The sequence below is a fragment of the Musca autumnalis genome, unplaced genomic scaffold (genome assembly GCF_047663935.1).
Source record: "Musca autumnalis isolate F117 unplaced genomic scaffold, ASM4766393v1 scaffold_4, whole genome shotgun sequence".
NCBI classification, from domain to species: Eukaryota; Metazoa; Arthropoda; class Insecta; order Diptera; family Muscidae; genus Musca; species Musca autumnalis.
The window spans coordinates 248,771,803-248,915,981 of NW_027411977.1; the positions used below are offsets into that span (position 1 = coordinate 248,771,803).

At 37.0% G+C, this 144,179-nt stretch overlaps 3 protein-coding genes across 9 annotated transcripts; 2 read left to right on the plus strand and 1 right to left on the minus strand.

The window, feature by feature from the left end:
• Positions 1 to 1,656: 1,656 nt before the first annotated feature.
• On the minus strand, positions 1,657 to 5,625 carry Glt (Glutactin). The gene is made up of 6 exons (XM_073986353.1): positions 3,834 to 5,625; positions 3,611 to 3,769; positions 3,231 to 3,548; positions 2,965 to 3,165; positions 2,545 to 2,892; positions 1,657 to 2,475 (listed from the first exon to the last, which is right to left on the minus strand). Exons 1-6 carry the CDS (start codon positions 5,358 to 5,360, stop codon positions 1,771 to 1,773), a joined length of 3,258 nt encoding a protein of 1,085 aa, XP_073842454.1. The 5' UTR covers positions 5,361 to 5,625; the 3' UTR covers positions 1,657 to 1,770.
• Positions 5,626 to 9,611: 3,986 nt separating this feature from the next.
• Positions 9,612 to 110,835, plus strand: Syn1 (Syntrophin-like 1). Of its 7 annotated transcripts, XM_073986355.1 has the most exons (12): positions 9,612 to 9,699; positions 9,837 to 10,093; positions 31,285 to 31,358; positions 32,349 to 32,761; positions 32,827 to 33,082; positions 36,981 to 37,215; positions 83,335 to 83,544; positions 99,161 to 99,459; positions 99,780 to 99,865; positions 109,619 to 109,727; positions 109,871 to 110,224; positions 110,372 to 110,835. In XM_073986355.1, exons 4-12 carry the CDS (start codon positions 32,529 to 32,531, stop codon positions 110,453 to 110,455), a joined length of 1,866 nt encoding a protein of 621 aa, XP_073842456.1. In that variant the 5' UTR covers positions 9,612 to 9,699; positions 9,837 to 10,093; positions 31,285 to 31,358; positions 32,349 to 32,528; the 3' UTR covers positions 110,456 to 110,835. The 7 variants fall into 7 exon arrangements, with proteins under 7 accessions (XP_073842456.1, XP_073842455.1, XP_073842458.1 ...); XM_073986354.1 differs by having other exon boundaries at positions 9,615 to 10,093; XM_073986357.1 differs by lacking the exon at positions 31,285 to 31,358 and having other exon boundaries at positions 9,615 to 10,072; positions 32,411 to 32,761.
• A 15,820-nt stretch (positions 110,836 to 126,655) lies between these two features.
• LOC141403637 (uncharacterized) lies at positions 126,656 to 127,368 on the plus strand. Its single transcript, XM_073986369.1, has one exon. It carries the CDS (start codon positions 126,795 to 126,797, stop codon positions 127,194 to 127,196), a length of 402 nt encoding a protein of 133 aa, XP_073842470.1. The 5' UTR covers positions 126,656 to 126,794; the 3' UTR covers positions 127,197 to 127,368.
• Positions 127,369 to 144,179: the final 16,811 nt, after the last annotated feature.

Below are 144,179 nucleotides of genomic sequence, written 5' to 3' on the forward strand. Positions count from 1 at the left end.
GGGTGCGTAGAAGCAACTTTTCTTTAAAAAAGGGTCATAGAAGTCCTTTTTTCAAAAAGGGTCCATAGAAGACCTTTTTTTCAAAAAGGGTCTATAGGAGCACCCTTTCTGAAAGAAAGGGTCCGTAGAAGCAACTTTTTTTTCAAAAAGGGTACATAGAAGACCTTTTTTTCAAAAAGGGTCTATAGGAGCACCCTTTCTGAAAGAAAGGGTCAATAGAACCACAATTTTATTTAGAAAGGGTCCACAGAAGCAGCTTTTCTACCAGAAAGGGTCCGTATAAGCACCTTTTCTTTCAAAAAGGGTACATAGAAGACCTTTTTTCAAAAAGGGTCCATAGAAGACCTTTTTCAAAAAGGGTCCATAGAAGCACCCTTTCTTTCGGAAAGGGTGCGTAGAAGCACCCTTTCTTTCGGAAAGGGTCCGTAGAAGCACCGTTTCTTTCAGAAAGTGTCCATAGGAGCACCCTTTCTTTTAGAAAGTGTCCATAGGAGCACCCTTTCTTTTAGAAAGGGTCTATAGGAGCACCCTTTCTGAAAGAAAGGGTCCATAGAAGACCTTTTTTCAAAAAGGGTCCATAGAAGACCTTTTTTCAAAAAGGGTCCATAGAAGCACCCTTTCTTTCGGAAAGGGTGCGTAGAAGCAACTTTTCTTTAAAAAAGGGTCATAGAAGTCCTTTTTTCAAAAAGGGTCCATAGAAGACCTTTTTTCAGAAAGGGTCTATAAAAGCACCATTCCTTTCAGAAAGTGTCCATAGGAACACCCTTTCTTTTAGAAAGGGTCTATAGAAGCACCCTTTCTTTCAGAAAGGGTCCATACAACCACCCTTTCTTTCAAAAAGGGTCTGTAGAAGCACCCTTTCTTTTAGAAACGGTCCATAGAAGCACCTTTTCTATCAGAAAGGGTCCGTAGAAGCACCTTTTTTTCAAAAAAAGGTCCATAAAAGCTCTCTTTCTTTCAGAAAGGGTCCATAGAAGCACCCTTTCTTTCGGAAAGGGTCCGTAGAAGCACCCTTTCTTTCAGAAAGTGTCCATAGGAGCACCCCTTCTTCCAGAAAGGGTCTATGGAAGCACCGTTTCCTCCAGAAAGGGTCTATGGGAGCACCGTTTTTTTCAGAAAGGGTCTGTGGAAGCACCTTTTCTTCCAGATATGGTCTATGGAAGCACCCTTTCTTCTAGAAAGGGTCTATGGAAGCAGCTTTTCTTCCAAAAATGGTCTGTGGAGCACCCTTTCCTCCAGAAAGGGTCTACGGAAGGACCCTTTCTTCCAGAAAGGATCTACGGAAGCACACTTTCTTTCAGAAAGGACCTATAGAAGCACATTTTCTCTCAGAAAGGGTCTATAGAAGCACCCTTTGTACAAACGTGATGAAAGTTTTTAGTTCTGGGACACAACCAAATATAAATTCCTAAATTTTGAACATTGTTTTACAAAAAATCTAATTTTATAGCGGAAATCGGCACCTGGAATACAGATTTCTAATATTTTGATATTATTTCAGCAAAAAATAAAGAACAACATAGTAATTATCTGAAATTTTATTAAGGAAGCGTTCAATACGATTCTAGTCGCACAGAGTGCTGAGTAGGTAAAACTGATAAGCAGCAAATGATTTTTATAGCACCCCAGCAGATGTAAAGACTGACACACTTGTTCTTGTTCTTCTTATTATTATTAAACAATATTTATTTCATAAATCAATTTTTCTAAATGTCTAATGCGGTCGATGTAACTATTTTTAGATGGCGGCGGGTGACCCCAGAAATCAGTTTATTTAATTAAGCGACGCTGTTGATGCATGGGATAATTGGAATAATGAGTATTGCTAGTGCTCTGATAAGGCTGTTGTTGTTGTTGCTGCTGTGGATTACGATAATTATATGGTCGACTATTGTAGCGATTGGCATATTGTTGATAATTTGGATACTGATAGTTGGTGGGATAGTTTGGAGGACGTTGTTGATAATTGTAAGGTTGATATGGACGTGGTGTGGTTGTTGTTGTTGTTGTGGTGGTAGTCGTAGTGGTTGTAGTTGTTGTTGTGGTTGTGAAAAATTCTGGATACTGATTGGGTACGGGTATACCATCACCAAAATGATAATCCAATTCCAAGTTTCCAGCTCGGGTATTGGTGAAACGCAAGAATGGTCCATATTCGGAACTTACATTTGGCCATATAGTTTGACTATAAACGGGCATACCATACTGGGCAAAGCTAACCCACATGCGTACCAGAGAACTTGATACCGATTTGTCCTGGGGATTAAGAATGCTCACTTCTTCGGGATAGGGGAACAGATAAATGTTGTCATCACTCAAAGTAGCATCAATTTCGAAGGGCAAAGGATTACGCAAATGTCCAAAACGATGATACTGGCCACGATAATCGAAGCAATACAAATAGGTGGAAACATTTTTCGAGGTATAACGAATACTGTCCACTACGGGGGCACGATACAAAATCAAGTTCACCAACTGGAAAGAAATTTAAGAAAGATGTGAGTTTAGTCATCACTTTTAATGAGTTCTGAATTTTCGACTTACCTCCAACAGTTTTTGTACCAATCCCTGAATCGTGGGATTGCGAACTTCTTCCGGTGTGAAAATGTGGGTTAGGGCCCAATTCTTCCATAATTGATAATGACGAGGCTGAACCGTGTGCTTTAATACCACATTAATGTAGTCGGAAATGTTACGGGATCGCAGTTCCACCAATTGATCATAGAAACGGGTCATAATAAAGGCACCAGCATCCTTTGCCACACCAACCAGAGTGGGATTGGTATTGTTTTTCACCATGGAGGCTGGATGTTGGGGCAGGTAACCCAATTTATCACCAACAATTAATTTGAATGCACTGACAAAGGCCAAGCCACGGGGTTCATTGCTCTCCTGGAAGTAAATAAAATTATCCATAATAAATAATAAAATAATTTCCGGTATACCTCCCCTTCCAAAACTTACAAAGTATCTCTTGAAATAGCTCAACAGATCGCTGGTCTTCATACTCTCAAAACAGGCAATATATCCTTCAGTATTGCGACTAGGTGGACAGCGAGCAAAATGGGCAAAGCTACGTAATGTGCTTGTGGGTTGTTCGTCCAGGAAGTAGGGATTCAAGGCAGTACCGGATTGCAAAATCAGTTTATGGAACAAGCCTTGGGCCTAAGGGCGAAAACAAAAACATCTCCTCAATAACTGTTATAATTTTTCAATTTCCCACAACCTACCTTTCCACTTAAGCTAAGGGCATGTATAAGCGTGGCTCCACCAGCTTGACCCATCAATGTAACCTGATCAGGATTACCATTAAAATAGCGTATGTGTTGTTGTACCCATTCCAGGGATTTTTGAATATCTGACAAAGCCACATTACCGGGCATATCTTCGGTCAGCGTTGACAAGTAACCGAAGGGAGCCAAGCGATAGTTAATGTTAACCAATACCACATCATGTTCCAAAAAGTAATCGGGTTGTCCTTCTTCAGCACTGCCATCGAACAACATCTCTCCATGAACAAATACCAATACGGGATATGAACCGGGTTTCTATGAAAATAGAACAAAAACTATAAAATCCGCAAAGCACAAAGAAAACATTTTGAACCTACAGCTGGGGTAAAGACATTCAGTGTCAGGCAATCATCAATATTTTCTCCACGGGCTTCCTTTTCGGTGATAATTGGCAAATCAGGAAATTGTGGACAATTTGCAGGCTCCTGGGTGGCATCAATGGTGGCATAGGGATTTATTTCCACAGGGCTGGCAGCCTATGTTCATAGGTAGATTATCAATAATACTGAAATATTTAACCTTTAGTAGATGCTAACATACCTGGAATCGGCCAATACCAGGTCTCACCGTGGCATACTTCAACCCCAAGTAGGCATTGATGGGTCTATTTTTGATGATTTTGAAATCACGAATACCTTGAACGGCACCTAAACGTGGCACATTTACAACGTGTGATTCTCTAACATTTGGCTGATAGGGAACGCGATCCTGAGTTGGAGCAACCGGTGGCTCAGCATTTGTTGGTGGTGGGTTATGGGGTTTCTGGCCGGTCGGTGGTAATGGACGGACTTGTTGATAAAACGGATATTGTGAATATTGAGGATATGTCCTGGGTGGTGGTGGGGGAGGGGGTGTAACAGTTCTAGGATCCACAGGACGTTGGTCATATGTTCTCGATGCTGGTGGTGCTGGATCCACGGCAAGTTGTTTTTCTTCTTCGTAATCCCTCGGGTCATAGTTATTTTCTTCTCTTGTCTGCATATTTCCATCATATGGCGATGGTATTGTTTGTACCGGCTCCTTATATTCGTCTCTCGTGTGCATATTTCCGTCGTGAGGTTGAGAAACATGGGGTTCCTGGCCGGCTGGTGATAAGGGGCGGACTTGGTGATAAAATGGATATTGTGGATATGTCCTGGGTGGTGGTGGGGGAGCGGGTGTTACAGTTTTAGGATCCACGGGACGTTGGTCATATGTCCGCGATGCTGGTGGTGCTGGTGTTATAATTCGAGGATCCACAGGAATCTCTTTTTCTTCTTCTTCGCCTTGCCTCGGATCATAGTTATTTTCTTGTCTCGTCTGCATATTTCCATCATATGACGATGGAATACGAGGGGGGATTGGTTGAACTGGCTCCGGATATTCGTCTCTCGTGTACATATTTCCATCGTGAGGTTGAGAAACATGTTGAGGTACTATAAATTCGCCACTCGAACGCATGTTGTCTTCTTTAGGGTGAGAAACATGGGGAGTCATGTGAGGAACTTGAGGATTTTCATCTCTCGATCTCATGTTTCCATCATGGGATTCCGAAACATGGGGAGTTATAAGACGTGGCTGAAGACCTTCTTCCTGTGGATTTGAATAACTTGTATCCAGATTTTCATCTCTCGTTGGCATGCTTCCATGTTGCATTGCGGAAACATGTGGAGTTATAAGTTTTGGTTCTGGATTCTCTGCTTCTCCTTCTCTCTCGTACATATTTCTAGTATCTGTGTTAGAAATGTGGGGAGTCATACTTTGAGGTTCGTGATTTTCTTCTCGACTGTGACCAACGCCAACATCGGGAACATCAGGGAGTGGTGGTGAAATTATGCGAGGTTCTGGATATTCATCTCTGGTATCATAAGGATCTTTTCCGCCTTGCGAATAGTCGTTACCATAACGATCAGGCTGAGAGTTAGGTGGGCGAAAACCAAAATTGACACGTGGATCCAAAGGATGATGATAATCGTATTTATCTTCGTCCTCATAGGCGGGAAAATCTTCATCATAGTCTTGGGCCAAAGAGCCAATAATTAGCCCCAGCATTAGTAACAGCTTATATTTTTCACTTTTCCGATACATGTTGCTTCTATCCGACGAAACAAATGAAACTAAATCCAAACTTACTGTGCCGCTGATTAGCAAAGCTAATCTTCACTTCACAGTTCAGTCGCCGTTCGTTGTACATCATCGATTCTGGGTTGCAATCGACGTTTAGCCGCATTACTGCTGTTGGACTTATCACTTAGTTTCCCCGTACAGGAAAGCAGCAGTGCTGCCACTACTGCTAGTGCAGCCCTTCTAAGGTTATCGCCTTTGTTCTGTTTAAGAATAATTGATATGACTGAAGTCATGATGCTTCGATGCCGATCATTAAATACTAAAAATGAAACTAGCATCGATATTTTTATCAATTGTTTCACATAGTGGAAGACAAGCAGAAGAATGAATACAGATTACCAAAGCAAATAGAATAATCTTCTTATGTTTGTTTGACATATCATCTAATATGTATATTTGAAAGCATACAGTTCCATGAAATTCATATAAAAACAAACAAACAGACAAACAATATGCAAGTACAAACAACAAAATTGAAATTGATTAGAATTCAAAAATGAAACATTACGGTGTTGAAAAGTTTGCAAGATTTTAGTAAAGAATAACAATTTTCCCATATGACTTCTAATGTTAGATTCCACATTTTACTTTATGAATGTTGGGTATTTTTTATAGAATGATAAACGATATTATTAACTTCACAAATCAATGTAATCTGCTCAGGTATACCATTAAAATAGTGTAGTTTTTATTGAACTCATTCCATGCAATGTTGACAAATTATCCGAAGTGAGCAAAATTATAGTTAATTCAATCAGGTTTATTTGAATTGTTCAAAAACCGAGGATCCTAATTGTGGTCTTTCTTAACATGATGTACATCTACTCGTACGCCACATATATAATCCAAGTCCATGACATCTAGGTCGTCATTACATTGGATACTGATTGTCAATGGCGAACTCCATTAATACCGTGTACTGTTCTGTGAAGCTATAACTACAATAAGAAACAGTGAAGACCTAAAGAAACATCCTTCAATAGTTAAACTCTAGCCATAATAGGCACGAATGATGCGCTGTTAAACTAATATTCCCAAATTCTATAAAATAAGTCACCTTCGTTGCTTCCTTAAATCGGAGGGACCTTATCTTATCAAACCGTTAGAAAGATGGGAAATAATACCATCAGACTAGAAGTACATGCTTTTCTAAGGATTTTAAATGACTGTTTTCATAATGGGATGTGACTAAGGAGCGCCTTGCGCTCAAAAGCCTATGGTAGCAAATCCCTTCAACCACATTTTCTGTGTATTTCACTTCTTCATAAATGGTGTCTTATCCTTTCGGATTAAATAAAAAATGAGCTAAAAATAGAATTGTCTCTCCTTGTCTCTTCGGAGATGATCGTGGCATCTAATCTTATTACATAAACTTGATTGGTGATTACTGAGTGGCTTACTGACAGATCAACGACCAAGCGAATTTGTTCGTTCGTGTATATTTTTACTTGTTTGGCTGTAGATTCTGTCAGATTCAAACATTTTGCAAACTGGACTAGTTGCGTCGGTATAATATAGAAGAAGCTAAAGAAGCAGGAGACAGGAAAGTGGGGTTAGCTGGGCAGTAAAACAAATGCAGCGTGTCCTGCGGCCACAATCCACAAACAGGACATGAATTCAAGCTCAGGTGAGAGAACAACTAGTGTTTGTCTTCGCAGCAGGTGCCCTTCTGCTGCGATGGATGGTGGGTTGTTTCCGAGTACGGCATTCACACTGTACCCTCTCACTTGTACCTTTGTACCCCTCGCTCTCTCTCTAAATCATGAATATCTCTCCTGTCGTACATGGGTGCGAGAAGCCTGTGCACCTGACTGTGGCAGGGATGCTATCGGCGGTAACACCCAAGCAGGTACTGCATCGACAACATCTTGTTGTGCTGATGCACCGGTAAAATTTTGGTCTCCTCCTGAAGATGGTCCACACTGGCGCCGCATAGCTTATCACAGACCGGCCTATTACTTTATAAGACGTCAACAAGATTTCTTTGTCAGCACCTAAAGTTCTACCGACCAGCGTCCAGAGAACTTTGTTCCTACTTCTGATCTTGTCGAAAATAGATGTGGCTTGCGCGGACTATTTAAACATGCAGTCGAACGTTACACCCAATGTCTTGGGGTAGTTATTGGTTGGATTCCAAGAATAAGTTACATATCTATTGGGTCTTCAACGAAGCTCATTACGGTTCTCTGCTGGAAAATTTGATCTAATTTTGGGTATTTGACTACCACGTACTTACATATGTAGCGAGCGTCTGCGGCTATGATGATGTCTCTGAGGGAATGGTCAGCTCTCTGAAGCGGAAATTGGTAAATTCTCTGAACGATTATAGAAAGATGGTCTGAGCCAAGGGAAGTGACGGGTTGCCAGGACAGGTAATTTATCATACCGATTGCCACAATGGTGATGTCTGGCGAGCTGCGGTAATCTCCTCTTATTCTCGTGGGTGCGTATTCGAGCACCATGCAAAGTGTGGAGCTATCAATTTGATCGGGCAGAGCTGTACCTCTATGGTCAATGTCTGGGACGTGATTCCCAAGCTCATGATGAGCGTTGAAGTCCCCTAGCGAACTAATATGAGATTTATAACGCTGGACACAACTATTCATCGGCGGTATATACTCATTAAGCAACTCTACCACGGCAGTCCCACACTTTACTGCTATCCCCAGTCAAGCTCAAGCGAAATAGGTCTGTACTGGGCAGACTGGTATATGAGGAAGGCAAATCCGCATCCTCCGCTTCTTGTACGATACTTTCGCAAAATGTTGTAACCATTGCAACTTTGCAAGCTACAAGTGAAGGCAAACTTTGTTTTCTGGATCACCGTGAACACGATGTTTCTCCGGCTCACAAAGTCTAAAATTTCGCTGACTTTGTTACAATTTAATTGCAGGAACGATTATGTATGAAGAGCTCGATAGATGTCCGTATAGTATAGGAGGAACTTTATAGAGGTTCGTGTAGTATATGAGGAACTCGTTAAAGGTCCGTATGCTATAGAAGGAGCTCGATGGAAGTCCCTATAGTATAGAAGAAGCTAGATGGAGGTCTGTATAGCATAGAAGGCGCTCGATGGAGGCCCGAATAATATAGAAGGAGCTCGAAAGAGGTGCTTATAGTATAGAAGGAGCTCGATAGAGGTCCATATTATGTATGAAGAGCTCGATAGAGGTTCGTATAGTATAGGAGAAACTTGGTAGAAGTTCGTGTAGTATATGAGGAACTCGTTAGAGGTCCGTATGCTATAGAAGGAGCTCGATGGAGGTCCGTATAGTATAGGGGGAACTCGAAAAAGGTGCGTATAGCATAGAAGGAGCTCGATAGAGTTCTGTATGGTATAGAAGGAGCTTTATAGAGGTCCGTATAGTATAGAAGGTGCTCGATGGAGATCCGAATAATAGAGAAGGAGCTCGATGGAGGTACGTATAGTATAAAAGGAACCCTATGGAGGTACGTATAGTATAGAAGGAGGTGATGGAGGTCCGTATAGTATTGAAGAAGCCCGATTGAGGTCTGTATAGTATATGAGGAGCTCGATGGAGGTTCGAATTGTATAGAAGGACTTCGATGGTGGTCCGTATAGTATAGGAAGAGCTATATAGCGGTCCGCATAGTGTAGGAGGAACGTCGTAGAGGGAGATAGAAGGAACTTGAGCTTACAAAAAAAAAAAAAAGAAATAATTCCAAGTGGTGAAAATCGACTTATCGGAATAAAAGGAGATCATAGTGAGTAAACGTAATTATATACACATTTTTAAACTATTCATTGTGTTTTATTTCTCATTCGTCCACTTAGATTAATGAGAAAATATTGGAAATTCAGCACCAGACTAATGAATAAGATTTTGTTTTGTACTACTTCTTCCAATTGGAATATTTTCCCACTTAATTAATTAACATTTATAGCTTTCTTAAAAATAACTTCAGTACTTACTTATGTGCCGATATTGCAGTAACAGTTGTCAAGTTACCGCAATATCACCAGAAATCTTGTAACGGTGGTGGAAATGTCCTTATTTTACAGATGTTTTGTTGAACTGTTTTATCGACCAAAACCTGCTTTGCAGAGATGTAAATTTTAGTATGTACCACCAATAGAAGCCAATCAAACAATTCCAAAGAGTATCCTGTCCACTCTCCCATGCATTTGCAAAAGAGAACGTAAAACAAAAACAACGAATCATTTAAAGGATATGACAAAGTCTGCGACTCTTCAGTTGCGAGTTTCATTTGGCTAAGAACGGTACGTTTTGCGGAATTTGTTGTTGATACCAAAAAAGAAATACAAATGAATTTTATGGTGAATAAAATGCAAATGGAATCAAATCAAAATCCAATGAAAAAGAAACGTAGCTAAATGTTTGGAAATGAAGAAAACGATAGCAAATTAGCGGGTTGTGTGAAAATTAATCTATGAAAGTGTTTTTAAAATCAAAGCATACGATTTCGGAAAAATCCATAACAAAAAGAAATACATAGTAATATTATTGGTGTTTGGTGCGGAGCGTTGTCTGGTCTTTTGCATATCCTGCAGTGCATGCAAGAAGAAAAAAAAAGAAGATGATTTTGTGCGCTAATCATAACTAAGGATACAATCAACTCTAATAAATATTAATAATAAATACAAAAATCTTTGTGGCATTTTGAGTGGTTTATTTCGGCAATTGCTGTGTGTGCGTTGAAAAATTAAGAAGGTAATTTATTTTATGATGGCATTTTTTAATGGATATTTTTCCTCTAAATACATTGATAAGCACCACAAATTGGACCTCTTACATCAACCCTTAATAGTAGTAGAATTTTCCCACAAACCACCCTCGGTCTGGCAAAAATCAAAAAACAAACTCTCTTGCCTAGCCGCTAGTGCTCTTACGTGTGGGGGTGTTTCTCTCTTGCTGCTTTTGGCGAAGAGCACACAAAATGGCATAGTATCCTGCTGGGAGCTTTTCATTCAAGACATTTTTTTGTTTGTTGCTTGTAAAGCTTTCTCTGTCAGTTGGGTTGCTTTAAGGGGGGTGTGCGTAATTTAGCGTGAAAGTATGCATTATTATACACTACACCATACAATTTCATGGCGGTACTTTTCGTTCTGCTTTCAGTGGTGGTGTCGGCAGCGTCAGAATGATTGTTGGTTGTTGGTGTACGAAGGGTTTTAGCTGCTGTTGCTGTTGCTGCTCCTTCTGTTCTCAATTGTAGTATAGTGTGGCATATTTGTTGTTGGTTTTGTGTTCTTTTTGAGGATTTGTGCATTCCGGTAGCCGGATTTTAAACACGCCATCATCGTTCATTCTGGTTTGTCTGATAGTTGCTCTGTCGTCGCCGTCGTTGTTGTTGTTGGGTGGTATACTACTATAAAGATATCAAGAACTAGTAATCTTTGTCAGTGTATGATGTGGTAGTAGATTAATGCAGACACACACAAACACACACACACCTAATAGCCAAGCCAACCTACCTATTTACCAATACTATTATAAATGTTGTGTAGTAATTTCATTTTTTACATTTTGTTGCTTTTTTGAATTCCTTTTAGAATTGGCATTAGTGTTAAGGAGGGATTGGTATTGGTAGCGGAGGGGTAACAGAGGAGGGGAAATGAAATACTAAATTACAAATTACATTCAGAGTAAAACATGAACAATCATTTTAATTTTCCACACAAAAATAAGAAAAAAAACAACCGAAAAAGTGGAAAATTTAATGTTTCGCATTATTCCAACGTTGCGGGTTTTGGATTATGATGATGGTAATGATGTAGACGGAGTTGTTTGCATGAGCTTGAGTCCTTGTGTTCGCAGCTAGCTATTTTAGCTCTGGTGGTAATGATTGTTATATTAATTCAGATAATTTGTTGTTGTTGTTTCGTATTAAAAAAAGTGTTTTAAAATTCATTTTCAGATGAAAAACGTTATTAAAGTTCGGTCATGACAGTGCTTGATTGTGCTTCTGCCTACGTACCCTACATCACTTCAATAGAAATAATATTGATCCCAGACTTTTCATCGTAGAATGATTTTTTAAAGTATTGGAGGATCTTGATAGAGTTCCGTATAACATAGGATAGAAGTCTGTATAGTATAGGTGGAACTTGATAGAGATCCGTATAGCATAGGAGGAGCACAATAAAGTTAAGTATATCATAGCAGCAGCTCGATAGAGGTCAGCATATTATAGAAAAATCCAATAGAGGTCGTATAATAGAGTTGGAGCTCGATAGACGTCCTTATAGTATAGAATGAGCTCTATAAAGGTCCGCACGGTATAAGAGAAGTTCGATAGAGGTACGTATGTTGCAGGAGAAGCTTGATAAAGGTGCGTATAGTATTGTGGAAGTTCGATAGTAATGTAGGAGACCGATAGAGGTCCGTATAGTATAGGAAAAAGTCGATAAAGATCCGCACATTACAGGAGAAGGTCGATTGAGGCACGTATAGTACACGAAGAACAGGATAGAGTTCCGCATATTATAGGAAAAGCCCAACAGAGGTTGCGTATGGTACTGGAGAAGCTCAATAGAAGTTATACAATAGAGTTGGAGCTCGATAGATGTCCGTATAGTATAGAAGAAGCTCGATAAACGTCCGCACACTACAGGAGAAGCTCGATTCAGGAAGTATAGTACACGAAGAATACGATATATTTCCGCATGTTATAGGAGAAGCTCGACAGAGGTGCGTATGGTATTGGAGAAACTCAATAGACGTCATACACTAGAGTAGGAGCACGATAGTGGTCCGTATAGTATAGGAGAAGTATGACAAAGTTCTGCACAGTACAGGAGAAGCTCGATTGAGGTACGTATAGTACACGAAGAAGAGGATAGAGTTTTGCATGTTTTAGGAGAACCTCGACAGAGGTGCGTAAGGTATTGGAGAAGCTCAATAGAGGTCATACAATAGAGTTGGAGCTTGATAGAGGTCCGTATAGCATAGGGGAAGTACGATAAAGGTCCCCACAGTACGGGAGAAGCTATATAAAGACCCGTTTTAAATAGAAGACGCTCGATAAAAGCCCGCATAGTACGCGAGACGCTCGATAGAAGCAGGATTGTATAGCAAGAGCTCGATAGAGGTCCGTATAGTCTATGATAAGCTCGATATAAGTCCGTATAGTACAGGATGAGCTAGACAGAAGTCCGTATAATATGAGTAAGATATATGTCCTTATAATATAAGATGAGCTAGATAGAGGTCCAAATATTATAACAAAGGTTCAATATAGGTCCACGTTGTTAGCAGCAGCTCACAGACGTCAATATGGTATATGTGAAGTGTGGTAGTGGTACGTTTAGAGAAGGAAAAATTCCCTAGAGGTGGGCGTAGTATAGGAGAAGCTCGATAAAGGTCCTCACACTGCAGGAGAAGCTCGATTGAGTATACAAAGAACAGGATAGAGTTCCGAATGTTATAGGAGAAGCTCAACAGAGGTGTGTATGGTATTGGAGATGCTCAATAGAGGTCATACAATAGAGGAATAGCTCGATAGATGTTCGTGTTGTATAAAAAGAACTCGAAAGAGGCCCTTATAGCATACGAATAGCTCGATAGAAGTCTGTATAGCATAGGAGGAACTCGATAGAGCTCTATATATTGTAGGAGGAGTTCGATAGAGGTCCATATGGCATAGGGAGAGATCGAGCTTGACGGAAGTCCATATAGTATAGGAAGAGCTCGAAAGAGTACATATAAGGGGAATTCATATGGTATAGGAGCAGCTCGATAGCAGCTCCGTATAGTATGGGAGGACCTCGAAATACGTCCGCATAGTGTAGGACAGCTGGACAGAGGTATATTTAGAATGGGACGAGCTCGATAGATTTGTGTATAGTATAGAAGGAGCTCGATTGAGGTCCGTGTAGTATACGAGCAGCTCGACAGAGGTCCGTTTAGTATAGAAGATTCTCGTTGGAGGCCCGTATATTGCAGGAGCATTTCGATAAGAGCTCGATAGAGGTCCGTACTGTATAGGAGGAGCTCTATAGAGTTCCCTATTGTATCGGAGGAGCTAGATAGAGGTCCCTATTGTATAGGAGGAGATCGTTAGAAGTCCTTATTGTATAGGAGGAGCTTTATAAAGCTCTGTATAATCCAGGAATAGCTCGAAAGTCGTTCGTATAGTGTAGGAGGAGATCGATAGAGGTCCGTATATTATAGGAGGAGCTCGATAGAGGTCCTTATAGTATAGGAGGAGCTCAATAGAGGTCCGTATATTATAGGAGGAGCTCAATAGAGGTCCGTATATTATAGGAGGAGCTCAATAGAGGTCCGTATATTATAGGAGGAGCTCAATAAAGGTCTGTATATTATAGGAGGAGCTCAATAGAGGTCCGTATACTATAGGAGGAGCTCGAAAGAGATCCGTATAGTACACGAGGAGCTTGATAAAGGTCCGTATAGTATAAGAGGAGCTCGATAGAGGTCCTTATAGTATAGGACGAGATCGAGCTTGACGAGAGGAGCTTGAAAGAAGTTCATATAGTATAGGAAGAGCTCGAAAGAGTACATATAAGGGGAATTCATATGGTATAGGAGCAGCTCGATATAGGAATGGGAAGGAGCTCGATAGATTTATGTATAGTATAAAAGGAGCTCGATATAATTCCGCATAGTAAAGAAAGTGCTCGATTGAGGTCCGTGTAGTATAGGAGCAGCTCGATAGAGGTCCGTTTAGTATAGAAGAAGCTCGTTGGAGGTCCGTATAGTATAAAAGGAGCTCGATGTGGATCCGTATAGTGCAGGAGGTGTTCGATAGAAGTCTTTATGGTATAGGAGGAGCTCAATAGAGGGCCGTACTGTAAAGGAGGAGCTCAATAGAGGGTCGTACTGTAAAGGAGGAGCTCGATAGAGGTCCGTACTGTAAAGGAGGAGCTCGATAGAGGTCCTTACTGTATAGGAGGAGCTCGATAGAGGTCCCTATTGTATCGGAGGAGCCAGATAGAGGTCCCTATTGTATAGGAGGAGCTCGATAGAGGTCCCTATTGTATAGGAGGAGCTTGATAAAGGTCTGTATAATCCAGGAATAGCTCGTAAGTCGTCCGTATAGTATAGGAGGAGATCGATGGAGGCCCGTATAGTATAGGAAAAGTTCGATACATGTACGGATTTTGTTGGAGAAGGTTGATAGTGATCCCTATAGAGTTCCACATATTATTGAAAAAGCTCGATAGAGGTCTTTATAGTACAAGAGGAACTCGATAAGACCTCTATCGTATCGTTTAGTATAAAATGAGCTTGATAGAGTTCCTTTTTAGTATTAGAAGAGGTCGATAGAAGTCCGCATGGCAGAAGAGGAGTTCGGTAGAGGTCTGTTCAGTATAGAAGCAACCCGTTAGAGCTTCGTATAGCATGGGAGGCGCTCGTTAGAGGTCTGTATGGTATATGAGGAGCTCCTTACAGGCTCGTAGATATCGCATGAAAGGCACTAGACCTTTAGTATAGAAGAAGCTCGAGAGAAATTTTTATATTATAGAAAAAACAAGTAAAAAAGTATCAGTCGGCTTTTCCGATAGAGATATACCCTCAGCTTGTCTGGATTGAAATACTTTTTCTCAAAAAAACTTATGTATTTAGGGGGGTTTTCAAAATTATGGGCGTATGAACCGACAAAAGCATGGATAGGATTAAAGCTCAAAAATTTTCGAGGAGGTCGATGGATAGAGCTTTTTTTTATCACATTAGCCTACGAAAAACATTATATCGCTGTAAACGGGGCCACTAGGAAAATCTTCGGTAAAAATGTCCAAAGGATCCTCGAACAGACCCTTAACTACACACAAATTTTGAACATTTGTGTTGGTGGTACCACAAGGATTGGACAGATAGGGCCCAAATTTAAATATAAACTAAGTTTCGACAATATTTAGAGATCCAAAGTTTGGACCTAATCGGTTGCTACGTCTATGAGAAATCGCGCTTACCACTTTAGCGAATGTTTTCGAACTTTTGTGGGGGACCTATAAGCACCACCTTCGAATTTCATTTAATATTCGAAGAAATATTACAATATCCAAAGTGTGGTCGAGTGCAGTATTCGATTTGAGCCCTCCAGCCACTACATATGGTACCATAGGAGTTTTTTACAACTTTCGGGCTGTTTTCTCAAGAAGTAAGGATGTGTAAAGTTTGGACCAAATCGGTCACTCCCATCAAGAGTTATCGTGCGCACAATTTTTCCGAACATTTTTTAACTTTCGTGGGGGAGGTAACTGAAGGAGTGGACCGATATGCCTTATCTTCGAACTTAAACTAAGGCCACATTTTGGACCGAATCGGCAGAGTTATCCGGCGCTCCAACCACTACACACGGTGTCATAGGGGGTTTTTGTACCTTTTAGGCTATTTTCTCAGGAAGTATGGACTTGCTCCCGATGAAACTTATACCGTCATATGGGGGGCAGTGAATACAAGTAGCCACAACAAAAATCAAAGCGATTAGAGAACAGGTCCTAAACTGAACCTTCCCGAAATTTTACCGATATAACCCATCTTCGAACTTAAACTAAGTTTGGACAAAATATTACGAAAACCATCTTGGACTGAATCAGTTGATCCGTTTGAGAGTTATCGTGCGCTTCAGCCAGCCAGACAGATAGACAGACGGACGGACATTGCTCAATTGACTCCAAATTGTCTGAAACCCATTTCGTCCAAACATACTTGTGGTCTAAAACCATTATTTCGGTGAGGCACATTTTACCCTTATGAAAGTGTATATACCCTCGTTAGCATAAATTCTGAGGGTATAACTAGGTAGCATGGATTGGATTCGTGGGTTCCTGTGCTACTTATGAGGTCTTTGTTATCACTTTGACGTTCGAAAGAGTTGTGAATTTTTGGGTCCTCATAGCAAAGATAAACTGATGTAGAGTATCATCTTTTTGCCCATGGTATATAAACATATATTTTTTGCCAGTTTTTTTGTTTAATATATTTAAGCTGCTGCATCAGAGATAGTGGAGCACTACTCCACAACTGACACATGGTATACATTTGTGTGATCCCCCTATACGATTTAAAGCTCTTCACATAAACTGATGCACTAGCTCAAACAGACACACACACACATGCACACATACATGCAAAATGTTAACATTCTGACATAACATACTAATTCCTTTACTAATCCCTGGGTATTATAAATTGCACTTCAAGTTTTTATGCCATAATAACAATTGCAACAACTATAACAATAACAACGTCAACCAACAAACAAACATTACAGAATACCACCACCAGCAGTCAGTAGTAGTCGGCACAACAACAAAAACCATGAAAAACAACAAACAATTCATAGCCGTGGTTATAAATTACACACTCAAAACTGTTACTGCTCACTGTCTGACTCTTTACACTTTGGCCCATATGATGAGTAAAGCATATAAAGCAACGTCGTCTGATGATAGCTTCCGACCGTCCGACCGCATCGTTTGTAGTTATATCAGCATTAGCTCTTGTTCTTCTTGTTTGGTTAGTTTTCTAATTTCTATTTTTGTTTGCTACGACGGCAGCATTGTACGTTTGTTTTTATGATTATGTACTTAAATTCTTTAAAGTTCCCCTCCCGTTGGCCATTTACTCCTCTCTTAATAACTCGGTACCCTCCATCATCATCACCATCGTTTAAACTCTGCTCCGCTACTTTTCGGTCTGTTTGTGTGTGTGTGTCTCGAGATTGGTGTGGTTTAGGTGACGGTGGTGTAGGTGTAGTTGTGTGGGATGATGTGTTGGCTAACAGATCCTATAAACTTAGAGGCGATTAAGTTTTATTTCCTTTTGCGGGATTTGCAACATATGGTTTCCTAAGGATTATTGAGGTTTTCGGGGTTGAAGATCTTTGGAAATGATGTCATTTTGGTTTAAGCCAGGCGAGGGTTATTTTAATCTGTCTCATGTATGCATTTATGAATTATTATTTCGCTTATGAATCTGTGCCTTTAATGGTATATAATGCCTTTATAGTATATAACGATGTGAGAAGAGGGTAGGAGAAGCACAAGAATATTTGGTTGAAAAGTCAATGTGCTTTTGGTGAACAACATAAGTTTACAAAATTTCAATATTCCTACCTCCTCTCAATTTCACGGCACAACAATTCAGGGTTCTACAAAGCAATGAGAATCCTGACCCTGCTAACCCTTTCCTTGAACATTTTGTTAACACTTTAATTTCCTCAAAGAATTTTGAACTGCGCAATACCTACCTATTTAAGGTAGAGAGAGCCGTGAATGAATTCATTCTTCAGTTTTTTTACTACAAATCATTCATACGCTTCATGGTACTCGAACTTTGGGTCTGTGAATTTCATCAGATTTGCTTCATCATTGAGGCAGTGCTTGCAGCAGACTTGCAAATTTCTCTTCACAAAAATTAAAAAAAAAACTGCGAAGAATGCAAAAAATTATGCAAAAACAACAAGAACAGAAATAAACGACAATAATCACAAAAAGCATTCCAAGCGTCCGTTTGTCTGATTGTTGGCTCTTCTACTTCCTTTTCTAGATAAATATTTTACACGATTGTTGTGACGGAAAAGGCAAAAAAAAACGAAAATAACTGAAGAAAATACAAATCTCACAGTGTGAAAGTGTGAGCGTGTGTGTGTCGTATTTTTTGTGAATGGATAGATGGATGCTTTTGCTGCTTTACTTTAATGCCTATGATAATGATGGAAGCAACAACAACAGCAGCAGCAAGTGCGATGAAGATGTTGATGGCGTTGCTGATAATGACTATGTGAATGGGAATATGGAACGATGCTGTTGATGATGACGGCAACGGCGTCGACGATGATGAAGGCGATGACTTTGTGTGTTCTTGCAATTACGCCGGTACAGTAGTCTCAAGTACTGCATTTGTGTGCTGCAAATAGCAGGAAGAAGAACAACAACAACTACAGCATCTGAAACAACAAAGCATTGCATTTTTTAAAATGCAATCACAAAAACAACAACAGAAGCAATATTTCTATAATAAATACTCATAAATTTGTCTATGTGTGCGTTTTCTGTCAAACAATGAACCAACTTTTCACAGACAGACAGACGTTCGTTTTATTGTTCCATTGCCAGGATAACATGGAAATCTTTTATCAGCTACAGCAAAAAATAACAACAACGTCAACTGCAAACCAAGCAAAAACCTAAAACGTCATTAAAACAGCTAAGAATGGTTACGGCATAACAGCAGCAACAACAAAAAAAACTGTCGTCTAACACTTGTCTGGTTAAAAGTAGATTTTCGACGAGGGTAGAATGAAAGTTTCGGAGGAATAAGGTAGCCTTTTTCTTTAGCCCTAAAATGGATCTCAGAAGAACAGTTCGCGTGAGTTTTATGTAGCATAGAAGGTGAATTCAGTAAAGATGGAGCTACATCCGTAAAGTACATGAGGAGCTCGAAAAAAGTGGTCCATGTAGTACACGAGAAGCCCGATAGGTTTGTAAGGTATAGGAGGTGCTCGATAGGGGTCCTTATCGCACACGAGTAGCTGGATAGAAGTTCGTATAGTATTGGAGGAACTCGATAAAGTATAGGGGGAGCTCGATAGAGGTCCATATGGTATAGGCGAAGCTCGATAGAGGCCTTATATTAAAGGAGGAGCTGGATACATATCCCTATAGGCCCCTATAATACACGAGGAGCTATATAGAGGGCTGCAAGGTACATGAGAAGCTTGATAGAGGTCTGTTTATTACAGGAGAAGCTCGATAGAGGTCCGTACAATACACGCTCGATATTGCACACGAGGAGCTTGATACAGGTCCGTGTAGTATAGAGGGAGCTCCACAGAGGTATATCCTTATAGCAAGAGATTCATAATTATTAGAAGACCTTTCCAAAGGTCCATCCATATAGGTAAAAAGAGTTCAGACACCAATATAATTATAAAAAGAGATTTATAGAGGTCTGCATAGTATAGGAGGAGCAGAATTGATGTCCTTATAGTATACAAGGAGCTCCATAAGGGCCCTTTGCGTACACGAGGAGCTCAATAGAGGTCCGTGTTGTACACGAGAAGGTATACGGTGTGCTCGATTGGGGTTCCTATCGCACCCAAGAAGCTCGATAGAGGACCGTATAATACACGAGTAAATCTCTAGTGGGCTGTATAGTACATGAGAAGTTTGATAGAGGACCGTTTACTACAGGAGAAGCTCGATAGAGGTCTGCAGGAAGGAGATATATATCGAGCTCCTCCTATGTAGGAGGAGCTCCAGTAAGTATTAGGAGGGCTTTTACGAAGTCCAATAGTTAAAAAGAGCTCAGACAGCAATATAGATATAGAAAGAGATTTAAGTACATGAGGAGCCAATATAAGTCCGTGTAGTACACGAAAATCTCGATAAAGGTCCGTGAGGTATACGAGAAGCTCGATAGAGGTCCGTATAGTATAGGAGAAGCTCAATAGAGGTCAGTATAGTAAAGGAGGAGATCAATAGATGTCCGTATAGTAAAGGAGGAGCTCGATAGAGGTCCGTATAGTACACAAGGAGCTTGGTAGAGGTCCGTATAGTATAGGAGGAGCTCGATAGAGGTCCGTATAGTATAGGAGGGGCTCGATAGAGGTCCGTATAGTATAGGAGGGGCTCGTTAGAGATCCTTATAGTACAGGAGGAGCTCGATAGAGGTCCGTATAGTATAGGAGGGGCTCGTTGGAGATCCTTATAGTATAGGAGGAGCTGGATGGAAGTCCTCAAAGTATAGGAGGAGATCGAATAGAGGTCCGTATAGTATAGGAGGAGCTTGGTAGAGGCCCGTATAGTATAAGAAAAACTCGATAGAGGTCCGTATAGTATAAGAGGTGTTCGATAGAGGTCAGTATAGTATAAGAGGAGCTCGATAGAGGTCCTTATAATATATGAGGAGCTCAATAGAGGTTCGTATGGTATAGGAGGGGCTCGTTAGAGATCCTTATAGTATAGGAGGAGCTCGATAGAAGTCCTCAAAGTATAGGAGGAGCTCGAATAGAGGTCCGTATAGTATAAGAGAAGCTCGGTAGAGGTCCTTATTGCATGGGAGGAGCTCGAATAGAGGTCCGTATTGTATAGGAGGGGCTCGATAGAGGTCCGTATATTATAGGAGGAGTTCAATAGAGGAGGAGCTCGAATAAGTATTAGGAGGGCTTTTAGGAAGTCCATATAGTTAAAAAGAGCTCAGACAGCAATATAGATATAGAAAGAGATTTAAGTACATGAGGAGCCAATATAAGCCCGTGTAGTATACGAAAATCTCGATAGAGGCCCGTGAGGTATACGAGAAGGTCGATAGAGGTCCGTATAGTATAGGAGGAGCTAAATAGAGGTCAGTATAGTAAAGGAGGAGATCAATAGAGGTCCGTATAGTAAAGGAGGAGAGGTCAGTATAGTAAAGGAGGAGCTCAATAGAGGTCCGTGGTCCGTATAGTACACATGGAGCTTGGTAGAGGCCCGTATAGTATAAGAGGAGCTCAATAGAGGTCCGTATAGTATAAGAGGAGCTCAATAGAGGTCCGTATAGTATATGAGGAGCTCGATAGAGGTCCGTGTAGTATAAGAGGGGCTTGGTAGAGGTCCGTATAGTATAAGAGGAACTCGATAGAGGTCCGTATAGTATAGAAGGAGCCCGGTAGAGGTCCGTATAGTACACATGGAGCTTGGTAAAGGTCCGTATAGTATAAGAGGAGCTCGATAGAGGTCCGTATAGTATAGGAGGAGCTATATAGAGGTCAGTATAGTAAAGGAGGAGCTCAATAGAGGTCCGTATAGTATAGAAGGAGCTCGGTAGTGGTCCGTATAGTACACATGGAGTTTGGTAGAGATCCGTATAGTATAAGAGGAGCTCAATAGAGGTACGTATAGTATAGGAGGAGCTCAATAGAGGTATGTATAGGATAGGAGGGGCTCGTTAGATATCCTTATAGTATAGGAGGAGCTCGATAGAAGTCCTCAAAGTATAGGAGGAGATCGAATAGAGGTCCGTATAGTACAGGAAGAGCTCGATAGAGGTCCGTATAGTATAGGAGGAGCTCAATAGAGGTACGTATAGTATAGGAAGAGCTCGATAGAGGTCCGTATAGTATAGGAGGAGCTCAATAGTGGTACGTATAGTATAGGAGGAGCTCGAATATAGGTATAGTATAGGAGGAGCCCGATAAAGGTCCGTATAGTATAGGAGAGGCTCGTTACAGATCTTTTTAGTATAGGAGGAGCTCGATAGAGGTCCTTATAGTATAGGAGGAGCTCGATAGAGGTCCGTATAATATAGGAGGAGATTGATAGAGGTCCGTATAGTACACAAGGAGCTTGGTAGAGGTCCGTACAGTAAAAGAGGAACTCGATAGAGGTCCTTATAGTATAGGGGAAGCTCGAATAGAGGTCCGTATAGTTTGGGAGGAGCTCGAATAGAGGTCCGTATAGTATAAGGGGTGCTCGATAGAGGTCCTTTTAATATATGAGAACCTCAATAGAGATCCGTATAGTATGGGAGGGGCTTGTTAGAGATCCGTATAGTATAGGAGGAGCTAAACAGAGGTACGTATAGTATAGGAGGAGCTTGATAGAGGTCCGTATAGTATAAGAGAAGGTGGATAGAGGTCCTTATAATATATGAGAAGCTCAATAGAGGTCCGTATAGTATAGGAGGGGCTCGATAGAGGTCCTTGTAATATATGACAAGCTCAATAGAGGTCCGTATAGTATAGGAGGGGCTCGTTAGAGTTCCGTATAGTATAGGAGGAGCTCGATAGAGGTCCGAATAGTATAGGAGGGGATCGTTAGAGATCCTTATAGAATAGGAGGAGCTCGATAGAGGTCCATACAGTATAGGAGGAGCTCAATAGAGGTCCGTATAGTATAGGAGGAGCTTAATAGAGGGCAGTATAGTATGGAAGGAGCTCAATAGAGGTCCGTATATTATGGGAGGAGCTCGATAGAAGTCCAAGTATAGAAGAATTCGATAGGAGTCCCTTTAGTAAAGGAGGAGCTCAATAGAAGTATATATAGTATATGAAAAGATGGGTAGTGTTCCGCACATTATTTGAATAGCTTAGAATAACTCGATAGTTTAGAAAAGGCTCGATAGTGGTTCGTTTACTGTAGGAGGACCTCCGTATATTATAGAAGGAACTCGAAAGCGGTCCGTGTAGTACACCAGGAGATCCTTATAGCATAGGAAATGTTTGATAGAGGTCCGTATATTATAGAATGAACTTGATAGAGATTTGTAAGGTATAGGAGAAACTCGATAAAGGTCCGTATATCATAGGATGTTACATATATAGGGTGATCGCTTGATATAAGAGGAGTTAGACGTAAGTTCAACTCGATTATCTTCCATATAGTTAAGTGGTGCTCGATAGAGGTCCCTAGATAAATAGGTCAATAGATACACCATTTGTATAGAATTAGTTCCATATAGCTCTACACATTGTATGTCAGTTCGACTTAGGTCCGTATTATTTCGGATGATCTCCATAGAAGTGCGAATAGACCTCGTCAGAGGTTCTTATATCTTTAAGATATGCTTCCAATTTGTTAACCGTTGAAAACCGGATATTCCAAATAACACCAATTTTGATTGGAAAAAAGTGATCCCTACAACCGCAATACACACGAATTTGCCTTATTTTAATTTATATTGGCTTCATCTATACTTATAAAAGAGTTCAGTAATGATGACTCACTGACTCACTGATTCACTGACTCACTGATTCACTGACTCACTGACTGACTGATAATCAACGCCCAGACTAAACGGCTAAAGCTAGAATCTTGAAATTTTGGGTGAGGGTCACTCTTGGTCCGAAGGTGTCAGATAAGGCTGGATTTTTGGAAATTCGAACTAGAACTGTACTAAAAGTACTAAAAGGTACTAAATATGGTACCCTTTGTATTAGGCAAACGCGAAGAGCTAGAATTCTGAAATTTGGAATGAGGTTCACTGATGGTGAGTTAGAAAGGTGTACCAAATGGTTTTTGAAAATTCGAACTATAAGTGTACGAAAAGTACTAAAAGTTACTAAATTTAGTACTATTTGGTATTACGTGAACGGATAGAGCTAAAATCTTGAAATTTGGAATGCAAATCAAGGTTAGAAAGATGAGTTGATACAAGGAGGTGGTTTTGAAAATGTGCACTCATGTGTACGAATAGTACTAAATGGTACTAAATTTGGTACAATTTGAATTAGGGCGAACCGATAAAGTTGGTATTCTGAAATTTGTGAATTACTATTACTGTTGGAGTGTAGGTTAGAGATATGGAGGTAGTTTTCGAAGTTCGTACATATGGGTACGAAAGGTACTAAATAGTACCAAATAAGGTGCAATTTGGATTTGGGGGAACGGATGGAGCTGGAATCCTGAAATTTAGAATTAGGATTACTGTCGGGGTGTAGGATAGAAGTATTTTGGAAATTCGTACTTTTGGGTACGAAAAGTACTAAATGGTACCAAATTTGGTACAATATGAATTTAAGTGATCGGATAGAGCTGGAATAGTGAAATTTGGAATTAAGATTACTATTGGAGTGTGGGATTGGGATACTTTTGGAAATTCGTACTTATGGCAACGAAAAATACTAAATGGTACCAAATTTTGTACAGTTTGGATTTGGGTGATCAGATACATTTGGAATCCTGAAATTCGAAAGTAAGGTTACTTTTGGAGTGTTGGATAGAAGTAGGTTTGGAAATTCGGACCTATGGGAACAAAAAGTACTAAATGGTACTAAATTTGGTACAATTTGGAATACGGTGATCTGATGCAGCTGTAATTCTGAAATTTGGAATTAAGATTACTGTTCGCGTGTAGGATTGATGTAGTTGTGGATATTGGTACTCTTGGGTACGAATAGCACTAAATAGTACCAAATTTGGTACAATTTGGATTTGGGTGAACGGATATAGCTGAAATTCCGAGATTTGGAATAAGGAGTACTATTGGAGTGTGGATAGATAAAGTTTTGGAAATTTTTAGTTATGGGTAGGAAAAGTACTAAATAGTACTAAATTTGGTACAATTTAGATTTCAAGGATGGGATACATTTGGAATCGTGAAATTCGGAATTAAAATTGTTGTTGGAGTGTTGATAGAGGTAGGTTTGGAAATTCGTACTTTGGATACGAATAGTACTAAATGGTACCAAATTTGGATTTGAGTTATCGGATGTATCTGGAATTCTGAAATTCGGAATTAATCTTATTGTTTGAACATAGCACTGAGGTAGTTTTGAAAATTTGTACTTATGTGTACGAAAAGTACTAAATGGTACCAAATCTGGTACAATTTGGATTTGGGTGAACGGTGAACTGGAATCCAGAGATTCGGAATAAGGATTACTGTTGGTGTGTATGATGGATGAAGTTTTTGAAATTTTTAGTTTTATGGGTACGAAAAGTACTAAATGGTACCAAATTTTAATTTATGTGATTGGATACATTTGGAATCCTGAAATTCGGAATTACGATTACTGATGGAGTGTTGAAAGAGGAAGGTTTGGAAGTACTTACTTTGGATACGAAAAGTACTAAATGGTATCAAATTTGGTACAATTTGGATTACTGTGATCGGATGCAGCTGTAATCCTGAAATTTGGAATTAAGATTACTGTTGGCGTGTAGGATTGAGGTAGTTGTAGAAATTCGTACTCATGGGTACGAAAATACTAAATGGTACCAAATTTGGTACAGTTTGCATTTGGGTGAACGGATATAGCTGGAAACCCGAGATTTGGAATAACGAGTACTGTTTGAGTGTAGGATTGATAAAGTTTTGGAAATTTGTAGTTATGGGTAGGAAAAGTACTAAATAGTACTAAATTTGGTACAATTTGGATTTCAGTGATAGGATACATTTGGAATCGTGAAATTCGGAATTAAAATTGATGTTGAAGTGTTGATAGAGGTAGGTTTAGAAATTCGTACTATGGATACGAATAGACCTAAATGGAACCAAATTTGGATTTGAGTTATCGTTTGAACATAGGACTGAGGTAGTTTTGAAAATTTGTACTTATGGGTACGAAAAGTACTAAATGATACTAAATTTGGTACAATTTGGATTTTGGTGATCTGATGTAGCTGCCATCCCCAATTTTGAATTTAAAATACCTGTTGAATTGTAGGATTGATAAAATTTTGGAAATTTTTAGTTATGGGTAGGAAAAGTACTAAATAGTACTAAATTTGGTACAATTTGGATTTGAGCGAACGGATAGAGTTGGAATCAAGAAATTTGGAATTAAGATTATTGTTGGAGTGTAGGATTGAGATATAGAAGTAGTTTTTGAAATTCGTACTTATGAGTGCGAAAAGTACTAAATTTGGTACAATTTGGATTTGAGCAAACGGCTAGAGCTGTAATCTTGAAGTTTGGAATTAAGATTACTGTTGGGGTGTAGGATTGATGAAGTTTTGGAAATTCGTACTTATATGTACGAAAAGTACTAAACGGTACTAAATTTGGTACAACTTGGATTTGAGCGAACGGGTAGAGCTGGAATCAAGAAATTTGGATTAATATTACTGTTGGAGTGTAGGATTGAGATATGCTACAACTTGGATTTGAGCGAACGGTTAGAGCTGGAATCTTGAATTTTGGAGTTAATATTAATGTTGGGGTTAGTTTTGGAAATGCGTACTTAGTTTTAGAAATGCGTACTTATGCTTACAAAAAGTACTACATTTTGTACAATTAGGATTTAGGTGAAATTATAGCGCTCGAATCCTAAAATGTGGAATTAGGTACACTTAGGGGTACGAAATGGTTCCATGTATGGTACAATTTTGTATTGGATGAACGGATAGATCTGGATTCGTGAGATTTGGAATTAAGATTAACGTCCGATTTAAGAAATATGTGCCATAAATATACGTAAAAAGTTGTAAATGGCACAGGATTTGGTACAATTTGTTATTGTGTAATGGGAATTTTGAAATAATAGGAGGAGGTTCGTATGTATATATTTACATGTAAAGTACTAAATAGTTCTATAATTGGGGAACAGATAGAGCTAGAAATGAGGATGGCGGTTGTTGGGTTAGGCCGTATTTGCGCTGAGAACCTCAATTAAAATATCTCAAAAAATGTGGATTACTCTTGATGTGTAGGCGTGACAAAAATCGAACTAAAGTGGTACGTATTAGTACACAAAATGTTTCCACCATTATCTATGCTTATAAAAGAGTTCAGTAATGATGACTCACTGATTCACTGACTCACTGACTCACTGACTGACTGACTGACTGATAATCAACGCCCAGACTAAACGGCTAAAGCTAGAATCTTGAAATTTTGGGTGAGGGTCACTCTTGGTTCGAAGGTGTCAGATAAGGCTGGATTTTTGGAAATTCGAACTAAAACTGTACTAAAAGTACTAAAAGGTACTAAATATGGTACCCTTTGTATTAGGCAAACGCGAAGAGCTAGAATTCTGAAATTTGGAATGAGGTTCACTGATGGTGAGTTAGAAAGGTGTACCAAATGGTTTTTGGAAATTCGAACTATAAGTGTACGAAAAGTACTAAAAGTTACTAAATTTAGTACTATTTGGTATTACGTGCACGGATAGAGCTAAAATCTTGAAATTAGGAATGCAAATCAAGGTTAGAAAGATGAGTTGATACAAGGAGGTGGTTTTGAAAATGTGCACTCATGTGTACGAGTAGTACTAAATGGTACTAAATTTGGTACAATTTGAATTAGGGCGAACCGATAAAGTTGGAATTCTGAAATTTGTGAATTACTATTACTGTTGGAGTGTAGGTTAGAGATATGGAGGTAGTTTTCGAAGTTCGTACATATGGGTACGAAAGGTACTAAATAGTACCAAATAAGGTGCAATTTGGATTTGGGGGAACGGATGGAGCTGGAATCCTGAAATTTAGAATTAGGATTACTGTCGGGGTGTAGGATAGAAGTATTTTGGAAATTCGTACTTTTGGGTACGAAAAGTACTAAATGGTACCAAATTTGGTACAATATGAATTTAAGTGATCGGATAGAGCTGGAATAGTGAAATTTGGAATTAAGATTACTATTGGAGTGTGGGATTGGGATACTTTTGGAAATTCGTACTTATGGCAACGAAAAATACTAAATGGTACCAAATTTTGTACAGTTTGGATTTGGGTGATCAGATACATTTGGAATCCTGAAATTCGAAAGTAAGATTACTTTTGGAGTGTTGGATAGAAGTAGGTTTGGAAATTCGGACCTATGGGAACAAAAAGTACTAAATGGTACTAAATTTGGTACAATTTGGAATACGGTGATCTGATGCAGCTGTAATTCTGAAATTTGGAATTAAGATTACTGTTCGCGTGTAGGATTGAGGTAGTTATGATATTGGTACTCTTGGGTACGAATAGCACTAAATAGTACCAAATTTGGTACAATTTGGATTTGGGTGAACGGATATAGCTGAAATTCCAAGATTTGGAATAAGGAGTACTATTGGAAATTTTTAGTTATGGGTAGGAAAAGTACTAAATAGTACTAAATTTGGTACAATTTAGATTTCAATGATGGGATACATTTGGAATCGTGAAATTCGGAATTAAAATTGTTGTTGGAGTGTTGATAGAGGTAGGTTTGGAAATTCGTAATTTGGATACGAATAGTACTAAATGGTACCAAATTTGGATTTGAGTTATCGGATGTATTTGGAATTCTGAAATTCCGAATTAAGCTTATTGTTTGAACATAGCACTGAGGTAGTTTTGAAAGTTTGTACTTATGTGTACGAAAAGTACTAAATGGTACCAAATCTGGTACAATTTGGATTTGGGTGAACGGTGAACTGGAATCCAGAGATTCGGAATAAGGATTACTGTTGGTGTGTAGGATTGATGAAGTTTTTGAAATTTTTAGTTTTATGGGTACGAAAAGTACTAAATGGTACCAAATTTTAATTTATGTAATCGGATACATTTGGAATCCTGAAATTCGGAATTACGATTACTGAAGGAGTGTTGAAAGAGGAAGGTTTGGAAGTACGTACTTTGGATACGAAAAGTACTAAATGGTATCAAATTTGGTACAATTTGGATTACTGTGATCGGATGCAGATGTAATCCTGAAATTTGGAATTAAGATTACTGTTGGCGTGTAGGATTGAGGTAGTTGTAGAAATTCGTACCCATGGGTACTAAAGTACTAAATGGTACCAAATTTGGTACAGTTTGCATTTGGGTGAACGGATATAGCTGGAAACCCGAGATTTGGAATAAGGAGTACTGTTTGAGTGTAGGATTGATAAAGTTTTGGAAATTTGTAGTTATGGGTAGGAAAAGTACTAAATAGTACTAAATTTGGTACAATTTGGATTTCAGTGATAGGATACATTTGGAATCGTGAAATTCGGAATTAAAATTGATGTTGAAGTGTTGATAGAGGTAGGTTTAGAAATTCGTACTATGGATACGAATAGACCTAAATGGAACCAAATTTGGATTTGAGTTATCGTTTGAACATAGGAATGAGGTAGTTTTGAAAATTTGTACTTATGGGTACGAAAAGTACTAAATGATACTAAATTTGGTACAATTTGGATTTTGGTGATCTGATGTAGCTGCCATCCCCAATTTTGAATTTAAAATACCTGTTGAATTGTAGGATTGATAAAATTTTGGAAATTTTTAGTTATGGGTAGGAAAAGTACTAAATAGTACTAAATTTGGTACAATTTGGATTTGAGCGAACGGATAGAGTTGGAATCAAGAAATTTGGAATTAAGATTATTGTTGGAGTGTAGGATTGAGATATAGAAGTAGTTTTTGAAATTCGTACTTATGAGTGCGAAAAGTACTAAATTTGGTACAATTTGGATTTGAGCAAACGGCTAGAGCTGGAATCTTGAAGTTTGGAATTAAGATTACTGTTGGGGTGTAGGATTGATGAAGTTTTGGAAATTCGTACTTATATGTACGAAAAGTACTAAACTGTCCTAAATTTGGTACAACTTGGATTTGAGCGAACGTGTAGAGCTGGAATCAAGAAATTTGGAATTAATATTACTGTTGGAGTGTAGGATTGAGATATGCTACAACTTGGATTTGAGCGAACGGTTAGAGCTGGAATCTTGAATTTTGGAGTTAATATTACTGTTGGGGTTAGTTTTGGAAATGCGTACTTAGTTTTAGAAATGCGTACTTATGCTTACAAAAAGTACTACATTTTGTACAATTAGGATTTAGGTGAAATTATAGCGCTCGAATCCTAAAATGTGGAATTAGGTACACTTAGGGGTACGAAATGGTTCCATGTATGGTACAATTTTGTATTGGATGAACGGATAGATCTGGATTCGTGAGATTTGGAATTAAGATTATTGTTATCATTTGCTTATAACGTCCGATTTAAGAAATATGTGCCATAAATATACGTAAAAAGTTGTAAATGGCACAGGATTTGGTACAATTTGTTATTGTGTAATGGGAATTTTGAAATAATAGGAGGAGGTTCGTATGTATATATTTACATGTAAAGTACTAAATAGTTCTATAATTGGGGGAACAGATAGAGCTAGAAATGAGGATGGCGGTTGTTGGGTTAGGCCGTATTTGCGCTGAGAACCTCAATTAAAATATCTCAAAAAATGTGGATTACTCTTGATGTGTAGGCGTGACAAAAATCGAACTAAAGTGGTACGTATTAGTACACAAAATGTTTCCACCATTCTATATTATATATTGTTCATTTGTTTTATATATTTAACGCATACGAAGTAGCGGGCACTTTGCTAGTTAAACTATAATTACCAAAATTTAGTAATGTTTGATTTTGTAGTTAGATATGTTTGCCTTCACTCCCCCATTTTTCCTTTTACCCTCGTATTCCTATTATACCTGACAACTATACCTTAGATCATTGCTCACAATCTATTGACAAAAGTAACTTGGTTGGTATCCTACCCCCCACACTATTAAAGTGACAAACATTAGAACGTGATTTGTGCTCACATCAAGCCATCACAGTATAAATATGTATATATGTATGTGTGTGGTAGATATCACCTTAAGCCTTTTTCATATTTACATTAACAACACCCACACAGACATACATACACACCGACATGCTTAATGTGTAGTTGCGTATACATACATACGTAATTTAGCACCGCGGGTAACAATTATTTTTTACACAAAAGGCAAAGTGTCTACGACGGAACCGTTGGAAGAAGCATGCATGGCACTTGCTTGCTTGCTTGGGCAATGTTAAGCCGGCAAGGACTGGTTCGTTTTTAATGGCAAAGTGTCTATGTGTGTGGATGAACATGTGTGTGTTTGGTTACTGTGCATGTTTATTGTTTAGCTTACGTTTAATGCAGAAACACGTTTAGAAGCTATTAGAAGTTAACATCCTCAACACCAAACAGTAAAGCTTGAATATTCCTTTGTGTTGTTGTTTTTGTTGTTTGTTTCATGTCGTCCTTGTGATTACTTTTCAGTCAGTCAGACTCCCCAGAGGGTTTTAAAGACAATCATAGAATTCCGGGTTGTCTTTCAATGTCTCTCCTCTACTCCTTCTCTCTCTCCCCCTTTTGGTAGAAAAAGTGGAAGTCATTGTCTTTGGTTGCCTGGACAAATGCTTAGATGCTTGGTGAGCGCTTACCATGGAGTCCTACAACAAAAGTCTAGAATAGGAAATACTTTAGTAAGAAATTTTCAGGCCTTAAATATTTCTACCAAAGTGTTTAAATTGAAAAGGTTGTGCAAAAAAAATTTAACTTTAATTATATTTAGTTATATTTAAAACTTTAGTTAAATTTAGATATTTTGTGAATTTTATGTTTAAATCTTTATACAAAAATAAGGAAAGCCAAATAAGAGTGTGAATAAAAAATATTTAAAAAATTATTAAAATATTTATGTTTCATTTATCATCTTCATTTTTTCTATTTCCCTTTTCAGTGACAAAAGAAACAATTTGATAACACTGTGCAACACTGGAAATGCAAACAACTTCTAATGGGCATTTTCTGAAAGTACATATTGAGACTACAAAAACCTTAATTGGGTTTTGTGTTCTTAGATCGGGTTTAGATTTTATGGCCTCATCTAAACCGACCTAAAATGAGCCTTTTTTCCTGTGATCGGACCTTAATCTCCGAAACTAATGAGAACTTTGCTTTGCAGTCTTCAGCAATATTGTAGCCCTAGAGTAGTAGAACTTATATGTCAAACAGATGAACTAGGAAAAGCTGCATGTAGCGGATCAAACTCGTTAAAATATTGAAAATTTACATAATTTTTGAAATTCTGGTCAGTAACAACTAAACTGTTTGAAGTTGAAACAAGTAACCATTTTAAAAATGTTCCAAATAATGTGACCATCAATTCTTCAGATCATTCTGAACCTCTAAAATTGTTATTTCACGTTGTTTAGGGGGTATTTCATAACATACCTTTTATAAAACTTATTTCAAACAATGTTCACACAGGCTGTTTATTCTCATGTTGGGGATTTTAATGAATTATTGAAATATTTACCAAATTGTTGTTGAAAAATGTGCTATGAACAAGACGATAGAGGCATTTTACAACAATAAAATGTTCTGAAGAGTTGTGTATTATATTCCAGAGAATATTTTCCCAAAAGGTAACATTAAAAAGAATTTAACATTTTAGGAGATACGCTGCGAAATATACACAAATTATAGAATTTTAAGATATATTGTAAAATTTAAGGCAATAAATGCAGTTTTTCGAGTTCACCATTCCTCCAAATATTTTCTTCTTGCTCTTATCTACAAGTTTGCTGCAGATGTCAAAACAAGATTCGTATTGGTTTCAGAGATACAGCCCCGATTGGTTTTAAACATTCGATTTTTAACCATGTTTAGATGAGGCCATAAAAACCGAACCCGATCTAAGAAAACAAAACCAAAATATGGTTTTTCCCTATTGGTCCTCTACTTTCATAAAATTCTGGACAGAAGTTGTTTGCACGCGATTGACTCAAAAATGTTGCACAGTGTAATTCAAACATCATACAAAACAAAGAAAAATTGAATTCAAACACAAGCAGAAAAAATAGCAAACACCAAGAACATTTTCAAAATGTCTGAACCACATCTCCTGGGGCTGTGAGTTAATAATTTGACACATAGCTGTGAGAAATTTTAACAACGGATCTCAAAAAACTGGAAGCCACAATGGTGGAATCTTCAAATTTGGGTAGGACGCTGAACAATCCACCAGTTCAGCCCCTACCCACACAATCACCCTCCGGTATGCGTTGTGGTACACTGGAGACAAGAGTTCGGGGAGCCTGGTATCGGGTATTGGTAACATTGGAAACAGATTATTTGGCCATAAGTTTAGATGAGACCTGTGAGAATGCAGGCAATGGTGGTGATCAGTCAACAACGTTAAATGGAACTTTGGGGTAAGTTGGAAGAGAGAAAATCTGTGTGAGTAACTTCGATTCTTGAAACTTATTCCACTTTCTAGAAGTAATCACAGTGGCCACAATGGTTCAATACCTTCATCGGCCTCCATGCAGGGCATGGGTGGCGGTGTTGTGGGTAGCGGTAGTGGTGTTGGCATTGGTGGTGGTACGTCAACAATAAATTCTACAACAACAACAGCAACTAGTAACGAATTGGATACAACAGACAATGGTGATCACATGCTGAACAATAACACATTGGACAATGGCATGGATATGTGCGATGTACCTGATCATGTGGCAAATCAAAAAAGACATGTAAGTAAATGAATGTGAAGAAGAATGAAATATGAAGTAATGAAATGAAATGTGGCAAAAAAATAGAAGTTCATTGGTGAACTTTTTCTATAGAAAAATGTTCATTGATTAACTTTTTTCTATAGAAAAATGTTTATTGGTGAACTTTTTCTATTGAAAAATGTTTATTGGTGAACTTTTTCTATAGTAAAATGTTCATTGGTGAACTTTTTCTATAGAATAATATTCATTGGTGAACTTTTTCTATAGAATAATATTCATTGGTGAACTTTTGTCATAGAAAAATACTCATTGGTGAAACTTTTTCTGTAGAAAAATGTTCATTGGTGAACTTTTTCTATAGAAACATTTTCGTTCATTGGTGAACTTTTTCTATAGAAACATTTTCGTTCATTGGTGAACTTTTTCTATAGAAAAAAGTTCATTGGTGAAATTTTTTTATAGAAAAATGTTCATTGGTGAACTTTTTCATTGGTGAACTTTTTCTATAGAATGATGTTCATTGGTGAAACTTTTCTATACAAAAATGGTAGTGAACATTGGTGAACTTTTTTACTGAAAATATTTATTGGCGAAATTTCTCTGTAGAGAAATGTTTACGGATGATTTTTCTATAGAAAAATGTTCGTTGGTGAACTGTTTCTATAGAAAAATGTTCGTTGGTGAACTTTTTCTATAGAAAAAATTTCGTTGGTGAACTTTTTCTATAGCAAAATGTTCATTGGTAAACTTTTCCAATAGAAAAATGTTCAGTGGGGATCATTATTGAACTTTTTCTATAGAAAAATGTTCATTAGTGAACTTTTTCTATAGAAAAATTTTCATTGGTGAAATTTTACAATAGAAAATATTCATTGGTGAACTTTTTCTATAGAAAGTTCATTGGTGAACTTTTTCTATAGAAAAATGTACATAGGTGAACTTTTTCTATAGAAAAATGTTCATATGTCAACTTATAGAACTCTATAGAAAAATGTTCATTGGTGAACTTTTTCTATAGAAAAATGTTCATTGGTGAACTTTTTCTATAGAAAAATGTTCATTGGTGAATTTTTCTATAGAAAAATGTTCATTGGTGAACTTTTTGTATAGAAAAATATTCATTGGTAAACTTTTTCTATAGAAAAATGTTCATTGGTGAACTTTTTCTATAGTAAAATGTTCATTGGTGAACTTTTTCTATATAACAATTTTCATTGGTGAACTTTTTCTATAGAAAAATATTCATTGGTGAAGTTTTTCTATAGAAACCTGTACATTGGTGAACTTTTTCCATAGAAAAATGTTCATTGGTGAGCCTTTTTTATAGTAAAATGTTCACTGGTGAACTTTTTCTATAGAAAATTTTCCATTTGTGAACTTTTTCTATAGCAAAATGTTCATTGGTGAACTTTTTGTATAGAATGATGGTGCACCTTTTCTATGGAAAAATGCTCATTGGTGAACTTTTTCTATAGAAAAATGTTCATTGGTGAACTTTTTCTATAGAAAAATGTTCATTGGTGAACTTTTTCTATAGAAACCTGTACATTGGTGAACTTTTTCCATAGAAAAATGTTCATTGGTGAGCCTTTTTTATAGTAAAATGTTCGTTGGTGAACTTTTTCTATTGAAAAATGTTCATTGGTGAACTTTTTCTATAGAAAAATGTTCATTGGTGATTTTTTTCTATAGAAAAATGTTTATTGGTGAACTTTTTCTATGGAAAAATGTTCATTGGTGTACTTTTTCTTTAGAAAAATGTTCATTGGTGAACTTTTTCTATAGAAAAATGTTCATTGATGAACTTTTTCTATAGAAACCTGTACATTGGTGAACTTTTTCCATAGAAAAATGTTCATTGGTGAGCCTTTTTTATAGTAAAATGTTCGTTGGTGAACTTTTTCTATTGAAAAATGTTCATTGGTGAACTTTTTCTATAGAAAAATGTTCATTGGTGATTTTTTTCTATAGAAAAATGTTTATTGATGAACTTTTTCTATGGAAAAATGTTCATTGGTGTACTTTTTCTTTAGAAAAATGTTCATTGGTGAACTTTTTCTATAGAAAAATGTTCATTGGTGAACTTTTTCTATAGAAAAATGTTCATTGATGAACTTTTTCTATAGAAAAATGTTCATTGGTGAACTTTTTCTATAAAAAATGTTCATTGGTGCACTTTTTCTATAGAAAATGTTCATTAGAGAATTTTTCTATAGAAAAATGTTCATTGGTGAACTTTTTCTATAGAAAAATGTTTATTGTTGAACTTTTTCTATAGAAAAATGTTCATGGTGAACTTTTTCTATAGAAAAATTTTCATTGGTGAACTTTTTCTATAGAAAAATATTCATTGGTGAACTTTTTCTATAGAAAAATGTTCATTGGTGAACTTTTTCTATAGAAAAATGTTTATTGGTGAACTTTTTCTATTGAAAAATATTCATTTGTGAACTTTTTCTATAGAAAAAATTTCATTGGTTAACTTTTTCTATAGAAAAATGTTCATTGGTGAACTTTTTCTATAGAAAAATGTTCATTGGTGAACTTTTTCTATAGAAAAATGTTCATTGGTGAACTTTTTCTATAGAAAAATGTTCATTGGTGAACTTTTTCTATAGAAAAATGTACATTGGTGAACTTTTTCTATAGAAAAATGTTCATTGGTGAACTTTTTCTATAGAAAAATGTTCATTGGTGAACTTTTTCTATAGAAAAATGTTCATTGGTGAACTTTTTCTATAGAAAAATGTTCATTGGTGAACTTTTTCTATAGAAAAATGTTCATTGTTTAACTTTTTCTATAGAAAAATGTTCATTGATGAGCTTTTTCTATAGAAAAATGTTCATTGGTGAACTTTTTCTATAGAAAAATATTCATTGGTGAACTTTGTCTATAGAAAAATATTCATGGGTGAACTTTGTCTATAGAAAAATATTCATTGGTGAAAGTTTCTATAGAAAAATGTTCATTTGTGAACTTTTTCTATAGAAAAATTTTCATTGGTGAATTTTTCTATAGAAATTTGTTTTCCATTGAAAAAAACTTCATTGTTGAACTTTTTTCTATAGAAATTTTTTTGTTGGTAAACTGTTTCTATAGAAAAATATTCATTGGTGCACTTTTCCTTTTGAAAAATGTTCATTGGAGAACTTATGCCATAGAAAAAGGTTCATTGGTGAATTTTTCCATAGAAAAATGTTCATTAGTGAACTTTTTCTATAGAAAAATTTTCATTGGTGAACTTTTTCTATAGAAAAATTTTCATTGGTGAACTTTTTCTATAGAAAAATTTTCATTGGTGAACTTTTTCTATAGAAAAATGTTCATTGTGAACATTTTCTACAGAAAAATGTTCATTGGTGAACATTTTCTATAGAAAAATGTTCATTGGTGAACTTGTTTTATAGAAAGTTAATTGGTGAACTTTTTCTATAGAAAAATGTTCATTGGTGAACTTTTTCAATTGCAAAATGTTCATTGGTGAACTTTTTCTATAGAAAAATGTTCATTGGTGAACTTTTTCTATAGAAAAATGTTCATTGGTGAACTTTTTCTATAGAAAAATATTCATTGGTGAACCTGAAAAATATTCATTGGTGATATTTTTCTATAGAAATTTGTTTTTTATTGAAAAAGTCTTCATTGTTGAACTTTTTTCGATAGAAAAATTTTTGTTGGTAAACTTTTTCCATAGAAAAATGTTCATTGGTGAATTTTTTTCTATAGAAAAATATTCATTTGTGAACTTTTTCTATAGAAATCGGCCTCCAAAAGGTTTTCTATAGACAAGCGACCCTTTTAGGATTTTTTATAGATAACAGCACCCTTTAAGGATTTTCCATAGATAAAGCACATTTATTTATATATTTTTTAATGTTCAAAATTGTTTTCAAAACCACCCCTTTATTTTTTCAGGTTCGCATTATTAAGTCTGAAAATAATGGTTTGGGTATATCGATTAAGGGTGGACGTGAGAATCGCATGCCCATTCTTATATCAAAAATATTTCGTGGTATGGCTGCCGATCAAGCAAAGGGCCTGTATGTGGGCGATGCAATACTTTCAGTGAATGGAGAGGAATTAAGAGAGGCAACACATGATGAGGCAGTGAGAGCTTTGAAACGGGCTGGTCGTGTGGTGGATTTAGAAGGTAAGTGTATATATAAAATGTTTAGTGTATAAATTTTATGTAATTTTAAATGAAATCTGAATCTGTGGAAAAAATATTAGCTGCGCATTAGCTGTCGCTTAGGGAAATAATGGACATTTATTATGTTTCCCAAAAGTTTCCATTTCATTAAATTTGTGGTAAATTTAAGTGTCCGATGGCGGCAATTAATCGGAATGAGGAAGTATTACACACAAAAACATAGACATTAACACGAATAAAACAAGACAATTAAAACACTTGTCAATCACTGACACGCGGTATGGAATTTTAAGCAGTAGCGGAGTTTCAATAGTTCCGAAAACTATTTTTAATACAACGGTCGGTTGGTGGGGTTGGTGGTGGGGAGATATTACATTTAATTTGTTACCGGTTTATCCAAATTGGATGATGGATGTTTAAGATATGTGAGCAGATTTATTTTGTTTTTTTTTTCGATAAGGAAGTACACATACATACAACGTACATGTGCATATGTGTGTATGGTTAAGATAAATTGAACTTTGTTCATGTGAATGTATATATGTAAGTGTGTTTGCTGTGATTATATTACTAAAAAAAGAAATCATTCTCCCTTTCTGCCATTAACTCCATTAATTCAAACAAGTTTTGACATATTCCCCGGGCAACATTATTCAAAATCATTTTCCCACACAGATTGTGCAAATACATATAAGAGTGTGTGTGTATGTGTGGCTTATTTTATTACAATATGTCATAATGTGCATAAACATACATATGTATGTGTGTATGTATTTGCGGATGTGTGTTTAAATAAAATAGTGTAATATAGTAAATGCCAGTATTCAACACACATCCACATACACCCATACTGATGTACTGGATGATGTATGAATACAAGACAGGGTCACATATGGCACATTATTTGCTACAACTGCATAAAATTACAAAAAATATGACATAATTTATCATCACAGGCCTCAAAAACTACAAATGAGCGAAATAAAATATGCTAGGCTGTAGTAAGTAGTTGTTTGAGCGGCTGTTGTACAGACAGTGGTTTCAAAGCAGGCTACAAAGTTAAGAAAATTTTAAGACCTTAGTAGTAGAAGAAATTTCAGTTTATATGATCAGATATTTTTTGCATATCAGGATAGAATTATATCCGTTCTCAAGAATATCAGTTTTAAAGCTATTCCGAGCATTAACCATTTAACAAACCACATAGATAAATGTTTTTTCTTACCACTCTTCATCTGGACTCTGATGCTGGCATCTACATGTGTCAGTGTGCTGATGTGTCTGGCTGTGTGTGTGATTGTTTGGTGCACATAATAACCCTAGAGTTGATAATGCAATTTTAACCTTTTTTTTGTTTTTCTTGTTTTGCGAGTAAATGAATTAACAGAATAAAAAAATAACAATCAAAAGTGACATGCTTACACATACACTGACAACTACATGGGCAGGCAGCCAGTAAAAATGCCATGAATCTGCTTCTGCAAATGGACATTCGCAAACAAAAAACCAAAACACAAACAACACCAATACATTCAAAAAGACATAAGGACAAATAATCATTTAAAAAATACACCAACAGAACACTGAGAGCAACAGCCACTTGCACACACACGCACACAGCTTCATACATGCAGAACACGAGCAATGAGAGCAATGTACTGTTGTTGCTGCTTGCCTGTCGGGTTAGGGTGTTGAGTCAGTTCGAAATAAAACGATACAATAAATTTAAGTACGTGAGTGGCATAGACGACTACACGACTGCAGCAACCAGCGTTAAAATGAAAACGAATTCAATTCATACCAAAAAATAAAACGAATAAAACAACTACAAACCGAATCTATAACAGACGCTGATGACAAACACACATATGTTTGAATGCACGTAGTGTATTCGATAAAGTGTCGGTAGATGTGTGTGTATGTTTCGAATCGTATACGACGACATGATGATCATGTTGATGATGATTTTGTTGTTGACGATAATATTGATGTTGTTGGCCATACGGAGGATGATTATCATTTATTACAAATTAACATTGAACCCCAAAATGAAACGCACAACTATGCCTCTAGGTAGTGTGTTGGTATGTATGTATGTTGTGTTTCTAGGTGATACATATGTGGGAAGTATATTGGGGTGGTTAGAAAAACAAAAAATAGAAAATTATAGTTCATTGGTGAACTTTTTCTATAGAAAAATCTTCATTGGTGAACTTTTTCTATAAAAAATCTTCATTGGTGAACTTTTTCTATAGAAAAATGTACATTGGTGTACTTTTTCTATAGAAAAATGTACATTGGTGAACTTTTTCTATAGAAAAATGTACATTGGTGAACTTTTTCTATAGAAAAATGTACATTGGTGAACTTTTTCTATAGAAAAATTTACATTGGTGAACTTTTTCTATAGAAAAATTTACATTGGTGAACTTTTTCTATAGAAAAATATTCATTGGTGAACTTTTTCTATAGAAGAATGTTCATTGGAGAACTTTTTCTATAGAAAAATATTCATTGGTGAATTTTCTATAGAAAAATATTCATTGGTGAACTTTTTCTATAGAAAAATAATCATTGGTGAACTTTTTCTATAGAAAAATGTTCATTTGTGAACTTTCTCTATAGAAAAATTTTCATTGGTGAACTTTTTGTATAGAAAAATGTTCATTGGTGAACTTTTTCTATAGAAAAATATTCATTGGTGAACTTTTTTTACAGAAAAATATTCATTGGTGAACTTTTTCTATAGAAAAACGTTCATTTGTGAACTTTTTCTATAGAAAAATGTTCATTTGTGAACTTTTTCTATAGAAAAATGTTCATTGGTGAACTTTTTCTATAGAAAAATGTTTATTTGTGATTTTTTTCCATAGAAAAATGTTCATTTGTGAACTTTTTCCATAGAAAAATGTTTATTTGTGAACTTTTTCCATAGAGAAATGTTCATTTGTGAACTTTTTCTATAAAAAAATTTTCATTGGTGAACTTTTTGTATAGAAAAATGTTCATTGGTGAACTTTTTCTATAGAAAAATATTCATTGGTGAACTTTTTCTATAGAAAAATTTTCATTGGTGAATTTTTCTATAAAAAAGTGTTCATTGGTGAAATTTTCTATAGAAAAATATTCATTGGTGAACGTTTTCTATAGAAAAATGTTCATTGGTGAATTTTTTCTATAGACAATTTTTCATTGGTGAAATTTTTCTATAAAAAAATGTTTATTGGTGAACTGTTTCTATAGAAAAATATTTATTGTGAATTTTTTTTTATAGAAAAATTTTTATTGGCGAATTTTTTCTATAGAAAAATGTACATTGGTGAACTTTTTCTATAGAAAAATGTACATTGGTGAACTTTTTCTATAGAAAAATTTACATTGGTGAACTTTTTCTATAGAAAAATATTCATTGGGGAACTTTTTCTATAGAAGAATGTTCATTGGAGAACTTTTTCTATAGAAAAATATTCATTGGTGAATTTTCTATAGAAAAATATTCATTGGTGAACTTTTTCTATAGAAAAATAATCATTGGTGAACTTTTTCTATAGAAAAATATTCATTGGTGAACTTTTTCTATAGAAAAATATTCATTGGTGAACTCTTTCTATAGAAAAATGTTCATTGGTGAACTTTTTCTACAGAATAATGTTCATTGGTGAACTTTTTCTATAGACAAATGTTCATTGGTGAACTTTTTCTATAGAGAAATGTTCATTGATGAATTTTTCTTTAAACAATTTTCATTGGTGAAATTTTTCTATAGAAAAATGTTCATTTGTGAACTTTTTCTATAAAAAAATTTTCATTGGTGAACTTTTTGTATAGAAAAATGTTCATTGGTGAACTTTTTCTATAGAAAAAAATTCATTGGTGAACTTTTTTTACAGGAAAATATTCATTGGTGAACTTTTTCTATAGAAAAATGTTCATTTGTGAACTTTTTCTATAGAAAAATGTTCATTTGTGACTTTTTCTATAGAAAAATGTTCATTGGTGAACTTTTTCTATAGAAAAATGTTTATTTGTGATTTTTTTCCATAGAAAAAGGTTCATTTGTGAATTTTTCTATAAAAAAATTTTCATTGGTGAACTTTTTGTATAGAGAAATGTTCATTGGTGAACTTTTTCTATAGAAAAATATTCATTGGTGAACTTTTTCTATGTGTTTATTGGTGAACTTTCTAAATGTTTATTGGTGAACTTTTTCTATAGAAAAATGTTGATTGGTGAAAGGTTCATTAGTGAACTTTTTCAATAGAAAAATGTTCATTAGTGAACTTTTTCTACAGAAAATTGTTCATTGGTGAACTTTTTCTATAGAAAAATGTACATTGGTGAACTTTTTCTATAGAAACATATTCATTGGTGAACTTTTTCTATAGAAAAATATTCATTGGTGAACTTTTTCTATAGAAAAATGTTCAGTTGTGAACTTTTTCTATAGAAAAATGTTCATTGGTGAACTTTTTTATAGAAAATCTTTTGATCTTTTGATCTTTTTCGATAAAAAATGATCACAGACGAATTTCTTCTATGGGAAAATTATCATTGAATAACTTTTTTTATAGAAAAATATTCATTGGTGAAAGTGGTCATTGGTGAACCAAAATATTCATAGAAAATCGATCATTGGTTAATATTTTCTATAGAAAAATGCCCATTGGTGAATTTTATCTACAGAAAAATGTCCATTGGCGAACTTTTTTTATAAACAAATATTCATTGTTAAACTTTTTCCATAGAGAAATGTTCATTTGTGAACTTTTTCTATAAAAAAATTTTCATTGGTGAACTTTTTGTATAGAAAAATGTTCATTGGTGAACTTTTTCTATAGAAAAATATTCATTGGTGAACTTTTTCTATAGAAAAATGTTAATTGGTAAACTTTTTCTATAGAAAAATTTTCATTGGTGAATTTTTCTATAAAAAAGTGTTCATTGGTGAAATTTTCTATAGAAAAATATTCATTGGTGAACTTTTTCTATAGAAAAATATTCATTGGTGAACGTTTTCTATAGAAAAATGTTCATTGGTGAACTTTTTCTATAGACAATTTTTCATTGGTGAAATTTTTCTATAAAAAAATGTTTATTGGTGAACTGTTTCTATAGAAAAATATCCATTGTGAATTTTTTTTTATAGAAAAATTTTTATTGGCGAATTTTTTCTATAGAAAAATGTACATTGGTGAACTTTTTCCATAGAAAAATATTCATTGGTGAACTTTTTCTATACAAAAATATTCATTGGTGAAGTTTTTCTATAGAAAAACATACATTGTTGAACTTTTTCTATAGAAAATGTTCATCTTTGAATTTTTCTTTAGAAAAATGTTCTTTGGTGAAAAATGTTCATTGGTGAACTTTTTCTATGGAAAAATGTTCATTGGTGAACTTTTTCTATAGCAAAACGTTCATTGGTGAACTTTTTCTATAGCAAAACGTTCATTGGTGAACTGTTTCTATAGCAAAATATAGAAAAATGTTCAATGGCAAATTTTTTCTATAGAGAAATGTTCAATTGTGAATTTTTTCTATAGAAAAATGTTCATTAGTGAACTTTTTCTTTAGAAAAAATTTCATTGGTGAACTTTTTCTATAGACAATTTTTCGTTGGTGAACTTTTTCTATAGAAAAAATTACCTTGGTAAACGTTTTCTATAAAAAAATGTTCATTGGTGAACTTTTTTATAGAAAAGTTAATTGGTGACATTTTTCGATAGAAAACGTTTACCAAGTTAATTTTTTCTATAGAAAAAGTTCACCAACTGATGAGTTTTTTTATGGGAAAATTATCATTGAATAACTTTTTCTATAGAAAAATGTTCATTGGTGAACCAACATATTCCATAGAAAATCGATCATTGGTTAGTATTTTCTATCGAAAAATGTTCATTGGTGAACTTTTTGTATAGAAAAATGTTCTTTTGTGAATATAGCAAAACGTTCATTGGTGAACTGTTTCTATAGCAAAATACAGAAAAATTTTCAATGGTGAATTTTTTCTATAGAAAAATGTTCATTGGTGAACTTTTTCTATAGAAAAATGTTCATTGGTGAACTTTTTCTATAGAAAAATCTTCATTGGTGAACTTTTTCTATAGAAAAATGTTCATTGGTGAACTTTTTCTATAGAAAAATGTTCATTGGTGAACTTTTTCTATAGAAAAATGTTCATTGGTGAACTTTTTCTATAGAAAAATGTTCATTGGTGAACTTTTTCTATAGAAAAATGTTCATTGGTGAACTTTTTCTATAGAAAAATGTTCATTGGTGAACTTTTTCTATAGAAAAATGTTCATTGGTGAACTTTTTCTATAGAAAAATGTTCATTGGTGAACTTTTTCTATAGAAAAATGTTCATTAGTGAACTTTTTCTATCGTTCGTGAACTTTTTCTATCGAAAATTTCACCAATTAACATTGTTTTTCTATAGAAAAATGTTCATTGGTGAACATAGAGTTTCCTCGGTACTTCTCCAATTGATTCATACTGGGGGATGTTTTTACAGACAACGGCACCAATAACCGAATAGAAAATTTATATAACACCCACAGAACTTCTAACTCTGTGGGTGTTATATAAATTCTCTATTCGGTTATTGGTGCCGTTGTATGTAAAAAAACATTCCCCAGCAGAACATGATTTAAACCAAGTTTCAAATTTGCAAACTTCCTTAAAATTCTCTGTAATATCATTGACCGTGAAAATATGAAATTTGAAATGATATTCAAAATTCAAAATCAAAGAATGAGCAAAATTAACAATTCCTCTCACACAAGGCAATAACTGTTATTTATGTTTTTAAAATATGCTAGAAATTCCCTTTACGTTCCACCCTAATAACCTCTTTACCCAGTTTATTTTACTCGAATTTTTTTGTCCAACTACACTACTACGCCTGTTCTGTCTATGGCCACCTCTCTTCTATGATCTACATTTGTATGCTGCTGCACGACATCGTTTAAGTGAACAATTGTTTATAGCGGGAGTTGTGGAGAGGGGGCGATGGAGGTGTTGGTGGTGACATAGAGTAAGACGACTTGAAGGGAACATTTACTCTACCGCAGAGACTGCTGAAACAATTATGCGTTTAACGCGTCATCGAAAAGTTTTTTGTTTTGTAGTTTTATTTGTTTACCTCGTTCGGTCGTTTGTTCGTTTGAGTTGTCAACAGGGTGAGATTGCCTTGATTCCATCCAACAAGAATTGAATTCTTGATCATTTATAGGTTATTGAATTTTATTGAGGACCGCTGTTGTGAATTTTTGGTGGTGAATTTCGTGAATACGAATTTTTATTTCTGTTCTTGTTGTTGTCTCTCGTTTTTTTGGCAACAATGTCAGTGAAGACTCATCACTAAACTACCATGATTTGTCATCAAAGGTTGTTTTAACTATAAAAGCTAAGTTTGGTTCATTCATCAACATCAGTAGCAACAGTTGCTTAGAATAGTAACCACAATCAACCAACCATCCTATCGTTCAATCAGATTCCAAGGGATTAACAACTATCATTATCACCATGACTATCTCCAGAGGATTACAAATTTGCATTGTGGCTTTGGCCATTTGCGGCTCATTGGCCAACCCAGTTAAGAGAGCAAGTGCTAAGAAATCTGCTCGCCAAATTGAATTCACCACACCTTCATCTGTGGTGGAAACTAAGACTGGTTATCCCGAAGCTGGTTTCCGTCCCAAGATTCCATTTGAATTGCCCAATGAATCCCGCACCACCAGTGTTGTTACCGAGGCTGTGACTGAAAGTGTAACCGATTTCAGTGTAGAAACTATTTCCACCACCACCCAATCTACTTTGGAAGATTTTGATGAAATTGTGCCCGCCACCACTGAAGCCACTGACGCCGCTGTCTCCACCACCACCACCACTAGCATCTCTGAAACCACTACTCCAGCACCGGAAACCGAACTTACCGAAGTTGTGGATTATACCCCCGCTGATACCTATGGTCCACCTGCTGAATCCCCCAAGGAAGAATCTGAAGAAACTGAAGCCGAAGTTGTACCTGCCCCCGCTGAAGACTTTCAACCCCCTAGCGAAGAAGACAGCCAGGATTTCTCCGCCCCTTTCAATACTCTTGATGTTACTGACAGTGAGTTTATTGCTGATATTCCTGCCGTTGAACAGACCACAGAAACCGAAATCGAAAACGAAGCTGAAACCGAATCGCAAACACAAGAAGTAGATGTTGCCGTTGAACACGAACCAGCCACCACTTACGGTCCACCCGCCGCTGATGATATGGTAAGCGAAACTGAAACTGAAAACGAAGAACCCAAAAGCGATGTTGAAACTGTCGAACAAGAAATCTTGGAAGTTGTTGAACCAGAACAATTCGATTTGGTACCTGAAGTTGAGGAGGCTGCTGTTGAACAAGAACAAGAAGGTTCTGCCGAAAGCGAATTGGAATTGGTTGGTGAAACTGAACCCAGAATCCAAGAACCTGCCGATGTCTATGGTCCACCCAACACCAGTGTTGAAACCGTAACTGAATCTGAAGCCGACAATGAACTCGAATCCGAATTGGCTGATGTTGAAGAACAAATCGAAATCCTTAGCCGTTTGACCAAATTGCGCAGTGGTCGTCTTGTCTTCTTGCCCGTTCAAAACAATTTGTTCGTTGGTCGCGTCGTTTCCCGCAAACCTTCAGCCAGACAACAACGTTTGAATGGTCGTTTGTTGAAATTGTAAATTGTTGTTTTGATATTTTAAGGACTGTTGTTGGTGTCCCGCCCGTGGACACATTTGATTTGTTGTTTTTGTTAACGAAATAAATTTTAAAAAATATATAATTTTAGAAAAAAAAAAATATGATTTGTTTTTTTTTTTAGTTTTGCCATTGCTGAAAGTAGTACTTTCACCAATGAACATTTCTTTATAGAATTTTTTCGTAGAAGGACCTCGTCAATAAACACTTTTCTATAGAAAAAGTTCATCACTGAAAATTTTTCTACAGAAATAGTTTAACAATGGACATTTTCCTATAGAAAAAGTTCACCAATGATTATTTGTCAAGGTTCACCAATGAACATTTTACTATAAAAAGTTCACCAATGCACATTTTGCTATAAAAAACATTCACCAATGGACATTTTTCTATAGAAAAGTTTACCAGGAATGAACATTTTTCTATAGAAAAAGTTCACCAATGAACATTTTTGTATAGAAAAAGTTCACCAATGAACAATTTTCTATAGAAAGAGTTCACCAATGAAAATTTTTCTATAGAAAAAGTACACCAATGTACATTTTTCTACAGAAAATTTTCACCAATGAACATTTTTCTACAGAAAATTTTTACCAATGAACATTTTTCTACAGAAAATGAACATTTTTCTACAGAAAATGAAAATTTTTCTATAGAAAAAGTTCACCAATGAACATTTTTCTATAGAAAAAGTTCATCAATAAACATTTTTCTATAGAAAAAGTTCACCAACGAACATTTTTCTATAGAAAAAGTTCACCAACGAACATTTTTCTATAGAAAAAGTTCAACAATGAACATTTTTTTTATAGACCAATGAACATTTTTCTGTATAAAAAGTTCACCAATGAACATTTTTCAATAGAAAAAATTCACCAATGATCATTTTTCTATAGAATAAGTTTACTAATAAACATTTTTCTATAGAAAAAGTTCACCAATGAACATTTGTCTATGGAAAAATTCACCAATGAACAGTTTTCTATAGAAAAACTCCACCAACGAATATTTTTCTATAGAAAAATTCACCAACGAACATTTTTCTATGGAAAAAGTTTAACAATGAACATTTTTCTATAGAGAAAGTTCACCAATGAACATTTTTCTATAGAAAGAAGATCACCAATGAACATTTTTCTATAGAAAAAAGTTCACCAATGAACATTTTTCTATAGAAATAAGTTCACCAATGAACATTTTTCTATAGAAATAAGTTCACCAATGAACATTTTTCTATAGAAATAAGTTCACCAATGAACATTTTTCTATAGAAATAAGTTCACCAATGAACATTTTTCTATAGAAAAAGTTCACCAGCGAACATTTTGCTATAGAAAAAGTTCACCAATGACTATAGAAAAAGTTCACCAATGAACATTTTTCTGTAGAAAAAGTTCACCAATGAAAAATTTTCTATAGAAAAAGTTCACCAATGAAAAATTTTCTATAGAAAAAGTTCACCAATGAACAATTTTCTAAAGAAAAAGTTCACCAATGAACATTTTTCTATGGAAAAAGTTCACCAATGAACAGTTTTCTATAGAAAAGGTTCACCAATGAACAGTTTTCTATAGAACAAAGTTCACCAATGAACATTTTTCTATAGAACAAAGGTCCCCATTGAACATTTTTCTATAGAAAAAGTTCACCAATGAAAATTTTTCTATAGAAAAAGTTCACCAATGAAAATTTTTCTATAGAAAAAGTTCACCAATGAAAATTTTTCTATAGAAAAAGTTCACCAATGAACATTTTTCTATAGAAAAAGTTCACCAATGAACAATGAACATTATTCTGTAGAGAAAGTTCACCAATGAAAATTTTTCTATAGAAAAAGTTCAACAATGAACATTTTACACCAATGAACACTTTTCTATAGAAAAAGTTCACATTTGAATATTTTTATATAGAAAAGTCCACCTGTAAATATTCACCCAATACAAAAACTTCACCTAGGGGTGTTTTTCTCTACGAAAAGTGCACCAACAAACATTTTTATACAGAAAAAGTTCATAATTTTTTTTTGTTCCTGCAGAAAATTTTCATCCATGAATATTTATCTATACATGTTTAATAAAAATATTTTTTTCTGGAGTGCATTTATCCATTTTTGTGAATTTTGTCTAAGAGAATCTTCCGTGGTTTTTAACAACCGATACTGAAACAAAATACCCACCACTTATAAATACCCCAGACCATGATAAACGCAATAAATACTTTAGGAATAAATATGAGCTAATTGGAAATATTATATTTGCACAATAGTGGCTAAGAGACAGAATTGAACAACACAAACAACAACATGATTCCTTGCAGGTAAATCATTTAGCAACCGGGATGAAAGATAACGAGAAAATGATAATATCAACATTGTTTACGATATGAAAAAAAAGAAAAAAATGAAATCAAGCAGACAATGCGATCGCAATTCAAGGGGACAAAAATTCTATTGAAATCCTAAGAGGGTGTTACATCAACGCCTTTTCTCCATTTCCAATGAAATAAACAAAACGGGACACCTTCTGATTGTACCGAAAAGCAAAGAAACAAGCAATGAAAAGCTATAAATTCAGTTAATGTCCTTAAAGTACTTAAAACTCGTTTACATGTCACACCAGTCCCTGGAGAAGGGCACCAAGACATTATTTTGTCTTTAGGGATACAAATGTACTGGGCTATTGTAATAAACGATACTGGATGTGTGTGAGTGTGTATGTGTGATGACATGGAGGGAGTGCAATTAAATTAAGCTTCCTCAGGTTTTATTTTGTGCACAATTAAAAACAACAAGAATAAATGCTGTGAAAAAGAAAAAAATCAAATAAAAGAAGAACCATCAACACCATCAAAGGAACAGATAAAAAAATTGAAAACGTTCAAAATAAAATAACAAAAGAAAATCGAATAACAATAGCCACGGTGACGAGATAGGTGGGTGAAGCAACAATGCCTTAGCCGAGATAACTAAGAATACGAAATGAATGAGAAATAGAAATGTGCTTGCAGATATCAATTCAATGAACGAATCAATTCAATGAACGAATCAATTCAATGAACGAATCATTCCTAAGCATCTCTATTTGGAACACCAATACCGACAGCGACTCACACACACGTAACAATTTACACCTACATATAATTTGAAATCAACAATGAAAGGAAAATGAAATTGTAATGAAAATTAAGAGACATCATGGAACAAAAAATGTTTTTTTCTTTCCTTTTTCTTAGACATTTAAACAGTATCGATTTCCACAAAGGACATATTTTATTGGCCACAGTTAACTCAAAAGAAAATTGAATGAATTCGAATAACTATTAGGTAATTTATTGAAGAACCAAATAGAAATTACGTTTGTTTTTTGGAGGGTTCAAACTAAGATAGACAAAGATGAGAATACGAATAAAGAATCATCCGACCTAGCCAACAACTAAATACCTATTTTAAAAGATTAGACCCGTTTGGGCTACTCTTTCGTGCCAATGAGCCATTAGTCACATTGCAAAGCTTTGACCAAATCGTTTACCAATAACATTTTTCTATAGAAAAAGTTCACCAATGAACAGTTTTCTGTATAAAAAGTTCAAAAATCAACATTTTTATAAAAACAAGTTCACCAATGAGTATTTTTCTATAGAAAACGTTCACCAATGAACATTTTTCTATGTAAAAAGTTGACCAATGAAAATTTCTCTATGGAGAAAGTTCACCAATCAACATGTTTTACAAAAAAGTTCACCAATGAGCATTTTACTATAGAAAAATTTCTCCAATGAAAATTTTTCTATAGAAAATGTTTACCAATGAACATTCTTCTATAGAAAATTTTGCTATAGAAAAAGCTCACCAACTTACTTTTTTCTACAGGAAAATTTCATCAATGAACTTGTTTCTATAGGAAAAGCTCAACAATGAACATTTTTCTATAGTAAAACTTCACAAATTTTTCTATAGAAAAAGTTCACCAATGAACACTTTTCTATAGTTCACCAGAGATTCACCAATGAACACTTTTCTATAGAAAAAGTTCACCAATAAACATTTTTCTATAGAAAATTTCACCAATAAACATTTTTCTATAGAAAAAGTTCACCAATAAACATTTTTCTATAGAAAAAGTTCACCAATAAACATATTTCTATAGAAAAAGTTCCCCAATGAACATTTTTCTATAGAAAAAATTCACCAATGAACATTTTTCTATAGAAAAAGTTCACCAATGAAAATTTTTCTATAGAAAAAGTTCAATGAACACTTTTCTATAGACACTTTTTCTATAGAAAATTCACAAATGAACATTTTGCTATAGAAAAAGTTCAACAATGAACACTTTTCTTTAGAAAAAGTTCACCAATGAACATTTGTCTATAGAAAAAGTTCACCAATGAACATTTGTCTATAGAAAAATTCGCCAATGAACATTTTTCTATAGAAAAATTCGCCAATGAACATTTTTCTATAGAAAAAGTTCCCCAATGAACATTTTTCTATAGAAAAAGTTCCCCAATGAACATTTTTCTATAGAAAAAGTTCACCAATGAACATTTTTCTATAGAAAAAGCTCACCATTGAAAATTTTTCTATAGAAAAAGTTCACCAATGATCACTTTTTTATAGAAAAATTTCACCAATAAATATTTTTCTATAGAAAAAGTTCACCAATGAACACTTTTCTATAGACACTTTTTCTATAGAAAAATCACAAATGAACTTTTTTTTTATAGAAAAAGTTCACCAGTGAACACTTTTCTTTAGAAAAAGTTCACCAATGAAAATTTTTCTATAGAAAAAGTTCACCAATGAACATTTGTCTATAGAAAAAGTTCCCCAATGAACATCTTTCTATAGAAAAAGTTCACCAATGAACATTTTTCTATAGAAAAAGTTCACCAATGAAAATTTTTCTATAGAAAAAGTTCACCAATGAACACTTTTCTATAGAAAAAGTTCACCAATGAACATTTTTCTATGGAAAAAGTTCAGCAATGAACATTTTCTAGAGAAAAAAGTCACCAATGAACATTATTCTAAGGAAAAAGTACACCAATGAACATTTTTCGATGGAAGAGGTTCACCAATGAACATTTTTCTATAGAAAATTTAACCAAACTGAAAATGTTTCTATAGAAAAAGTTCATAAATGAACATTTTCCTACAGAAAAAGTTCACCAATGAACAGTTTCCTACAGAAAAAGTTCACCAATCAACATTTTTTATAAAGAATAGTTCACCAATGAGCATTTTTCTATAGAAAAAGTTCACCAATGAGCATTTTTCTATAGAAAAAGTTCACCAATGAACATTTTTCTATGTAAAAATTCAGTAATAAAAATTTCTTTATGGAGAAAGTTCATCAATCAACTTTTTTTTTTTTTAAAAAAAGTTCACCAATCAGCATTTTTCTATAGAAAAATTTTTCCAATGATCATTTTTCAAAAGTTCACAAATGAAAATTTTCCTATAGAAAAACTTCACCAATGACAATTTTCTATAGCAAAAGTTCACCAATGGAAATTTTTCCATAGAATAAGTTCACCAATGAAAATTTGTTTAAAGAAAAAGTTCACCAATGATCATTTTTTATAAAAACATTTCAATAATGAACATATTTCTACAGAACAAGTTCACCAATGAACATTTTTCTATGGAAAAAGTTCACCAATAAATATTTTTCTATGGAAAAAGTTCATCAATGAAAATTTTTCTATGGAAAATATTCGCCAATGAACATTTTTCTATAGAAAAAGATATACAAAGTGAAAATGTTTCTATAGGACACGTTCATTAATGAACATTTTTCTGCAGAAAATTTCCATCCATGAATTTTTTCTATAGTAAAAGTTCATCAATGAAGAAAATACACAAAGGAACATTTTTCTATAGAAAAAGTTCAGCAAAGAATATCTTGCTATAGAAAAAGTTCACCAATGAAAATGTTTCTATAGAAAAAGTTCACCAATTAACATTTTTCTATAGAGAAATTTCACCAATGAATATTTTTTTATAGAAAAATTCACCAATGAAAATATTTCTACAGAAACAAGTCACTAATGAGCATTGTTCTATGGAAAAAGTTCACCAATAAACATTTTTCTATGGAAAAGTTTCACCAATGAACATTTTTCTATAGAAAAAGTTCACCAGTTTGAACAAGTTCATCAATGAAGATTTTTCTACAGAAAAAGTTCATCAATAAATATTTTTCCATAGCAAAAGTTAATCAATGAAGTTTTTTTTATAGAAAAAGTTCATCAATGAACATTTTTCTATAGAGAAATTTCACCAACGAATATTTTTTATAGAAAAATTCATCAATGAACATTTTTCTTTGGAAAAGTTCATCAGTGAACATTTTTCTATATAGAAAGTTCACCAATGAATATTTTTCTATAGAAAAAGTTCAGCAATGAACAATTTTCTATATACACCCATTACCAATGAACACTTTGAAAAAATAACCAATGAAAATTTTTCTATAACAAAAATAATCTATAGAAAAGTTCGCCTTTAAAAATTTTTCTATAGGAAAGGTTCGCCTATTAAAATGTTTCTACAGAAAAATATCACCAATGAAAATTTTTCTATAGAAAAAATCACCAATATACATTTGTCTATGGAAAAAGTTCACCAATGAGTATTTTTCGATAGAAAAATTTCACAAAAAAATTTTTTCTATAGAAAAAATCGCCAATGTATGATTTTTATAGAATAAGTTCATCAATGTAGGTTTTTCTGTAGAAAAAGTGTTCCAATGAAAAAGTTTCTATATTATGATTAAATGACTGTGCGATGTACTTTTCATAAAGAAAGTTGTTGCTCGATTTGGCGAACATTGAAATTACAAGTTGAAAATAGTGTCGGGAATCTCCTTTCCAAATAAGGTAAGTCTCCTCTCGTTTCTTCCTTTATGTTATGGGGAAAGGGATTTATTCATTGTCGAAATCCCAACCAAAATTCTCTTATATGCATTTTTCTAACATCTTCTGTGAGCTTTCCGTAAATATTAAAAAACAAAGCTGAGGAATGGCCCTAATCGTATTCACACTTTTATTTATTTTCAATGCCACATAAAAAATGTCTGTTTTACTGTTTAGTAGGGTGGCGAATAATATTTAAACATTGACAATATCTTCAACTGATACTGTATTCAAGTGTCATACTAGACATTGAAGTTGATTGAACTCAGTTAGCGTTGCAAAGGAGAAACAATCAAAAAAACAGCAATTGCTGGTTGGCAGTCAGGGTGGTTGTTGGCTGTTGCTGAATCGTTCTTTTGCCTTGCACTGAAGAAGAAAAACCCATCAAATCTGTCTCAATTGTACGTTTATGGCCAGATAACAGAAGATTAATTCTACGACAAGTAAATGTGATGAATGGCAGCATGGATCAACAACACCAACAACAAGACATTTTTCTAGCCAAACCAAAATCTATGGCCAAAGTTCAGAATGGATGCAAAAAAGAGAAAAAAAAATAGAAAAAAAACTTTGGTTCTTTTGTTATTCTCATCGCTTCGAGATGAATTTATTTATTGTACAATAATTTATGGTTTCTCTACTACAGATACAATGACTCCGTTAGCTGTTACTCCTCCTTCAAATACTAGTATTAAATAGCAGCAGTACTGCTGTTGCTGCAAAAGTTTCATTCATAGCTAGCTACTGGCTTTTGTTTTCATTGTTGGAATTTTGTGAATTTCCCATAACCCTCCTTTGCAGTCGTCTCCTTGACCGTTTGATTGTTAAAAATTTTGCAATTGTGGGAGTTGCTGGGTGCGTAGTTGCTCTTTTTTGCACTTCTTTTACTTTTGGCATGAAAGCATGGAAGTTTCTTTCGTACTTTTTTGTTTTGCTTTTTTTTATGCGTAGCTATAAAAATATAAGTGTGGGAGAGTTTTGTGTACTGTATATACATTTATGTGTGTGTGTGTGTGTATATATGTGTGTTTGTCTCTAATGTATCCATTTAAGAAAAAGTTTTTAAGTATGTTGTTGACATTTGTTTCCACAGTATTTGACATTTTACTTACTTTTTCACACACACAAACAAACTCAAACATTTTTGCACTCAAGGCGAAAAGTGGTGCCAAAATATTGCCTTTTTGGATTTGTTTTTCTGGACAAAAGCTGTGACATTTTGTAGGGTTGTTGGACTTTTTTTCACCGATAGTCGATTCTTTCTTTGGGAGGCATTGGGAGGAAAAATGATCTTTGATGATCTTTTTCTGTAGAAAAATGTTTTTGTTTAACTTTTGTTAACCTTTTTCTATAGAAAATTCGCATTTTTTTCTATAGACAAATTCTCAGTGCTGAACTTTTTCTATAGAAAAATGTTTATTGGTACACCTTTTTATAGAAAAATATTCATTGGTTTTTTTGTTCTCTATAGAAAAATGTTCATGGTTGGACTTTTCCTATCGAAGAAGGTTCATTGGTAAATTTTTTTTATAGAAAATTGTTTATTAGAGAAATTTTTCAATGGAAAATTGTTCATAGGTGATCACTTTCTATAGAAAAATGTCCATTGGTGACCTTTTTTGATAGTAAAATGTCCATTGGTGAAATTTTTCTATAGAAAATGTTCTTTGGTGACCTTTTTCTATAGAAAATGTTCATTGGTGAACTCTTTCTATAGAAATATGTTCATTAGTGAACTTTTTCTATAGAAATATGTTCATTGATGAACTTTTTCTATAGAAAAATTGTCATTGGTGAACTTTTTCTATATAACTTTTTCACCAATGAACATTTTTCTATAGAAAAATTTTCATTGGTGAACTTTTTCAATACAAAAATGTTCATTGGTGAACTTTTTCTATAGAAATATGTTCATTGGTGAACTCTTTCTATAGAAATATGTTCATTGTTGAACTTTTTCTATAGAAATATGTTCATTGATGAACTTTTTCTATAGAAAAATTGTCATTGGTGAACTCTTTCTATAGAAAAATGTTCATGGGTGAACTTTTTCTATAGAAAAATGTTCATTGGTGAACTTTTGCAATAGAAAAATGTTCATTGGTGAACTTTTGCAATAGAAAAATGTTCATTGGTGAATTTTTTCAATAGAAAAATTTTCATTGGTGAACTTTTTCAATAGAAAAATTTTCATTGGTGAACTTTTTCTATAGAAAAATTTTCATTGGTGAACTTTTTCCATAGAAAAATGTTCATTGGTGAACTTTTTCTATAGAAAAATGTTCATTGGTGAACTTTTTCTATAGAAAAATGTTCATTGGTGAACTTTTTCTATAGAAAAATGTTCATTGGTGAACTTTTTCTATAGAAAAATGTTCATTGGTGAACTTTTTCTATAGAAAAATGTTCATTGGTGAACTTTTTCTATAGAAAATCATTCATTGGTGTACTTTTTCTATAGAAAAACATTCATTGGTGAACATTTTTTATGGAAAAGATAGCATTGATGGCTTCTTTGCTATAGAAAACTTTTCATGGAAGAACTTTTTATAGAGTAATAACCATGGTGAATTTTTTCCATGTTCATTAGAGATTTTTTTCTATAGAGAAATGTTTGTTGGTGAACTTTTTTCTATGAAAAATTGCGTGATCTTGTTTCTATAGAAAAAATTGATTTGTGAAATTGTTGCTATAGAAAAATTTTCATTCGTGAACTGTCATATAGAGAAATGTCCATTGGTGAACTTTTCCTATAGAAAAATTTCCATTGGTGAACTTTTTCTATAGAAAAATGTCCATTGGTGAACTTTTTCTATAGAAAAATGTCCATTGGTGAACCTTTTCAATAGAAAACATTGCATTGGTAATTTTAATTTATAGGAACAAAATTAATATGTGAAATGGTAACTCTAAACTGGACTCCCGAATTGTCCTAGCCTCTTGCTGACTGAATGGCTTTGCTCTGCTTGAAAACCATATACGTATGTCATCCGTTTCGACTTGCATTCTACGACGAGATCTGCGTACATAAATACAACTTAGAGCGACTTTAGTTAAACCATAAAACGTTCAAAAGTCCATTAGCCAAAACCAAAAGTTTTCCACCAGCACCAACGTTTATTTTTACATTTGGAAGAGATGCTTCAACTTGAACAAGAAAATAATGCGGAAAATGGCTATCCCCCACCACCACTGAGGCTACTTTAGCCAAACTGGCTGACTGAGTGTAAATGAAAAGAAAACACACTTTTCATGGTTTATACGCATTTTGGGCCAACACCATTCGAGTCAAGAAAAGAATCAAAACAGAATGGCAACAAAGAAAAAAATTAGCGAAAAATTTTATATGGCCCAGGACAATGACGGCGACGGCGACAACACAAAGTTCACATGAGGCGAGCTGGCTGGTGGAAACTGTTGCAGGACACCAGCAACCCATCCATGCTACGAAATATGAAAAAATACTGCTGTGTTGGAATCTGTTGGTTTATGGAAAATATTTTCCAGCACTCTCAGCATATTTGTTTTGTGTTTTTCTTTGGGTTGTTGTTTTGCCAACTTTCTGAACTGAACTTTTATTTAAATATTTACCTAAGATTTGTGTTTGTGTGAAAATATATTCAGCATAAACAGAAACCCTATTTGAATATCGTGGACAAGAAAAAAACAAACATTTTGTATGTTAAAATCATATTTGCATTGTATTCGTGTTTGGTGGAACGACTGACTGCCTGGTTATGTGAAGAAACCATTTGATGCTGTAAAAAGGTGCCAAAAGTAGGGGTTTTCGTTATTGTTGTTGATGTTCTTGTTGTTGTGTTTTTCAAATAACTTTAGACGATGCTGCCTGCTATTGTTTTTGTTGTTACTGCTATAAACAAAGTTTGTTACTGTTTTAATGCTGTTATGATTCCATTTCATCTTTTGTGGAAACTCCCCGTCATACTTAGGGAGTTTTTTAAAGTTACGAGGTGAAAGCTTAAAATAATTGAAAGCACTAAAGTATGCCATGGAAAATTAGACAACAATGACGTATGGGTTACGATGTTAATAATACGTACTGAGGCCAAAACATTTTGTTACCGAAAACAGAAACATTTCTGAGAGTTAGCGGTGGAGAGTGAATTTATTCTTGCCCAATAAATTTCTGAAAAGAAATCTTTTAGTGTAAGGTTTTGGAGTTAGAAATATGGATTTTAGTTGGCGTTTATATACACGAATAGATTTCGAAAATCTTTATAAATAAAAATCAAATGTCGTTCGTTGTTGATGGCATCAGTTTCTATGCGAAGAAAATTTTACTAATCCATCAGCCATTAAAAACTAAAACATTGAAATATCATTAAGCGGGAGAATTCGAATTAGGATAAAGACAGGGGACATGGACGATAATAAATCCTAAACAGTTTCAATGGACGAAAAATCCGACAAAGTCCGTAAGAGAAAAGAAAGGTTACAGACAAAATCTGTTGATAAATATAAAATTCTCCTTTATTTGACAATGGAAAGAAGAAGTGAGGTTAGAAAATACCTTTTTTGAATTGTCATGCATAAATTCCATAAAAAGTTGTCATTAAAACTCATTACGACGGGCCAGCAACGCGGACCGGGGTCTGCTAGTCAGTAATAAAAATCATTGTTCCCGTCTATAGCATTTTTTAAGAAAATTAATATTAAATTTTTTCTGAAATGCCCTCCGTATATGTTGTGGATCCTACAAACAAAATCATTCAACGGGTTATTTTAAAAAATAAAAATCCTGGTTCCAAAAAAATACTCCAAATATTTCTAAACTGTTCCCTCGTATACGTTTGTGGATCCAGCAAACAAAATCATTTAAGAGGTTAGTTTCTGCAGTTTGTTGTTGTTATTTAATTTTATTCTGTTTCATTCTGCCTTCTACCATTTTTCTATTCACTTCACTGGCTGACGACATGGCTTACTTTGGAAAAAATCAAAGTTCTATAACTCCGTATTTCTCAAGCCTTGACTGCTCTCTTTTTTATATTTTAGATAAGTGTGTATGTGTGTAATTGTTGCTGTTGTTGTTGGAAGATGTGTTGCATGAACAGGCAGGCAACTTTTCGACAAGTTTATTTGCAGTTAAATGCAAAATGTACACAAGTTATTATTGTAGCTCTTATATTTGCTGTTGTTGTTGTTGTCTTTGCTGTTCTTGTTGATGATGTTGTAGTTGGTCTCCCCTCCCCTCCGTTCCTTTTGTTTTTGTTTATTTGTATAAGCCTTGTTCTTACTTCGGTTCCAGTGGTAGCGTTGTTGTTTTTTGTATACTTTTCATAAGCATTTTTAGGCCTTGTAGTTAAACAAGGCTTTTGTTGGCTTAGCATTAGGGCGAAGAGCAGAGCAGAGAAAGTAACTCAAAAATAATGTTTATTTAACATTCGTAGTTGTGATGAGTTAGAGAGAGGGCGTGTGGCATGCTGTCCATGTAATGACCACTTCTTCTTGGGTAGTTGTATTTTTAAGCTTAACAACAAAAACATTCAGCTAGCCACTTAAGAAAATAACAACAAAACTTTTAACAATATGTCGTCTGCTTTGAAAATTTGTCATAACCTCTACTGTCGCATGCCTGCCTCTGCCTCCTCTAACCGCTAGTTATGCTTAAATGCCAATTAAATTGTATTTGCTGAGTGATTTTCAAGGAGGAGATGATTTTACGTAATTGGTGGTACATGGAGAGGATGGACAATGGTGGAAAGATAAATAGAAAAAATAAACGTGTATCAACAACAATATGACAGTTACATTAACTGAATTGAATTTATTTGTTGTACAAAATTTAAGTAAATATTTTGATGAGTGGTGGGGTTTTGTAAGAAAGGTTAAATACATATTTTGGCCATTAGGACAAAAATCAAGGAACAAATCTAGGCTTGCACATTTTCTGATAGGAATTGTGGGAAACAATTAACAACCAACGACATCAGCAATGCCAAATCCGCTAAATTCTATAACATGGGCCTCATGGCGGTGCACGCGGAACTGGAAGGCCAAGACTTCCATGAAGTAAACATGTGGAAGAGGACATCAAATATCACGATATTCTAAATTGGGAAAGAAAAGCAAAAAATAGAGAAAAATAGTCTTTACCGAAAAATATACCATCGTTCAAAAAAAAGTAAGGTTAAGACACCTTCCGGATTTTTCTGTTACAAGTGTATGACTTCGACATTCTACACAAACAAAACGTTCTTTTCCAATTTCCTTAAATAACATTTTTTTCGGAGCTTTTAGCCACCTCATCACGAGAAGAATGTGCTTTCCCCTAAATAAATTACACTATAGCAATAAGGGGCCTACCAAATATATGCTGGAAATTTTAAAGCACTCCAAGGCCAGACCTTGAACTGTAGGTAGTAACAAATTGTTGACAATTATAGGGGAGGTGCCAGAATAACTGGACTTAAACATTTCACGGTAATGAAAATAAAACCCCGATTCCTTAATTTGTTACAAAACAAACGAAAAGCCTTTTCCTAGGGAAGTATAATGGGGGGCCAATGTGGTATCATATCGACATGATAAGCTTTTTGTTTGTTTTTGTTGTTGTTGTTGTAACAGTGTTTGTTATTATGTTTGTATGTTGGTTCTTTTGTTCAATCTGGCTCTGGGTCTATCTCCAGTTATAGGAAAGTGACTGCTTCGATGGGATCCACTGGAGTTAGATGACTAGGTTTGGCTGGACAGTTGAAAAGGTGTTTTGTGTCGTGCGGGCCCATGCCACATACTGGACAGATGTCTTGCACGGCGCGGTCGATTTCCGCCCAATAAGAATTTAGGCGACTGCAATATCCCGAGCGTAGTTGAGCCAAAACTACTCTAGTTTGTCGTGGCAGCTGACGCTCCTCAGTTGCAATATATGGGGGATGTATTTTGAGGACTTTATTCACACTATAACTGCTTAAGGCCTTGGTAACTGCATCCGTGTGAATACTATTTAAACCTGCTTGATACGCTTGTTGATCTAGGGGTTCTCTCCTGTATCGTTGGACTTCTCCCTCTAGAGCATGGATATCCTTCCCGGCCTACCCACAAGATGGTGATTGGCATGGCTCACACGGTAACACCCATGTAAGTACTGCTGCGAAAGCATCTCATTGTGTTGCTTTACTGGAAGAATCTTTGCCTCCTCATGTAGATGGTCCACAGAAGATTTGAGGAGGCACCCTGTTGCTGTTCTCAGGGCGGCATTCTGGCAAGTTTGAATCTTTTTCCAATTCGTATCACATAATCTCGGGCACCAGACTGGCGCCGCATAGCTTACCACAGACCGACCTATCGTGTTATATGTGGTCAACAAGGTTTCTTTATCTGCACCCCAAGTGCTGCCGGCTAGGGACTTGAGGACCTTGTTCCTACTTTTCAGTTTGTCGCAGATAGCTGTGGCGTGCGCGCACGGCATGAAAGTAGTGTCGAATGTGACCCCTAAAATTTTGGGACAGTTTGTGGTCGGAATTCTGCTACCGTCGACCACGACATTCAATTCTCTTCCAAACTGCGCTGTCCATGTGGTGAACAGGGTGGCTGTTGATTTTGTGGCGGAAATCTGCATATTCCTCGAATGTCATCAGGATAGGTTCCCGCATACGTTACGATCTCGATGCCGTCTGGAGGGGGCGGAATACAGGAGAGGTAGAGGTTAAACAGTTCCGGAGATATCACCCCACCTTGGGGAACTCCCTGTTTCACTCTACGGGGTTTGGACTTCTTGTTCCTGAATTCCACGTACGACTGGCGTCCACACATATAATTGACTATCCAACGTTTCAAGCTTGGTCGGAGGGTTGTCTGCTCAATGTCCTCAAACAGCGTGGAGTGCCTGACTGTATCAAAGGCTTTTGATAAGTCAAGCGCCACCATCACTCTTCTATCGCACGGCCGTCTCTGGTTGAGTCCTTGACAAATATGTGTGGTAATGGCGTGCAGAGCAGTTGCCGTGCTCTGCTGCTTACGAAATCCGTGGTGATGATCGGCAACTTGATAGCTATTTCTGATACTGGGGAGGACTAAGGCCTCAAGGGTCTTTGCTACGGGCGACAAAAGCGAAATCGGCCTGTACGATTCACCTTTGCTGGCATCCTTGCCGGGCTTGCGTAGTGGGACCACCCTTCCCATTTTCCAGACTTCGGGAACAATGAGGGTGGATAGCGACAAGTTGAGAACTTTAGTGAGATACTCCACTCCCGGCTCATCCAGCTGCTTCAGCATTACCATGGAGATTCCATCAGGGCCCAACGCTTTGGATGATTTAGCGTTCCTGATGGCATTGGCAACATCATCCATTGTAAACTGTGGTGGTTCCTCCTCGGCAGGAAGAGATCTGATGCGACGTAATACTCTTCTCTTCGCCCTGTCACTCTAGGGGTGCTCGACAAACTGTCGATTGAAATAACTTGCGCACCTCTTTGGGTCAGTCAACGTAACGTCGCCAAACGTGACCGAGGTCCTATCTTCCCTTCTTCCAGGGTTCGAGAGTGACGAATGTGACTCGTTCGGAGGTAATGAAATCGGGTGGTCTGCTAATGGAGACAATTATGGGAAGATGGCCTGATCCAAGGGAAATGACGTGTTGCCAGGTAACGTAATTTGTCAGACCAGCTGACACGATGGTTATGTCTGGCGAGCTGTGACACTCTCCTCTAATTCTGGTAGGGGCGTCCTCATTGACCGTGCAAAACGTAGAGCTGTCAGTCTGCTCAGCCAGCGCTGTACCTCTCTGGTCGTTTCCGATGGCCAAATGCCACATCTCATGATGCGCATTAAAGTGCCCCAGGACCAGACGATTATGACCTTCCAAAAGCGGGCTAATGTTAGGCACGTAATCTGAGTTACAGCTATTTCTCGGCGGGATGTATACGTTCAGCAACTCTATCTCGGCAGTTCCACACCTGACTCCTACGCCCATACATTCCATGTACGGGTCATTAGAGACAGGCTCAAGCGAGATAGGTCTGTGTTGGACAGACTGGTGCAATAGGAAAGCTAATCCCCCACCTCCACTTCTGGTGCGATCTTTCCTTAACACATTGTAACCATCACAATGTTGTAAGCGTAAGTTGTTGAGCTTGGTTTTTGCACCGCAGCGACCTTGATGTTCATCCGATTCATGAAATCTACTATTTCCTCGATCTTACCTCGGAGTCCCTTGCAATTAAATTGCAAAAAGGATGCATTCTCTGGGATTGGGACAACAACGGCTGGTGTTAAAGGCTGCGTGTGCGGTTGTTGTCGAGGGGACTGCGGGGGAGTTTCGTAGTCAGACGACGAGGGAGTTTCGTAATCCGACGACGACTCACTGGGGACTGTGTTCACGCAGCATGCAGCAACATAGTCCCTGTCGTAGTCCCTCACGTGGACAAGTCCAGAGCAACCCCTTAGATGCACCCACTCCTGACATCTATTGCATCTCACCGAAGGTTGGATGTGGGTGAAGATGCGGATGTGATAAACTGAGCACAGATATATTGGTCCTGGGTTTTCCTCCGTCCCGGCACGGACCAAAAGAATTCGGAGCTGGCATTCCGGGATATGCCTGAGGTGGCAGCCGCTGGCCGGAACAATGATGTTGTGTAGTTCCGGGTCAATCCGGTACGAAAGAACCCGCTGCCGTGGGATTTTTGTTTGTTGGTGTAACTCACTATTTTTTTACACAGACCACCTGAAAGGAGTCTTTATATTTATAGACTATTTGCATAGGATTTTATAGAAGGACGTGTTTATAAGCGAACTGAAAGGAATCTTTTTAGACGAATTGAAGGAAGTCTTATTGCCGAGTTGAAGGGAATCTTATTAGACGAGTTGAAGAGAGTCTCTCTAGACGAGCTGAAGGTAGTCTTTGTAGGGGACATGAAGGCTTTCTTTATAGGCGGAATGAAGGTAAGGAGTCTTTATTAGCAACCAAAAGGGATTTTATAGAATAGTTGAAGAGGATCTTTGTAGAAGAGTTTAAGGGATCAAAGTCACACGATATTAGTATCGCATCACATTAAAATTATATTTTAGTTACTTTAGATGGACGATAGAACAACATAATAGTCCGTTGTACGGATAAGATCTTAATAACGCCATAAAACACTCTGTTGTAGTTCTCAGCATTTTTGCATTCTCTCCCACTGCGTACAGCTCACCTTGCAAAAAATGACGCTGTATAGTTAACCTCAGGCAGATCTATTGCTTGATTGTTATCATTTGAAAGATCTGCAAAGTTTTTTGACATCTATTATTATCAAGAGTTGGATGCTACACATCCTTGGAATCTGTGCGCAGCATTGGCTAAGTCCCTGCAAGCAAAAACTATCGCGAAAGTGACTTAGGCTTGTCGCCCAGGGCGATGAAAACAGTCGCGGCGATAGTCGTAGAAGTCACCCTGAAGTGACCTCCGTTGTGAAGAAATGAACCACGCCGGCGTGTCGCCTTGGAAGTCACTCAAGCGACACTTCCAGAAGATCATTACCGCGATAGTTCTAGAAATTAAAAAAAATAATTTTTTCCATTTATTTTTAATTAAAATTTTATTTTTATTTATTTTTTTATTTTTCTTCTCTGTTAGAGAAATTATTCTTTGCAATTTCCGACTACATTAATTTTGTCATTTTAAAAATGTGATGTTTTGTTGCCTGACTTGGGAAGCGAACCCGGGCCTTCAGAGTGGAAAGCGAGTATGCTTACCACTGCACCACCGCCTTATATAATCATCAGATTGAAAATGTTCTATATTTGTAAACAATCGCCTTGGAAGTCACTCAGAAGTCTCTCCGAAGTGTTGGCATACGCGATAAAACGTAATCACAATAAGGCTATAGAAATTGTTTGTGTAACTCACCAACGATCTTCCTTGGCGTGTCTCCGGAGTGACCTCTTAGGCGAGGGATTGCGAAACTCACTTCCAATTTCTAGCAGGGGTCGTTTGTGTAATGTTGAATACATTTTCAGAGTATTCCAGTCATGTAGAACTTGTCTATAAGTGATGTTGCACTATGTTCGACAGACTGTTTGGATGGTCCTTGGGCTATTTTGGAAAATATTTTTTGCAACACCACGTACTTGGTAATACAACCCATCGTATTATTGTGGAAGGCTTCTGCTTTGCTTATACAAGGAAATGGGTAAACGGATGGAATTTACGACATTTCTATATTGCTAATTTCCGCATGTTTCTAGGTAGGTATACATACATTAGACCGGAGCGATTTGTATGGAGGGAAAACGACTTATTAGGCCATTCGCGTTTCTGATTCCTGGGATTTTACTGAGCAAAAAAGTCCATAGGTCATATGTCTACGGTGAAAATCGAGCCTCCCGATTTTGACTTGAAGCTTTTTATCTACAGGGCCAAAACTGTCTGAAGGAGCATTCCAATGCTTTTGCCATGTACTAGAGAGCTCTTAGTTATTGTTTTTGCAACAATTTTTGTCTGAGTGTTTGATCGAAAATCTCAATGGTTCGGCTGTTATATGTCAAAATATCTAAAAAAACGCGAATAAAAAGCTTTCACCTTAAACATATGATCTAACATACATACATATATTTCCCAATAACATTTAAGTAGGGACTAGGGAGATCTTAGCTCAATGATGTGTGACCTCCTGTTTACAACCGAGTCGGAGTCTAACAACAGCATTTGCAGATTAGTTTTAATGGTTAAATTACTCAGGAAATGTCGCCTACATTACGCTGATGGAAGAAAAACGCGATGTTGTCTGGCCTGACAATCGCACCCGGGAATTTAGTGTGCAAGACGCACGCGTTGACCATTTCATATCCTAGTGCAAACCTTAGGAACATAGCACATTAAAGGTGTGAACGGAATGAAACACGCCGCTTTTTTCACGCTCAGTTCCATGTCAAAGATTAAAGGCCAAGTACTACCTAATTCAAATGAATTAGGTAGTACTTGGCCTTTAGCCTTTTACATGAAACTGACAGCCAGTTTCTGTATGTCGAAAGAAGAATGTGTGCGAAAGAAACACATCCAAAATCTTGTGTGTTTTTCAAATTTATTTTTTGTTTTGAAGCAAAAGCAAAGGTAAAATTATTTGGAAAACTAAAGTTCGGGTGTGTTTCATTCGCACACATTCTTCTATCGACATACAGAAACTGGCTGTGAGCGTGATAAAGCGGCGTATTTCATTGTGTTTCTACCTTAAATCGTTTGTCCAAGTTTGACAGTTAGTTCTTTCTTGATGAGGTGTGAACCATATAACTTTTTGTATTCACCATGTTTTTCGCACTTAATTCAATCAGGTATATTTCGTTTGTGGAAGCTAAATATTCCAACTTTTCATCCTAAGCAATAACTTCAGCATCAAAACCAAGTGCCAGTGCTAGGTAAGTGAGTTATATTTGTCTTATTTGCCAATGAGGAACCACAATGTGCAGCTTGATTAATATCAATCATTCCATTGAATTACCCCACTCCAAGATACTCGATTTAATGCCATAACGCTTTATTAAAGTTATTCCATTAACGATTTATGGAATTATCTATTTCATATTGCTAATGAAGTTATTTAAGCGCAATTTAATTTGAAAAATTTGAGATATTTCTAAGAAAATGTTTAAAATACATTTTCAACATTATTAAGTCAATTACAGCCATAATTCCTAAATTTTCTAACAAGAACAACAACATAAATTCGTAGTTTGATATATTTTATTGTCAAAGGTTTTTATAAGTATCATAAATTTCTAGTCTTTATCTGCAGCAGCATAATCACTAAGAATAACAACAATTTTACCTCAATATTTCAAATATTTCATATTCACCTTGACTCCACAAGCCAGGCACAGGCGTATGATTAATATTGGGGAGTTGTTGGCACATTACTCATACTCTCCGAGTATGCTACTAGCAGAACGTACAGAACACCTTACAAATCTTCTGTCATTTATCTTTTGGATTTTCTCAACCAACCATTTCTGTTTACAACACCAAATATTTTGGTCTAACTCTTTTATTTGCCACATCATAACTTAACTTTTGATTACCTTTTATATCAAAAGGTAAATTTTGCCAGAGAGATTCCTTATATAAATAAACGAACAGAATGGAAATAATGTGGCTCTTATTTGTCTATTACAAACTAATGACAGTCAATAAAACACACAGCAAATTATGTCTACTAGGCAAATTTAGGCAAATTTATGTTTTTCTAAAAGGGGAATACACAGTTACACACTCATACGCATATTATGATGTTATTTATGGGGCAATGATGATGATTGGTGTGTGTGTGTGTATGATATGTCCGTCCGTCCCTTATGTGTATGTGAATGACCACAATTCCGATAAGAACTGATATTTATCCTAAAATCAAAATAATAACATTATGATGGATATTAATACTCAATGTATTTAGATACATTACTGTATGTGTGTTTATGAGTACATATGAACATACATACCAGGGACGTACGCAGGATTTCATTTCGGGGGGGGGGGGCCCAACTTGACCAAAAATCATGAAATTAAAAAATGTTGTGTAGCGTTACGTAAAGTCATTTTAATGGGTTATGGCCACTTATAAGAATCCATTTTCATGCATTTGTTTAAGAAATCTATTAAACATTGAGTTAGCTTCTATTTTTTTTTTTTTTTTTTTTTTTGAAAAATCTTTCTGACAAATGCCCGCCTATAAAGCACTGTTTTTACGAAAGCAGTTCACGGTACCCACTGTAGTTTGAAAAGGAATAAACCGATCAGCATATATTTTTGTGGGATCATTACGAACCTAATTATCTTGTCCATTATCGAAAAGGAATTTAAAAAAAATAAACAATTTTTAAAAATTTTGAAAAGTTAAAATCGAAATTTAGATTTTAACAAAAATAAAAAACTGTAAAAATTTGATATTTTTGTTGGACTCCGTCAGCAGTTTTTTAAAGACTCTCTCGGTTAATCACATGCTTTATGTGTATAATAGTCCTACAAAAACATATAAAGACCGGAGCATCCGTTTTCGAGCTACAGTGGGCACCGCTTTCAAAAGTGCCTCTTCGAGGAAAAGACGTTTTTAGTTGTTATGCTAGATACAAAACACAATAAATGTTTCCCTCCGAAATCTCATATCTCGGTAAATTTTTGTCCGATGGACTGGAGATTTTAACCGATATTCTATTCTACATGTACTTTAAATTGAGCCAAAAAAATTAGATTTTTCGAATTTTATATGAAATATTGATACATAGCATATAAATTCAATAGAAAGAATTCATAATATTTAGGATACAATTTTAAATTTTTACAGAGTACGATATTTAGAATTGAAAATAGAATATAATCATATAGGTCCAGAATTTTACAAACACAAAGAATTGCCGTTATCTCTGCTATAGCAAGATTTTCACTATTTCGATGATCTTAGCTTAATTTTGAAGAATATCGTCTGTCGTTGATATGTTTCCAAATGAAAACATTAAGAAAAATTTAACAGTTTTGGAGATATGGTGCGAAATGTATACAAATTATGGAATTTTTAGATATATTATAACATTTGAGGCAATAAATGTACTTCCAGTTCATTATTTCTCCAAATATTTTAGTCTGGCCCAAGGCATATTTATACAAGGTAGAAGTGACAACCTGCTGTATTCTTACTTTTTTTGTAAATTTAGTTTTCAAAATGTAATAGGGTCTACTCATTAAATTTGAAACTTCAAAATTTGCTACTATAAAATTATTCTTTTCACCGTAAACGTGTAATAAAAATGAATTACTACAGTTCTGTATGCTTTATATTTACATTTTGATTCAAATGTGTTCTATTTTAGAGGATTTTCAAAATGTATTTATGTCTTTCCTGAAAAAAATTTTGGAACGATATTTATTTTTAACAATTAATTTTCAATAACAACAATGTTGTTTTTGTAATTTTTTTAGTTGATGTAATTCTTGCATATACCTTATATAAATTTGCCTTGGTCTGGCAATTATCTACAAATTTGCTTCAGAAGAAGATTTTCATTGGTTTCAGAGATATAGCCCCGAGTTGGTTTAAAAAGTCAATATTTAACAATATTTTGATAATCCGAGCTGGATCTGACTCAACAAAACGCAACTAGGGCTTTTATATTTTGGGTCTGTACTTTCACAAAATCCTCACTTCAAATTGTTTGCACAAGATTACCTTAAAAATGTTGCACAATGTTATTTACCGGAGGAGATAGAGTCTGATTCCAGGATTATTTTTACTTTTAATATAATGTTACAAAAGAAGCGTTATAATTTTTGTTCTTCTTAATTGTACGATTAGAAGTTTTTGGACTCGATGACAAATACTTTGATGGACTTAGTTCTATATAGTTTTGACAAATAACAATCGATCCTTATTGAACCCCACATAATTATTCGCTAATAATAAGATAATTAATTTTGGAAACGGATCTTATTTTGAGAGACACTCCTCTCGATAGTTACCGCGTCCATAAGCTATTTTAGTTGGCCACCGTAGTATTTACATTTTTGTCAGGAAGCATGAACTGTCCACGAAAAATAGGATATCGCTGTACACAAGACTACAAAATGTCCAAAGGATCCTCGAACAGTCTTTAAACTGCAATTATGTTAGACTTGTATGAGGCACCTGAAGATGTTGTCCAAAAAAATTCTCATGAAACTTGATGTAATTTTGGAAGTTAATTTGCGAGTGGAACTAGGTAGTCCATACTAGGTTCGATTTTAGGCTGAATCGGTTAGTCCCTTCGACCATTTTAGTTAACATTTTTTAACTTTTATGGCAGAGGTACCGATATAACTTAAATTTAATTTGGACAAAACATTACGAGATCCATATCTTGGACCAAATCGGTTGATCCGTTCGAGAGTTATCATGAGTTCCAACCTGCCAGACAAACAGAGATACAGACGGACGGACGGTGGGAAGTACTTCCATCTTGTCTGAAACGAATATCGCCCAAACATATGTGGAGTCTAAAATCATTATTTTGATGAGATCTATTTGTTTCGTATCCTAGTGTATATAATCTCGTAACCTTAAAGTCTGAGGCTACAATTATACTTCGGTGATGATAAAGAAAAAAATGAAGTGACGCACAAAAATTCATTTGTCTTCATTATTTTCTCATACTGTTTAGCAGCTAATTTGTCTAAAATAGGATAACAAAATTTTGGCGATGCTAGTAAAACAAATTTCTAAATGGCTTTCATGATGTAGTCCACGAAGGACCGACTCTTCATACATTTTATCCAATAGACATTTTTTCATACACTTCCATTCCCACAATACTAAACTCGTTATTTTTGTTGTTACAGAATGAGTTTTAAGCTTCGAGAGCTATATATAGTTCGAATATTACATAAAGTTGGAGTATATTCATTATGGAATTCGCATTTGATAGTGGAATGATATGACATGAAGAAGTAATTCAGATTTCATTGGAAGTTTCTCTTAAAAACAGCATACAAACAAAAAATTTTCAAATATTTTCTTACAAAACTGGTTAATAATAAACATTTTCTGTTCAGAGACTTAAGCAAAGTATAAGTTTTAATTTGAAATCTTCAAACATACAAACATTTTTATGAGAAAACAATATAATAAGTAGTTACAGTAGCTTAACAAATTTTGTTCGACCAAACCATTTCGGGGGGGGCCCGGGCCCCCCGTGCCCCCCCCTGCGTACGTCCCTGATACATACATATGTATTTATATGTATAATAGACATTCCTATGTGTGGGAATTTATACAATGATTCTTCTACATCATCAATATTTGTTAATTTGTTGAAATGTTATCAATAATAATGCTAATGCTTCATATGTATGTACATAAATACACACATAGCCAATGTACAAAATAAAATCTCTTCTATGTATGTATTTGTGCTCGTATGAGTGCTTAAATGTTGCTTCGTTACATTTAATTACTGGCACATTTGCATGCTTTTAATCCATCCATCTGCCAATTTGTAGATATATTTGGCTATTCTCTTGGGTTGTGGCTTCAAGCGTGGCACACACACACTCTCACACACATATTGAATACGGAAAAATAGCAAGAAAAATTGAATTGATGGAATTAATGGTCATGGTCGTACAATTTACCCATAACGCACACAAATACACGGAAAAAAAGTGTGTACACACATTCATGCTAAATGAATCTAAATCCACACAAGCAAATACAAATACTCGCTCTCATCCGTATGGGTTTATGGATAATTATTGATAATGAATTGAATTCCGAAAAAAACCAAACTGGTTTTTGGTTTTTGCGGTAAGAGGTGTCAACTGTAAACTGCTTTTGTAGTTGTTGTACTTGTGATTAAATACATTTGAGTGAAAAATCCATAGATTTATGAAGGATTATTTACAGAATGTTATAAAAACACAGCGTGAAATTCGTTTATGTCAATACGAAATTAAATGATGTGATTGAATGGTATTTATTAATGTGGTGAAATGTAAAAAAATATCTCACCTGCATGTGAAACTTGCACAGGAAACTATAATAAATTTTGAATAGAACATTGAAACATTAACCCCCATTATTATAAGTCTTCTTTTGTTATAGTTTGGATTTACCGAACAGATTTATAGCTTTCCGGTTAACATAAAGTAAAAAGTGATGATTGAATTTCAAGGAGGAGCTTCTTGGCAATAACTTTCAATGTAAAAATTATATTTTTAATGCCTCTAAATTGGTTTATTTTGCGTTTTCAAATCAATCAGATAGTAAAAGAACACATATAATAATGGCCCTAAAAGTTAAAAAAAAAAACTAAATATTTCTTCTGTTCGCAAAAATGTTATAAAATTAGATTTTCTTAATATAAATTTGCAGAAATTTAAATTCAAGCTGTATTCATGAACGTATCAGTGTTATCATTACGTATCATCAGTGGGTACCTTCGCTTTTGTGTACGTTCCAAATATTTGGGAATTTATGGATTTTAACCAATTTTCAACTAAAATGTACATAGTATGGAGTACGAGGCTCTCTGTAGATATTAAACTACCCACATAAAATGGTACTGGACGATTTTAGGCATTTTGAAGATTTTAGGCATCCATAGTTGAACTTACAAGGAAATGGACAACCTTTTATGTACAGCAAACGACAGGTTCCTTTACGAAATTTTCATTATTTTCATTACTTGTAGTGCAGGGGAAGTAATATTGAGCTCTTGAAATATGCCCTGGAACGTATGCGTTACGACAGTAATCATACGCAGTCCATCATCAGCAGGGTAGAGTTGTACCAATTGAACTATATTGAACGACCTAGTTCACTATCTAGTTCAATGGACACCGGTTGTTTCTATAAATACAATGTGTATACGTAATATCACACTTTAGTTTGTATGGTGTTACTCATACGCTTTTGAACTAGGTCATTCAATTGCCCTAATCTACAGCAGGGGAAACAAATTTCTTCACAAATAACATCTCAGAAGGGAGCTAGTACAAAACGTTTAATTGACCTTGCCGACAGAGATATTCTTTAGCCTGTGTAACTTTTGGGCAGATCGGCTTCCCTACTACGCTACCTAACTCATGTTACAAAAAAAATATCAGGGCAATCATGAATAAAACTTTCGTGCGGAATTTGTTCCCTTTTCCCAATTTCAAAATTTTTTATTTCCAAATTTATGTCCAAAAATGGAATATTTTTGTCGACTCGGCGAGAATATTCCATAATTAAGTAATTCTACTAGATTGCAACGTTCTCAAATATTGATTCATAAAAGAATTTCACTTTTTAAAATTATTTTCCGTGCGGAAAATTTCGAGGGGATTATTCATGATTGCCCTGTATGTGTTTAAGAGGTTTTCAAAATGCTAGAAGTTATTGTTAAATGTTTATGGTATCAATTCACTTTCTTGAAAAAAGAAGCTTTGAACGTGTCCAGTGTAACTTTTTTGCCGTGTGAAGGGGTGTATAATAAATAGAGGGTCTAATTATGTCGCTGACAGATACAATCAACACAGTCTACAACAAAAATTATAATTCTTCTTACATTTTAAGAATACAACATGGGCGTGGTTTTTGCAACCTTCGGTCTTTTATCGAGGAAAGATTGAGAATTGAATTAGTAAACAGCAAAACAAAGATATTTCTTGAGGTATTTTATGGCAACATGAGACCTCTAGAGCTCTTCTACTGGCAGCATGAAACTTTTTCAGGACAATGGACGACAGAAGACTTTTCGGCAACTTTTCTAGACCACAGAAGATCTCTGAGGTATTTAATGGGTAACAAGAGACCTTAAGGGGTCTTCTATGAGCAACAGAAAAAAACTCTGATGGCCTTATGTGGACAATAGAAGGGGTCTTTTATGGGTAACAACAGACCTCTTGAGGAAACATAAGGACTCTTAGGGTTTTATGTAGCAACAGGAGACATCTAGAGGTGTTTATGAGGGGAGGTGTTTGAGGTCTGCTATGGTAACACCAAAAGATCTATGTATACTGTTTCTATAAGTTCCTTACAGGTCTTCTATAGACGACAGAAGACCCTTTGAGAACATCAATATTCAACAGAAGACCTATTAAGGCCTTCTATGTAAACGTATAAATTTATAGGTAGATTAGGATGTACCTCTTGAGGATTTTTTTGTGCAAGAAAAGACCTCATTAAGACTTCTAAAGGTACAGAGATCTCTTGAGCTTTTCTATGGAGGCTCTTTATGGGCAACATGAAACTTCTTGAAGCTTTTAATAGACAACGGACGACCACTTAACGACTTTTAGTGATGTCAGAAAACCTCTAAGGGCCTTCTGTAGGTAATAAAAGGAGTTTTTTATGGCTAACAATAGACCTCTTGAAGACCTTTTGAAGTTTTATGTAGGAACAGGCGACCTCTAGAGGTCTTTTATTGCAACAATAGAAGTTTTAGATTGTTTTTAGATGTCCTCTAGAAGTCTTCCATAAAGATCATTAATAGACAATAGAAGGCTTATTAACATTTTCTAAAGAAATGTATAAATTTCTTTGTACAGTAAACAACAGAGGACCTATACACGACATCTAAAGATTACAGATGACTTATGGAGGCCTCAAAAGCCTCGTCTAGAATGTCTCTGGATGACTTTTACATATGACAGAAGATCAATTAATGTATTGAGGCTTCAATACAACATAATACCTATTGAAACCTAAGGGCAATAGCACCCTTTTTAGCGTTAGATTATTTCTAGAAATCCTCTAGAGGTTCGCTTTGGATAAAGGTGACCTTTAGAGGTCTTTGTTATACAATATATGACCTCTTGGGGCCTTCAATAGACAGCAGACCTCTAGAGGAAGTAGGGGATGGAAGATACCAAGCAACGGCCCTGACCGGTTTTAACATGGCAAAGCCCAGGATTTATCTTGGTCTCTCATTCATCTCAAGTGGACACTCCGTGGTGTCACCTGGGGAACTGCCTTTAACACCCGTTAAAAGTAGTGAGCTAACATGTGCTTCGCGTTCACCAATAAGAACGTTAAAAACATGGGTTTTGGCGAACCCCGCAAACGTTTTAAGGACCATGATCTGCGAATCTGCACCTGGAATGTTCGCACTCTTTATAGAGAAGGTGCAGTCTTCGCATTGGCAGACGCACTTGAAAAGTACAAGGCCGATATTACTGCCATACAGGAAATACGATGGATTGGGAAAGGCGTCACAACAACACTTAAAGGTGACGCACTGTATTATAGCTGCCATGACGTAAAGCATGAGTTTGGTTGTGGATTCGTAGTTAGTCGGAGACTATACCATCCGGTATCCAGCTTCACCCCAGTGAATGAAAGACTTGCTGCAGACTTGCTTGCATGCGAATAAAAGCTAAATTCTTTAACATCAGCTTTATTTGCGCTCATGCTCCCACTGAAGAAAAGGACGAACATACCAAAGATATATTTTACCAGCGCTTAGAAGAAACATATGACCGTTGCCCTGCCCATGACATTAAAATAATTCTAGGCGATTTTAATGCCAAAATTGGAAAGGGAATATCTTTGGCCCAACAGTCGGGAAATTCAGACTCCACAGTGAAACATCTGACAATGGTATGAGGCTGATAGACTTTGCAGCTGCAAACAACATGATAGTTAGCAGTACCAGATTTAATCATCTCGATATTCATAAGGGCACCTGGCTGTTTCCAGAGCAGAAAACAAGAAATCAAATTGATCATGTTGTGATAGATGGAAGACATGTACGATCGTTCCGAGGCGCAAACATTGATTCGGACCACTACCTTGTTGCAGCAAACAAAGTACGAACAGACACAACACGAAAGTTAGACATCGGTAAGCAGCAATCACAACAGATAGCCACAGCATATTCCACTCAACTAGCCTAATTGCTTAATCAAAGCACTCCTCATCCCGATAATATATCAGCGCAATGGCAAAGCATTGCCCACTCCATGCAAACAGCCGAAAAATCCATACTTGGATACCAGAGACCTCTACCAAGGAATCCATGGTATGATCAGGAGTGTCGTGCTGCTACCGAAGAGAAAAATGCGGCATAAAGGGCTACTGTACAAACCGTAGCAACGCGTAGCGCACGAGGGTGATACAGGGAGAAAAGTAGAGAAGAGAAACGTCTTTTCGAAAGATCTGCCGACCAATCTGCTATACAACGACATCAATACTCGTATTGTTAAACGTATCGAGATGCAGCGATTGCGTTGGCTAGGCCATATCATAAGAATGAGCGATGATGAACCCGCTAAAAAGCGTTGGCGCTTGGCGGTGCACGCAGAATTGCCTGGCCAAGGAATAGATGGCGCAAACAAGTGGATGTTGAGATGAAAAGGCGCGGTATTCCAGAGTGTGAAGCAACAAATAGAGAGAAATGGAGATCTTTTCTTAGTTCGGCCTATGGAACGAATGTTCTGCAATGGGCCAGCTAAGTAAGTAAGTAGAGGACTTCTATATATGACTCTAACTTCTCAATTGTCATCATAAAATAATTCATTAATTGTTGCTGGTAGCTGTTTTGGAATATTTATTAGATATTTCGATACTTAATGTGCTCATCTGTCACTTCAGTTGGTCATTATAGGATGTCCACGAAAAACACTATGCCTCTGTAAACAGGACCTTCGCTATAATCCATTATTAAGTATACCTTAAACTGCACTTTAACGAAAATTTTGAACTTTTGTGAAGAAGGTAGCAGAAGGACTTGTCCGATATAGACCTTCTTGAAGATGTATGGAAGAAATTTTACGAAGGGGTGGCCCCCAGTTGTAAAACCCAATAAAAGCCATGTTTCATGATTTTTTCCGAGAAAACTTCGAAACTTTTTTGGTAGATCTTTTTTTCATCTAAAAGAGCACAACCTAAACTATTTTCTGAATTTTTTATTGTTGAAAAACATTACGAACTTTTGTGCAAATGGTCTTGTACGAAATCCTGTATTGCGGTGTCAATTCTAGCTGGAAAATAAGAAATTTTCAAATGTTGTGTCGGATCCGTTCGAGAGTTATCGTAAGCCCCATCCATACAGGCCAACAGACAGGGTTAAATCGACGCCAAATTAGATGAAACCGATTTCTTACAAACACACTTGGGGTCTAAAACCATTATTTGGATAAGCCATTTTTTGGTGGCATCAAAGTCTACATACTACGTTAGCCTAAATGCTGAGGATATAATAGCGGTAGCTTCTCTTCATAATTCTGTTTAGTTCAGTGATCGGGACTTTCTTCTTATTGCCGAATCGGAACTTGGTGTCGATTATAGTACGACACCATTTGTAGAGCAGTTAAACATGGCTGAACATTTTTTTTCGTTTCGTTTTTCTGTCCGTCTTCGTATGATCAACACCGCCAAGAAACGGCTGGGAATGAATCTAAATCAGAAAATTCAGATTTAAGCAAAGCCCTCCACCATCCGTTTTGACGGACTTTAAGGTTTCATTAGCTTAGCTCGCAGCTAAGAGTTACATTCAATTCAAAAAATTCGCAAGTCCTCAAAAAATGCTTTTTCTGATGACACATTCACATAGTAGACAAACTATTATTTTTATCGTCTCTTATTGTTCAAAGAACTACAAGTAGTCAACTAGTGAGTATGAATACTGTCGTTACGTATATAACATGGGTGTCAAATATACTTGTCTGAATCTACAGTACTAAAGCGTGTGTCGTTCATAGGCATTTCTCGAACTTCAAGATTTGCCAAAAGATGTAACTAAAGCTGAAAACACATCCAACGTTTGTGTAAAGTTTTGTGTTGGGCGTTGAGAAAAAAAAAAACAACAACAGGGCGACGCCGACACCAAACTCCAGCGTTGATATGTTTGCCGGCATATATTTCAAATGAATTTGAACAAGCCGAACAGTGTAAAAACGGCCAAAACTATACAAAACTTTACCCAAACGTTGGATATGCTTTCAGCTTTAGTTACATCTTTTGGCAAATCTTGAAGTTCGAGAAATGCCTATGAACGACACACTTATTTCTATTTAAGAATCATCGCTCCAGTTATTGCCCCATTACTTACCTTAGTCCTTGAAAATAATAGTCCTTTTCCCTTAGATTTCTTCTCAAATTTTCTTGAAAATTTAATATTTAATTTAATTTTATGATTCATGACCTCCAAACTAACAAGGAGTTTTGCCTTGCGAAGCCAACATTAACCCCCCATGAAAAAGCAGCAACAACAACCATAAATTAGGTATGAAGCTCCGAAAAAAATTGTACGCAAAAATGAACACTTGTTGGTTGCTGTCTTGTTAAACATTTGTAGTCTGTCAAAGGCAGAACACATTAAAATTAACTGGGTGGTAAGTTGAAAATTTGGAAAAGGCAAAATATAGACAACAAAAACAAAATCTCCATTAAAGGTTTGAACATGAATTCACAGACTAACTAACAACAGACACAACAAGTAACAACATATCAACCACAAAATCATTTAAATATCGGGTAATGGGGGTTTCCACTGGGAGCGAAAGAACCTTTTTACCAGCCTAGCCTGCATTAATGTGAAAAACCCAACATTGCTGGAACTGATAATTAACAACGTTTGCCGCAACACTAGAAATTTAAAGCCACAGGAAATTGTTTCGTCCTTTTCCGTTCTTACACTTTGCACACTTTTATTGTGCGGTATTTTAATTTAAAAAGTTTTTCATTTTATGGGTATCTTGCTGTGAGAGAGGGAATGTCGTTAAACCAAACCGTAGCGAAACGAGACGAGACGAGTCAACAAGCAAACGTAATCCGTTCCCGGTATACCAAATCCCACTAAAATAAGGGAAAAAGATCTTTGCTGTTATGGTGACGTTAACATGGCTGCAAAAGAACCACCAAAATATTTTGCAATAAATACGTTTGTTTGGAAATATTTTTGCGTTGTTGTTATTTATTTTTGCAGTACGTAAATAAAGAAAAACACAAGAGAAGAAGAATCAACGACACAGATACACCATCGTCTTCTAAATTGTTGAAAATGAAAATCCCAAGGGAATGCATGTGTGCGTTTAAGTGTTGTCGTTACGTATACGGGACATGTAGAATATTTGTTGATGTACCTAAGAGTTGTCGCCGGTAAGTAGCTTATATTGCTACCGTATATAGGAATTTATCGTAATATAATATGAATGGGGTCTTCTTTATATGCTGTTTCAGTACATTTCAATCACTCTTAAAATTTCTGGTTTCTAGTTTTATTATTTGATTAAATGTCAAGATCTTAAAAATTTTCCTTGAATCCGTTCTATTTTTTCTTTTGAAAATTGGTGGAAAGACACAATCAAATATTTTTATGTAATAAATGCGTTTGTTTACGCTGTTGTTTGTTTGACAACTCTTAAATAAACAGCGGAGCGCAAAAAATATATGTTTATGACCTGACCCAAAGACCCCATCATTCTTCAACAGGCCACAAAGTAAAGAAACACAAGATTTGGTTGTTATCGAAGTATCACCGCCAACGAAGCAACACACCAAAAATGCCATACTCATATATTGCACACAAAGTTATACTTTTTTTGGTTCTGATGATGTTTTTCCGGTTTCCTGTCTGCAGTTACTGGCAATACCCATCCAAAAACTTGCCGCTTTGAGAGGTTCGTTTTGGTTGTTGCTGTTGTTGTATATTATATTTGTGCTGAAAATGCAAATGCCAACGTAATTGCAGTTGCCAAGATACCATGGTATGCCATACCATCATGGTCTGCCGCACCATGTGAAGGACCTTCTTCCGCAGCGAGATAAAAAATATGGTTTTGTGCAAACGTAAAAAACGAAACGCTAGCATAGACAGAGTTGTATTAGTGAAATACTTGAAAACGATAGAAATTTGTCAACATACAAAATTGCTTTGGCTGACGAACACTGCAATAATATTTCTTTTCAGAGAATAAGTGTGAGTATGAGCGTGTGTGCGAGAGAGAGAGAAGTCGACAGTTTTTTAATAACAACATTTCACTTAAACATCCGCCATAACTGCTGCACCTATAACATAAATGCTCATATTTTCATATTATTATGACAATTATTTAAAAGTTGGCAAATTGCAAACGTTTCAAGGCATTTGTTAGTAATATTCTCTTTGTATGTGTGTGTGTGTCTGTGTGAGTGTGCACGCCTAATTGTGAGTGTGTTTTGTAGTTTGGCGGAACTAATTTGCTTTTGAACTTCCTTTTTAGAAGTCAGCAATACAAGCTGGTGCTGTTGCTGCTCAACACCAAACACCATTTGCCACCAATGCCAATAATGAAGTTTTTTTTTGGCACACACATACCTATATATTTCTGTGTACAAATACAGGCAAAGGGAAGTGATGTTAAAACCTTAAAATAATTTTGAAAATAATTTTAATATGTGTTTCTATGAGTTGTACTAATGGGGCGTATGAGTAGCGACATTAATCATACGCACTTAAAGCCCTATCAACTTTGTAGGATATATTTTGATATTTTAGTCATCCAAGAAGAATTTGTGTAAACTGACAGGCTTCGACAGAACATACGTATACCCGAAACATGCAGTAACTGATAGTTGTGATGACGACACATCAGTATGCTTATTCTGTATCTTTTATCGATTGCAAAGTTGTTAACATTCCCTTTGTTTTTGTAACGACTATAAAACAAACAAATGCAATTTTTGTAAAATAAACAATTATTAAAGTTGTTAAAAAGTTACAGAATAAGCCCCCAGATGATATTCACCTATTTTGGTATAGAGTATTTAATCTAAGTTTCAACTTAAGACTAAAACACGGAGGTTGGAAGACATGTTCGTCTGTCCGTTCTTCAATTGAAATATAATTTCCAATAATTGGGAAATATATGTGTATAATATATGGAAAAGTGTGTTATTTTAACAATAGTGGCGAATACATAACGACAACAGTAATACGCACAGGAGTACTCGAGGCTTTGAAATTAGGCATCGCAACATTGTACTTTATTCGTTTGATATTGAATCATAATTTATCGATTCACGTTTTTATGGAGACGTCAACTCGGCTAGGTGCATATTATATGAGTACCAACCAGCACATGGTGGGAGCGGAGGAAACGATATATGTAAGTACATAGTACCGAAAAATAGATAGACCTTCAAAGAGAATGTCGTCAGTTGATTGCAATTTAGTTTTAAGCTCATGTGCTCCTACTTTTTTGAAAAAAGTGCAATGCTTGCCATGTCTGATAGGTATAAGGCAGAGGAGAACTCACAATCACCGAATAGTCTACACCTAGTATTGTTCAACATTGGACACTGGCATAGTAAGTGTTCGATGGTCTCCATCCTCCTCATCCTCAGGAAGTCTGCAATAATAGACATTGCTTTCATCCCACCAACAAGTTCTAGATACCCTGAAACCGGGTTCATTCACGAACAGTTAGTAAAACTTGGACTTTGTAATCCCTCAAGTGCTCATCGGCAAACTCGTGCCCATCAATATCACGGTATCCAACAGAATGTGATTTTATTCTGTAGCCTTCCTAGCAGAGCTCTAGACATGTTAACAATCTTGGATTTTATAAAGCCGGATTTGAGGGCCAAGAGATCCGCCTGGCTATAGTTTATGCTGACTTTTATCAGCTCCAGGACCTTTAAATTGGCTAATACTTCTGCTGGGAAGACGGAATAAATCTGATTTAATTTATATGATTGCCTAAGATGGACCTCCTCGCAAAAAAGTCCGGCCTCAGTGTCCTCTTCCATTTTGGATCCATTCGTGTAGATGGCCAAGCTGAGTGGAAGTAGTCTTCCATGGGTCAAGTCACTCTTAGTTGGTATCAAGATTTTAGTCGCTCTGATGTTGAGTACTGATGGGAGACAATCACTGATCTACAGAGGGCCCAGTCAGCCTCCTTTGTGGAGGATAGAAACGTACCCAAAACACGACTCGCCCCACATCTTCATCTTCGTTAGTATAAAAAAGCTTTTGGCTACAATATTTTCAAATATAATATTAAAAATAAGTGCTTTTGACAGCACCGGTGTTTAGGGTCGAATCTGCTCTTTGTACATTATCCAATTTTGCCCCGTTAGACTTGGTACTGACCGTATACCACCATATAAAACATCCATATGTAAAGATGGGATAAACCACAGTCTTATACGAACACAAACACATAATTGTTGATGTGACGGCCCCTGGTCGAAGATTTCTCCGAGTCAATCTGGTATATAGAACTTGCCGCCGTGGAATTGGAATCGGGTTTTATCGTTGATGACATATGTGGTAGGTTAAATGTATACAAAGCTGACTTAGTGTAATTCTTCCATCTGAAGAATATGAAAATATACGCCGCCAAATCCACTATCACACTGTCCACCACCTGGACACATGAACTCGGGTTCTAGCTGAAGATATTGGTCAATGTTGTCCTGATTACGACTACTAGATATTGGGTGTAGCGTTCGACAGCATGTTTTATTTATCCTTGTAAGCCGCAGCTATTTGCGACAAGATTAGAAGTAGGAAAGTGGTTCTCAAGACGCCGATCCGCAGCACTTAGGGTGCTGATAAAGAAACCTTTTTGTCCTTTTACAATGTAACAAGCTGGTTCTTTGGTAAGCTATGCGTCACCAGTGTGTTATGCAAATGATAGCCCTATTTAGTAGAAGAATATTCAAAACCGCTGACTGCAACAAGCTGCAAGACACTACCATCTTTATGACAAGACGAAGATTATACCGGTACATCTACACAACAAGATGTTGTCGATGCAGTACTTGCTTGGGTGTTACACCGGAAACATCTCTGCCACGTTTTGGTGGACAGGCTTCCCCCACCAACGCAAGTTAGGAAAGATCTTCATTATCTGGAAATAGAGGTTCAAAGATGCAAACTATAACCTCTTGATTAACGAGCCTATCAGTCAGGCTTGAACAGCAGATGGTACAAGGGTACAGTGTGAATGTCATACTAAGAGACCAACGCTCATCCACCGCTGCAGAAGAATGCCAGCTGTCAAGGCAAACACGAGAGGTTTTAGTACACTTAAGATGTGGTCGATGCAGCCGCCTCAATTTATTTTGGGCCTGAATTGTTGAGATGTCCACACCTGTCCTCGTCAAGAATTAAAAACATCGGCAAAAAATGTCCACATATCCCTTTGCATATGGAAAATACTAAAATAATATAGGGAAACCCAGATCAGATGGAAAATACTAAAATAATATAGGGAAACCCAGTTCTTTCTTTCCAGAAAAACGTAGTCTAGAACGCCAAAGTGGCTTGGCCTTTCTTAAGTGTATCACCATGTGGATATGTGGCGATTTTTCATTGGCTCTTTACTTAACAAAACCTCTTCTATGGGTATAACAAGTTTGGCCCCGGCACAACGTAAAGCCTTCTTTAGTTGTAAAATTTTCCCAATTATAACTTCGAATTCTTTTTATGGCCGAATATGAATTTCAAATCCTTTAACAATGTCGTGATACTGTCTTTTTTCATCCCCTTCTCTCTGCCCCTTCAGGCGTACTTTGAGTGTGTGACGACTGCCTATTCATTGATAATGTACTGACTATAGTTGTATTTGCCGCTATATGCGAGTCTGTGTGTGCGCGTTTTTTCTCATATAGCATATTTTTGGGCTTCAACATTGGCACACTAATTTTCGCCAACACACACGCACACATGTACAAAATGCATTTAACATTGCATTGACGCGTGCCTTATTTTAGCATTTAAGTTTGCTATCTTGCCACATGTATAGGATATTATGTATGAGTGTGCGAGTGTGTGTGTATGCATGCAATGTTCTATAAATGGAATGGAACGGAAAAGTTGAATTTTCCAAGCCAAATGCAAGGTTGCTTGTTATTTTGTGTTGTTGCTGTTTTTTTCTCATTTTCAAGCGTTGGGTTTCTTTCGAATGACATTGTTGTTGATACAGCTGCGACAGTTGTGTTTGGTGTTGTTGTTGTTGTTGTTGCTGTCTTTCGTCATTGGTTGTTAGCACTGCTGCTGCTGCTAATATTGCAAAGGGAAGTCAAACGGAAGACATAATGAATTTACACGTTAACATTGTCGTTGACATTATTGCCGTTGTCGTTGTTGTTTCAACTGGTGTTGTTGTTGTTTTAGCTATATTTGTTTCAACTGCTTTGGTTGCATTCTTGGGCGATTGTCATCACCACCATCATGATCATCATCGTCGACGTTGTCGTTATTGAGCTCTACCATGTCCTCGTCCTTGTTGTCATTGTTATTTTTGTTGTTCTCAACATTGTCGCCATTTGAGGTTTAAAGTTTCAATTTCACTCGTGAAGGCTCTTTATGTGGCATTATGCTGTCTTCTAGTTTCTATTTGCTTTGTGTGCCTGCGTGTGTGTGAGTCTGGCCTTATTGTTTACTAGCTATTTCTCGACTCCTCTCCTTCTTGTCCCTCCACCGTGGTTGTGGAACCGTGCAGTAACAATAGTTGCTGTTTAAAGTTGTTGGCCGTTTGTTTTAGTGGTTTTATTGGCCGTCATGTAAAACTAAATTCCCTTTAAATTGCTGTTAACATAAATGCACACACCCAGACACAAACACACTGACATTTAGGAAATTGTTACGAGTCCCATAAATTGCAGTTACCGCATTTGATAACCAAAAAATGCTTGAAAATTAATTGTCTACAAAATATTGATAGTCTGGTGCATTCTGTTGCTGTTTTTGTTGTTAAGGACATGGCTTATAAATAGTTGCCAAAAATTTATTGTTTTAAATTTTGTTGTTGTTAACTTTAATAATGGATTTTTTATTGAATTTATGGAGCCATAAATACAGTTGCAGAGAAATTTAAAAATTATGGTGAACCCTCCAACAAAAAACGAAATGTGTCTATAAGACAAGATATGCTATTGAAAGGTAATGTCAAATGTCCCATACAATGACCTAATCCTGCATCATCTTTTTGACAAGCCTTTTTCATCATTTTGACACTTTTTAGAACAAAATATTAAATTTGTCTATTTTTTATCTCATCTCCGATACTAATTTTTTTCTATTTTTTGTCTTTTTTCTTTTAGTGAAATTTCTACGAGAAGTTACCCCTTACTTTAGAAAAGCCAGCATAATATCAGAAGTTGGCTGGGAATTACAACGAGCCTTCCTGTGTCCCCTGGGACCAGGGGTTTCAGCCTCACCACCTGCACCAAAAACAACACCTAGAGCTGATACACGTTATATACCGCTGCAGCTAACGCACTTGGCCCGGAATTTAAAATATATTGATCCAGGTAGGTCTTAAAGAATTGGATTAATTATACCCTACACCAAATTGTAATAAAGGGTATTGTGTCTTTGTGCATTTGTATGTAACATGTATAGGGAAACGAGAGTTCCTTTTATGCATGTTTGTCCGTTCGTCAGTCCATGTATTTTTGTAATCAAAGAAAATTGAGAAAGTCACTTTGAATGAAAGGTTGCTTTAATAGACCCTTCTGAAAGGAAGGGTGCTTTCCTTTATGAAAGAAAGGATGCTTTTATAGACCCTTTCTGAATGATAGGATGCTTCTATAGACCCTTTCTCAAAGATAGGGTGCTTCTATGCACCCTTTCTGAAAAATAGGGTGCTTCTAAAGAGCCTTTTTGAAGGATAGGGGTTCTGAAAGATATGATTCTTCTATAGAACCTTTCTGAAATACAGCAATCTTCCATAAACCCTTTTCTGAATGATAGGGTGCTTTTATAGGCCATTCTGAAAGAAAGGGTACCTCCATAGACACTTTCTAAAGCAAAGGGTGCTTCTATAGACCCTTTCTGAAGGAAATGCTGGTTCTTCAGACCCTTTCTGAAGGAAAGGGTGCTTCTATAGACCCTTTCTGAAGGAAAGGGTGCTTCTATAGACCCTTTCTGAAGGAAAGGGTGCTTCTATAGACCTTTTCTGAAGCAAAGAGTGCTTCTATAGACCCTTTCTGAAGGAAAGGGTGCTTCTATAGACCCTTTCTGAAGGAAAGGGTGCTTCTATAGACCCTTTCTGAAGGAAAGGGTGCTTCTATAGACCTTTTCTGAAGCAAAGGGTGCTTCTATAGACCCTTTCTGAAGGAAAGGGTGCTTCTATAGACCCTTTCTGAAGGAAAAGGTGCTTCTATAGACCTTTTCTGAAGCAAAGGGTGCTTCTATAGACCCTTTCTGAAGGAAAGGGTGCTTCTATAGACCCTTTCTGAAGGAAAGGGTGCTTCTATAGACCTTTTCTGAAGCAAAGGGTGCTTCTATAGACCCTTTCTGAAGGAAAGGGTGCTTCTATAGACCCTTTCTGAAGGAAAGGGTGCTTCTATAGACCCTTTCTGAAGCAAAGGGTGCTTCTATAGACCCTTTCTGAAGGAAAGGGTGCTTCTATAGACCCTTTCTGAAGCAAAGGGTGCTTCTATAGACCCTTTCTGAAGGAAAGGGTGCTTCTATAGACCCTTTCTGAAGGAAAGGGTGTTTTACAGACCCTTTCTGAAGGAAAGGGTGCTTCTATAGACCCTTTCTGAAGGAAAGGGTGCTTCTATAGACCTTTTCTGAAGCAAAGGGTGCTTCTATAGACCCTTTCTGAAGGAAAGGGTGCTTCTATAGACCCTTTCTGAAGGAAAGGGTGCTTCTATAGACCCTTTCTGAAGGAAAGGCTGCTTCTATAGACCCTTTCTGAAGGAAAGGGTGCTTCTATAGACCCTTTCTGAAGGAAAGGGTGCTTCTATAGACCCTTTCTGAAGGAAAGGCTGCTTCTATAGACCCTTTCTGAAGGAAAGGGTGCCTCTGTAGACCCTTTCTGAAGGAAAGGGTGCTTCTATAGACCCTTTTTGAAGGAAAGGCTGCTTTTATAGACCCTTTCTGAAGGAAAGGGTGCTTCTATAGACCCTTTCTGAAGGAAAGGGTGCTTCTATAGACCCTTTCTGAAGCAAAGGGTGCTTCTATAGACCCTTTCTGAAGGAAAGGGTGCTTCTATAGACCCTTTCTGAAGGAAAGGGTGTTTTACAGACCCTTTCTGAAGGAAAGGGTGCTTCTATAGACCCTTTCTGAAGGAAAGGGTGCTTCTATAGACCCTTTCTGAAGGAAAGGGTGCTTCTATAGACACTTTCTGAAGCAAAGGGTGCTTCTATAGACCCTTTCTGAAGCAAAGGGTGCTTCTATAGACCCTTTCTGAAGGAAAGGGTGCTTCTATAGACCCTTTCTGAAGGAAAGGGTGCTTCTATAGACCCTTTCTGAAGGAAAGGGTGCTTCTATAGACCCTTTCTGAAGGAAAGGGTGCTTCTATAGACCCTTTCTGAAGGAAAGGGTGCTTCTATAGACCCTTTCTGAAGGAAAGGGTGCTTCTATAGACCCTTTCTGAAGGAAAGGGTGCTTCTATAGACCCTTTCTGAAGGAAAGGGTGTTTTACAGACCCTTTCTGAAGGAAAGGGTGCTTCTAAAGACCCTTTCTGAAGGAAAGGGTGCTTCTATAGACCCTTTCTGAAGGAAGGGGTGCTTCTATAGACCCTTTCTGAAGGAAAGGGTGCTTCTATAGACCCTTTCTGAAGGAAAGGGTGTTTTACAGACCCTTTCTGAAGGAAAGGGTGCTTCTATAGACCCTTTCTGAAGGAAAGGGTGCTTCTATAGACCCTTTCTGAAGGAAAGGGTGCTTCTATAGACCCTTTCTGAAGGAAATGCTGGTTCTTCAGACCCTTTCTGAAGGAAAGGGTGCTTCTATAGACCCTTTCTGAAGGAAAGGGTGCTTCTATAGACCCTTTCTGAAGGAAAGGGTGCTTCTATAGACCCTTTCTGAAGGAAAGGGTGCTTCTATAGACCCTTTCTGAAGGAAAGGGTGCTTCTATAGACCCTTTCTGAAGGAAAGGGTGCTTCTATAGACCCTTTCTGAAGGAAATGCTGGTTCTTCAGACCCTTTCTGAAGGAAAGGGTGCTTCTATAGACCCTTTCTGAAGGAAAGGGTGCTTCTATAGACCCTTTCTGAAGGAAAGGGTGTTTTACAGACCCTTTCTGAAGGAAAGGGTGCTTCTATAGACCCTTTCTGAAGGAAAGGGTGCTTCTATAGACCCGTTCTGAAGGAAAGGGTGCTTCTATAGACCCTTTCCGAAGCAAAGGGTGCTTCTATAGACCCTTTCTGAAGCAAAGGGTGCTTCTATAGACCCTTTCTGAAGGAAAGGGTGCTTCTATAGACCTTTTCTGAAGGAAAGGGTGCTTCCATAGACCCTTTCTGAAGGAAAGGGTGTTTTACAGACCCTTTCTGAAGGAAAAGGTTCTTCTATAGACCCTTTCTGAAGGAAAGGGTGCTTCTATAGACCCTTTCTGAAGGAAATTGTGCTTCTATAGACCCTTTCTGAAGGAAATTGTGCTTCTATAGACCCTTTCTGAAGGAAAGGGTGCTTTTATAGACCCTTTCTGAAGGAAAGGGTGCTTCTATAGACCCTTTCTGAAGGAAAGGGTGCTTCTGTAGACCCTTTCTGAAGGAAAGGGTGCTTCTATAGACCCTTTCTGAAGGAAAGGGTGCTTCTGTAGACCCTTTCTGAAGGAAAGGGTGCTTCTATAGACCCTTTCTGAAGGAAAGGGTGCTTCTATAGACCCTTTCTGAAGGAAAGGCTGCTTCTATAGACCCTTTCTGAAGGAAAGGGTGCCTCTGTAGACCCTTTCTGAAGGAAAGGGTGCTTCTATAGACCCTTTTTGAAGGAAAGGCTGCTTTTATAGACCCTTTCTGAAGGAAATGTTGCTTCTACAGACCCTTTCTGAAGGAAAGGGTGCTTCTATAGACCCTTTCTGAAGGAAAGGGTGCTTCTATAGACCCTTTCTGAAGGAAAGGGTGCTTCTATAGACCCTTTCTGAAGCAAAGGGTGCGTCTATAGGCCCTTTCTGAAGCAAAGGGTGCTTCTATAGACCCTTTCTGAAGGAAAGGGTGCTTCTATAGACCCTTTCTGAAGGAAAGGTTGCTTCTATAGACCCTTTCTGAAGGAAAGGGTGCTTCTATATACCCTTTCTGAAGGAAAGGGTGCTTCTATAGACCCTTTTTGAAGGAACGGGTGCTTCTATAGACCCTCTCTGAAGGAAAGGGTGCTTCTATAGACCCTCTCTGAAGGAAAGGGTGCTTCTATAGACCCTTTTTGAAGGAACGGGTGCTTCTATAGACCCTCTCTGAAGGAAAGGGTGCTTCTATAGACCCTATTTGAAGGAAAGGGTGCTTCTATAGACCCTATTTGAAGGAAAGGGTGCTTCTATAGACCCTTTCTGAAGGAAAGGGTGCTTCTATAGACCCTTTCTGAAGGAAAGGGTGCTTTTATAGACTCTTTCTGAAGGAAAGGGTGCTTCTATAGACCCTTTCTGAAGGAAAGGGTGCTTCTATAGACCCTTTCTGAAGGAAAGGGTGCTTCTATAGACCCTTTCTGAAGGAAAGGGTGCTTCTATAGACCCTTTCTGAAGGAAAGGGTGCTTCTATAGACCCTTTCTAAGGGAAAGGGTGCTTCTATAGACCCTTTCTAAGGGAAAGGGTGCTTCTATAGACCCTTTCTAAGGGAAAGGGTGCTTCTATAGACCCTTTCTAAGGGAAAGGGTGCTTCTATAGACCCTTTCTAAGGGAAAGGGTGCTTCTATAGACCCTTTCTAAGGAAAAGGGTGCTTCTATAGACCCTTTCTAAGGGAAAGGGTGCTTCTATAGACCCTTTCTAAGGGAAAGGGTGCTTCTATAGACCCTTTCTAAGGGAAAGGGTGCTTCTATAGACCCTTTCTAAGGGAAAGGGTGCTTCTATAGACCCTTTCTAAGGGAAAGGGTGCTTCTATAGACCCTTTCTAAGGGAAAGGGTGCTACTATAGACCCTTTCTAAGGGAAAGGGTGCTTCTATAGACCCTTTCTAAGGGAGAGGGTGCTTCTATAGACCCTTTCTAAGGGAAAGGATGCTTCTAATGACCCTTTCTGAAGGAAAGGGTGCTTCTATAGACCCTTTCTGAAGGAAAGGGTGCTTCTATAGACCCTTTCTGTAAGAAGAGGTTGCCCTATATACCCTTTCTAAGGGAAAGGGTGCTTCTATAGACCCTTTCTGTAAGAAGAGGTTGTCCTATATACCCTTTCTAAGGGAAAGGGTGCTTCTATAGACCCTTTCTAAAGAAAAATACCCTTCAAACCCTTTCTGAAAGAAAGGTTGCTTATATGGACCCTTTCTGAAAGAAAGGTTGCTTATATGGACCCTTTCTAAAAGAAAGGGTGTTCCTATAGACCTTTTCTGAAAGAAAGGGCGCTTCTTTAGACCCTTTCTGAAAGAAAGGGTGCTTCTATAGACCCTTTCTAAAAGAAAGGGTGCTTCTATAGACCCTTTCTAAAAGAAATGGTGCTTCTTTAAACCCTTTCTGAAAGAAAGGGCGCTTCTTTAGACCCTTTCTGAAGGAAAGGGTGCTTCTATAGACCCTTTCTGAAGGAAAGCGTGCTTCTATAGACCCTTTCTAAAAGAAAGGGTGCTTCTATAGACCCTTTCTAAAAGAAAGGGTGCTTCTATAGACCCTTTCTAAGGGAAAGGGTGCTTCTATAGACCCTTTCTAAGGGAAAGGGTGCTTCTATAGACCCTTTCTAAGGGAAAGGGTGCTTCTATAGACCCTTTCTAAAAGAAAGGGTGCTTCTATAGACCCTTTCTAAAAGAAAGGGTGCTTCTATAGACCCTTTCTAAAAGAAAGGGTGCTTCTATAGACCCTTTCTAAGGGAAAGGGTGCTTCTATAGACCCTTTCTAACGGAAAGGGTGCTTCTATAGACCCTTTCTAAGGGAAAGGGTGCTTCTATAGACCCTTTCTAAGGGAAAGGGTGCTTCTATAGACCCTTTCTAAGGGAGAGGGTGCTTCTATAGACCCTTTCTAAGGGAAAGGGTGCTTCTATAGACCCTTTCTAAGGGAAAGGGTGCTTCTATAGAACCTTTCTAAGGGAAAGGGTGCTTCTATAGACCCTTTCTAAGGGAAAGGGTGCTTCTATAGACCCTTTCTAAGGGAAAGGGTGCTTCTATAGACCCTTTCTAAGGGAAAGGGTGCTTCTATAGACCCTTTCTAAGGGAAAGGGTGCTTCTATAGACCCTTTCTAAGGGAAAGGGTGCTTCTATAGACCCTTTCTAAGGGAAAGGGTGCTTCTATAGACCCTTTCTAAGGGAAAGGGTGCTTCTATAAACCCTTTCTAAGGGAAAGGGTGCTTCTATAAACCCTTTCTAAGGGAAAGGGTGCTTCTATAGACCCTTTCTAAGGGAAAGGGTGCTTCTATAGACCTTTTCTAAGGGAAAGGGTGCTTCTATAGACCCTTTCTAAGGGAAAGGGTGCTTCTATAGACCCTTTCTAAGGGAAAGGGTGCTTCTATAGACCCTTTCTGAAGGAAGGGGTGCTTCTATAACCCCTTTCTGAAGGAAAGGATGCTTCTATAGACCCTTTCTGAAGGGAGGGGTGCTTCTATAGACCCTTTCTGAAGGAAAGGGTGCTTCTATAGACCCTTTCTGAAGGATTGGGTGTTTCCTGCTTTGGTTATTGCTCGCATATATATTTTCGCCCGATTGATGATTTTAATGAGATTTGGAAAATGTGAGGGAATTGGAATAATTGAAAATGTATTGAAATCGTGTTGTTGTAGGGTATTATACAGTCGCCCCCGTCCGACTTAATTTTTTATTTTTTATATTAAAAAAATATATTTTTTAGCTTATCTTAAAATTCTTTAAGAATATTTTTTATCTGTACGCGCGTGCGTATACATTACGTCAATAGTAATACGAACCATGGTGCTTATTACTTATATTTGAAACTTATACCCTAGACAGACGGCCTTAATTCAAATTAATTCGTGCATTATCCACATTCTTAATGCACAAAATCAAAGGAAATTTAAACTGAATTTAGCAATTTTTATATGGCAATGCTGTTGAAAAATAATTGTCTTTTGTCAAATTTCCAGGTTTAAGAAAATAAAAAGGGAAAGTTAATCAGCAATTTTCGCGTTTCTTCAAAATAAGTAGTGGTCTTTCGCGAGTAGAATAGCAGCTAATCGTTTTTCACGCCTTCTAACAAATCTCTTTTTCAAATTTTTATTTTCACAAAAAATGTCATTACCCACCTTACCAATTCTATCGAAAATTATATCTTCATCAAATGTTTTTTAAAGTTTTGCAATATTTTTATAATATTAAAAAGACTCAAAAATATCGCGAATAAATAAAATTTATTTTTGCTTCATCGTGGTGAAAAGATCAAAGGTAGAAAGTGTATTTGTTTCGCATATTTTGGCGAACTTTTGTAAAGCTTTATGAAATGGTCTGCTGGGTACAAACAAACAACACAAACAGCTGTTTCATAAACGCAGATACTATCGTCTGTCAGGGTGAAAAATTAATTCAAATTAGGACATTTTTAATGCAAATTAACTCTGCCGTCTGTCTAGGGTATTACATCTATTCTTACTTCTATTTGAAATTTGCAAATTTCTACAAAGGTATATCGGTTTCTCTGAGAAAACAATTCATTGTAAAGTGTTTCCTAAGAAACACTGCATTCTCATCTTCCATTACTGCAGCCGCAAAATTTTAATTGAAATCTAGAACGCCAAAAATCGTACGAAAAAGTTTTCCATTCTCCTTAATTTATTGTATTTCTTTTACAAATGGTCGCCAATAGCCTGTCGTCAATTTGACAAAGTAAAAGAAACCCAAAACAAAAGCAATATCATAAACGCCACTATTTCAGTCTGATGATACAAATTTGTTTTGACACATCTTGACAGGGTGTAGCTAACTATTGAGCTATATATTCATACTTCTGGGTAACATATGTTGACTGAACTATGATTTCCTTGAAACTGAAATTCAGTTTTGTTTTTCCGTTTCTTGTTGTTGTTCTTCTTCTTCTTCTTGGTGTTGTTGAAACTACAAATCAAAACTTGAAAAACCAACTGAAACTTTATGGTTTCCATGTCATACATGGGGACGGTGGCGGTGGTGGTTGTTGGAGGAAAATATGTAACAGTTGATCTTTACTTTACTCCTAGGGAGACCCGGTTGGTTGGTGGGAAAGAAAAATGAAAATAAGACAACAAGGACGACGATGACGACGGCAATGGGAAAATGAAAAAGTTTTAATCGTTTTATACAACCTGTCATCGATTATGTACGCATAATTCAGCATAAAAAATGGAAATGGAAACTTTTTTGTGCTTAAATTGCAAAACTTGAAATAAGTTTTAATATCGTTATTTGATATGATTTGCTATGTGTTTTGTTGTTTGTATGTTGTTGTATGTATAGGCAGATCAACTCAATGTCTTTCGTATGAACACAAGCCTTGTTACGCATTTAGTTGTAGTAGTAGTGGTAGTATACAAAACAGCTTTGTGCAAAAATATGCGAATTTGTTGATCCTATGTGGAGCAATGTATTTTCTGCTGCTGCTGCTGTTGCTGTATAGAGGGGTTAAGAGTTTGTAACTTAATTTAAGTTTCAAAACTTAGGCATCATCATCGTCATCACCAACAGTAGAGCAACATCATTAGGGGTAAATTTCTATACCACACCATCCATACCATGTTGCTGTCGTCCTCATCATCAAGGGCCACAGCAAACGGAAGAAAAACACAGCAAACTCATTTAACTCGTAGTTTATTTCCCTGTTCAATACAACAAACAAACAAATAAAGCGTCGAATGGACGGACGTACAGAAGGGGGTACGACGCTAAGTTGTACCTGCAGTTTTACAAAAGCAAATTTCCCACCATATGTGCAATAAACGACGAAGCCCCATACATGTAACACATAAACTACAAGACAAGTGTGTGTATGGTGGCCAGTGTTTGGTGTGTGTATGTGTTTAGTGATGTTAGTGTTTCCTTTGAAAATTTATAAACCTCTTGCCTTTCTCTTGCTCGCACCCTGGAAAAATATTTTCCAAAGTGGTTTGATGGTGTAATTGTAGAGTTTTTAGCCTCAAATTATGCTGCATTTAATGCTTTATTTGTTATTTGTAGTCAGGATGAGGGAGGATGTGTGTGTATGTGTGCCAGGATGTTAAAATATTCCCCAAACAACAAGAAAACTTAATTAATTCCCAAAGTCTGTAAGCAAACACACACACGCATATTCACACACAGAGTTTGGTTTTTGTGCTCCTTCCGTGTAGCCTTCCCCTGCCGCCAAGCATTAAGTGTGAAATCCCACTGTGTTTTTGTACGTAACAGTGCTGAGAGACTTAAAAGTTTTTCAACATTTTCTGCCAAATGACCATAAAATGTGTCTTGATTGTTGTTAAAAAAAATTGCACAGAAAAAATTCTATCAAAAGTTAGGTTTTTGTCAAGTCATTAATTCGGTTGGTGGTGAAATGATGAATAACCAAAAAAAAAAAGTCTCAAATTAATGATGATGTTTTCATATGTGGATATGGATATGTAAGTTTGGAATTCACTCGAGGTTATATAAAATCTATGGGATGCCACATTTGGACGTATGCAAAGAAAATTGAGTTTCTAATATTCAGATCATTGATTTTTGTTCCAAATGCTCTTGCACACCAATATTTTGAAAATCCAATAAATTTAGGTAGAGTTTGTGTTAGGTTATATTAGGTTGGGTTATAGGACACGTAGCTGTCGTAATAGACAGCCAGAACACTAGGAAACTTTGTTGTCCGTTGTGTTCATTCTAATAGAGTTCTGCAAAAGAAGTTATAGAAGATACACAATATTGGTCAGAGTCGGTTTTCCGTGGATTCCTATGGTGTATTTTCTATGATGATTTCTCAATATAATATCGAATACGGACTCGACTCTGGTGCTTGTCTAGCTGCAACCCCAGTGAAAATGATGAGCATTGCCAACACATCCTAAGATTATGAGGCATGTGCTCCCTATTTCACTAACGAGTCTCTCTATATCTTGGAGTGGTGGCTAAGGGCTTTCAAAAAGCATGTAGATATATAAGAAGATGGAGTATTTGCGCAAGCGGTCTTCCATCCTAAGGTTAGGTTAGGAGATGTGCAGCCACTAACTTGTGACTGCGTCACTCGGAGACCTTTCGGTCCATTGTGATCATCCAGTAGAAAAAAGAGGAAAAAGCTGCAAAGAAAAGAGGAGATGGAAAAAGAGGATAGGGGGAAGAAATAAAAAGAGGAAGTTGTTAAAAAATTAAAGAACGAATAAATTACAAGAAAGTTTAAGAGGGGAGGAATAGTTTTAGGGAAGGAAAAAAGATTTATTTTTAATGGTAGGCAGAATAGTTGAAACATAATTTACGCGTTCAGGTTGTGCCAGCCACTTCAGATTTTTGATGATATTGCAGATCACAGCAGGTTCCACAGTGGAGTAGAAAGCTAGACACGGTGGAAAGTGAACACCTACTAACCTATGCCGTATACGAGCCAGGGCTGGACAACGACACAGGATGTGTTCGATCGTCTCTAACTCCTCCTCATCCTCACAGAGTCTGCAGTAGTCAGTAACATCCTCATCCCATTTGATGGTAAGGGCCCTGATATAGCAGTGTCCAGTAATGACTCCCGTCGTTATTCTAACTTCAGCTTTACTCAGGTTCAACAGAGAGTTCGTTCTTTTGACTGACAGAGACGGCCATATGGATCTTGCCACAATGCACCTAGTTTCATTATGCCACAATTCACTGGCTCTTTCGTCAGAGAACGTTTCAATTTTTTGGAAGAAATGACAAATGGGTGGTTTGATAGAGTCAGCGATAGCTAGATCTGTAGACTGCGATCCTCGTCTAACTAATTCATCTGCTCTTTCATTACCCATATAGTCGCAGTGTCCTGGTACCCAGCATAGCCGGAAGACGTTAGTTAGCGTTCTCAAGGCTGATCTACACTTAAGGACGACATCGGATTTGATGTTGCAGGATTTGATGGCTTCAAGAGCCGCTTGACTATCCACAAAGATAGTCACCGGTTCAAAGATTTCTGCATCCAAACTTTTTATCAATTCCGCTGCCTTCCAAATCGCTACACTATAGTTGCTGTCTAGCCTGTAGGTGTACTCAAGAGATAGCCTTTCACAGGAGACGCCAACCCCGGCACCTTCCTCCATCTTGGAACCTTCTGTATAAAAAGCAAGACCGTCCAGAGGAGGGTTACTGTGGTTCCAGTCGTCTCTACTAGGTATAACGACGTCTATATCGTCAAATCTCAGGACTGGTGATATATAGTCGCTCAGTTTTCCGCGTTGGTTCACATTTATGTTTGATTCGTTCAGAATACATCCATGCCCATAGGCACAACCGCGACAGAGATCCCGTTCATGCAGCCGTAGGGCACTGCGAGTTGCCTGACCTTTAATGCTGAGACTCAGTGGTTTTAAGTTCAGCATTGCGTTCAGAGCAGCCTGTGGTGTGCTCCTGGTGGCTCCAGTTATGAGAATCGAGGCAGCTCTTTGTACCTTGTCAAGCCTACCGGATGTCGATTTTTGGCGCAGTGAGTGCCACCAAACAAGAGAACCATAGGATAAGATGGGTCTAACCACGGCGTTATACAACCAGTGTATAATCGATTGGTGTAGACCCCAACTTTTCCAAATAGAATTCTTACATGAATAAAGTGCAATCAATCCTCTCTTCGCCCTTTCCTCAGCATTCCTGTTCCATCGCAATTGACAGTCCAGGATTGTGCCAAGGTACTTACAGTCGCTGCAATTAATTTATGATTATTTTTGGCAATTATCCAGTTCTTACCTTATCTCCGTTGGACATGGAGATGGTGGAATAGTTACCATCGTTCAGCCCAGCAACCATATTTTTGTATAAATAGAACTAAGGCGATGTCAACTTCAGACTTCTTGAGTTCAGCACCAGCCGCTTTCCAGTAATGCGGGTCGATCTACATGATGCAAAGTTGTTGCTACTTACGCTTTTCTACTCCTTTTGTGCTATGCGGAACCTTATCCTTATGGACACGGTGAACTTCTTTCATATCAATTAGAGCACCCCTATTCGTATTAGCTGAATAATATGGAACATAATGTTTTTCGAAGTGTCCGAACTGTGTGTCTTAAGACATCACTTGGCTGAGATATTTAGAAAATGTCGTCAACATTTGCCACCCGAGCATTCAGCGTGCAAGGCTGTGGTGCATACTATTGCACCTGGGTGTCGTGGTCAAAAAAGGTGAATTAGTCATGGGGTGTTGAATCAAGTAAAGCCTGTAGGGACTATATGCGTCGATGTTGACGTTGAGTTGAACTCATATTGACTTCTTCGATCATCGGGATGCGAGGGAGCTTGTTTAAGTCAAGATATTTCTTGGGATTTCCCTTGAGATTTATCCTGCGCTAGCCAAACGATTTATACAGCGCTAGTTGTAGTGTTGGTAACATTTTCGGCAAATCTTTGGTCGGGGTTGCATCCTCAATAGCGTCATGCCTCGAAGACAAATTCTATTGGCTTCGTCCGATGGACGTTGCTCTACGTGTTCGACAATCCTGGTTTCAAATGGTTAACTATTTCCACTGAAGTCGCTGGCTTGTGCTATTAAGTTCGTCATCGGATAAAATGACTGAGTTTCAGGGCCACTGTCTGCTTCTAAATTGGGTTGTAAATCTTCCCCTCCTGGAATTACTGTCCCGTCAACCCTGGGTTTCTCCCTGGGTTTCTCCAGTCCTGGTTTTTCCAATATCGCTAAACATGGGCGTTGCAAAAATTTTGTCATCATTGGAATTGTTGTTGTTTTTAAGTTTTTATTAGTCTGATCTATGTATCATTGAATTAGTGGGGGAATGGAGGGCCACCATGGCATAGCTCTCCAGTACCATGGCAAGGACTTGGCATCTAAGTCTGTACTATGTTGAGACACCCAAATATCAACGAGTCTCCCTTCTAATACAGTTGGTACCTAACTGCAAACCTTGGAACACCAATGGAGACGCATTCGCCAGATACTTCGGCATTAGGGAATCTCTAATTCGTCACAATTTCTCCATCTCAACATTTCCAGAGTATTGATTGAATGATCACCTCCGCATCGCTCCAAAATTGTTATACATGGCGACGTCAAACTAGAGCTTATTTTGCTGTATGCTTACAGTAATCGAGTCGTTTAAGTCTTAAATCCAGCATAGGTCCTCAGGCAGCATTTGTGATCACAGTAAATGTGAGAAGATACATTTACTGTGATCACAAATTCTATGTCTATGTTTGTGTTCCTATAAGACCTATTTATTTAAGGATGGCAGGCATAAATTGAGTAAGAATACGCAAGGAAAGCGTTAAGTTCGGCCGGGCCGAACTTTTTATACCCTCCAACACGAACTGTATTGAAGTGAATTCCAAAAATTCCGAAAATTCGGAGATATCGTCCTATGGGGGCTATATGAGGGCGTTGACCTATACCGACAAATTTCAGGTGAAAAGTTGTATACTCTTAACGCAGACTAACTATCAAATTTCAGTCATTTCGGTGGGATATTGAGGTCACAACCTTCAAAATACCGAAAATCAGGAGGTACCGTCCTATGGTGGTTATATGAAGACGCGGACCTATACCGATAAATTTCAGGTGGAAAGTTGTATACCCTTAACGAAGACTTACTACCAAATTTCAGTCACTTCGGTGGGATATTGAGGTCAAAAGCTTCAAAATACCGAGAATCAGGAGGTACCGTTCTATGGGGGCTATACTAAGGCGTGGACCTGTACCGACAAGTTTCTGGGAGAAAGTTTTATACCCCCAATGAAGACTAAATACCAAATATCAGCAATTTCTGGGGAATATTGAGGCCACAAACTTCAAAACACCGAAAGTCGGGAGGTAAGTTATATGGGGGCTATATAAAGGCGTGGACATATACCAAAAAATTTCATATGGAACGTTTAATACCCCAAATGAAGACCAAATACCAAATATCAGCCATTTCGGTGGATTAATGTGGCCACAACCTTCAAAATACCGAAAATCTGGAGGAACCGTTCTATGGGGGCTATATGAGGGCGTGGACCTATACCTAAAAATTTCTGAGGGAAAGTTTTGTACCCCCAACGAAGACTTTATACCAAATTTCAGCCATTTCGGTGTGATAATGAGGCTAAAACCTTCAAAATACCGAAAATCGGGAGGTATCGTCCTATGGGGACTATATCAAAACGTGGACCTATGTAAAAATTTTATGGTAGAAATGTTTCTTAGCCTCTGGAAACACAAAATGCAAAGTTACAACCGATTCTGTGGTCAAATGGGACTAATACATTCAAAATATCGTAAAGTGACGCGTACTATATACGGGGTGTTATATGGGGGCTATACCAAAACGTGGACCCATATAAACAAACTTTGGTAGAAATATTTTTTGCCGCTGAAAACACAAAATACCAAAATACAACCGATTCGGTGTTCAAACGGGACAAATATCTTAAAAATTCCTACTACTTCAATCCGTTCGGACGCTAGAGTGATTTCCACAGACGGACAGACAGACGGACATGGCTATATCGATGTAGAATTGCACGCTGATCAGGAATATATACACTTTGTGGGGCCTGCAATGATTATTTCGAGTATTTACAAACGGAATGACAAACTTAATATACCCCCCATCTTATGGTGGATGGTACAAAAATGACCGACAATAACGACTGCTTTGCAAAGTAAAAGGTATTCCTTGAAGTCAATGTTTTCATTTAATAAATAAACCATGGGGAGCGTATAAGTTATAATAATAATGATATTCATGGCGTATAATGACTATCATAACTTATACGCCATGAGTATTGTTATTATTTGTTTATTGTGTTCAATTGTTTTTCAATTAATTCTGAATCTGAACTTTTGAACGAATAATTGTGGCAATTTACTCTTTATTTTTAATTTTTTTTTGGAATGATCAACTGTGATATACCTGGGCAATTATAATTCGCTGTAGAGAGAGTTATACCTTTCCCCAACTTCTCTCAGCAACAAACTGAAGACAGCGACATTTATAACTACCAAGAGCGTCAAACAATCCCCATTGAGACAGTAAATCATTGAATAGCTCACTCTATAAAAAATACATCTTCTCCTACATGTTCTTTACTCAAAATTCTTCTCTTTATAAGTCTCCATGGGGATTTTATCTATTTGTTTTTTATGATCTTACCTATCTTCATCAAAATGACTCCATTGAGTATTTCGTTAACACTGTTACACTGTTTTATGTACTCCACGTTCGTGTGTGTGTGTGTGTAAGTGTGTCTTAAACTAGAAAGATGTTGCCTTTAGATTTTATGGCAAGGATATGAATCTAAGGCTGTTGCATTAAATGGAAAATAACAACAACAAGAGGCTAGGCAACATCATTAAAACAAAAATGCCAAGCGAAATATCAGCAATATTTTCAAACCGGCAAGTATGTAGAGGAAAAATTGAAAGTTTTCTTCATCTTCTGCTGCTCCAGCAAATGCTTTTCATTTTTTTCCAATTGTATAGCCCTCGTGCCTTGTAATTTGGCTGGAAAATACGTTGCCACTCGAGAGAAACATCTGGGGCTTATTTTTTATGTAAAGTACCAAGGCAACAGGAGCAGCTCGTACACTCGTGTGTAGAACGAAGCTACTTCAAGTTATAGCAACTTAAAATTTTAATGAGTTGCGCTTCTATATTATTGCTGTATTTTTCGCAAAATCACGAAGATGATGGCACGGCGATGATTAAAAAATAATTTTCACTAAAATGATTCCACAAGGAGACAGAGTAAGAAGTGTTTGTCACACAAAGTGTTCCAAGGGGGGGGAGGGAGGTGGTGGCAGTGTGGAATGTTAGAAACATGTGTCACATCAGAATTTATATCAAAATAATTTCATAGGAATTATACGAAAAATCTGTCTGTAATGCCAGCCTGCATGTTGATGTGCTGCAACTTATTTCGGTTTGATTTAAATTCTGTTTCTTGGCTTCTTTTGGTTTCGTTTCAGAAAATCGTTGCTTGGAATTACATTCACCGGATGGTGTACATTCGTGCATATTGCGCGCCGCTGACTCCGCCGAAGCCTTGGTGTGGTTTAATGCCTTGCACAGTGCCATGAGTGGTTCCACCCAACGTGCTTTAGTGGAAGCCAATCGAGCTTTAATGAATGTCATCGGCGAACTCAAACATATTGGCTGGCTAAGCAGACGTTTAAGTGGCAGCAGTGGAGCCAGCAATGCAAGTGGCGGTGGTGGCAATAATGCCATGACAGGTACCACAACAAGTGCCGGCAGTGGTGGTGAAGTGGTAAGTTTTATCTTAATGGACTGACTTGGTGGTTGTTTCTTTTCAATTTGCACTTTGAGTCACCAGAACTCCTCTAAAATATCACTTGAACATGGCGTTGGATTCTCTTTGACAAAGACAAAGAAAGCGAAGACCAACCGTTTATGGCATCCTTTTGCCTTTATGTTCCATTTCATTTGTATGATTTCCCCATGTACTTTGGTTTTAAGTTGCAATTGCATATTTCCATGTCTTTCAAACTAACGTTTTTTCTACTTTTGTGTGCAATTCTTTTTCACTATTTCCCCCCCCCCCCTTTTTTCTATTCTCTTTGTTTGCAGCCAAGTGGTCGTTCTAGTTCAGAAAGTTCTGATGAAAATGATAAATGGCAACCCATATTTGTGGCTGTAACCGAACGTGAGTTAAGGTATGTTCTTCTTATGTTACATCTCATTATTCATCTTGTTTTAGTTTCTACTTTGTCATCATTTCTTTTATTAAAAGGGTTTTTTGTTTTCACATTAAAGGATTGTGTTTTTTTTTTGTCCCGAGATGGTGAAAATATGGGGGAAAGAGAAAATTAAAAAATGACCAACAAAAACGCCTTGTTTGCAAATTAAAGAGATTTGTTTGAAATTAATTTTCCAGGTTTAATAAAGAAACCCCTGGGGAGCGTATAATTTATGATAGTAATTATACGCCATGAGTGTCATTATTAATATTATTTGTTTGTTTGTTTATTGTCTTCAATTGCTTTCCAATTCATTTACTGTCATTTCACAAACAATCTGAACTTTTGACCGAATAATTGTGGCAATTTTACTTCTTATCGAGAAAAACAAGAATTTCCCATTGTCAGCAAGAAAAATGTCTGCACATTTACACATTTCCTTGTCAACATTAACACATTGGCCTTTTTCCCTTCTTCTTGGCTTGATATTAAATTAAAAGTTCTTACCAACAACAACAACAGCAACAAACAGTCGGTATTGCTTGTATGGTAAAAGTTATTTAACCTCTTGACAATGAGGGTTGGCAAATGAAATTCCTGTTGTTGACAAATCTCAGATAACAACTGAAAACTATTTTGTTCTGTGCGGTTATAGTGAGGCCATGTTTATCACCATACAGAAATATTTTATTGGATTTTTTGTTGTTGCTGCTGTTACTGCCGATAACAAAGTCAGTCGAAGAAATATGTCCAGAGATGTTCATCGAGCAGAATATTTGCCGGAAGATAGACTAGATATTTTATCGTGTATGTCAGTCAGTCGGTGTGCGTGTGTGAGTGCACTTGAAGCCTCATATATATGCATGGGTTTTATTATTATTTGAGATTGTTGTATATTTTTTACTTTCATGTAACAGACAATATGTCAAATGTTCTTCGTTAGCATTGCTAAAATGTTGTTTTTTTTTTCTTCTTTCGATTTTTTTATTGTCAACAATATTAAGGCAATACACAATGCACATATATTGATGATATTGAAAGAGGGTTTTTTGAAAAGTTTGGGAATATAAAAGAAATTTATGGATTTTGAAAAGTTGAGGAACAATAAAATTATTCTCAACATCAATGAGTTTATTAAAATTCCTTTGAAGGGCGTATACGTGTTGATGATACTCATTCGACTCAGTCGTTGTAATAGAAAAAAAACTCATTACCAGAAATTGTCTTTACTCGGTATTCATACAGTAAAGCCATTCAAAAGCAATTTTTAAATTCTTTGGGGAGAGAGAGAGAGCAGATACTAAGGAACTCTTACTTCTCTGCCCTCTCCCAGAAAAGTTGCTTATTAAAACATTCAACACGAGAACATCAAGTTAAAAAGACTTTTAAATTTTCAATTTTTCTAAAAATCGGACTGCATTCATGATATAATTGCCGATCCTAAAAAAAAGTGGTCGGTCGGTCGGGGAAATGGAATGGAAATGGATCTATATATATTTTTCTTCTAATCCAAATTATTATTGTAACTCTTCCATAAATTATTGATGTAGCCCCCCAATTTTTTGCCTCTGTTTGTCGGATTGTATGCATGTCCTATGCATTCAATGAATTTGAATTTGAATGCAACTAAACAAATTTCTTGCTGAAAAGTCAAATTGTAGGAAATTGTTACTTTGCAGTTTTCAATTTTTGTCTCACATTTGAATATTTCAATGCTTTAGTTATTGGCCATTGATGTTAGGTAGATGATAAGGCAGCAGGAGAAGAGCAGAGTTGCAAGAAAACAACAACAACTAGAAGGAAATAAGCAAAAAGGGGACTTCAAACACACAAACCCACTTGCATATTTGGTGGTACAATTCTCATAAACCACATCAGTATGACAAGAACTTTAAATGGGCATAGATTTATTCATGGCTTAACTCACACACACACACAGACATATACACATACTCACCCACATGCCCAAAGCCATCAATAACTTTGCATATAAAAAAGAAGATATGAGATCACACTCGCATATATTCTCTGTGGGAGATATCCCCCCTCCTCAACCAAACTCAAGGCAAATAAAGGAAATAAAAAACCTGAAAAATACTGCATTTCCCGTTGAGATTTTGCTGAGTGCCATGAGGAAGTAAAAGAACAAGAAGAGCAAAATATATAATCAACAATACACCAAAACAATGGCTGAACAAAAGAAATGTGTATTTTCAATGGAAAGTCAAAAAACAATAAAGAAAGAGCCAATCCTTGAGTACGAAAAAAAAACACCAACATGGCAAATAAAAACACAAATAATCATTTCCGTTTTTTGTTTTCGCTGACAACAGAAAAACCTTTTTGTTGCTGATGTTGTTGTTGTAATATTGGTACTGATGGTATGCATGACATAAATCTTTTGTTTTGTGTTTAGGGAAATGAGGAGCTAATTTGTCATTGATTGATGAGCTCCCTGTGGAAAAGCAAACGACAGTCAAACAAAAACAAGCATAACAGTTGCCTTGACAAAACGACTCGAGTATATCAAATAAGGGAAATAGTACCATAGTTATTAATATCAAGAAGTATTGAAAACAAACAAAAAATTACATAAAAAAGTTAATAAAAAAAATACTTTGTCAAAGAAATTAATCTGAAGCCAAAGGCCAAAATTCGAATGAAATGAATCTGTACAAGATTAATATTTGTTATTGTGAATTTTTTGTTTACGCAAAAATTGCATGGAAAATAGCGTCTACGAAAATAAACAGCAAAACAAAAAAAAAAAATCATTTGAGATGGGCTATGGTGTCCATATATTTGGTATGACTATTACGAAGTCTCGCCAAGTTGGCACGACGTTTAACACTGCATAAAATAATCAGAATTTGTGGCTAGTTGTTGTTGTAACAGCATTTGATATGTTTATAACTTCGTTATTCTGCTTAATCTAGATCCGGGTCTATCTCCAATTATAGGAAGGTGGCTGCTGGAGATAGTTGAGTGTGTTTGTGGGACAGTTGAAAAGGTGCAGTGTGTCATGGCCTGTGCCACATATTGGTAGATGTTTTGCACGGTGTTTTTAAGGCAAAAGCTACCTTTTTGGGAGCTGAGGGTTCTCGGCCCGACAGATGGGAGACCGCATTCGATAGTTATTTATGGCATCTGCGTGAATGCTATTCAAATCTGCTTGATAAGCTTGCTGATCTAGGGGTTCTCACTTGTAAAGTTGGACCTCTCTTTCTAATTTATTAAAATCCCTCCTAGACATTTCAGGGTGGGTGGTCCTATCCCCTAAATGATGATAAGGATGGCTTCCACGGCAACACCTGAGGAAGTACTGCAACAAGAGCATGCTATTGTGTTGTAGTACTGTAAGAATCTTTGTCTCCTCATGTAGATAGTCTACTGAAGACAAGAGGTAGTTCCCTGTTGCAGATATCAGAGCGGTATTGTGACAGGTTTGCATATTGTTCCATTGCGTTGCACTTATATTCGCATGGCTTAACACAGACCTACCTATCGCGTTATACGTGATCATCAAGATTTCTTTCTTTGCACCCCAAGTACTGACGGCTAGGAACTTGAAGACCTTGTTCTCAGCCTGTCGAAGGTAGATGTGGCATGCGCACTCGAAGCGAACATGCAAACGAATAGAATCACTAAAATCACGGGGCAGTTATTGGTCGGAATTCTACTAATATTGACCAAACAAACTGTCGATTAAAATAATTTGAGCACCACTTCGGACCAGATAGCGAACGAAAGGGTGCTTCTATAGACTATTTCATGAAGCAAGGATGTTTCTATAGACATTTTCTGGAAGAAAAGGTGATTTTAAAGACCTCGGTTGACCCTTTTTGGAAGAGAGGGTACTTCCATAGACCCTTTATGGAAGTAAGGGTGCTACTATAGACCTTTTCGGGAAGGAAGAGTGCTTCTATAGACCTTTTCTGGAAGAAAGGGTGCTTTCATAGACCTTGTCTGAAAGAAGGGGTGCTCCTTTAGACCTTTCCTGGAAGAAAGGGTGCTTCTATAGACCCTCCTGGAAGAAAGGGTGCTTCTTTAGGCCCTTCCTGGAAGAAAGGGTGCTTCTATAGACCCTTCCTGGAAGAAAGGGTGCTTCTATAAACCCTTCCTGGAAGAAAGGGAGCTTCTATAGACCCTTCCTGGAAGAAAGGGTACTTCTATAGAACCTTCCTGGAAGAAAGGGTGCTTCTATAGACTCTTCCTGGAAGAAAGGGTGCTTCTATAGACCTGGAAGAAAGGGTGCTTCTATAGACCCTTTCTGGAAGAAGGGGTGCTTTTATAGACCCTGTCTTGAAGAAAGGGTGATTGTATAGACCCATTCTGGAAGAAAGGGGACTTCTATAGACCCTTCCTGGAAAAAGGGTGCTTTTACAGACCCTTTATGGAAGAAATGGTGCTTCTATAGACCCTGTCTGGAAGAAAGGGGACTTCTATAGACCTTTCCTGGAAAACGGGTGCTTTTACAGACCCTTTATGGAAGAAATGGTGCTTCTATAGACCCTGTCTGGAAGAAAGGGTGCTTCTATAGACCCTTCCTGGAAGAAAGGGTGCTTCTATAGGCCTTTCCTGGAAGAAAGGGTGCTTCTATAAGCCTTTCCTGGAAGAAAGGGTGCTTCTATAGACCCTTCCTGGAAGAAATGGTGTATCTATAGGCCCTTCCTGGAAGAAAAGGAGCTTCTATAGACCCTTCCTGGAAGAAAGGGTGCTTCTATAGGCCCTGCCTGGAAGAAAGGGTGCTTCTATAGACCCTTTCTGGAAAAAGGGTGCTTCTATAGACCCTTTCTGGAAAAAGGGTGCTTCTATAGACCCTTTCTGGAAAAAGGGTGCTTCTATAGGCCCTGCCTGGAAGAAAGGGTGCTTCTATAGACCCTTTCTGGAAAAAGGGTGCTTCTATAGACCCTTTCTGGAAAAAGGGTGCTTCTATAGACCCTTTCTGGAAGAAGGGGTGCTTCTATAGACCCTGTCTTGAAGAAAGGGTGATTGTATAGACCCATTCTGGAAGAAAGGGTACTTCTATAGACCCTTTCTGGAAAAAGGGTGCTTTTACAGACCCTTTATGGAAGAAATGGTGCTTCTATAGACCCTGTCTGGAATAAAGGGTGCTTCTATAGACCCTGTCTGGAAGAAAGGGTGCTTCTATAGACCCTTCCTGGAAGAAAGAGTGCTTCTATAGGCCTTTCCTAGAAGAAAGGGTGCTTCTATAGACCCTTCCTGGAAGAAATGGTGTATCTATAGACCCTGTCTGGAAGAAAGGGTGCTTCTATAGACCCTTCCTGGAAGAAAGGGTGCTTCTATAGACCCTTCCTGGAAGAAAGGGTGCTTCTATAGACCCTTCCTGGAAGAATTGGTGTATCTATAGGCCCTTCCTGGAAGAAAAGGTGCTTTTATAGACACTTTCTGGAAGAAAGGGAGCTTCTATAGACACTTCCTGGAAGAAAGGGAGCTTCTATAGACACTTCCTGGAAGAAAGGGTGCTTCTATAGACCTGAAAGAAAGGGTGCTTCTATATACCTGGAAGAAAGGGTGCTTCTATAGACCTGGAAGAAAGGGTGCTTCTATATACCTGGAAGAAAGGGTGCTTCTATAGACCCTTTCTGGAAGAAAGGGGACTTCTATAGACCCTTTCTGGAAAAAGGGTGCTTTTACAGACCCTTTATGGAAGAAAGGGTGCTTCTATAGACCCTGTCTGGAATAAAGGGTGCTTCTTTAGACCCTGTCTGGGAGAAAGGGTGCTTCTATAGACCCTTCTTGGAAGAAATGGTGTATCTATAGGCCCTTCCTGGAAGAAAAGGTGCTTCTATAGACCCTTCCTGGAAGAAAGGGTGCTTCTATAGAACCCTTTTGGGAGAAAGGGTGCTTCTATAGACCCTTTCTGGAAGAAAGGGTGCTTCTATAGACCCTTCCTGGAAGAAATGGTGTATCTATAGGCCCTTCCTGGAAGAAAAGGTGCTTCTATAGACCCTTCTTGGAAGAAAGGGTGCTTCTTTAGGCCCTTCCTGGAAGAAAGGGTGCTTCTATAGACCCTTCCTGGAAGAAAGGGTGCTTCTATAGACCTTTCCTGGAAGAAAGGGTGCTTCTATAAACCCTTTCTGGAAGAAAGGGTAATTCTATAGACCCTTTCTGGAAGAAAGGGTAATTATATAGACCCTTTCTGGAAGAAAGGGTGGTTTAATAGAATTTTTCTAGAAGAAAGGGTGCTTCTATAGACCCTTTCTGGAAAAAAGGTGCCTCTATAGACCCTTTTTTGGAAGAATGGGTGCCTCTATAGACCCTTTCTACAATAAAGGGTGCTTCTATAGACCCTTTCTGGAAAAATGGCGCCTCTATAGACCCTTTTTGGAAGAAAGGGTGCTTCTATAGACCCTTCCTGGAAGAAAGGGTGCTTCTATAAACCCTTCCTGGAAGAAAGGGTGCTTCTATAAACCCTTCCTGGAAGAAAGGGAGCTTCTATAGACCCTTCCTGGAAGAAAGGGTACTTCTATAGAACCTTCCTGGAAGAAAGGGTGCTTCTATAGACTCTTCCTGGAAGAAAGGGTGCTTCTATAGACTCTTCCTGGAAGAAAGGGTGCTTCTATAGACCCTGTCTTGAAGAAAGGGTGATTGTATAGACCCATTCTGGAAGAAAGGGTGATTGTATAGACCCATTCTGGAAGAAATGGTGCCTTTATGGAAGAAATGGTGCTTCTATAGACCCTGTCTGGAAGAAAGGGTGCTTCTATAGACCATTCCTGGAAGAAAGGGTGCTTCTATAGGCCTTTCCTGGAAGAAAGGGTGCTTCTATAAGCCTTTCCTGGAAGAAAGGGTGCTTCTATAGACCCTTCCTGGAAGAAATGGTGTATCTATAGGCCCTTCCTGTAAGAAAAGGTGCTTCTATAGACCCTTCCTGGAAGAAAGGGTGCTTCTATAGACCCTGCCTGGAAGAAAGGGTGCTTCTATAGACCCTTTCTGGAAAAAGGGTGCTTCTATAGACCCTTTCTGGAAAAAGGGTGCTTCTATAGGCCCTGCCTGGAAGAAAGGGTGCTTCTATAGACCCTTTCTGGAAAAAGGGTCCTTCTATAGACCCTTTCTGGAAAAAGGGTGCTTCTATAGACCCTTTCTGGAAGAAGGGGTGCTTCTATAGACCCTGTCTTGAAGAAAGGGTGATTGTATAGACCCATTCTGGAAGAAAGGGGACTTCTATAGACCCTTTCTGGAAAAAGGGTGCTTTTACAGACCCTTTATGGAAGAAATGGTGCTTCTATAGACCCTGTCTGGAATAAAGGGTGCTTCTATAGACCCTGTCTGGAAGAAAGGGTGCTTCTATAGACCCTTCCTGGAAGAAAGAGTGCTTCTATAGGCCTTTCCTAGAAGAAAGGGTGCTTCTATAGACCCTTCCTGGAAGAAATGGTGTATCTATAGACCCTGTCTGGAAGAAAGGGTGCTTCTATAGACCCTTCCTGGAAGAAAGGGTGCTTCTATAGACCCTTCCTGGAAGAAAGGGTGCTTCTATAGACCCTTCCTGGAAGAAGTGGTGTATCTATAGGCCCTTCCTGGAAGAAAAGGTGCTTTTATAGACACTTTCTGGAAGAAAGGGAGCTTCTATAGACACTTCCTGGAAGAAAGGGTGCTTCTATAGACCTGAAAGAAAGGGTGCTTCTATATACCTGGAAGAAAGGGTGCTTCTATAGACCTGGAAGAAAGGGTGCTTCTATATACCTGGAAGAAAGGGTGCTTCTATAGACCCTTTCTGGAAAATGGGTGCCTCTATAGACCCTTTCTGGAAGAAGGGGGGCTTCTATAGACCCTTTCTGGAAGGAGGGGTGCTTCTATAGACCCTTCTGGAAGAAAGGGTGATTGTATAGACCCTTTCTGCAAGAAAGGGGACTTCTATAGACCCTTTCTGCAAGAAAGGGGACTTCTATAGACCCTTTCTGGAAAAAGGGTGCTTTTACAGACCCTTTATGGAAGAAAGGGTGCTTCTATAGACCCTGTCTGGAATAAAGGGTGCATCTATAGACCCTGTCTGGGAGAAAGGGTGCTTCTATAGACCCTTCTTGGAAGAAATGGTGTATCTATAGGCCCTTCCTGGAAGAAAAGGTGCTTCTATAGACCCTTCCTGGAAGAAAGGGTGCTTCTATAGAACCCTTTTGGGAGAAAGGGTGCTTCTATAGACCCTTTCTGGAAGAAAGGGTGCTTCTATAGACCCTTCCTGGAAGAAATGGTGTATCTATAGGCCCTTCCTGGAAGAAAAGGTGCTTCTATAGACCCTTTCTGGAAGAAAGGGTGCTTCTTTAGGCCCTTCCTGGAAGAAAGGGTGCTTCTATAGACCCTTCCTGGAAGAATGGGTGCTTCTATAGACCCTTCCTGGAAGAAAGGGTGCTTCTATAAACCCTTTCTGGAAGAAAGGGTAATTCTATAGACCCTTTCTGGAAGAAAGGGTAATTCTATAGACCCTTTCTGGAAGAAAGGGTGGTTTAATAGAATTTTTCTGGAAGAAAGGGTGCTTCTATAGACCCTTTCTGGAAAAAAGGTGCCTCTATAGACCCTTTTTTGGAAGAATGGGTGCCTCTATAGACCCTTTCTACAATAAAGGGTGCTTCTATAGACCCTTTCTGGAAAAATGGCGCCTCTATAGACCCTTTTTGGAAGAATGGGTGCCTCTATAGATCCTTTTTGAAAGAAAGGGTGCTTCTAGAGACTCTTTTGAAAGGAATGGTGCTTCTAAAACCCTTTTTTCCAGAAACGGTGCTTTTTAAGACTCTTTCTGGAAGAAAGGGTGATTCTAAAGACACTTTCTGGAAGAAAGGGTGCATCTATAGACTTTTCCTGGAAGAAAGGGTGCTTCTATAGACCCTTTCGATAGACCAATAGGTCCTATCCTCGTTCTTCATAGGGTTCGAAGATGATTTAAACGTTGCCCTTAATTCACTTATTCCGGCTCCAATGAGAGTTACAGCTTCAGATGATTTAGCCACTTTTCCCGATTATGCTAACCGACCAACCTGTTAACGTCCAGCATCAGCTGGTATGACTATGTAGCTTACTCTGTTTAGGTACCTCCCTCCGTCACTTTTTGAGTTTTTTGTTGGAAATATACGGGTGTGTTCTCAGACACGCTTCACCTCTCAGTTCACCTCTCACTTCACGTCTCAATCATTTTTTACACCCCAATTACGGTTATTTTTCGAGTATTTAATGAACGGACTAGGGTTTAAAATTCTTTTTAAATACCCTAATGAATCTTAGCCCCAAGAAATTCGCAAAAAATAGCAGTGAATGTGGTGAACAAAATGCTTGAAGCGTAAAGTGAGAGGTGAAGTGCGTCTCAGAACATACCCGATAATGTGATTTTTTATGACTATTTATAGAACTAACAGAAAAATATATTTACAAAGTCTAACTAGGGCTAGCAGCTATAATCTTGAACTTATTTGAACTTTTCATAAGCTGCAAGACATGTCCTAATTGTATTGTTCTGCAACAAGGACAGCACATTAAAAATATTTCTACAGTCCTTATTTTGTAAAGAAATCCTTTACTTGGCGTTTGTGGTGGTCGGTCATGGTTTAGAATTTCTGTTTTGAGCAAAATGTAATTTATGTGTAACCTTATTCTTCATTCATTCATTCATCCGTCCATTTATTCAATGTAAAGTTTTGTTGTTTTTGTTTTAATATATTTTGTTGTTTATTTTATTCCCACCTCCTTTATGCCGGCCTCCCTCCCAACATGCTTTAGGATATACGAAAGTGCTCCGTGGTCGGTGGAAGCCTGGGGTCGGCCTTTAGAAAGTTTTGCATTGGCCACAACTAGATTAGCAGGTGCCGGCAATAATTCTTCTTTGAATGTAAGTAAAACAATAACAACAACAACAATAACCTTCAACATTCGCGAACTAAAATTTCTTTCTTTATGGTTTTTGTTTTGTTCTCATTTTATTTTGTTGTTGCTGCTGCTGTTGTTGTTGTTGGTACGTTGCTTCTTTTGTAGGGACAACAATCGACAGTGTTCTGCATTAGATGCGGCACAACACGTGGTGTTCTGGTCTATTGGTTGCGTTCAGAGACCCATCGTGATATGGCTGCCTGGGCCAGAGCCTTAGTTCAAGGTTCCCATAATGCGGTCAACTATCAGCGTGAATTCTCATTCCGTTGCCTGTATCAGGGCAGGCAGTGTCAATTGGTTGTGCATCTAAATCGTGGCTTTTGTCTGTACGAATGCGGTTATGCGGCACCGGCTCAAACGAAAACCCAATTATGGCAATTTCCCTTTGATAAATTACGCGGTTCGGCTGATGACGGTAACCGGATGTTGTTTTTGGATTTTGGCGATGATGGTGAAATTGTAAGTATTAACTAGAGGATAAAATTTTATTGAAATCTTGTTTGGGGGTATCAAAGGGGCGACATTTATTTTTTTGGGTATTTTCTATTGCTTTCTCAGTTTTATTTGTTCCATATTAATTTTAATTTTTTTACATTATTCTTTCAGGAACTGGATATGGAATGTTGTCCCAAACCTGTGGTATTTGTTCTACACAATTGTCTGTCGGCCAAGGTGCATAATATAGTTTAAAAGCACCAAACAAATGCAATAAAGGCTAAGTAATATCTACAAAAAGGTAAATTAGATGAAAATTCTGCAAAACAAGAAAAAAATCCGAACAAAGAAACAAAGAAAAACAAATTTTTTTGTAATTTCATACTTAAAGAATAATGCAAATTAAAACTATGGAAAATTTAGAGAGAGAGAAAAAAATTATAAAAGTGAATAATTCAAAAGAAAACGATTTAGAAATCAATAAAAACTTAATTAAGTAGAAATTCAATGTAAAATTTCTCTCCCTTCCCCCTCCACACACACACACACATCAACTTAAATCATGGAAACCAAAAATGAAACTACATATGAAACGATTAATGGAGCTTCCTTCCACTTCAAAGAAAAATAGAAAATAACACTCCCCTCCTTCCCCGAAAACATATCGTTAAATGAAATTTGAAAATTCCAATTAAAACTTAAATTTTCCAATAAAGATTTTTCTCAACTCATTGTTCATTTCACAGGATTCTAGTATGCTAATAAACATTTCTCATTGATGTTTATAAGTACATATAAATATATATGTATATGGGTCTATGTAACATATACATAAGTATGTATTACAACTATTGTTTACATAAATTTTATGCACATGTAAACAGTTGCACACACACACACACCTACGCATTTTTCATTCATTCTCCGAAAGACACACACACACTCTCTCAATTTAATTAATATTTATGGAAAATATTTGCATAATATTTAATTAATTTTTAATATTTTTTATTGTGCTTGTTATTCTGTCTGTCTGTCTGTTTCGTCGATCTGCTAGTTGTTGTGGTTGTATTTGTTCTGGGTGACATTTGTTGTTGTCCAGTGGAGTAGTCGTAGTTGTGCAAAAGGGACACTTTATGGTTATAAAACAAACAGTAAATCACTGCATACAACAGAACAGATAAACAGGCAGACAGACGGACATACCGAAAACAAACCAGACAAACAATCTGTGTTAGTTTTGTCCTACAACAACTACAACATTATGAAAAGAATGTAAATTTTCTCTTCAACATAATTCAACCTACATACATACATACATATGTATATAGATAGGTAGGTATGTCCAAAAATTTAAGGTACATGGATTTCTCCATGAGCAGAATTTTTATTTAAAGTGTTGGAATTTCTATGGGCACTTATTATTAACCCTAATTCTGAATTCCAAAAAGTAATATGTGACAAATTTGGGCAGTTTCTCACGCACAAGATTCTTTTATGTCATTGATAAATAGCTCAGGGGGTTATCCCTAGTTGTGCAGACCAAAAAAGTCGTTTTTTATGTTTTTTTTTTTTTTCAAAGAAACTACCAATATTTTTAAGTAGCTCTTTCTTTCATCTGAAAGAGCACATCTTGTACTATTTTTGAAAATTTTGTTGTCGAAAAATATTGCATAATCTTTTGAAAATGGCTACCTGCGAAACCATTTGTTGGAAAAGCGTTTTGCGGTGCCAACGTTAGCTCGAAAACGTGTGGGCCGATCTTCGTATATTTTTGTGGGTGTTTAAAGAACCTAATAACTTTGTCTTTAAGTGAGGCAGAATTTTAAAAAACGTATTTAAAAAACATGTGAACTGCCAAAGTCAACGTTTCGATTCGATTTTTTGTCAAAAAATCGAGCAATTTTTTTTTAAAAAAAATCTGTCTTGTTTAAATACAAGCTTTTATATATTTAATAAGCCCACCAAATCATATGAAGATCGGTCAATTCGTTTTCGAGCTATTGTTGGCACCTACTTCAAAAATGCCATTAAATTTTCTAGGCCATTAAAATTTCTAGGCTACATACAAATCACAGTAAATTGTTCCCTTCCAATGCTCATACATATCTCAGCCAATTTTGCTACATACTCTATACTACCTGCACTTCAAAATCTACCAATATTTTTTTTTCAATTTTTTGAAATTGATAAATAGGAGTTCAGCCTTTCACAAATGATTTTTTTTTTAATTTTTTGAAATTGATAAGTAGATGTAACCCTTTAATTTTCTGTTCGTTTTTCACTACATCTTTTCCGAGGATATAAAAAACTACTTCCCAAGAACGTCTTTTTAAGGACAATACTTCTCTTCTTTCATATTCTTTCCATCATATGGTGATTAGCATTTCTCTCTTGGTAGCACCGGACCAAGTACTGCAACGTGACAATTCCATTGTGTTAGGTGGTGGTCTACTGATGACATGAAAGAGCACCCTGTTGCAGTTCTAAGGGCGGCGTTGAGACAGGTTTGAATATTCTTCCATCGCGTTGTACTTATATTTCCGAACCACACTGGAGCTGCATAGCTTATGACCGACCGACTTACTACGTTATACATATGTGGTCAACAAGGTCTCATAATCCGCACCACTAGTGCTACCGGTTAAGGATTTGAGGGACTTGTTCCTACATCACAACTTGTCGCAGACATCTGTTGCATGCGCTGAAGACGTGAACCTATTGCGAATGTGACCCCCAGATTCTTGGGATATTGAGTGATTGAAATTCTGTTACCATCGATCAGGACATTCAGTTCTGTGTCCATCACCACAGTACATGTTGTGAACAGAATGGTCGATGATTTAGTGGCGGATATTTGCACATTCCTTGCGGGGAAAGATCAGTCAAATAGGAGTTCAGCCTTTCACAAATGAAATCAAGGGAGGTACCTTAAGTCAAGATCGTATTATCATCCGCTAACGTATCACAATGCCGTATGAGGGGTGGAATGCAGGAATGGAATAGTTTAAACAGTTGCGTATATATTACCCCACCTTTCTAGAAATCCTTTTTTCACTATACCTTCGATCTCTTGTTCCTAAACGCTAGTGTCCACACATATAACTGACTATCCAACGTCGTTGGTTATGTGTCCTGGAGTACTTGATAGTATTAAATGTTTTTGATAAGCCGAGTGCACCAACACTGTCCTTTCGCATGGCTTATTCCGGTTGAGTTCTCTACTAACACGTGTGGATATGGCGTTGTAGTGCCGTGCTGCTTAGGGAACTCATGCTGATGATCCGCAACTGAGTACCTATTTTTGACGCTGGGGAGGAATAAATCCTCAAGAGAATTAGCTATGAGCGAAAAAAATAAATTCGGTCTGACCGATTTGCCTTTGCTGCCATCCGTACCTAACTTCAGTAGCGTGACCGCACTGCCCATTCAGAATTCTGGCACGATGTAGGTGGCTAGCGACAGGTTGAGAACTTTTATGAGATACTCAACTCCCGACTCATCCACCATTACCATTGTACCTCTTCGTATTAGGCGGCGTAACATCACTAAAAGTAACTGAGGTTCTATCCTTGTTCTTCCTAGGGTTCAAGAGTGACTTCGCGGTTGCCCACAATTCACTTATTCCAGCTTCTGATGATCTAACGACATATTGCACTTCTGCTAATCGCCCCGGCTCATCCAGCTGTTTCAGCATTACCATTGCACCTCTTCGTATTAGCCGGCGTAACATCGCTAACAGTAACTGAGGTTCTACCCTTATTCTTCCTTGGGTTCGGGAGTGACTTCACCGCTGCCCACAATTCACTTATTCCAGCTTCTGATGATCTAACGACATATTCCACTTCTCCTCATCACCCCGACTCATCCAGCTGTTTCAGCATTACCATTGCACCTCTTCGTATTAGCCGGCGTAACATCGCTAAAAGTAACTGAGGTTCTATCCTTGTTCTTCCTAGGGTTCGAGAGTGACTTCGCCGTTGCCCACAATTCAGTTATTCCAGCTTCTGATGAGCTAACGACATATTCCACTTCTGCTCATAGCCCAACCAGGAAGGAACTCATTTGCCTGTGGTGGACAATTTCGTCTCCCTTCGGGTATTCGACGAGCCGGTATATAGTGAACAGCTTCAGGAATGATGATCTCCCGGTGATTTGTAAAATTTTTAAACTAGGTAAATTAGCTTTCCCTGATTGATGAAAGTGCGGGCTTCAGAGGTAACGAAGTCGGGCTGTCTGCTAATGGAGACGGTTAAACAGGTTGTCAGGTGACGGCATTTTTCGGACAAGGTGACACGATTGATGAAAGTGGTTGACTCAGAGATAATGAAATCGGAAGGCCTGGTTATAGAGACTATTATACTCGACGGGTTGTCATGTGACTGTGGCACTGAGGCTAGACATAGGTTTGGAAAGATTGGTGCAACGTTGTAACCATCACATTGCATTAGTTTTTGTTGTAACAGTTCGGTTGAAATCGTAGGTTATCAATGAGTGCACACCAATTCATATTGGCTCCATGATACTGAACCTACGTTTTCATCGCCGCCACCGAACGGCGTGCCTTAAGACACCACTTTAAGGTATGTTTTCCATGGCTGAAATATTCTGGGTGCAAGGCGGACGTGTTTACCATTGTACCACGGTGGCTCCAGTATAATTAGAAAGTGGAAAGGCAAATATACTTTAATTATTTGTGTACATGGGGTTGGATGAGTGCACCCGGAGAATCTACACCACCTCAATTTGTTTTGACCACAAATCTATAGAACGTAGATTTGTTGGGTTAGATGGGCAATTGAACCAACGCGAACGAAGTATTGTTGGAAGGCAGGAATGACACCTGTTTAAGGTACAATACGTACTCTATGGGAATTGAGATCATTGCTGTTATCTGACCTACGTTATGCCAAAATGGAACCTGCTTTCCTAGGAAAATTCTGACCACTATCCAAAATTGCAGGATGATGGTGATTTAGAACTTTATTGCATCTATAGACGCTTATAGCATCGAAGACCGGCTGTTGACGCTCGACTTTCATGGAGTTCGCTATCGACAATCGGTTGTCGTCCGATGAATAACGTCTTGGATGTCTTCACGATAGCGGCGAAAGTCCGAATGGATGTGTCGGGCAATTGGATCTTCCATCATCACATTGTGATGGCTGGGATGATACGGCATATAGGATGCCGACAGGTACTGTCTAGTCAGCAACACATTATGTTATCTGACTCAGAACATCCTGGTATCATCATGAAGGTGATCCACACTGGACATTCGGGTAAAATCTGTTGTTACTCGGAGCGCATTATTGTGAGATCTTTGAACATTTATCCATGGAGTATAGCTGAGGAAGGAAATCCAGACTAGAGCAGCGTAGTTAATGAAAAAACGACAGAAGCTGCAGTTGTAGTTGAGTTTAGTTTCCTGTACCACCGCGACCATGTTATTCTTTTGACTCATGAAGAGTACTTAACGGAAAGTTTATCTGTTTTGTTTCTAATTGCACTGTGAACACAAATTTTGGGGAAGAGATAATTCCTTTTGGGGATAAAGGCCCTTGGTGAGTATATTAAGAACACCGAAGGACAGATCCACCGTGAGTTGAACTTCCGCGTTATGGCGTGATGAATATTTTGCTGGAGACCGTATAAGCCCTTAAGAATTAGCGTTATATCTTTGTTCAGTGTTGCTTTAGCTTATTTTTGAGATGACATGTCTGCAGTCGAATCGAATGAGGATTATTTTCGTAGAGCACTTCGACCTTCTAACTCGCTTCCTTCAATGTCCTTTTCGTCCTTTATTTTAAGACATGTCATCCCAAAAATAAGCTAAAGCAACAGTGAACAAAGATATAACGCTAATTCCTGATGGCTTACAGGGTCTCTAACGCGGGGTTCTTAATATGCTCATCACGGACATCCATCCCCAAAAGGAATTATCTCTTCCCCAGACTTTCACCTCCATTTTGTTGCATAGTGTTATTACAAATTGTTTTCAATGTCAATATAACGAAAAGCGTACTTCATATTTCCATTAGTTGATATATTGAAATGAAATTGTTGTGCATATATTCTCGTTAAATGAAGTTATAGGTTATCTGTTTACCATTTTAAAGGATATTTTCGTTTGGTTATCACATATTGTATATTTTGTTTTTCTCCATGTCCTTCCATTAACTCACCTTTTCATAGCTTCATACAAATACATACGAATGTTAGCATATCTACAGATATTTACAATATCCATATAAATATACACAAAAACATTCATATAATTATAGTTACACATACATACAAATGATACATACCTATATATAAACGAAGAACAATATTACATACATATGATACATACATATATATTCGTACATACAAACACACCCGTTACATATAACTTGATATTATTCTAAGTACTCTACATATTCTACTCTAATAACAAGGAAAACAGTATATCAAAAGAAACAAAAGAAGAATAAGATGAAAACAAAAAAATTCAATACTTTTTTATTCTAAAAACAAAAACACAAAAAGCCTCTTTCAAATATTTTATAATAATACAGACTTAATAAGAGCAAAACAAAAAGAAATAAAATAATAATAATTATAATATAATATAGACATTTTGCAAACATTCTGACGTATATATACACCACATACATAAAAACATATGATATATCATAAGTAAAAAAAAAACAAAAACGAAATGGCAAGAACAAATATCAAACACATGTATAATTGTAGATCACCTTTAATAATTCATATATAAGAATCGAATATAGTTTGTATTTATATCTCTTTTTTGTTTTATAAGAAAATCAAAACACAATATATTTTTTCTTTTCTTTCCTTTTTTCTATTATTAAGTAGTAGATTCTCCAAATGTTTCATTGGCTAAAGGCATTGGAAAAAGTGTATTGAAAGTGGAAAATTTATTCATAGTTTTTTTCTTCTTCTTTACTTTAGCCAATGACCCACAAAAGAATATCAAACATATTTAGCATAATTCTCTTTTTAATTTACAAAACCAAAAAACTACTGTGCAATACATTGGACTAAGAAACCAGAAAAATTGAAAATTGAAAAAAAAAATATAAAGACAATTTAATGGAAATCAACAAGAAATTGATTTTATTTTAAATGACACGGATTAGGGATTTAATGCAATTCTACCACTGTTGCATTTTTGCAACATTAGACTCATATCATTTTTTGTGAGTATAGAAGAAGTAGAAAATGCGATAGTGTAAAAGGACTTTTTGAAAACGGTTTGTATAAAGAAGTACATTTTTTATGATTTTAATTAAATTAAGCCATATTTTTCATATAGAGAGGATTCCGGAAATTTATATTTTCCGTTTAGAGTTGGCGAATTATCGGTAATTCCACCATTGATTTAATCGCTGTCATAAAGCTTTATATCGGATCCCAAATCATTTTTTTAAATAATTCGCGACAGACGGATGCATAGCCTTAAAAACATTTTTTTTGTGTCCCCTGTAAACATTGTTTTATAACAGCAATCCCAATGATAGTCGGACTATAGATAGTTTGAAGATGTTATATTCCCGCTAATAAGAAACAAGTGAGCCAAGGCTATAGTCGGGACTGGGCCGACTATGTGATACCCTACACTACTACCCCTGTGCAAAAGCTTTGGGCTGGTTAAATTAAAAATATTAAAATTGGGATAGGTAAATTTTGTTGAAATGTATTCAAGCGCATGGTCAACTCAATCAGTCTTTGCCGACAGAGATATACCCTCAGCCGGTATATATTGAAACAATTTTTTTTTCCAAAAAAAGTATGTATTTAGGGTGTTTTTAAAAATTTTGGGAATTTAAACCGACAAAAATGTTCATTAAGATTAGAGATCAAAAGTTTTGCGGATGAGATACTAAAAGGAATGGATCTACATTGACCATTATGAAAGTGGGTCACTACATATGGTGCCATGGGGGTTTTTACACCCTTCGGGATTTTTGCTCAAGAAGTATGTACTTACCCCTGAAAAACGTTTACCATCGTAATTGAGGCAGCGAATGCAAGTTGCTTCAACAAAAATCAAAGTGATTATATGTAGTCCATATTTGAACCTGATTAGTATCTAGTAGATATATTAGGATGTGTAAAGTATGGACCAATTCGGCCACTCCCTTCAAGAGTTACCGTATGAACAAATTTTCCGAACATTTTTGAACCTTTGGGGGGGGGGGGGGGGAGTACCTGAAGGAGTGGATATGGCTTATCTTCAAATTCAAACTATGTTTGGGCAAAATATTACTAAGGCCAAATTTTGGACCGAATCGGCAGATCCCTTCTAGACTTATCTTGCGCTCCAACTACCTCACACAGTGTCATAGGTTTCTTTTTGCAACTTTCAGGCTATTTTCTCAGGAAGTATGGACTTGCCCCTAATGAAACTTGTACCGTCGTATTGAGGGCAGTTAATATAAGTTACTAAAACAGAGCGATTCGAGAGATGGCCCTAAACTGAACTTTTCCGATATTTTGTGTGGGAGGTACCCGAAGTAGTGGCCCGGTTGAGTCTATATTGAAACATTATCTATGTTTGGTACACATTTTACGATGGGCATAGTGTGGACCAAATCGGTTACTCCCTGCAAGAGTTATCGTGCGCACAAATTTTCCGAACATTTTCGAACTTTTGTGGGGGAAGTACCGGAAGGAGTGGACAGATATAGCCCACCTTCGAACTTAAACTAAGTTTGGAAAAAATATTACGAACGCCAAAATTTGAACCGAATCGGTTCATCCGTTCGAGAGTTATCGCGCGCTCCAGCCAGGCAGACAGACAGACGGACGGACATTGATCAATCGACTCCAAATTGTCTGAAACACATTTCGTCCAAACATACTTGGGGTCTAAAACCATTATTTCGATGAGGCACATTTTGCCCGTATGAAAGTGTATATACCCTCTATAGCATAAATGCTGAGGGTAAAAAATAAAAAAGGCTCCTTTCTCTATGAGACCCCCAACAACCCCCAAAATTTCGTGAGCATCCTATCAAAATTCCGACCTGTAGTGTGATTGCACAAAAATGGAAAAAGAGATGCATTACCGACTATTGCGATATCTCTGTTGTTCGAACACCTACGACAACCTACTTTACATTGTAGTAAAGTTGATATTTTCTACTTTCCATGCCAGGCTTTGCTTTCGATATACCTCTTACAGAAGGATATTCGCTTTGAAATGAAACGTTGACTTTTTCTCCAAATTAGTTTTTTGCCTATTCCGACCCCTGAATATTATCCGACCATCACCAAAATCAATAGGCTTCTTCCCCCATTAACCACCAAAATTTGGTGACGATCGGATTAAAATTGCGACCTGCAGCGTGACTACAAAAAAATGGAAAAATGGGATGTATTACCGACTATTTCGATATCTCCGTTATATTGCCACCTACGCCAACCTACTTAGCATCATTGTAAAGATGGGATTTTCTACTTTTATATTTAGACTTTGCTTTTGGATGGTCCCCAACCAAAGCTGTGATATTCGTCATTATTATTAAAATCGAAAAAGTGAAAAGTTGGGTTTTATTAGCGGCTATTGGGACATCTTCGCTGCTTGACCACCCACGATAACCTACGTTCCATCGTTGCAAAGGTAATATTTTCTACTTTCGTTTGATATACCCCTTATCAAAAGCAAAAGCTGCTAGAAGCGGAGATATTGACTTTGAAATAAAACGTTGACTTTTTCTCCAAATAAGTTTTTTGCCCATTCCGACCCCTGAATATTATTCGACCATCACCAAAATCAATAGGCTTCTTCCCCTGCGGGACCTTCATCAACACTCAAAATTTGGTGACGATCGGATTAAAATTGTGACCTGTAGCGTGATTTAGATGGACAGACGGATGGACGGACACACATAGCCAAATCGACTCAGCTCGTCAAAACATTCATTTTGGTATATATAAGTATGGGTCTGCGACCATTATTTCGATGCGTTACAAACTTTTTGGCCAAAACCAGCTTATAATATCCTCCCCACGTAGTGGTGTAGGGTATAAAAAGATCTCTTGCCAATAAGAATCATTCGGATTCTACTGAATATCATATCCTTACTTCTGGTTTAAAATCATATTGAATAATGTGTAACATAGCATAGCCTCTTTGTCTTAATAATGGAAAGCAACATTTTCCACGCTACGTTACCACAATCTAGTCGCTAACAACCACTAAAACTGCTTGCCTGGAAACTTAAATATATTACATGTAAATTGAACTTTCTTGGCAACGTTTAATGCATGTCTATTAGACGTGAAGTAGGTAAGTATGTGTCGTTTTTTTTGTTAATGCACTTTCATGCTGGATAACATTTACCACGAAATTTTCTAAATTACATTTAGCAGAAAAGTCTTCATGGGAAATTATGGGGCATATGCACATACACATGTGTATGCCAAAGATGGTTAGTGTACTTACATCTGTGTATCGACAGTATTTACAAGACATACATACAATGTTTGTAAAGAGAAATTGTTTGCTAACCATCTACCCAACCAGCCAGGCAACCATCCAGCCAGCCAGTCAAGCAACCAACCACAACTGAAATTTCATTAATCTTTCTGAAAACTCGATGATGATGATGACGACGATGTTATGCTCCATTACACCTCAGTCTAGCATGGCAAAGGATGACGTTTAAGGTTCTATGAGAGAGTGTGTGCGCTGTTTTTTTTTCCTTTCCTTTTTTTGCCAGCAGTTACCATTTTTCCTGGTGCAGAATAAGTCATACCAAAAAGTATTCTAATTTAAATGAAAAATCGAAACTAATGCCTTTTACTAGAGTTATACTCGAATTACACACACATGGACACACACACTTAGGGAAACATGCATAAATACCCAAAGATTGGTGTTTGCTATCTGCAGTAGTTGGACGGACAGGCAGACAGACACACAGAGACCGAAGGTTACCAAACCAAAGCATGTGAGAGAAATGGAAACGTCCAACTCTTACGTATTTAACACAAATAGCAACAACAACACCAACAAAAGCAAGAAATTGAAGTCATGGTGCAAGTTTAACGCATGAATGCATAGACACAACTCGAAACTTCATTGCATGCACATGGAAGGTAGAATGGAGGAGAGTCATGCTTTAAACTCAGCGAAAATTGCCCAGCAAAGAAGCACAATCATTCTTTGGATTAAAATACAAGTCCGCGGGAAATAACAGCCTTAGAATGCTTAGAAATGCCTAATGCAAATCAAAACACTTTGATGAATTCAATTAAATCCAAAGACTGTATATTGTCAGGGTTAACAACCTGGACGTGATCTTAGGTGAAGCCCACTATTTTCTTTATTTAAATCAATAAATTTCATATGCCGTGCTTTGATTTATGAAAATTGTGAACGACTCCAAAAAAAATTCCCTAGTTTTAAAGGTTTGTGTAGGGTACCGGCTGTGTTTGAATGGAGTCTCATTAATATCTGGGCGCCTCTATGAGTATGGAGACTATGTTAAGGTCGACCTCAGCCGAAAATAAATCTTCTTTTGGGTGCACTGGCACCCTCAGTCTTCACTTTCGCAAGTGTATCAATCTCACTGTGTGACAAATAAACGGACTGTAGTTTGGGCTGGGACGGCATACAGTGCTGCACCCTGCCAGTTCCATTGGACCGGACAGACATCTTAGGCAAAATGTCAAAAAGACAGATGATTCGCCTATATTTTTGACTTTCAAACATGTTCGTCTTCTATAGGAAGATAATTGCTGATATTCTATAAGAAACCCTGATTTTCTTTTCTTAGAAGATCAGGTGGTCTTCTAGATGAAGAAGATATTTATGCTATAAGAAAATCTGGCTTTCTTATCTATGAAAGTCTGGTGGTCTTCTGGTCTTCTAAAAGAATTACTGTTGGTCTTCTCTCAAGAGAACTGTTGGTCTTTTATAAGACGACCTGATGGTCTTCTGTAAGAAGTCCTGATGGTTTTCTATAAGGAGAACTGGTGGTTTCTATAAGAAGACCTGGTGATCTTCTATAAGAAGAGTTGGTGGTCTTCTATTAAAAGACCTTGTGGTCTTCTATTGGAAGACCTGGTGGTCTTCTATTAGAAGACCTGGTGGTCTTCTATTAGAAGATCTGGTGGTATTCTATAAGAAGATCTGGTGGTATTCTATAAGAAGATCTGGTGGTATTCTATAACAGAACCTGATGGTCTTCTATAAAAAGATCTTGTGGTCTTCTATTAGAAGACCTGGTGGTCTTCTATAAGAAGACCTGATGGTCTTCTATAAGAAGATCTGGTGGTCTTCTACAAGACGACCTGGTGGTCTTCTACAAGACGACCTGGTGGTCTTCTGTAAGAAGACCTGTTTGCCTTCTATAAGAAGACCTAGTGGTCTTCTATAAGAAGACCCGGTGGTCTTCTATAAGAAGACCTGGTGATCTTCTATAAGAAGACCCGGTGGTCTTCTATAAGAAGACCTGGTGGTCTTCTATAAGAAGACCTGGTGGTCTTCTATAAGAAGACCTGGTGGTCTTCTATAAGAAGACCTGGTGGTCTTCTATAAGAAGACCTGGTGGTCTTCTATAAGAAGACCTGGTGGTCTTCTATAAGAAGACCTGGTGGTCTTTTTTAAGAAGACCTGGTGGTCTTTTATAAGAAGACCTGGTGGTCTTCTATAAGAAGACCTGGTGGTCTTCTATAAGAAGACCTGGTGGTCTTCTATAAGAAGACCTGGTGGTCTTCTATAAGAAGACCTGGTGGTCTTCTATAAGAAGACCCGGTGGTCTTCTATAAGAACACCCGGTGGTCTTCTATAAGATGACCTGGTGGTCTTCTACAAGAAGACCTGGTGGTCTTCTATAAGAGGACCTGGTGGTATTCTATAGGAAGACCTGGAGGTATTCTATAGGAAGACCTGGTTGTCTTCTATAAAAAGACCTAGTGGTATTCTATAAAAAGACCTGGTGGTTTTCTATAAGAAGATCTGGTGGTCTTCTATAAGAAGTCATGGTGGTCTTCTATAAGACCTGGTGGTCCTCTATTAGAAGACCTGGTGGTCCTCTATAAGAAGACCTAGTGGTATTCAATAAGAATACCTGGTGGTCTTCTACAAGAAGACCTGGTGGTCTTCTACAAGAAGACCTGGTGGTCTTCTACAAGAAGACCTGGTGGTCTTCTACAAGAAGACCTGGTGGTCTTCTATAAGAAGACCTGGTCGTCTTCTATAAGAAGACCTGGTCGTCTTCTATAAGAAGACCTGGTGGTCTTCTATCAGAAGACCTTGTGGTCTTCTATAAGAAGACCTGGTGGTCTTCTATAAGAAGACCTGGTGGTCTTCTATAAGAATACCTGGTGGTCTTCTATAAGAACACCTGGTGGTCTTCTATAAGAAGACCTAGTGGTATTCTATAAAAAGACCTGGTGGTCTTCTATAAGAAGATCTGGTGGTCTTCTATAAGAAGTCCTGGTGGTCTTCTATAAGACCTGGTGGTCCTCTATAAGAAGACCTAGTGGTCTTCTATAAGACCTGGTGGTCTTCTATAAGAAGACCTGGTGGTCTTCTATAAGAAGACCTGGTGGTCTTCTATAAGAAGACCTGGTGGTCTTCTATAAGAAGGCCTGGTGGTCTTCTATAAGAAGACCTGGTGGTCTTCTATAAGAAGACCTGGTGGTCTTCTATAAGAAGACCTGCTGGCCTTTTGTGAGGAGACCTGATGGTCTTTTATGAGAAGACCTAGTGGTCTTCTATAAGAAGTCCTGGAGATCTTCTATAAGAAGTCCTGGTGGTCTTCTACAAGAAGACCTGGTGGTCTTCTATAAGAATACCTGGTGGTCTTCTATAAGAATACCTGGTGGTCTTCTATCAGAAGACCTGGTGGTCTTCTATCAGAAGACCTGGTGGTCTTCTATAAGAAGACCTGGTGGTCTTCTATAAGAACACCTGGTGGTCTTCTATAAGAAGACCTGGTGGTCTTCTATAAAAAGACCTGGTGGTCTTCTATAAGAAGTCCTGGTGGTCTTCTATAAGACCTGGTGGTCTTCTATAAGAATACCTGAAGGTCTGCTCGATGAAGACCTGTTGGTACTTACTGCAGTCGGACTAAAATGTCATTAGCGAAAGTGAATTTCGCCTGATGAGATCGAACCTTAAGTGTATGAGAAAGTTCGAGAGGAACTAACCTCACAACGAGTTCGCTGGGCTCCTTATTGACAAGGCTGATCCCTATGGACGTTTCAGTCAGAGTCATTGTTTGCTAGTCAAGGGTCGTATCAGGGACATCCTTATTTCAGTTGTTGTGGATCAGACCAATGTACGGATCTGCCAGTCAGCCCAATACAAATCAGTCAAGGTCATTAGCTGCGAGAATAAGGTATCGGTACTTTTTCTTACACAGGTAGTTAATAACATTTGCTCACTTTGTAAAAGCAGTAACATGACTGGCGTACCTGTTGCTGAGATTCCGTGTGGAATGACAACCTCAGCATGAGCTCCTTCCATGGATCTAGACGGGATACTGAAGTTATCTAGAAGCATAACGTCGATTTTTGGATGAGAATTGCAAGATTCTAAAGTCCTTTTCGAAGAATGGTGGGCTCCAAAATAGGTTTTTACGGACTAAATGTATTTTTTTCCTTGTTCGCCCTAAATCGTTTATTACAATAATTTGTTGAACATTTTTCTTTGGCTGTAACAAAAACACAGAAAAAAAAAACCAGACCGACCAAGAACAAGGACAACGTAATCTAAAAGGATAGCATTTGTATATGCATAGATCAAACGAGACCAATGTTGCATAAAAGCAAATCGGTCAACTGGTATTAATGTGAATTCTCAACGAGTTAGGTTGAATGCTAAAGGAGAACACCAGCAAGCGACGACGTATGCAGCAAAAATATATACACAAATGATGGCGGGGGTGGGGGTTTGTCCCAGTGTTCAAATCTTCATCCATTTGTTACACAAACATTTTCCAAATACAAACTCAATGATTGTGAAATTTCACTCCAGCTGATGATGGTCGGTCGTCCACGATGACGTTCCAGACTGTCAAGCTGGATGCTGTGGCTTCAGTTTGTTGCCAAATAGAAATACTCAACACACATGAATTTACCCGGAAGATGGTTGGCTGATGCGCTAACTGAATAACGTTGCAGGAACCAACATATCTATCGGCCACATATTTTGATGGGTGGATGCCACATCAAGAAGTTGCCACACGTAAATCGCAAATGAAATAGAAAAGTGTATCCCCAAACACTTTGGGAATCAACGCACAACCATGTACAGCAACTGGAAAGGAGAATGAGTTCAGTGTGTGTGTTTGTCGTCCAGAGAGTTTAGATGAAATGGTCGTAAATAAATCTTATGGCATGAAAACAAAAATTAAATACTCTAATATTAAATTGTCAGTTGGCAACATGTTTTGACGTGCCTGGCATACAAAGTCACACGTTCAGTGGCTTGCACACTATGAAAACGTGCCGGAATCAAAGGTGGACAAACAAAAACACCGGCATGTCGCCCTCTACTGCCAGACTGCCAGCCAGAGAGTGAGAGAGTGAAATAGACAAACACAACTCGCGGACGCACGGCTTTTTGAGACATTCGTGCCATCTTCCTAAGCCGTGTGTTTTCGTTTTTATTGAAGACGTGTAATGAACTTTGCGTGGACTTTTCTGGTCTTTAGGTGATTTTGTTTATGACCATATTTAATTAAACTTTAATTAATAATAAACAACAAAATGAGGCGCAATGAATCATCCATCCATCCAGCGAGTCAGTCAGTAGTCATCGTGTTCACTTTACTTACATTTCCGACTTCCGCATAAACAAAACAAAACAAACAAACCTGGCACCACAACTTTGGCCACATTCGAGGTCACCCAATGAAACAATTGGCAAGAAGCCATTTGTCCGGTGATTCCCATCAATCCACAACAGAATGTTCTAAAAATGAGTTTTGTCACTCATTTCAGTTCAGAATATCCGATTACGAGTATATAACCCAGTTGATGGGCAGTTTTCAAATTAGTTTCAAAATATCTCAACAATTTTTTAACATCATCTCAAAGGGAAGGAAAAAAAACAACAAAATGTTTAAACAAACTCAAAAAGTTTATGTTCTACTGGCTGTATGCCTCTTAGTTGGGGCAAAGGCAGCTGTTATACGCAATGGCTCAGAGGAAATGAAGGATAAAGTGGAAGTGACAACTGTGGAAATGGATATGGAGCAAATGGATGTAACTACTCAAGTTTCGCTAACGGATGACATTAAGGAGGTCGAGGAGGAGACAACAACTTTGCCCGAATTAATGGGAGCTTTGACCAGAGACGAAGAAGCTTCTATTTTAATTGTGGATCAAACTCTGTTGGATTCTGCACCATCTGAATCGAAGCATCACCTGAACCCTCGGTGCAGAAGAAAAATTCGGTAAACTATTACTGTTGAGTACTCCAAAATTGTGTGGAAAAACAAAATTGCCGGAAAGAAAACTTTGAAGAATCTGAAGAATTGGATACCTCGGTAAATAGCACCGATGACCACCATTGAAACTCCCACCACCACTGAAATGAGTTAGAAGAAGAGTGACAACTATGGCACCTGAAGAAATTAAGGAAGAAAAAGAAGAAGTACCAGAATTACCCACAGCAGTGCCCACCACTAAATTGTTCCCCATCAATGACACCCTCTATGAGGAAACCAAAAAACAAGACTTCAGCAATACCGAAGAGAAAGTTGAGGAGACCCCTGTTGTTTTGGTAATGGATGAAGAGCCCAAGGAGGTGAAAAACTCAAATTTGGAGGCCGTAGTTTTCAGTGAAAGTGAGGCTGATTATGTCTTGGTTGATACTGCCGATACCGAAATCATTGAAGAGGGTGGTGTTTATGCCGACATTGATAGTGATTTACATTTACAACCCATTGTCCAGTCGGTGGAAATTGTTCCCAGCAGTGTGGATGATTCCCTGTTGGTAAATTATGTTCATAATTTATAACCGAAATAAGGCTATTCATTGAAAATTCTTTAAGGATCAATGTTATTGTTGTTTTTTTAAACAGTATTTCTTTTCCATAATTTCTATAGTTAAGTTAAACGAATCTCTTTAAATATTAGTTAATAGTTATGTAGGAATGATATGTGTATGTAACAAAACAAATAAAAAACGAATTAAAATTAATGATAAAATAAAACTTATTGGAAAGTGGGAATATAATCATAAGTATGCCCACAAGGACAGGAAATTGTAGAAGTACATACCTACATACATTATACACATATATTGCTAACATACAGGCATCTGCAGTTTACTGAAGGCTCTTTCTAAGCTTCCGAAAATCCATCTCTAATAGATTGTTTTTTGGTTAAAAATCCAAAACCTCATACTGCACCATTATGCAAAAAAAATAATAATATCAGCTGTAAATATGTTGAGTGCCAAGGTTCATTACATGTGCAAATCCGCAAAAGAGCTATATTGGCAATGTGGTAAAATTGTGTGAAAATTCTTGCACACACCCATACCCACACACAAATACACAGAAGCACCAAAAATATAATTGAAAGTATTATCTTCCCTATAATGTCAAGTAAGGATGGGGATAGGCTACATTCAAGAATATCGTGAGAAGTGGCAGAGGACAAGAAAGGTAGCAAAGAACACCTGGTGGCATCCGCATGGCATAGATTCCAAACAAACAGCCATGACAATCTAGTTCATGAAATTGCAGTTAAGAGTGCAGTAGTGACAGAAAGGATTTAAATTCAATATGTTTTGGCAACATTATCACACATTTGCTCTCGGCACCTGGCTGACACATCACACTCACACCCAACATTAGTGGATGCGACAAGGTGGGAAAATATCATTATCGTTGAGGCTCACACACACACTGAAACCTACTTAAATAAATTACAAATGGTAATGATTGGCATTTGTGCACGTAGCACCCTGGCATGTAAGTCTGGATTTTATATGGTGGGCTCGTGATGTGGCGGCCAATGTTGTTACTTTTTTGTTTTTCATGCTCGTTTGTTTATTTGTGATAAAGTGAGATGGAGAGAGGGACAGTGCGAGCGACAGAGTTAAGGTGTTAACAACATTTCAAGCAACTTAATTGAATTTTCATGAGAAAATATTGTTTTTATTTGTCATTTATATGCACATTGGCCAAATACAGACACACATACGTACTTGATGCTCGTACATGTCATACTCACACAATCCCATTCATAGACAAGAGTTTGCACGTTTCAACATCATGCTTAAAGCCTAGGTTGTTTTTATTTGCTTCAAATTGTGTTTGTATGGGTATGTGTGTGTGTGTGACAATAGGCTTTTGTGCATTTTATTGGTATTTGTTTGAATTTGATTGTTGTTGTTGTGATGATGATGTGTTCTATAGTTACAACGATTTTATTGTCTTTTGGAAATGTTTTAAAATTGGCTGTTTAAATCTCCAGAGAATATTTTCTATCTTTATTAAAGAGTATTAACACATATCGAAACTTGTACATATGGATACAAATTTTAAAATACAATATTTGAAAATTAAAAATAAACATTTTACTGCATATAAACACTTATACCCTGCGAAAGAGGGGATATAAGCAAAAGGTAAAGGGCCTTGGCCATTTATTAATCTGCTAACCTACTTCAGTCTATTCTGCAGAGCAAAAATTTCTTAAATCCGTTTGTCTAAAGATTGGTTATGTACTCATACATATTTGCTCTTTTCCATCCACAATTACTTATGACTTACCTGAAGAAGATTTTCAAAACATGTTATGTATTCCATTGATCGTTTTTGAGTGCGTGCAGGAAAATACGTGACCACTACAATTTGTAAAATTAATACCGTGTCTTGTGGCAAACGATCGTTATTTAGTAGCCTCTTAAGAGAAGAAGAAGAAAAAAAAATACAAAAATAAATTTAAATTTGTTTTAAAACTGTGTGTTTTTGAGGAATTTTAATACATACAATAATTATTTTTTTTAAACGTGTAAACATTTATACATATTTTAATGGAAATATAGTGGAACATCGATAATTTGGCGAACGAACCTCAAAAATGGAAGTTCAGTGATGTGGGAACTGCATTTGCGATCATTGCAATCGTTTAAAAAATTATAGCGCTTTAACCTAGGGTTTTAAACATTCGCTTCACCACCACACAATGTCACTACCGTGGCCAAAAATGGTCAAAATCAAGTACTTCGGAATAAAAATTTATTGATGAGAATTTATAGTAAACATTTCAATTTGAAGGAATTTTTTACAGTTGCTTTGGATGTAAACATGGATTTAATTTTGTTTGGAAGTAAATAGTGATTATATGGTGTTTACAGCCTACCTAAGTCTGTGGTGCTTTGTACACAGATTATGTGAACCAAATTTCATAATTAGTGGAGTGGAAAAAATTGTATAAAAGTGTATATCGATATTATTTGCTGTTTGAGTTGTGAAAAGTGAGTACTTCAAATGTATAAAGGTGCCAGCTGCAGAGGTTTGCAGACGAACATGCTATTTCTCTTTTTCAGCGACCACCTCACTCAGGGGTTACCCCCTTTTTTAACAAAGCCTTTTGCGGTGTTGGCTATAGTGCGAAAACGAATGAACCGAACATCACCTTGCTTTAAAAAGATTAAAAATATATCTTTTTAAAGCAAGGTGATGTTCGGTGAAATATCATTTTTAAAAAAAGAAAAATGGTGAACAGCGAAAATCAAAATTCGATTTTTAACAAAAATGGGCCGTTTTTGACGATTAATCGGTCAAAAAACGTTTTTAAATTAAAATTCTCATATTTAAAGACGAAGGTTTGATGTATTCAATAAACTCACAAAAACTATGAAGACTGAACACCAAATTTTAGTAGTTTCGGGTGGATATTGAGGCCACAACCTTCAAAATGCCGAAAATGGGGAGTTACGAGACGAGGACCTATACCAACAGATTTGTGGTGGAAAGTTATAAGCCCCCAATGAAGACTTAATACCAATTTTCAGCAATTTCGGTGTGATAATGAGGCTAAAACCTCCAAAATACCGAAAATCGGGAGGTACCGTCCTATGGGGGCTATATGAAGGCGTGGTCCTATGCAGACAAATTTTAAGGTGAACGTTTTATACCCGCAACGAGAACTATATACCAAATATCAGCAATTTCGGGGTAATAATGAGGCTAAAAGCTTCAAAATACCGATAATCGGAAGGTACCGTTCTATGGGGGCTATATGAAGACGTGGACCTACACCCACAATTTTCTGTTGAAATGTTTCATACCTCTTCCGAAGACTAACCACCAAATTTCAGTAATTTCGGTTGGTAATTGTGACTAAAACTTTCAAAATACTGAAAATCGGGAGGTACGGTTCTATGGGGACTATATTAAAACGTGGACCTACCATTCCAGTGTTTTTTCCTGGAAATTGTATGTCAATAATAGGTAAGTGTACCAAAATTGATTCACCTTCGATAACTCCATCTATTTTTGGCCACAGTTAATATGAACTCGCGACATAGTGCGCCGTGCACAGTGGTACGAAATAGTTGTTTACTGTCGAAAAATCTGTAACGTTTGAACAGATAGAGATATTGAATTGTATACGGTGGTTAAGATCTGAAGCTCTACTTCTAACGAAAGTCCGTACAAATTGGGGAAGGAATATACCCAGAAAAAAATTGGCCACACGATCCGAATAACCCAGTACATAGAAATGTACATAAGCTAAGCTACTGCATTACCAGCAGGCTGTAATGGGTTATTATTTAAACGCTCACAGTGGACAGACTACTTTTATACCCTCGGCCTTTAGCCTAATATGGTCAAAAATGTTCATGATCGAAATAATGGTTTTTGGACCCAAGTATGTTTGGAGGGAATCGGTTTTTAGACAATTTTATTTTGATTTGCTCTGTCCGTCTGTGTGTCTGGTTGGTGCGCACTATAGCTCTCCAATGGATTTACCAGTTTGGTCCGAACCTTGCTCCTCGTAAAAATTGTTTCACAAACATCCCAGAAGGGTAAAGTGAGAGTTTTTTTCATATCAATTATGATTCATATTAGCTCAATTATATAAGATCCACTGTTTATCGTCGAGTCCAAACCACTTGTATTACATAGCTGAGTGTATATTGCCGCCGTTGAAAATGTGATGTTCCCTGACCAGGATTAAAACCCGGGAATGTAGCATGCATGGCGGTTGGGCATACCATTGCACCACTGTTACACCCATTGCCACCTCGTAATATGTTGTCCAAACTTATATTAAGTTCGAAGATGGACTCTAACGGTCCTCTCCTTCGGGTACTCCACAATAACTCTTGGAGGGAGTAACAAATGTGGTCCAAACTTTGCACATAGTAATAATTATTGCAGGTATACATTACATTCGATAACACTGTGCAACATTTTTAAGGTGATCTTGTGCAAACAATTTGAACTGAGGATTTTTTGAAAGTACAGACCCTAAGGACAAGAAACCCTAGTTGGGTTTTGTTGTGTCAGATCCAGCTCGGATTTTATGGTTAAATATTGAGTTTTTAAAGAAGTTCGGGGCTATATCTCTGAAACCAATCCGAATCTTATTCTGACCTCTGAACAAATTTGTAGATAACGACAAGAATAAAATATTTGGAGAAATAATGAACTCGAAAAACTACATTTATTGCCTCAAATTTCAAAATATATGCAAAAATTCTACAATTTTTATACATTTCGCACCGTATCTCTAAAACCGTTAATTTTTTCTGAATATTTTCTTTTGGGAAATATTCCCTGGAATGTAATACACAACTCTTCAGAAGATATTACTGTTGTAAAATGCCTCTATCCCATTGTTTTCAGAACATTTTTCAAAGACGATTTAATCAAAATGTCAATAATGTAGTGAAATCCGAAATGCGAGAATAAACTGTTGGTGTGAATTGTGTTTGAAATACGTGTTGTAAAAGATATGATGAAAAATACCGCTGAAACAACATGAAGTAAGCATTTTAGAGTTTCAGAATGTTCTAAAGAATTGTTGAGAACTTTATTTGGAAGATTTTTGCAAAAGGTTAGTTGGTTCAACTCCCAATAGTTTAGCCAATACTGACCAGAATTTCAGCAATTATGTAAAATTTTCTATATTTTATAGATATTGATGCCCTAGATGGAGTTTTTTATACCCTACACCACTATGTGGGAAGGGTATTATAAGTTGGTTTTGGCCAAAAAGTTTGTAACGCATCGAAATAATGGTCGTAGACCCATACTTATATATACCAAAATGAATGTCTCGACGAGCTGAGTCGATCTGGCTATGTGTGTCCGTCCGTCAGTCTGTCCGTCCGTCTGTCCATCTAAACCTTGTAATCACGCTACAGGCCGCAATTTTGATCGGATCGTCACGAAATTTTGGATGTTGATGGGGGTCCCGGAGGGGAAGAAGCCTATTGATTTTGGTGATGGTCGGATAATATTTAGGGGTTGTAATGGGCAAAAAACTTATTTAGAGAAAAAGACAACGTTTTTTTCCTAAGCGAATATCTCAGCTTCAATATGGGGTATACCAAAAGCAGAACCTGGCCATGAAAGTAGAAAATATCGCCTTTCTAATGATGTAAGGTAGCTTCTCGTAGGTGATCAAACAACGAATATATCGCAATAGCCACTAATAGAACCCAACTTTTTATTTTTGCGATTTTAATAATAATGACGAATATCACAGCTTCGGTTGGGGATCTTCCAAAAACAGTAGGTTGGCGTAGATGGCCATATAACGGAGATATCACAATAGTCGGCAATACATCCCATTTTTTCATTTTTTTGTAATCACGCTACAGGTCGCAATTTTGATTGGATTGTCACGAAATTTTGGGGGCTAATGGGGATCCTACAGAGAAAGAAGCCTATTGATTTTGGTGATGGTCGGATAATATTCAGGGGTCGGAATGGGCAAAAAACTTATTTGGAGAAAAAGTCAACGTTTTATTTCAAAGCGAATATATCCGCTTCTAAAAGGGGTATTTCGAAAGAAAAACCTGCTAATGAAAGTAGAAAATATCACCTTTGCAACGATGTTACGTAGATTGTCGTAGTTGGTCAAACAACGAAGATATCTCAAAAGCCGCTAATAGAACACAACTATTCATTTTTGCGATTTTAATAATAATGACGAATATCACAGCTTTGGTTCCGGACCTTCCAAAAGCAAAGTCTGACAATGAAAGTAAAATATCCCATCATTACAATGATGTAAAGCAGGTTGGCCTAGGTATCCAAATAACGGAGATATCGCAATAGTCGGTAATACATCCCATTTTTCCACTTTTTTGGAAATCATGCTAGAGGTCGCAATATTAATTGGATCGTCACGAAATTTTGGGTGTTATTGGGGGTCCCACAGAGGAAAAAACCTTTTGATTTTTGATAACGGTCGGATATTATTCAGGGGTCGGAATGTGAAAAAAAATATTTGGAAAAAAGACCAACGTTTTATTTCAGAGTTAATATCTCCCTTCTGTAGGAGGTATATCGAAAGCAAAACCTGGCAAGGAAAGTAGAAAATATCACCTTTACAACGATGTGAAGTAGATTGTCATAGGTGGTCAAACAACAGAGATGTCGCAATAGTCGGTAATGCATCCCTTTTTCCATTTTTGTGCAATCACACTACGAAATTTTGATAGATCCTCACGAAATTTTGGGGGTTGATGGGGGTCTAACAGAGAAAGAAGCCTATTGATGGTTGGCATACATCCCACTTTTTTCATTTTTTATTTGGGTTGTACTGTCGATGCACTTAAATGCGTTTCAAAAAAATTTACCTGTGTTAATGAAGACATTCAGAACAAAGCTATCCCAGTTTTAATATTTTGAATTTTATTAGTCAAAAGCTTATGAACATGGGTAGTGGTGTAGGGTATCACTTAGTCGGCCCCGACCCGACTATAGCCTTGGCTCACTTGTCTTATGTGGTTTTATCAAAAGATATTTTCTACAGTTTAGGGCTACAATATTGCTAAAGACAGCAACGCCAAATTCCTATTCGTTTCTTAGATAAAGGCCTAATAAATGCAAAAAAGTGTAGACTTTTTTCTGGGGTGATAATTGCCTAAAAGCGATATAAAAAACTGACGGCACCAAGCACCATGACTGATGAGAACGATAACTTACGAATTGAGTATGTATCCGATTTTGCCGCTTTCCAAAAAGTGCTATAACGGACGACAACTTTGGGTACATCCACTAAAAAAGATCAAAATTGTCGCTTAAGTGCCGTTTAAGGTTGGTTCGATGATTGTTTTATCGAAGGTAGTCCTTGTGGTCCTGATTACAACGATGTAACACAAACGCTCAAAAAATCGTACGATGACTGGTTTGCACGGTAACTATCAAAAGTAATGTCTCCCAAAATTAGATCCACTTTTAAGAAGTATTCTTCCGGTACATCTCTTCAGGCACCGCCTCTCCAAAATATTAACACTTCTGCGCTTAAATTCTCTTCCACCAATTTCAATGGAAAGGGAATATTGAATAGCGAACAAAGAAAGGCTTAATAGCGCGCCTATAAGAATTGAATAGGTAAAAGTTGGTGGTTAGGACCTCATTTGATAAATTTAATTTATAAGACTGTGGTTTGTTCCGTCTTGACATATGGATGTCTTATACGGTGGCATATACTCTGTTCCAAGTCAAACCAGGCAAAACTGGATAGTGTACAACGCCCCCAGACCCAACCAATATCACGGTGTGCCTTAACCAAATTTAAATGGAAAGTGCTTACACCTGGGAAGTTTTTGCAGATTCTGAAACTACAATGCTCATAGATGAGAAATATCAAGAAACAAAAAAATCGCCGGAGGGATTTTCAAATAAATCGCGATTTAAGTTCACATTTTTAGGGGTTCATTAAGTTTTCACGATTTTGCTGAGAAACCGCGGGTCCTATGTAAAGAAAATGTTATAGCTGTGAAAATTCTCCACAAGATTGATTTTCATGATGTTTTCGTAGGTTTTACCGTTTTTGAGATATAGAAGTTAAAATTTAGACAATGCACTGACTTTTTCGCCTCCTTATAAAACAATATCATGCTCAGTGCGCCTTAACTAACTTTTGATGAAAACCGCTTACACATGGGAATATTTCGCGGATTCTGAAACAGCAATGTTCATAGATAAAAAAATTAAAAAATCAGAAAAAATCGCGGAGGGATTTTTAAATAAATCGCGATCAAAATTCACAATTTTAGGGTTTTTTTAGGTTTTCACGATTTTGCTTGGAAACCGAAAGTCGTATCGAAATGAGTTTTTTCGTAGGTTTTACCATTTTTGAGATATAGAGGTTCAGTTAAAATTTTTAGGTTTTTATCTTAAGTCTTCAAGATTTTGCTTGGAAACCGCAAGTCATATTAAAATGGGACTAAAGAAAATGTTGAAGCTGTGAAAATTCTCTACCAGACTGGATGATTTATTTTTTCCTAGGTTGTACCATTTTCAAGATATATAAGTCTAATTTGGGAAATTGCAGTAATGACATTGTTTTATAAGTAGGCGATACAGTCCGTGCATTGTCTCAATTTGAACTTCAATATCTCAAAAACGGTGAAACCTACGAAAATATCATTAAGGTCAATCTTGTGAAGAATTTTCACAGCTACATTATTTTATTTAGAACCATTTACATAGGACTCGCGGTTTCCAAGCAAAATCGTGAAGACCTAAAGAACCCCTAAAAATGTGAACTTAAATCGCGATTTATTTGAAAATCCCTCCGGCGATTTTTTTGTTTCTTGATATTTCTTATCTATGAGCATTGTAGTTTCGGAATCTGCAAAACCTTCCCAGGTGTAAGCACCTTCCATTTAAAGTTAGTTAGGCGCACCGTGATATGCCAAAATTGTTTCGTTTGTGGTTATTAAACTCATGAGTGAATGGCTATAAGACGAAAGTTGAGTTTTCTGATGGATACCGGACACTGTGATATTGACGAGAACGAGATTGGCCCAGATCTATAGTCCAAATATAATAATCTGTACACCCCCATCATGTCTTTTCATAAACAAACGCAACAACATCAATAAAGATCTAACTGTTCGTGGATAGCAGAACTAGGCTTATCTGGTCAAGAACTTATTCCTTTCTTCTACTGAACAAAGTCAGAATTACGGTAGAGGTCATCACTGGACCCCGACATTTAAGATCCAGAACATGTTGGTGGGATGAAAGCAATGTTAATTAGGTCTGTCAGTTGAATACTTAGGCCCAAGGGTTATGATCAATGAAAGTAAACAAACAAAACGATTCCCGCACCAATCACACAAAGCCACAAACTTTTCAGCTTCTCTGAATCGTTTCATTCTCATAACAAAACAAAACCACAAACTTTTCAATGTAAAACGATGGAAACCGTACGATGGCTGAAATGTAACTTCGGCTATGCTTTGCCGAGTAGTTTCATTCGCCGCCGAAACAAAAAGAATTTTTGGGAAACGTTTGCCGTGCGTTATGGTCAATGACACACTCAGGCACACACACACACACACATGTGATTGCTTAACAACCCTGTAAACTAACATCAACATACCACTGTGAATATTTTATCAACCACCAAACGTTTTTGATTTATTCACATGTGTTTAGTACTATTTAGTTTTCTATCTGCTCTTTTGGAGTTGAGTACTTTTCGCTTTTCGTTTTGTTCGCACTCACGAATGTAAACAAAACGAAACTAAACAGCGAACTCCGCCAGCGTGGGTAACGTGTCGTTTTGTATTGTTCATATGGAAAATACGAAACGATTGGAAATGTTATTTAAAGTATTTTTACGTACGCTGGTTATGATTCCTGAAAACTTCCGAACTCAAAGTTGACTAATACTTTTTTCAAATTAGTATTAAATATTCATTTCAGGAACAGATTACCCTTTTTTTGGGCTGCCGTTTGTCAGTATTTTCAATATGTCAAATATTAACTTCTTTCACACAACGATTAGTTTCCAGTAGTAAATGTTCGTTATAACCATGCTTGACTGTTAACATATTTTTATGCTTGATTGATTGTATGTCAAGGTGCCAAAATATTCAAATTCATTTCAGATGTATTAAACTAATGAAGATTTTGTGGTATGTATTGATTTTGTTTTTGTTCTGCATAGATTTTTGCACTAATTGAAGCCAATGAAATAGAAAATTGATTTATCAAAAAATGTATTGCATACTTTAAGGCTTTATTGTAAAAGCTGCTATAAAACCTTTTAAAGTTATTTCTTCTTATTTCAAAAGAATTTTTAAGAATTTTTAAAATAGATTGGGAAGACATTTTGCTTGATTTTGTTTTATAAAAGTAATCCTTTGTTACTGTTTTATTTTAATGAGTTGCAGGAAATCCTTTGTTTTTGCCGCAATTTAATTAGTAGCATACTTTTAGGCTAAATTAAACAAAGCCTACTTTTTTGATATAGATTTTAAGATATTGGTGATTGAGCAAGTGAAGTATGTTTTTTATTGTAACTCTAAACAGTGGTCGTTTTGAGAATTCATATTTACGATGTCAATGTTTAAAACTGCCTAGAAAAAATTGAAAGATAAATAAATAAGCAAATAGTAAAAATCAGTTTTTCATAAATACATTTTATATAAAAAAGCTTTCATTTTTTTATTGAAATTGGATTTGCATCCCTCGTATATAGATTTCAACTAGACTTAATAAGTTGAAGATTCGTGCCAACTCCCATGTAATGAAACGCCATGTTGCTGTCTAATCTACGGTGCAAAATCTGCCACATATTTCTTCATACTTTGCTACTCATAAACAGTATGTTAGAGTTCAAAGGGCAGTAGTTAAGCTACTGAATTTGAATTCTCGTTGCCGATGTCAGGCCAGTGTTGGCGTTGGTTGCAGATGAAAAGATTTATCAGCATCGCAGCAACAGTGTCATACGTTCGGTGCTGGAAAACAAAATTAGCTTATAAATTATCACAGTAGCGAGTTCGTAAGAGATACAAACAAACCAGGTGAAATTCTAAGATTTAAAAAATACTGTTTAAAATTGGGTAATAGTAATAGGTATTTTAGATATGAGATTTACAGATATGGTCCATACTTTCAACCCCAAAATGTCATTGATCTTTAAGTAATTCTCACGTTCGCCAAAAATTCCCATACTTCAACCCCCTATTTGATGTACACATTCGTACTTCTGTATAATGTACACAATAAAAACATTTTGAAATTACATTTTTCACATTGACACCACATGACACCTGAAATCTGTAAAATGCATTTTATTCATTGTCCTGCTTAAGCAGACATCCAGAAATCCAGCAGTTTGTAAATAAATAAATTAAATCCATCTTTTGTGTTAAAGTCATTTGTTTGATTTTAATAATCTTGAAATGATGATATCTGATATAGTACTACTGAGACTGCAGGCAATACTGTTTTGCTGTCTTAGTTCAGTTGGTGCTGTTGCTGCTGCTGGTGGTGGTGGTGGTGGTCGTGGTGATTCTTTGTTTGTCCAGACAATGTGTTGTTTGTGTCCAGTAACACACCTACACACATGTACATAAATCAAAAACCAAACACACACATAGTCACTCAAATTTGTTTCGTTGGAATTACAACGTGACCAGCAAGCAGCCAGCCAGGATGAGCTTTTCATACATTGGCATTGGCTCTCCATGTGATGCATTACACTCTCGAGCAGAGTTGTTGGGCTCTTTGTATGAATGTCCTTATGCTAAATGAAAGATGAAGAAGAAGCAAACTCACTGAACTACAATGCAGACAAAATGCAGGCGGTAACTATGTTGTTAGGTGGCGGTCTAGCTGAGCTATTATTTTCCCTTAGTCCTCTCGTGGTGGGTGGATGATATACCGGGAGCTCAATCCACTTTTCTTTATAGATGATCTTTATCTGTGATGTGGCTCCGTGTGTGTGTGTGTGGGCTAGTGCAAATGTGCGTTATGGCTAGCCTTTTGTTCTTTGTGCATGTGTTTCGGTGGCCATGACTATGTGTGAGTGTGTGTGTGGTGTTTCTGTGTAAATGGTGAAATGCATATCATTGGCAAGCATCCAATTATTATTGTTATTATGTCTTTGGGGAGCATAAATTTGTTTGGCTTTAGCATGACAATGCAATTTAATTCTTCAGTTTCTTCTTGTTCTTCGCAAAGTAGTTTTTCCTAGTCCTTCACTTTAGTGTGTATTTTGGTTTGTTGGTTAGTCGGTTGTTTGGTTACTAAAGCAACAACTGTTTTATAATAGCAGAATATAGAAAGGATTTTGCCCTTCATCCTTATTATTTTTCTTTTTTGTCTTTCCAAATCCTGCTTATATTCTATGAAGCTACCATTGACTTCTATGCCACACATTCACACACACACCCATGCTCTCTCTAAGTCTCCCATTACCTATTTGTTAGAACAAGGATCTTGAGCATAGAAAATGTTGATAAATGTGCGTTATAACTTAACAGGATTTCGAAATAAAATGAACAGTTTCATTTGAAGATGAATTGCATGGCATAGTCTCAGTGTATGCATGTGTGTGCCCATTCGAATCTCAGTGAATATTAGGTAGCCTTAAGGTAATAGGAATATAGTAAGGATAATATTATTAGTGATGGTAAAATGGATTCATTTAGAAATTTCATTATATCCCACACTTGTAGAAACACGACGGGTGCCACAGTGGTGTAGTGGATGGCATGACCGACCTTTGCAATAATAAGACAATTTTCGGCAGCCTTTTCTTCAGAAAGGGTCTATAGAAGCTTCCTTTCTTTCACAAAAGGTATATAGAAGCTTCCTTACTTCCAGAAAGGGTCTATTGAAGCTTCCTTTCTTCCAGAAAGAGTCTATGGAAGGGTCTTTTAGAAAGGGACTACAGAAGCACCCTTTCTTTTAGAAAGGGACTACAGAAGCACCCTTTCTTTTAGAAAGGGACTACAGAAGCACCCTTTCTTTTAGAAAGGGACTACAGAAGCACCCTTTCTTTTAGAAAGGGACTACAGAAGCACCCTTTCTTTTAGAAAGGGACTACAGAAGCACCCTTTCTTTTAGAAAGGGACTACAGAAGCACCCTTTCTTTTAGAAAGGGACTACAGAAGCACCCTTTCTTTTAGAAAGGGACTACAGAAGCACCCTTTCTTTTAGAAAGGGACTACAGAAGCACCCTTTCTTTTAGAAAGGGACTACAGAAGCACCCTTTCTTTTAGAAAGGGACTACAGAAGCACCCTTTCTTTTAGAAAGGGACTACAGAAGCACCCTTTATTTTAGAAAGGGACTACAGAAGCACCCTTTCTTTTAGAAAGGGTCTATAGAAGCACCCTTTCTTTTAGAAAGGGTCTATAGAAGCACCCTTTCTTTTAGAAAGGGTCTATAGAAGCACCCTTTCTTTTAGAAAGGGTCTATAGAAGCACCCTTTCTTTTAGAAAGGGTCTATAGAAGCACCCTTTCTTTTAGAAAGGGTCTATAGAAGCACCCTTTCTTTTAGAAAGGGTCTATAGAAGCACCCTTTCTTTTAGAAAGGGTCTATAGAAGCACCCTTTCTTTTAGAAAGGGTCTATAGAAGCACCCTTTCTTTTAGAAAGGGTCTATAGAAGCACCCTTTCTTTTAGAAAGGGTCTATAGAAGCACCCTTTCTTTTAGAAAGGGTCTATAGAAGCACCCTTTCTTTTAGAAAGGGTCTATAGAAGCACCCTTTCTTTTAGAAAGGGTCTATAGAAGCACCCTTTCTTTTAGAAAGGGTCTATAGAAGCACCCTTTCTTTTAGAAAGGGTCTATAGAAGCATCCTTTCTTTTAGAAAGGGTCTATAGAAGCACCCTTTCTTTTAGAAAGGGTCTATAGAAGCACCCTTTCTTTTAGAAAGGGTCTATAGAAGCATCCTTTCTTTTAGAAAGGGTCTATAGAAGCACCCTTTCTTTTAGAAAGGGTCTATAGAAGCACCCTTTCTTTTAGAAAGGGTCTATAGAAGCACCCTTTCTTTTAGAAAGGGTCTATAGAAGCACCCTTTCTTTTAGAAAGGGTCTATAGAAGCGCCCTTTCTTTTAGAAAGGGTCTATAGAAGCACCCTTTCTTTTAGAAAGGGTCTATAGAAGCACCCTTTCTTTTAGAAAGGGTCTATAGAAGCACCCTTTCTTTTAGAAAGGGTCTATAGAAGCATCCTTTCTTTTAGAAAGGGTCTATAGAAGCACCCTTTCTTTTAGAAAGGGTCTTTAGAAGCACCCTTTCTTTTAGAAAGGGTCTATAGAAGCATCCTTTCTTTTAGAAAGGGTCTATAGAAGCATCCTTTCTTTTAGAAAGGGTCTATAGAAGCACCCTTTCATTAAGAAAGGGTCTATAGAAGCACACTTTCTTTTAGAAAGGGTCTATAGAAGCACCCTTTCTTTTAGAAAGGGTCTATAGAAGCACCCTTTCTTTAAGAAAGGGTCTATAGAAGCACCCTTTCTTTTAGAAGGGGTCTATAGAAGCACCCTTTCTTTTAGAAAGGGTCTATAGAAGCACCCTTTTTTTTAGAAAGGATCTATAGAAGCACCCTTTTTTTTAGAAAGGGTCTATAGAAGCACCCTTTCTTTTAGAAAGGGTCTATAGAAACACCCTTTCCTTTAGAAAGGGTCTATAGAAGCACCCTTTCTTTTAGAAAGGGTCTATAGAAGCATCCTTTCTTTTAGAAAGGGTCTATAGAAGCACACTTTCTTTTAGAAAGGGTCTATAGAAGCACCCTTTCTTTTAGAAAGGGTCTATAGAAGCACCCTTTCTTTAAGAAAGGGTCTGTATATGCAACCTTTCTTTAAGAAAGGGTTTCTAGAAGCATCATATTTTTAAGAAAGGGTTTTAGATGCATCCTTTCTTTAAGAAAGGGTCTATAGAAGCACCCTTTCTTTTAGAAAGGGTCTATAGAAGCGCCCTTTCTTTTAGAAAGGGTCTATAGAAGCACCCTTTCTTTTAGAAAGGGTCTATAGAAGCACCCTTTCTTTTAGAAAGGGTCTATAGAAGCACCCTTTCTTTTAGAAAGGGTCTATAGAAGCATCCTTTCTTTTAGAAAGGGTCTATAGAAGCACCCTTTCTTTTAGAAAGGGTCTTTAGAAGCACCCTTTCTTTTAGAAAGGGTCTATAGAAGCATCCTTTCTTTTAGAAAGGGTCTATAGAAGCACCCTTTCTTTAAGAAAGGGTCTATAGAAGCACACTTTCTTTTAGAAAGGGTCTATAGAAGCACCCTTTCTTTTAGAAAGGGTCTATAGAAGCACCCTTTCTTTAAGAAAGGGTCTATAGAAGCACCCTTTCTTTTAGAAGGGGTCTATAGAAGCACCCTTTTTTTTAGAAAGGGTCTATAGAAGCACCCTTTCTTTTAGAAAGGGTCTATAGAAACACCCTTTCCTTTAGAAAGGGTCTATAGAAGCACCCTTTCTTTTAGAAAGGGTCTATAGAAGCACCCTTTCTTTTAGAAAGGGTCTATAGAAGCATCCTTTCTTTTAGAAAGGGTCTATAGAAGCACCCTTTCTTTTAGAAAGGGTCTTTAGAAGCACCCTTTCTTTTAGAAAGGGTCTATAGAAGCATCCTTTCTTTTAGAAAGGGTCTATAGAAGCATCCTTTCTTTTAGAAAGGGTCTATAGAAGCACCCTTTCTTTAAGAAAGTGTCTATAGAAGCACACTTTCTTTTAGAAAGGGTCTATAGAAGCACCCTTTCTTTTAGAAAGGGTCTATAGAAGCACCCTTTCTTTAAGAAAGGGTCTATAGAAGCACCCTTTCTTTTAGAAGGGGTCTATAGAAGCACCCTTTCTTTTAGAAAGGGTCTATAGAAGCATCCTTTCTTTTAGAAAGGGTCTATAGAAACACCCTTTCCTTTAGAAAGGGTCTATAGAAGCACCCTTTCTTTTAGAAAGGGTCTATAGAAGCATCCTTTCTTTTAGAAAGGGTCTATAGAAGCACACTTTCTTTTAGAAAGGGTCTATAGAAGCACCCTTTCTTTTAGAAAGGGTCTATAGAAGCACCCTTTCTTTTAGAAAGGGTCTATAGAAGCACCCTTTCTTTTAGAAAGGGTCTATAGAAGCACACTTTCTTTTAGAAAGGGTCTATAGAAGCACCCTTTCTTTTAGAAAGGGTCTATAGAAGCACCCTTTCTTTAAGAAAGGGTCTGTATATGCAACCTTTCTTTAAGAAAGGGTTTCTAGAAGCATCATATTTTTAAGAAAGGGTTTTAGATGCATCCTTTCTTTAATAAAGGGTATACAAAAAACGCGGTTTCTTTAAAAAGGGGTGTGTAGATGCACCCTTTCTTTAAGAAAGGGACTATAGAAGCACCTTTTTTAAAAAAGGGTCTATAGAAGCACCCTTTTTTAAAGGAAGGGTCTATAGAAGCACCCTTTTTTAAAGGAAGGGTCTATAGAAACACCCTTTCTTTAAGAAAGGGTCTGTAGAATCACCCTTTCTTTAAGGAAGGGTTTGTAGAAGCATCCTTTCTTTCAGAAAGGTATGTAGAAGTACCCTTTCTTTCAGAAAATGTTTGAAGAAGCAACCTTTCTTTAAGAAAGGGTCTGTAGAAGTACCCTTTCTGTAAGAAGCGTCCTTTTCTTTCAGAAAGGGTTTGTAGAAGCACCCTTTCTTTTAGGGAAGGTCTATAGAAGTACCCTTTCTTTCAGAGAGGGTCTGTAGAAACACTCTTTCTTTAAGAAAGAATCACCTGTAGAATCACCCTTTCTTTAAGGAAGGGTTTGTAGAAGCATCCTTTCTTTCAGAAAGGTATGTAGAAGTACCCTTTCTTTCAGAAAATGTTTGAAGAAGCAACCTTTCTTTAAGAAAGGGTCTGTAGAAGCACCTTTTGTTAAGAAATGGTCTATAGATGCACCCTTTCTGTAAGAAGCGTCCTTTTATTTCAGAAAAGGTTTGTAGAAGCACCCTTTCTTTTAGGGAAGGTCTATAGAAGTACCCTTTCTTTCAGAGAGGGTCTGTAGAATCACACTTTCTTTAAGGAAGGGTTTGTAGAAGCAT

Coding starts and splice junctions, on each gene's coding strand:
- Glt (XM_073986353.1), bottom strand. CDS start 5,360: ATGTATCGGAAAAGTGAAAAATATAAGCTGTTACTAATGCTGGGGCTA. Junction 3,549..3,610: donor TGAATGTCTTTACCCCAGCT/GTAGGTTCAAAA, acceptor CTATTTTCATAG/AAACCCGGTTCATATCCCGT. Junction 3,166..3,230: donor CCCTTAGCTTAAGTGGAAAG/GTAGGTTGTGGG, acceptor TTTCGCCCTTAG/GCCCAAGGCTTGTTCCATAA.
- Syn1 (XM_073986355.1), top strand. CDS start 32,529: ATGGTGGAATCTTCAAATTTGGGTAGGACGCTGAACAATCCACCAGTT. Junction 32,762..32,826: donor ACGTTAAATGGAACTTTGGG/GTAAGTTGGAAG, acceptor TCCACTTTCTAG/AAGTAATCACAGTGGCCACA. Junction 33,083..36,980: donor TGGCAAATCAAAAAAGACAT/GTAAGTAAATGA, acceptor TTATTTTTTCAG/GTTCGCATTATTAAGTCTGA.
- LOC141403637 (XM_073986369.1), top strand. CDS start 126,795: ATGGCACCTGAAGAAATTAAGGAAGAAAAAGAAGAAGTACCAGAATTA.